The 144,179-nt window shown below is 38.6% G+C and overlaps 1 protein-coding gene across 1 annotated transcript; it reads left to right on the forward strand.

Moving 5' to 3' along the window:
• The first annotated feature begins 13,808 nt into the window (after positions 1-13,808).
• LOC149213450 (uncharacterized protein At5g49945-like) lies at positions 13,809-55,881 on the forward strand. The gene is made up of 3 exons (XM_089392005.1): positions 13,809-14,896; positions 55,052-55,258; positions 55,373-55,881. Exons 1-3 carry the CDS (start codon positions 13,850-13,852, stop codon positions 55,601-55,603), a joined length of 1,485 nt encoding a protein of 494 aa, XP_089248131.1. The 5' UTR covers positions 13,809-13,849; the 3' UTR covers positions 55,604-55,881.
• Positions 55,882-144,179: the final 88,298 nt, after the last annotated feature.

Raw genomic sequence — 144,179 nt, forward strand, 5'->3', positions numbered from 1 at the left:
TAAGTTGTACTAAAAGCTAACTTTGTACCCAAACCTACAAAGAAATCCTTCTAAAACCTGGAAGGAACTTCACGTCTCTGTCGGATACAATCTTCCTAGGAATACCATGTAATCTCACTATCTCAATGATGAAGACCTGTGCTACCTCACTAGATGAATAAGTAGACTTAACTGGAATGAAGTGAGCTATCTTCGTCAACTTGTCAACCACAACCATGATGGAATCATGTTTTCTAGATGTCCTCAACAAACTTGTAATGAAGTCCATGGAAACGACCTCCCATTTCCACTTTGGAATATGAATTAGCTGCAATAGACCATCTAGATGCTTAAACTGCTTTTACGTGTTGACAATCCAAAAACCTGGTAATGAACTCAACTACCTCTTTCTTCAAATTCAACCAATAGTAGAACTTATTCACAACTATTAGAGTCTTCTGATATCTCAGATGACCTAAATATGGCTTAACATGAAATTCCCTCAAGATAAGCTTCTTGAGTTCACTACTATCTGACACATAGATCCTCTCCCTAAATCTCGCTAAACCATCTGTTGTGAGATGATAGTTCACATCCTGTTCACATGTACCCTGCTGCTATAACCTATGCCTAAGCTCCCTGTACCTGTCATCCTGTTGTCCTGCCTGTAAGATCCGATGTTGTAAATCTATCTCATATGAGCTCATAGTTTCTATGTGATTCACCTACACTCTTATGCTAAGAGCATCTGCAACCATGTTCTCCTTTAACTTAATGTACTTGATCTCGAAGTCAAACACACTCAACATGGCCAACCATCTGGCTTGCCTGACATTCAAATTAAGTTGGCCAAACAAGTATCTCAACCCACTGTGATCACTCATCAACACAAACCTCCTACCAAGAAGATAGTGCCTCCACATCTTCAATGCATTAATGATCGCTGCCAACTCAAGATCATGCGTCACATAGTTCTTCTCATGTTCATTCAATTTCCTTGACTCATAACATACCACCTGTCCCGCCTACATTAGGAATCGACCAAGTCCTCTCTTGCAAGCATCTGTACATACCATAAACTCTTTATCTGAATCTACAATCTTCAAGACCAGAGCATTTGTAAGCAACTGCTTCAACTGCCCAAAACTGGCTACACATTCCTCTATCCATTCAAATTTATTTCCCTTTCCCTACAATGATGTAATAGGATAGGCAATCTATGAGAAGTTCCTAATGAACTTCTTGTAGTAACATTCTAACCCCATGAATGATCTAACCTCATCCACATTCCTAGGAGCTGCCCATTTCATGATGGCTCTGATCTTTTCTGGGTCCGCTACTATGCCTTCCTTGGAAACAACATGTCCCAAGTAATGTACCTTTGTCTGAAAGAAACTGCATTTACAAAGCTTGGCATACAATTGATGCTCTCTCAATAGTTTTAGCATTGCTGCTAAGTGTTTGACATGCTCTTCCTCATTCTTAGAATATATCAATATATCATCAATGAATACAATCACAAACTTGTTCATATAAGGACAACGCACTAATCATCAAACACATGAAAGTAGTTGGAGCATTAGTGAAACCAAAAAGAACCACAATAAACTCACAATGCCCATACCTGATTCGGAAAGAAGTTTTGTAGATTTTCTCTTCTTTGATGCATACATGATGATATCCTGATCTCAAATCAATCTTTGAGAACATTGTTGCTCCCTTCAACTAATCAAACAAGTCATCAATCCTCAACAAAGGATATTTATTCTTGATGGTCACCTTGTTCAACTGCCTGTAATCAGTACACAACCTGAGAGTACCATCCTTCTTCTTCACAAACAACATCGGTGCACTCGAAGGTGATACACTTGGCCTGATTTATCCCTTGTCAAGCATTTCCTTCAACTGCAACTTCAATTCTACTAGCTCTGGAGTGCTCATCCTATAAGGTGCCTTTGATGTTGTTGTTGTTCCTGGTACCAACTCAATAGAAAATTTCACTTCCCTGTGAGGTGGAAACTATAAAATCTCTGTTGGAAATACATCTTGAAACTACTGCAAAACTAGGTACCTCTTCAAGACTTATGCATCCTCAGCATCCTTACCTTTATCATTGGAAACATGCACTGCAAATAATACACACCCTTTCCTCCATCTGCACTTTGCCTGCATAGCCATAACCATTCTTACTGATGTAAGCTTCTTCTTAGCTTGCAAGATTCTCTTATCTCCATCATCATCCAAGCACTCAATAGCCTTCTCATAACAATCCACCTTAGTTTTGTGAAGATACAACCAATCCATACCCAGAATCATATTGTATGATCCCAATGGAAGCACATTCAGATGTCCTGATGTAGGCATACCATTTATCTAAAATGCACAAGCTCTTACCCAATGATGAACTCGTTTCCTAGTACCCATAACCAACTTCCATCTCAATAATAGATGCTTGGTGATTCGCTTGCCTTTTATCAAATGCTGCATAGATATGAGGAATGTGTTGTCCAATATCCCCAACTGTTTTCGCCTCCTGAGCACTATATATCTGAGGCCTACCACCTTGATACGACGAATAATCCTTCTTGAGATGCTCCTTGCCACATATCCAACATTGCAAATGTCTCCTACCATCACCTCTATTATGTTTCTCTCCATGTTGCAACCCATGTGCATTCTCTACTGCATTAAACTTCATGTAAGGAGCAACATTCTCTTTCTCACTTGCATCTTGAGGTCTTGTTCGCTTCGATGACCATTTACCTTTAGTGTTGTCATTCCCTTTCCAACCTTGCTTAGACATGGTCTTACTCTTCGATTGCTCATAACAGTGCTTCAAATTCCCAATGACTTCCTCCATCGACCAAGGCTCATCATACTCAATCCGATCCTTAAATGTTAATGGCAGTCCGCTGATAAATCTCTAAACTTTTATCTTCTCATCCTTAAGATATGACACATACCTCAACAACTCTGGGAACTTAGCCATGTACTCCTCATATGTCATGTATCTTATCTTCAACTCATAGAACTCCTTGGCCTTACTATCATAGTACCTCTCTAAAAAGTACTTCTTCCTGAAGAGTCTCTTGAATTCATGCCAACTCAAATCCTTTATCCTGACATCTTTGACACGCTTCACCTCTTCCTACCAGATGTTTGCTTTCCCTTTGAGACTGAAAATAACTATTTTAGCCTTCATGTTCTCCGTATAATCATGCAACTCAAAGAACTTCTTCATTCCAAGTAACCATGCCTCTGCATCTTTCGATTTCTTCAACTCTCCATTGAATGTAGGTGGCTTGGCTTTCTTGAACTCATTCGGTAAATACTCCCTGTCACTCCTCCTGTAAGGATGATAATGACGATGACCATGATACCTGTCTAAACCATAACTAGAGTATAACTCATATCCACTGCCTCTCCTATCAGGTATATCCAAGAATCTGCCATCTCTGACTGTGTCATCCCTGTCTGACCTATGCCCACTATGAGACCTGCTACCTTATGCCCCCATTAGTCTTGTCCTCCTATCCATAACTTATCTATGGCTTTCCTTTTTGCTGCAAGTCTGACAAAATCTGAAGGATAATTGCGTTGGCCTCTGCTTGTTTCTCCTATGCCCTAGAAATCCTTTCCTGTCACTGAATCATCCTATCATTATCTGCTTTGCAACTTCTAATTTCTGCATTTAAACTTCTCAATGTGTCTACTATTTTCGGAGAGTACCCCTCTCATGTTTGCTCGTCTGATCTGTAAGGGGAGTCTCGTGAACTGTAATCCACCATTTTGCTAGTCATCTTTGATCCTATTCTTCTTGCAAACATGCCATGTCAGATAAACCAAATACAAACATAATCAACATACCTTAGTGAAGTTCTGGGGAGGTTATCTCATTTGCAAAATCAGTCTAGATTAGCATGATACATGTTATACATAATCATATCAATATACCGACATCATGCATGACAACACCAACTGCATGGCATGACCTCATACATGACAACCATAACCATGACAATGCATGTATAACAACCATATAGACACTGACATGCATACATGACAAACACATTTTGCCCATTCAATCCAAGTATTTGAACCATGCTCTGATACTAATATGTAACCACCCCTCCCACATTTTAATCATTTTCACCAGCCTGTCGGGGTAAACATGAGCTGAGAGCTACTATGACATGACCCGACCTCCTAGTCCCATTAAGGAAGTGGGTCCGACTAGTGATGACAAACTGACATTTCACAACATTATACAAGGGCTACATGACACTTAGAGGTTGAGAAACCATCCTAGGTGTACAAACCTTGAGTTAGATCTCTCCTTCTCTACCCTCGGCCTCAATCGCTCCCACAACAAGGCCTCCATGTAGTTGGGAGCCTCCAACTGCATGCACAAGTGTACATCCATGCAGTTGCAACCCAAACTTTCCAGTTAGGAGCATGCGCTCCAGGATTCTGAGCCTAAATTCTAGGTCGGGCCTCAGGCCACTGCCCAGAACTTCTTGTAACTTCTCATATTCAATAATGACATGACAACAATGCTAGAGATACAAATTTGAAGGCAGAACATAACCTAAACTGCCTAGAACATGACAAGCATCTCGTCAAACATGTAATCTACAGGTCATGAATGCATATCTGAGCATAAGGGTTTGATACTTATCTAAGAATCATTGAGAAGGTCTAATGCCCTTTCACAATAGCTGCAATAACATTTGTTAGCTCATGAATTCATCAACTAATTAAAACATGTCTAGAGCCATAACGAGAACTTGTTATGAAACCATGGTTATAACCAACATATAACCATAATAAAAACCATAATAGAACAACCATGAAAGCCACATAATAGAAAGTACAAGTACTCATAAAATACAAGAGGAATATAACTTTTATTTACATATGCAAAAGCCAACCAAGTCAAGGACTTCCACGTACCACCCGACCATAGATTGAGCTGAACCAAATCTTTCTTTTGACCAATCACCATAGTACCATATTCCAAGCATGAATGTCAAACTCAAGACAAAAACAACCAAGGGTTCCCAAAGATGAAATCACCTCCACCCTCAGGCTTTACCATAATCCCACCAAAACCAGTCAAGGATCACTAGGCCCAAAACAAGAACATAAACAACCAAGGCTTCCCGGAGATTAAACCACCTCCATCCTCAGTGTTTACAACGATCTCGCCAAAACCGGTCAATGGATCACTAGGTTTACAACAAGCTTGGATGCCTCCTAATTACTTCACCAATACCTTGAGGAATTTGCTCTTCTCCACCCTTAGGCTTTACCAGAATCCCACCAAAATTGGTCAAGGGATTCCTAGGCCCTTGGGAATTTTCCTGAGACCACCTCACCCAGTTTCAAAACCATATGGAAATCCAAAGATCAACGGATTGAAAGAACCCAATCACACCATGGCTATTCGAAAATGGCAAGGCAAGGCTAAAACCACTATCACACTTGCCAAAACCCATGTTAATGACAACAATATAACCAAATATACACATGCGCTGAAGCTACTTGATCCAACTTTTCCTTACTTGATCCTTGCGTTCCTTTGCTTGCTTGCTTGTTTTCTCCTCTTGGTGCTCTTCTCTCCCTAAAACCAATTCCAAAGTTCTCGAGGCAAATTAATTACCTATCATTTAATTGTCAACCTGGGGGTTTCGTAAAACTTGTGAAGCATGCATGCACTATATATGCTAGAAATTAACTTCCAATTTAGATCAACCTAACTATGAAACCAAATAACGACAAACCAAATTCACCTATTCTAATTCAACAATCAATTCAAAAGAAATTATAGTACACTGTGCAAAATTGACATCTTAATCTACCACACTTGCATGAATTGAAATCTTAATCTACCCCACTGATCTGAATTGGATCCTAAAAACTCTCTAAGTTTTCATGACTCTTTCAAATTTTGCTAAAAGATTCAAGTCCTATAAAAGATTGAAGCTATCGGAAGGAATCCTCATAACAATTACAGTTGTGGCCAGAGCGGAGCAACGAGGACCCTCGGTTGAGCGCACAGACCGTTGGCCCATGGTAAAGCACAAAGGCACAAAACTGGCAAAATCGGAGGCTAATTTGGGAAACAGAGGTAGATTTTGATATGGAATTAGCGCTAATTGCGTATCGCAGGGCATCCCCCTCAGTGAAGGAAAGCCCTGAAGCGCCCAGACCCGAAAACGCTATAAAATTCGGAAAAGTAATTGTTTCGGTTCCATAGCACGAGATTCCCCAAAACCGACAGGATATCGGAAGGCTTCGAGGCGGTAAGCAATTTTGACTAAGTCCCGCCCGATGCCACACATCGAGTGACACGCGTCCAAAACCACCCGCATCAGATGGGTAAACACCGTGCGACTTATCCGCTCGATATAAAGGATGACCGTAGGATCTGGGGGTTCCAGATCGACGGCAGAGATGCGTCCCGATGATTGACCAGATTTGACAGGTTGAAAAGCAAGATGACAAGGATTTGATGTCTGATGTGGATAATGAGTTGGCAAACAATTCGTGTTCGCGGGCGATCTTGAAGCAAACAGATTTAACGACCCTTCGAGTATGATTCAGGGAATCTGACACCTAGTTCGTTAGCAAAATAGGTGGCCACCTCCCTGCAAGGCATTACCCAGTGATGATGACGCAGAGCAGAGGAATTCGAACGGACAGAGGAAAGGAAACTAGAAGGTCGGGAAGCGGAAACGAGTAGTCAAAGAATAGATTGGCTTTAAAGCCATGAACTAAGAGAGGCGACATAACAGAGAATAGAGGGGCAGACAACGAAGAGACATAGAAAGCTAATAATAGAGAACAGAGAGTAGAAGCCGAGCTGACCTGAAGGCAGCATCAAACCAGACAGAGCCAGAGAGAGTCAGAGAGTCTGTGTACTCCATTGAAGGCTTGAGAGGTTCAAGCAAGCTCCTCGGTATAGGCATGTCATACTACTATGACCCTTAGAGGTCGAGTTCAACAAGGAGAGTCTGTGCACTCCATTCCTACTGACTTCATTCTATTAGTGAGACTCGAATTGAGCTCACTATTGTAAAATTCCGCTTGAAAACATAATAGAGAGGCCACCACTGAAAGGCTGGACTAGGAGACGTAGCCTAGGAGCATTGGGTGAACTCCTTATTAAACTTGTTTTGTTTACATGTTTGACTGTTATGTTCTCTATGGTTGCCTCGATGTCTATGTATTCTAGCAATCTTATCGATCCGTTGCATAAGTAACATAGGCACATCCATGCACATGAGTCTGTAATACCTTTAATTCTTTATCTTGGATAAATTCTAGATCATCCACTTGCAGGAATTGAAAAGCACACCACTCTTTTAGAAATGAAATTGCATGAAATGAAATCTACTCTAAGGGATCATGTGTGCATTATCAAATCAGGATCCTATGACATGAATAATCAAAACCACGTGATATGAAATGAAAGCAAACACAATCATTCTTAACCTCTAGATATGAAAGCAAATAAAAACAATCACTCTTAACCTCTTCACACGGGAAAATATATGAAAGAAATAAATCTTAATCTATGAAAGCAATAAATCTTAATCTATGAAAAACAATAAATCTCACACATTATAGGTGGCCAATCCAAAAGCACGAAGGATGGAAAGTTGAGAGACTCCAAATACAAGCATAAACAAATCAAAGTGAACATCACTCATGAGCATGGTGCCAACTCCAAATTCTATATTCAAAACATGAGCATTTCCCAAACATTACACATGCCTTTGAAAGGAGGAGGCTCTCCTATTTATACAAAAACATAAGAAGCTACCTCATTAATGGAGGTCCATTATTCTCTCCATAGATCCCTAGAAAATCTCATAGAGTTACAACTTAAATAGGTAATGATGAGACACATATCCTCTTTGACCTTTATCCAAGTCTTCTTCCATATCTCGAAGAGAATTCGAATTTGAGCATTGGAGGTCAAATAAGGGTGCCTTGAAAACTTCCAAATGACCTACACATGTCATGAAACTCAAGCCACTTTTAAGTATTAGCAAGTATATGCCATTTTTCTAAGTTTTAACCATTTATTCACTTATAATACTAGAAATCATTAACTTTTGGAAAACACAAATGGAACCCATATAATTATGAAATGGAGGCTAATGAAAGGTTATATGGTCATGGAGTTGCGACATGTGAGTGAAATGGTGGCGATATAAGTGAAAGTGGATGATATTTTGAATACATTTTGGAGGCTCTACAAAAGCCACACTGACAAAAAATTGTGAACTGATCCTCCAAAGACTTTTTATTATTGGGGCCTCTATTTTCTTCAATTTCCTCTATCTTTCCTTCAATTTCATTCTCATGCAATCTGCAACCTTTCATCTCCCTTTTCTCCTGTTTTCCTTTATTTTCATAAATAAAATGCCAAATAATGCCTCTTTGCCTTTTCATTGTCTTTTCTAATTTCCTTAGCCATGATAAACCAAATGAACACCCACTAGGATGCTTTGCCCAACATTAAGCTTGGAATACGTGTCCCATGACCTTGGTTCTATTTTGCCTCTATTAACTTTTATTACATGAAATTTTAGCATGGGGTTGTTACAAAGCCTAAGGGGAGCTAGCCAATGTATGGCCCTCTATATTTCAAAAAGAGGAGAAGCAATAGACTAAAGCAAGGAAATCCTCAACAACCCCCATCACCATTGAGGGCTCTGCTAGCCACTAAGAGGGAGAATTTGAGAAGGATAAGAAACAAATTGAAGAAATAACCTCCCTCAAGGTCCAGGGAAGACAATCCCAAGCCTCACAAAGGAGGACAAACACTAGGGGAGCCAATACTAGAAAACTATAGGAGGAATCTTCCATGCTACAAGAAGGCGAAAATGTGTTAAACGAAGGCAAAGAAGTGCTACAGGAAAGCAGGGTAGTGCTATAGGAAAGTGTTGCACCAACTAAGGAGGAAGGTGAAGGGCCACAAGAGCTTCAAGAACATGATCCCCAACTATATATTGGGTCCTATTACAAATTCTTTGAAGCATGACAAATAATGGCCACCAAATTTGTAGTCCCACTCCTCCTTGAGCTAGACAAAGAAAGAAGTAGAAGCCACTAATGGATGCAAATTGCAAGGTCTTAAGGACTTGATGATGTGGATCTGATAAAAGAGAAGATGGGTGAGGAAATGGCTGATTTGAGACTCAAAGAGGCAAACATTAGGGAACAATTGCAGATAGAAAACAAGAGATTGAAAGAACAACTACAGGAGAAAGAGGGGCAACTTGCCACTATGGCAAGCTTGGATATGGAAGTCGTCCAATGCAGACACCCCTCAGAAACCTATGCAATGTTCCTCAAGGAACAATGGCTTTAGTTTCAAATCAAGACCTTTGCACTATATGGTTCACTCCCTTTTTAGGACTACAAAAAATTTATTGAATTCTATCATAGATCCAGTGTGGAGGACAAGGCTAGATTGGCTATATTATATATGCACAATTTCATATTGACTGATATGAAATTATGGGATCCCAATTCTAGAATGGGAGATGTATAATTAATGCCATTGGCCTCTTGGCTTATTCGTGAGGAAACAAAGGCTGAAGAGACAAAAGAGGTTATGACAAGACAAACCAAATAACACCTCTGGATCATAGCAGAACTGAGAGCCCCTTGTCTTATCACCAACAACCATAGAATCATTTATGAGGACCCTAAACTGGCACCAATCTACATAGAAAGGCAAGAATAAGCCATCCTACACTTTGAGGACATTTTTAGGTTACTAGGAACCGAGAGTTTCTCAGCTTGTCAGAGGAGAAGGCACTCCTTACCACATAGCCTAAAAATTAGAGAGTATCACTCTCTAGAAAGACTGAGGAATGCCTTGGAAATGACACCCTCGTATAAAATAATAGTTCAAAGGTTGAAGTTCAACTAGGTTCAACCTTTGAACTATTATTTTATACGAGGGTGGAACCTTGCATAACGTCTCCTAGGCCTTGAAACCAAGATTGAGGAAGATCAAAGACCACTTAGGACCTTTCTTTTCATCATTGCAATTTATTTATGCAATCAGGGTTAGTGATTGAATCCATGGATTTAACAACACATGGATAGGTTGCATTGTCATTTCTTAAAGCATTTATTGGGGTGTGTCATTAACATAAAATCTCCTTTGAATGCAGTTGTTTAGAATTGGTTTCATGCTATTTTCTTTATGCAACTAGACTAGGGCTATTTCTTTGTCATTCAATTTCTGGAATAAGTTAGGGTTTCCATTTCAAACATTTATATTTCATGCAAGTAGATTAGAATTTCCTTTTATACAACATTTACATTTCTTGCAAGTAGATTAGCATTTCCTTTTATGCAACATTTACATTTTTTGCAAGTAGATTAACATTTCCTTTTATGCAACATTTACATTTCTCGCAAGTAGATTAGAATTTCCTTTCTTGAAAAACATAGATTCAATTTGCAAAATGGTCTTTGTATACCTTGGTTTGATCCACTGCCTCAAAGCAGCTTAAGTATAACTTATCTTATTGTGCATACAACACTATCACCTCTTAAGTTTGTACGAATCTCAAATTGATAGATTAAAGTTGGTAGCCTTGGGAGTTGCAACATGCTTGTTGCAATACTAGAGCTCATCACATTGCTCAACCTATCTGATTAAATTATATCACATAAGTTAATCACCATACCAAGCTATGACACTTGAACAATATTGATTCAATTCAAATATGAAGCCAACGAGTTATCCAAAACAATGATATCTATTTATTTTCTTAAACCACAAACATATACTTGCCAACCATATCATGTCCAAGTTTATAGCAGGAAATCTATTGTGAGGAAAACCCCATTTTCAACACTAGGAGTCATGTTACAATGCAAAGATCGTAGTTAAACTTCATCGATAATGTCAATGACTTAACCATAAATTAGTGCAAGGAAAAAACCAAGAGTAATGTAACACAATAAGGTCTAATTTAGTTGTGAGAATGTCATTAGCTAAATTATCTTCCCTCTAATTTCATTTTCTTTAATAACCCTAAGCTCTCATGCCCTTCTCCACCTACCAATTTATGATTTAAGTCTCTGACTAAGACTTGGTTTAATGAACCTTGATTTGATGAATATTTTGAATTGTTAAGTCCCTTAACCCTTTTATACTCATCCAAGTTGACCAATAGACCACTTGCTCAAGTTGGATTAACACTCCAAGCGATCCCAAAACAACCTAGTTCATCTTGCTAAGTCAACTCACCATGTACTTCTAAATTAGCTCAATCATCCCGCCAATTATGTTTGGATTGTCCCAAATAATTGTGCTAAACCTATCCATGGTCATCTTGCATTCGTAACAATGCCTAAACCACAAAGTATCTATGGTGTTCTCAACTAAGTCACTTATTTTCCATGTTTGCATCGACATTCAAAAATTATTCAATGGACAAATGGTCCTATTTTTTTACATTATGTACATTATTAGGGTTCCCCTATTATAGGCATGGGTTGTCTAACTTGGATGAAGGTGTCTATGTTGGTGCTAATTTGAATGACATGTCTTGGCCCTTTGCACAACTCAAGTGATACATTCATGTTGATTACTTCAACCAATCATTACTCCAACTCACATATTCGCTAGCTGACATTATTGTTCCACGCCTTGCTGTTACTCCCCTACATCTACTTCATGTGGTTACCTTTTCACCTACTATAAAAGAAGTTTGAGGCAATCCATCATGGTGTAGGGACGCACCACTCAAACACATCCATCCTTTTAAAAATCATTTTTCCAATCAAGTTGTTTTTTTCAAGACATCTCACACCTAACCTAGCAAACACCCCAAGTTTTTGTTATGCCAATTATCTAACACTTCAATTGTATTGAAATCACCTCAAACAATACCTGTTTAGGTGGTTTGTTTTGTCATGCGACTAATGTGTCTCACATCCTCCACACCCAAAACGTCATAATCTCCATCAATGTAGAAAAAAGTTAAAGTTTTGTTATAGTGCATAAAGAGCCAATTACTTTATCTCCTAAAATTTATCTCGAAATTTCCACGATGCTCTCATTTATCTACAATTATGTTTGCTAAATGACGAATTGATAAAATAAACCAAATATCCACATCTAGTTGTCATATTGAATCCCATTATGTTGTGAGAACAATTTTGGTCCACCCCTTGGTATGGTTTGTTAATTATCATAATTGATACTTGAGATGCCTTATTTGACTCAAATCTTTTGGGTATGCCAAACAAGGTTATACTTGGCTAATGTGGAACATGGGATAATGTTCTTGTAAGTGTTTTAATAAGGTCAATATATAAGCAACTTTCCCAACTTTGGACAATACTTTAAATGGTCCTCCGTACATCTAGATAGATGATATTTTGCATATTAGTTGAGGCTTTAAACCATTCTCAATTAAGTGGAAGGAGTATTTTTCCAATAATATCAAACTTCAAACCTCATTATGCTGAGAGGTGCTCTCCAACCCAATATGTAGAGACAATGTAACGTAATGTCCTATAAACATTTTCACTTAGTAAAACAAAAAAAACCCTCGTTAAACATTTTTACTCTGTCAAAATAAAATGAAAATAAAAACAAGGCTACGTTAAAATAAAAATAACCTTAAAACTAAAATAACAAGGTAAACTTGACCTAGTCAAGTTGCCGGTGGGTTTTGACCTCCAAGTTTATGAGAACCCATGGTACTCATGTGGAATATAACCTATTTAAAGGAAGAAATTAAACCAACCTAGATCCATCCTAACTTTGGATCTACCAAGCACCGAGAGGGATCAAATCTCTTGAGTTGCAAACCTCTTTTAGAGTGAAAAGAGATTTGATCCCTCTTGGCACTTGGTAGATCTAGAGTTAAAATAGGGAACTAGGCTGGTCTATATTCATTTGTGCAACATGTATTCTATTCGATCATAGACACCAAGTTAGCCCATGCTCCATCTACCCGATTGCCATAACTTATGGAACACTTGGCCCATCAAAAAATAAAGAGTTTGTTGTCTCATCACCAACTCAAATGGATTAAACTTAGATGCTAATCCCTTATAATGTTATAGCAAAGCTAAATCACTTCAACATAAACCCAATAGATGAGACCTCGGTAAATAATCCTCCAACTATCATAAAAGCCCATAAATAATTCTCCAACTGTCCTAAAAGCCCGTAAATAATCCTCCAACCATCCAATGCTATGTTATTCATCATTCATAGGAGTTTAATAGCCTATGCTTAAAAGCAACTTCAACCCCATTTATTTGAACACTTTCATCCCTATTTATTTATTTGAACACGTCAGCTAAACAAACCATTGCTAATATCACCACACCTCGTCGACATTTAACTATTACCTACCGCTTCATCTTCTCATCTCCACCTCTAATATAATCACTACTTTTTGAAGATACTAAGAAAATATGTCATGATTCATTGTCACTCCACTTTGACAAAAACCATTGATATCCACATTGTTGCACTTAATAATGTCAGCAAAACACTCAATTTTCACATTGCCAACTAATGCATGGTTCATCCAATCCATCTAACTAAGTGAGTCGTACCTAACAAAATAAATGCATGAAGCTTAATTAACCAGCTTTGGATGGTAGCTATTACCCATGTAATATCGATAATAACGGTAGCTCCTTACCATGACACGGGACGAATGGTTGGGATTTCGTTTTGCGTAAGTACTCGCCTAACTTTTATCACCCAACTGCTTCGACATGACCAAGGGACACGTGGACAGGGGCTCATATATATGCACTTTCTTGTTCGTGATCATGTCTGTCCGGTTATTTCTCCATTTCAACGATGGCGAAGAGAGGGCTCGTAGGACTCGTACCAACGACCATGGCTGTGCTCTTTCCGCGACTGGATCGCCTGTGGTGGTACCTGGCACTGGTCTCCGCTATAGCTCTGCTCGGTCAAGAGCTTGCTCGCTCGTCCGCTATGGCCGGCCCTGCTGAATTCGAAGGTTTCGGAGAAGATTCCGACGAACTCGAAGACGAGGCCTCTTCCGTCTACCCGGTTATAGTCCCCCCTCCTGTCGTCACGCAATCAGGGTTCGAGACCGACCGAGGTCCCCCAGAAGAAATCAAACATTCGAAACCCTCAGAAATCCCAAACCCTACCGAAACCCCCAAACCCGCCATTAAATCCCACAGCGACTATTGGGACGAAGACGAATTTGAAGGTTTGCCTCCCTTCGAACCAAGCCCGCCCATAAACACTAACCCATCGGAAACCCCTGAAGCTAATAAGGGTTCCAAGAAACCCAAAAATCTGGCCCCCGCAGGCCCTCAGTCTTACTACATAGAGTTCTTCTGCGTCACTTTCCTGATCGCCTTTGCCGTCAATTACTTCGTGGGCCGACGGCAAAACGAGCAGATCGCCCTAGCCTGGGCGGCGCAATTTGCAACGAAGGACGGGATCTTTGAGAAAAATTTTAGTCTATTAGGTACCGGGGACGGAAACGATACTCCCCTGCTGCTGAAAGAAGGACAGAATGTCTTCAAGTTTTATGCCAGCGGGCGCCGATATTGCCAGGGCTTGTTGGCGACCATGGAGCTTCAGAGCAGGCATGATCTGATCTCGAGGATGTATAATTCTATAGTGCCTTGTAAGGATGAGGTCAATATCGAGGTTTATATGAATGAGGATGGTATGGATGCTGTCGTATTTGCGCTGGCCAGGAAGAAGGCTGCCAAGAGTATGCACAAGGATACCAGGGATCTCCAACAGTATGCCAGCTTGCTTACGCCGCCTTCGAATCGGAAGTGGCTCAGCGAGGAGCTCGTTGCAATTGCCGAGTCGCGGGAGGTGGCGTTGGATTTGGTCACGGATACCGTGCTTGATCAGGTATTGGAAAAAGCGTCCCTTGTTGGTTTTTTGCTTGTTTGTTTGTTTTGTGCTGGGTTATGAGAGTTTTTAATTTGATTTTGAGCTGGTGAAGATCAGGTATCAGATGGAACTCCATACGTACTAGGCATCTACATTCTCATCAGAGAGGATATTAATATCTTACAGATGATATATATAATCATATTAATTTGAATCAAACGCTTCAACAAGGGATATGCCACTTTGATATACTAAGCTTCCAATTACAAAGGCAACGCAAAAACAACAAATCACAAGGGGGAACCCACGGAGCACACAGGTGCTTCTAAGCAATAAAAGTAGGTATTACATGGTCTTGAAAATGCAACATGTACCAACTTGTTCTACATCCCAAGGGAGTGCCTATTACATCTCCCTACTAAGAAAAAAAACCAGCGGCAAAGGGAAAACAAGTTGTAGTATTTTTAACTGATTTTATGTGATAACACTGATGCTTGCAAATTGTTATATTTTCAATTATTGCTATTACATGGACTTGAAAATGCAAGATGTACCAACTTGTTCTACATCCCAAGGGAGTGTCTATTACATCTCCCTACGAAGAAAAAAACAGCGGTAAAGGGAAAACAAGTTGTAGTATTTTTAACTGATTTTATGTGATAACACGACTGATGCTTTCAAATTGTTATATTTTCAAGGTTTGTTTGTACAAGCTTGGCTGATCATACCACTTAGGTCTTGTAATGAAGGGAGGAATTAGAAAATAATAGAATAATATAAAAACATTATAGATCAAGAACACAATATCTGGACTGTGGGATCCACATAAAGAAGTTAAGATAATACACCTTCATAAACCCCGTTTTCATCATGAATCCCTTGACCCATTACACCCCATCAAACGACATGCCTCTCAAGTTTCAATGGTTTAGACGCCATACATATAATTATGCATTCATACATTAAACCCTGCTGGTTTGAAATTTCTCCAAATACCTAGTTCAATCTTTAACATGGAGGACATATTTCTTTGATGTAATTCTGATAGCAATTCAGGTGCAAATCTCTCCTGTTTAGCCACAACTACTTATGTAGGATCACAATTGGTAGGCTTTTTCATTTGAACAGATACCATTCATTTTATTCTCACCATGATGGTAATATAATCTTTATTTGAGGAATTATATCAACTATTTTGGATGGCTTTTTGGGCAAACCTTAAACCTAACTTGTTAGCTGCCTTGTTTGCTACCTTGTTCCCTTTTTTTGCCTGTCTAAATTTGCATATATATATATATATATATATATATAATACACACACATACACATCCATTCCCATCTTCAACGTGCAAGTCTTTTTCATTTCTAGACTTGGAGATGGTCTGTCTTGGTAGCCAATGGAAGCCAAGTTGAATTATGGTATTTTCTTATTCACTGTAAATTCAATGGATTTCATTCTTTATCATCAAGTCAATTGGAAGTCAAGTGAAGCTTTCCTCCTGTGCTGATGTAACTCCTCAGAGGGTTTTGTGCTCCTTGGGTTGGAATAACTGGAGATTTTCATTCCTTTTACTCTTGTCTCTCCACAATCTTCTCTTTTTTGTGCGGTTATTGGGATGAATTTCTCAGTGAAGCCTCCGACACTTGGCTTCTCAATGCTCATTTATTTTGGTGCTACATTGATTGCTTGGAATCCTCTTTTTCTCCCTGTGCCTCTGAATTCGCTACTGTATTGGGGAAGTCTTCTTGCCATTCTTCCCCTGAAAACATTTGGGCTTATGGAATGTGCCTTGTTTCTTCCAACAAGATGCCTCAAGATGGCCTTTCTTCTCACAAAAGGAACATACTTCAGAATAGTAGCAGTGGGTAGATTTGTGGCCTTTCTTTCTGCAACAATAACAAATGAGGGATGTTTTGGTTGACGCAAACCATTATTCTTGTTCTTTTACTTGTTACTACCACTTATTGGCTTGCTACTTCTTATGTTTTGTTGCAGACTGAGTATTTGAACTTTCTTCATTGTTGTTCTTCTGCAAACCACCAGGAGAAGGACTGAGTGGTAGTATGCTGTCATCTTCATTTGTTGTTTCTCTTTCTTTTGAAGAGAAGGCCAAATCCCCTGCATGTTTTTCCATCATAAAACTGATTTTGGTTGACATTGCCTTTTCCTTTGTGAGATTGAAATCTAGGACTTCATGCTTTTCAAAATCACCCAAGTGCTTTTGAGAAAGTTCTAAGGAAGGCGAGCTTATCATCCTTGTCTCAGACATGGTGCTGGCTACTATATTAGCAATGGAAGGTTGCTTTGCTTCGTTGGTGGCCAATGCCTCCTCATTCATTGGCGATTCTTGATATGGCTGAATCATCATTTGAGTGAGCTGTCCTCTTGCCAATCATCTAGCTGAATTACCTTTGTGCCTTATTGCATACGCTGAACTCCACTCTTGTCCCAATTTTCCACAACAACAACCAGGGAATCTTGATTTTCAACAAAGTGGTCCTTTAGCAACGACTCAATGTGTTCACAACGAAGCATATGTCAGGATGGGAGTTGACCAAAAACATCAGGGCTCCCACAAGTTGACGATACTTGGTAGGTTTGCCAATTCGGGTCCAACAACACTTCCACATAGCTTCTTAAAGTTGAGTTCCATCGAAGTAGTCACAGACTTGCAATCCACCATCCCACATCTCTCAAGTAGCTTCACACTGTATTTTCTTTGAGAAAGGAAAATCTCCCATGGCTTTGCTAGTCTGCTAGACCTCCAACCCTAGGAAATAATGCATCAGTCCTAGGGCCTTCATCTTGAACTCGGAAGCCAACTTCCTTTTGCATTGATGAATGAGAGGGTCATCATCTGTTAGAAAGAGATCATCCACATAAAGGACCAAAATGAGATGTTTGTCCTTTTCAACCTTGAAGTATAGGTTCGGGTTAGCATTACTTCTTGTAAATCCCAGCTTCATAAGATAGCTATCGATCCTCTCATACCAAGCCCTAGGGGCTTGCTTCCCATAAAGGGCTTTCTTCAACTTGCATACATGTGTCTCATGATCTTGAACCTCGAATCCCTTGGGTTGTTTCACATGTACTTCCTCCTTAAGCGAACCATGCAAGAAAGCAGTTTTGACATCCATTTGATGTAGGTTCCATCCTTGCGAGGTAGCAAGGGCGATGATCGAATGGATGGTGGTATATCGGGCAACTAGTGCAAATATCTCATCATAGTCTACTCCTTCCTTTTGAGAGAAGCTAAGTCACCTGACACATGGATTTGGGACACGTAGGATTCGAGATTCGTGGTGTCGGATTCGGACACGTTGACCCCCTGGAACAGGACACGTTATATATTATTTTATTAATATATATATATATATATATATTAAAAATTAGATATTTCTTACACAAATTTTAATTAATGATACAAATTTATTGATTTCAAACATAGATCTTTATCTATAGCTATTAGCATGCATAGTACATACAAAATTCAAATAAATGTCAGTGGTACTGGTCACATAAATGATAAATCATCTAAAATCTATTAAAAATTTAAGTCATGATTCATAATTCATAACTAAAAGACAACTTACAACTACAAGATAGTAAGATAAACACATTGACAACTGTAGTTTTCTCATTAAGTCATCAAATCAAAATGTGTTACATAGGTAGTGTTGGTGCAATGCCAATGGCAAATAGAAATAGAAAATATAAAACAACTACAGGTATACAAGCCTCAAGGCATCAATCAACATCATAATCAGCATTAGTGTCCTCATCATCATGGTCCACACTGCTCTCCTTTGCATCCTCCTCCTCCCCTGTATCCATAGTCGCCTCTGCATCTGCTAGTGTGGAGGTTGACCCCTCTAAGTCATCAAATCTAACAGGCTCTAGCATTGGATCATTGAGATCCATGTTGGCCAATGCCAACTCAACAGTGGTGTCCAGACCCATATCATTAGGAAAGACATCCCACATCTTTGTCTTTCTCCTCAACCACTCTTCCCTTTGCCTGTAAATAAGACGAAGGTTGGTGTGCACATACACCATTGTCTCTGCCCTGGATTGCTCAAGCCTGCTCTTCTTCACATTATACAAATTCCCATATGTGCTCCAATTCCTCTCGCAACAAGAGGATAAGTCACCCGAGAGAGGAGCCTCATGGCTAACTGCTGAAGAGGAGGGCTTGTTGCCCCATGATTTGCCCACCAAGAATAGGGCTTCTTAACTCCCCTGTCTCTAATCACATCATAACCTCCAAATCGACCAGTGCCAGTGGAAAACTCTGCAAAGGCATCCTCCACCTCAGCAACCAATGCACTATCCTGATAAATCCCCCTGAATGCCTCTTTCCTCCCCTGTGAGATTTCACCATCCATGTGAGGAGGGAATCTGCGGGAAGGTCCACCATTCAGCCACTCATGGCTGTAGTATTTGGGGTTCAATGAGTGAGACAAACAATGTAAAGGTGTACAATTCTTGTCCCATCTGCTGACAAGAATATCATGTATGGTATCGCAGAAGGCCTCTGGTGATGTCTCATACTCGGGGCACTCACTATGTAGAATAATGCTCCTCACAGACTCAATCATGGAATCCCATCCCTCATAAACCTCTCCTAGGATGGGTTTGTCTGTATCTGCAACTCGAAGCAAAGAAATGATAGGATCCATGATCCGAATAATTAGATCTACCCTCTCCCACCAAGCATCATCTAGTACCGTGTCCTTCACTCTTTTAGAGGTTGCCTGATCTGTCTTTCTCCAAAAAGACCAAAACTCAGAAATAACCATGGACCCAAGAGCGGTCTTGACCTCCCTCAACCTCTTCAACATCATGAATGAAGATGCAAACTGTGTATCAGCAATCTTCAACAATGATAGATTGCTGTACTCCTTGTAGATAGTGAGGGCATTTGTATGATTTTGCACAAAGTTACGGATATGTCTTGCATCCTCAATAATGCTTCCAATCCAAAGCACATCAGAAGCAATGGATTTCAGTGCTAAGTTCAATGAATGGACAATGCAAGGTGTCCAAAACACTTGTGGATATTTAGCTTCCACAATCATGCCAGTAGCCTTGCAAACAGGTGCATTATCTGTAATGATTTGCACACAAGATTCAACACCTACATCTTCAACAACTTTAATAAATAACTCACCCATAAATTGTGCATCCTTGTATTCGCCAAGTGTATCCACTGCTTTCATGAAAACTGGACCATTCAAGGAAGACACCATGAAGTTGATGATTGGGTGTCGTGCTGGATCTGTCCATCCATCAGAAACAATGCTAACCCTAGATGTTGGCCATGATGCCATAATAGGCTCAAGCATTTTTTGCACCTCTTTTTTTGCCTTCGTCAACAATGTGGTTCTCAGCTTCTCTGACCCAGGAGGCACATACCCTGCTGGAGCCCCTTGAGTTAGAGCTCGGCACATCTCAACAAATAAAGGTGAACGTGCAACATTAAATGATATGAAGTTTTGATAGAAGAAGAAGGCAATGGTGAGATCAAGCTCTTCCTGTCTCTCTTTTTGGAAAATCTTGTCCATTGGAGCAAGTGCTCTTCTTTTTGATGCTTGTCCCCCAGTAGAAGTAGAACCCTCAAATGGAAATTTGGTGGTGGCTTTCCTCAAAAATGGAAGGGGGTCTTCATTCTTGGGTTTTTTTGATATTGAAGCCAGTGCCATATGTTCCATGCCAACATTGGCCTCTGTTAAATTTGGACAACTAGGTCCAAACTCCATGTTCTGATGCTCAGATTAAGAGGCTAATATTTTTGTTGGATTCCTCTTTCTGAGAGGTGTAAAATCCATATAAAAATAGTCTTAATCCGATGAGCAGAACTTATATTTTGAATTTATTATTCTTAATAAATTATATGTGCAAGGTCAGCCAGTTTTGTAATGTAGGCTCACATGCCCAACAGATGTGTCACACACCCTCATTGATGGATATATATATACAGGAAAAGTTGGAGAGAATTTGAACAAAAAAACACAACTCACATCTTCCTCTCTCATCCTCAAAAGTACGAGCTACCTGGAGGACGAATTTCAGCCACAAGTGGGAAGGACGAAGAGGATTTTTCTGCTGCTAGGGTTTCTGCTGCTAGGGTTTCGCAGAAGTTTGACCAGCGTTGACTTTGGTCAATGCTTGGTCCAAACAAGCTGAAATCTTGTGGGAGTTTCGATTTTTGAAGACCGTACTACCTGGCACAAAAATCGAGGTCAAAGGGTTGACCGTTTTGCTGCTGCGTTGACTTTTAGCTTGCTGCCCCTGTGTTGACTTTTCAGGACAGCGTTTGACTTTTGTAGAACTGACTTGGGTTGACTCATCTACTGGTTGGAGGGTTGTTGTGACACATGCTGGGCTGGCTGACCAAAGGAGACTTTGCTGGTTGAAGCATCCTGTTGACCGCCGAAACGAACACATACATTTTTCTTGTTTCTGATTTGTCTTCTGTAAGATCTGCTTATATGTTCTATCTGCATTTTGCTTATCTACTTGTATGATTGCTGTGAGAAAAGTGAAATTGCTCTTAGCATAGAACATCTCCAAAACTTTACAGCCTCCTTTTCCAATTCTTTTCTCTTTTGTGAAGTAATAGCTCTACAAGAACCACAACCAGGTAAAGCCAACAAATGTGATTTCACACGGTAATATGTGCTTTTGAAAGAAATGTTACAAAAGTTGCATTTCCATTGCACATTGCCTCCTCCCTTTCCCTTGTTGTTTGGCCCATCCTCTCTTGTGACATATTTCCACAATGGATATTTATCATGGTCTTTAAGTCCTCTTTCCTCAACGTTACTTGCAGCAGACTCTGATGATATTGGGGGAGGAGGGGCATCTCTACCCATGACATTCTTGCCCTTCCTTTACCCCCTAACTGCTACCTTTGATTGAGCCATGAACACTGTTACCTCAACCTGTAAAAGAAATGAACAAACTGCTGTAAAAAATTTAAAAATGCAAAAAATTGAACAAACTGCTGTAAAAAATGAACAAACTGCTAAAATGCCAGTCTTAGAACAGAGACAATACACATAAATTCAAGGTTACAATACACATAAATTATAATTAAATTATTAAATAGATTCCACTGTTCAGAACAGTCTGGCATCATATTAGGAATCAGATCTAGTGCAGCAGTTTTGGGCAATGACACCTCACCTCTGTTGGCCTCACACATCTCATTGCTACGTTTCCATTAAAAATAATCTGAAGGGTTAATAAATCCTCTATGTTGCATTTAAAGTTTCAACTTTCAAGCCAACTAAGGTCTGTGACAACTACAAGTAACCTTAAGAGTGCTCCTAAAACTGCTTTAAGTCTTCTTCAAAGGCTGCTCAAAGAATATCAAGTTTGTGCATTACAAAGGGACTCCAAAACTATTCCAAGTCTGCTCTTAACTTGGTTTGAGCAACTTAGTGAAGGTCACAACCAACTCAGACTTGACAACAGTCTTCACTTCTTAATTTTAAACATCTTTTTTGACGGCTTTAAGCAACAAGCAGCATTGTCAATATTGAGTCTCGCTCACTTTGACGTGTGCTCACTGCTATGTTGTAACTTGTCATTGAAAATAATCTGAAGGGTCATAGACTCATATATGTTATTTGTTAATAATAAATATTTTAAAATAATAAGTTATGATTCATAAGTAGTATCTCGTGTATCGATCTTAGTATGCAAAGATGTTAAAGTTCCAAACCATTTTATTATATCCTTGTCTGAGTTCAATGCTGTCTGGAGTGGATATAATAGTAGCTTCCAAGAGCAGCCATGAGAACACGGCTAGTTTATCAACATTCACCTTCCAATTACTTATTCAGATAACCTAGTTTTCGAGTGGGTTATGATAATTATTAATAAGTTAATAACCTATTTTTTGAGTGGGCTATGAGTAGGTAGCAGTTAGCACTTTTACTGACTTGCCTGTGGTTGCATGAGTTCCTTCTAAACCTGATGAATGTGTCAAATATTTTGACTTTCATGAGTAAGTTATAACTTATCAAGTAAACCATAACAATTATTAATTTATTGGCTGTTGCTAATCAGTGATCTCCAAGTAGGCGATTGATGTGATATCTAGGCAGTGGGCACTGATCTCATTGATCAATCGTTTGTGTCCAAGGCATATAATCGTTTGAGTCTCAAACTGTTCTGTGTATACAGGCCGAGACCTATAAAAGCCAATAAAAAAGAATCTCTGCTATCATGCTATGCAAGGTTACAATAACTTAATACTAAATAGTTACGTGGTGGACCGATGGTCGATTCTCCTTGCTGAGAGTCTACTCCTTGCTGCAACAGCACAATCACTTGCCAACAACACAAATCACTTGCAAAATGAAACTATTAACGAGCAAACACGCCCTTTTTATACCCGCGCTGGGCTTAGCGAGTCCTGGAAACATGACACGTTTTCCAAAATTGTGACACGCTCTTCAAAATCGTGACACTACCTCGGACACGACGTGTCATAAAATTTGGACACGAATCCATACCGAATCGTGTCGGATTTGCTGGATTCGCGATTCGAGGGGCCTCTAGGGTGAATCCGATGATCTAGGAGAGAAGCCTTAAGCTACAAATCTGGCCTTGAATTTCTCAACACTCCCATCAGCTCCATGTTTGATCTTGTAGAGCCATTTTGAAATGACCATTGACTTGTACTTGGGTCTAGGAACCACATCCCAGACATCATTCTTCATGATCGACTCATATTCCTCGTTTATGCATCCTTCCAAACATGTTGCGTCACGACTTCTATGAATGTACAAGTCTTAGATTGTACAATGGTACTCATGGCAACTAAATACCCTTGAAACCTATTCGGCTTCTTGCTTTTACGAAATGACCCCCTTGGTGCAATATGTTTCTTAGCATCTTTGAGCCACAGAGGTCTTTTTTTGAAGTAGAGGGCTCACTAGGAGGTGGATCAATGGGATCCATCGGACCTTCAACATTGGGCATCGGTTCATCGGATGGAGGTTCATCTTGCTTTTCTGCATCAACATCATCATTGTCCTTCCTTGGAATAGGAAGATCTTAGATATTTCTAAGAGCAGAGTCTTCATCGAAAGTGACATCATGATTTAATTCTACTTCCCTTTGACTAGGCACATAGCTTCTATATGCCTTCGAAGTTTCACTATAGCCCACAGATGTTTCTTTCTTCCTAGATGCATCTAGTTTGTTTCTTTTCTCTTTCGGCACATGAAAATATACAAGACAACGAAAAATTCTAAAATGAGAAACATCAGGTTTCTTATCGGTAAAAACTTCTTCAGGTGTCTTGAAGTTTGAAGATTGATGTGGGCATCGATTTTGGACTTACCCAATGGTGTTGGTAGCTTCTCCCCATAAGAACTTCGGAAGACCTTGATCATGAAGCATAACATGGGTGGATTTTATGATAGTATGGTTCTTCCTTTCAACAACACCATTTTGTTCAGGAGTATATGTGGTAGTGGTCTCCCTCTTAATGCTAGCTTCTTTATAATAGTCTTTGAATTCATTTGACTCATATTTGATCCTCAATATTTTGATCTTCTTTCCTGTTTGATTCTTGTTAATTTTAGGTATGTTCTATGCTTAGAGCAATTTATTTCAATTTTCAGAGTTAGCTCAATATCTTTTACAGATTAGCAATAACATCAGCATTAAAGTAAACTGCAGATAGAACATGAACATAAATCGCAGAAGATAAGCCAAGACAAGAGGACACAAGATGTGGTGCTAAGCAGGGACAAACCCCAATGTGGGGAAACCTTTGATCAATTCTTCTTATATGTTCTTCAATAGTTCAGTAGGCAGAGAGAGAGAGAGAGAGAGAGGGAGAGAGAGAGAGATAGTACATTTACAACAAAAGTCAACATTTTGACTTATCTAGATAAGAGCATAGATCATCTCTAAGAAGATGATATGTGAGATCAGTTGAAGACATGTTGCTTCAACTGAATCCAAGGTGACTCCTTCACCTATCATTGTGTTGAATCTCGTCATCATGCTGCACCTATCATCACTATGTTGCATTTCATCATGCTTCACCAATCATGACTGTACCATGTACTTGCTACACCAAGCATCATTGTTGTCCCAAGTACTATTGCTGCACCTCGCTGCACCATGCACCTTGTTGTTGCTACCATCCCATTGTGCCATTGTTGCACAATGTCATTGCAGTCCCATCATAGTTCTGTCCCAACATGCTGTTGTCCCATCATTGTTCTGAAGCTGATTGTGTTGCCACACAGTTGTCCCAAGTGGTATGCTGAACCATGTTGACACACATCATGTCTCATGTGCTTGCAGCACCATGCCTGCCATGCTTGCCTTCGCATTCCTTTGTTGTCCCATTTACTATACAACTGTCCCTTGCCACTGCTGCTTAGATATAAGGTTTAGCTGTTGTCCCTAATAGTCACGCTATACCTTGTTGTTGTCCCCTTAGCCTTGCCATACCTGCTGCTATCCCATGTGTCTTAGCAACACCATGTAGCCCAGCTGTCCCATTTTTAGCATTGCTGTCCTGGGCATGTTTGAGTCCTCAAACTCTCATGCTATCCCTGTTTTGAGGGTCACCTACAACCTACCTTTTCAACTGTATTAGGCTTGCATCTAGTGCACCGTAGGTTAGCGTTAGGGCTGCCTTTAGACTGTGTTAGGGTTGCCTTTTGACAGTGCTTAGGGCTGCCTTTTGGACAGTGTTAGGGCCTCTCTTTGCTGTGATAAGATTCCTCCCAAACTGCGGCTAGGGCATGCTTCCTTGACAACGTTTTTGACTTCTTTTTTGACAGCGTCTAGGGCTAGGGCATCTCCTCTAGAGCAACTCCCTTAGTGGTCTTTCCTCCAATGTTTAGGGCTTCCACTCCTAGATTTCTTTTCCACTAAAACCCAAGACAAGTGGAGAGAAATCAAGATAGAATTGTGTGTGAGAAACGACTCTCAAGTCATCTCCTTTTATACATACTAAAACGTTGAGCACATGTGGGGTTTATTTGGTTGCTGACTGACCTTGACGAATTGTCTTATAACACAAATAAATTCATAACTCCGTGAATACTTATTGGAATCGGATGATTTTTAGATCAATCCTACACCTCTTGATGAGAGGGATCTAAGAAAAATATCAGCAACCATAAATAATATGACCCCCACATGGAGTTTGACCCTAGTTGTCAATTTTAACACATCGCCCTTGAAGTTGTTATTATTGTCATCATCTCTTAGAGTATCCTTCTTGTGAGGACACTCTTTAGCGAAGTGGCCAAACCTGTTACAATTGAAGCAACTTCCTTTTTTTCCTTTTTTGATCCCGGTTTGAACTCTTGACCTTGATTCCTTGGATCAACATTGTTCCTTCTCTTAGAATGAGCAGAGAAGGCGATAGGATTGTTTCCATTTGAGGGCTTGTCTCTTTCCATCATCCTTATTTCTTCTTGAGTGCATTTGGCCAATAGTTCATCAATTCTCAGAATTCTGTCATTGTTGAGAATGATAGTGTTGAACACATCCCAATCTCTTGTAAGCCCCCCCAAGTGCAATAAGAGAGAGCTTCCGGTCACTAGTGACTTCACCAATATATAGGAGATCATTCTTGATCTCGGTAATCCTCATGAAGTAGGATTGGATGGATTCTCTTCTATCCAACTTGATATATTTCAACTTGTTCTCGAGAAAGAGAATTTGATTTGCATTGTTTACTTTGAATATCCCAATCAACTTTTCATACTTTTCCTTAGATGTTTCCAAATCAGAATTATAGGCAACCAAAGGCTTATGAGTGGAATCAATAATAATCTTCTTAGCTTTTACCTCCCCTTTCTTGTACTTGGTTTGTGCAACAATGGATGCATTTGAAGGAGGCTATGCTATTCTTCCTTTGACATATTCCATGGCATTATTCTCTTCCAAAGTCAAGACCAAAGTCATCTTCCATGCATGATAGGCAGATTTGTTCATAAGCTTGTTCTCAGATTTGAAGAAAGATGTTGCCATCATTGGGACTAGATCCAAGTCCTTGTCTAACAACTTCCCTTAGTGAATGCTTTGCTTCACTTTTCCTTGGGCTTTTCCTTCACCCTAGCTCTGATATTGTGTTAATTTTAGATAACAATGGTATGTTCTTTTCTTTAGCACAAGTTACTTCAATGATCCTTGTCAGCACAATGGAAATTTACAATTATCTTCAGTAGCACTTATAGACATTGAAAGTAAATGCAGATAGAAATAAAATCATATGCAAAAGACAAGCCAAGACAAGAGGACACAAGATGTGGCGGATATTAGGGACAAACCGCAATGTGGGGGAACCCTTTGATTAAATCTTTTTATTATTCTTCAATAGTTCAGGAGAGAGAGAGAGTACAAATATCAGAAACACATGCCCAAAATAGATCTGCCAAATCAGCAGTCAATGCAGCCCTAACCAGAAAGTCAACGGTGGTCAAAGCTGCCCCAAAACATCCTCCAATTAGTTCGGTCAACAGCGGAAGAATGTGACTTCCAAAGAGGGTCAACGTCAACCTAAAACAATCTCAGTCAACTCAGTCAAAGTCTTCTGTAATTTGCTGTCAAATCAAAAGTCAACGCTGTAGTCAACATAGTCAAACAGTCCCCAATCACCTCGAATTTCATGCCAAAGAATGCGGCCTGCAAAGTTCGAAATTTTGCCCTCAAAATAGAAGTCAACGCATGATCAAACTGCCCAAGTCAATGCTCCCCAATCTCTGAAATTTTCGGCCTCCAAAACCAGTCCAGAAATTTGCCTTCCTTCCACACGTGCAAAGAAGAGAGCCTCCAAGTTGTATAAACCAATCAAGAGAGGAGAGAGAAGATGATGTGATGAGATGAGTGATGTCCAAATGAGAGAAGGGTCACTCCTATTTATACAATTCGTTGAGGGTGAGGAGACACATCCATTGGGCTTCATGAGTCTACATTTGACTGAGGTTGACCTTGACAATTTGTCCATGAGAGAATAAATTCAAAATTCCATTTCTGTTTGTCATAATGAGATGATCTTTATATCAAAATTGTACCTTTTGGAAAGAGAAATCCAATCCAATAATCATCTCCATCATATGAGCTGTCATAAAGCGGAAGTTGTCCCTAGTTGCCAATTTTAGGAACAGATCTCTAACTTGGCTAATGCAGCTAAAATACCTTCATGTACTCAGGTTTGGTAGAAACAATGCTCTAGCTTAACATAGGCATATGTAATTGGTGTCTCTGTGCTTGTTTTGCTTCCAATGACCTATGTGTTTTTTTTTTTTTTTATGAATATTCCAAAGAAAAACTGTAATTTTATTAAAATAAATAAAATTAGAACTGCATGTGCTCTTGGCATGCTGTAAAAACAAGAACTGTCACTAATACCTACTGAATCTCTCTGACAGATTGAGAGATTTACAATTACAAAATAAAAAAACCAAACTAGTATCCTGTGTCAGCATGACAAAAAAATCCAGCCCACATGGCATTACATTAGTAAAAATACACAAGTCTCATAGAGAAACAGAACATACATATCAGAGCTGAAATAACTGCATATAACAGAAAACAATAAATAGATCACGTATGTGTTTCCTTTGGATCATCCATCTGAAGCCCTACCACTGACTTATGTTTTGTATTGCATTACGTGAACCAATGTCCCATCGACATGGTTCCTTTGGCTCTCATATTAATTTCAGAATAGACCAAATCTAATTTATATCCCATCAGAGCTGAAATAACTGCATATAACAGAAAACAATAAATAAATCATGTATGTGTTTCCTTTGGATCATCCATCTGAAGTCCTACCAATGACTTATGTTTTGTATCACATTACTTGAGCCAATGTCCCATGGACATGGTTCCTTTGACTCTCATGTTAATTTCTGAATACCAAATCTGATTTATATCCCAAGCAATTTTTTATTCCAAGGAAAAAAACCGTAATTTTATTGCTGAGAAAAAATTACATTTTGTATATGTTGAAGTGCATTCAAAAGATAGCCGCATGGCCAACAAAAACCCAGCTCAAAGTACCAATATACAGTCCCTTAACAGAGAAACCTCAGAGGTCCACACAAAAAATCCATACAACATTGCTGAAACCCTCAATACAAACATAATGAGGCACGGGCCTGGCGCAAAGGCCCACGAACAAAATCCCAAAAAGGAACCAAACATTTAATCGACTGAACCCAGAAGGGCCGAACCCAAATGTACAGAAAAGGGCCCATGACCCTAGCCAAACACTAGCAAAAAGCCCAATACACAGAGCAAACCATGGAAGAGGAAGCTGAATAACAGAAGCAACAACCACAACTGGCAGAAGTGGACAGACGCAACAGCTGATGAACCAATCCATGCCAAAACAAAGCGGCAACGTGCAAGAGTCACACCGGAAACATTGGTCTGAGGCAGCACTACAAACCTGGAAGAAGAGGAACCAACAACATTAAAAGGAGGGTCGCGAAGGCTAGGGATCCAGCCTCTGAGCCCTCGCCCCCCAATGCCAAAACATCCCATGAAAACGCAATGACAACATGATGGAGGCGCGTAAGAGAGGACACTGTTTGTTGGCAGCACAACAAACCAGAAAGATAGAGGAACTGACAACACAAAATGACAGTTGCAGAGGCTAGGGTTCCAATCTCCGAGTTTCTGTTCCCCTCAAGGCTTGCCCCTCACCAAGCAATTTTTCTTAATAACCCAGAAATTTAGTTAATTTGGTATTTTTCTTCTTTTGAAATTGTTGAATATAAACACACTGCCATTTTAACAATAAAATTAACAACATGAGCACTAGAAGAAAAATCAACCACGTAGCAGAATTTAGAAATTATAAACACTCCAATTTATTATTCACTTTAATTTCTTGGAATAAATAAGGGTTCCCTTATAGGGGTAATGGGCCCCACAGAGTCAATTTTTTACAGCAACAAAACCGAGAAATTTGGCTGCCTGAGAAATCCAAACTGCATCCACACGTGACACAACTTGAGTCTCCCATAGCCGTCACATGTGCGGCTCGTGAGCAGTACTATCCATAAATGCAGCCTGAATTTAGCTTAGCTTAGTACTATCCTTGCGCAAATCGTTGTTGAAAATACTACCAAGGAGAGATGTTACTAGGCATTATTCCTTTTAGCCTAGTAAACACATTAATTACTTTTGTTTTGGTAACATTTATGAGTTATATTAATGTCATAGGTGGAAAAGGTACTTAAAAGTGTTGTACCATGTACTTTTTCTAATATTAAATTCACTTGTACTTTTTAAAGTGGCTTTGTGTAAAGTACAAACTGTATTTTTTTAATATTAAATTGAGTTGAAAAATCACTTTTTGAGAAAAATAGAAAAAGATACACAACTTGAAAATGATACTAGGAGGCTTTTAGGTAACGGGTTCAATGTGTGAGGGGGATCAATTGAGAGTTAATCTCAATCACACATCTTGAGATTTGGAGATTAAATTTCATCCATTGGATCCTAGGTTTAGGGATTCAATCTTTTCCAAGAAGACAAAAGAGGGAAAGGGAGGCCCATTCTTCACTTCACACTTGAGAGAGCATGAGGAAAAGAGGAGAAGAAAGCTTCAAGGAGAGTTTGCAGCAGAGAAAGGAGAACACGAATTCCAAGGAGGAGCGCTGGGCTAGGGCATGATTTTCGAGGAGGGAAAACAATAGCACAATTTTTGAGGCAAACAACAACACAAAAATCAAGGGCAACAACATGATTTTCGAGGCACCTAGGCATGAATTTTGAGGGTTGTTCCAACACTGACCTGGCCTGAAATTCGAGGCAGAAGTTTGAGTTTGCTGCTACAGACAACACAAATTTTGAGGAATCTCCTGGCACAAAAATTGAGGTATAGCAGTCACTTCAGTGCAGAAATTGAGGCAACTTTTGGTACAAATGTAGAGGTAGAATTGTAGTCGCAAATTTTGAGTTGAGCTATGGGAAAGTGCAAAAAATTATTGTCAAGAGATTTTGTGAAAATCTGAAGAAAAAATTTAGTGGGCACAAATTTCCAGATTTGCATTTAATGCTTCAGTTGCTAAGGGAGATAAGTATTGTGATTATTTTATGTATTTAGACTAAGCAACACAAATTTGGAGGAGTCTCCTAGCACGAAAGTTGAGGTATAACAGTCACCTTCAGCGCAGAAATGGAAGCAAATTTTGGTGCAAATTTCGAGGTAGAATTCTAGCCACAAATTTCAAGTTGAGCTGTGAGAGTGCAAAAAATTTTGGGCAAGAGATTTTGTGAAAATCTGAAAAAAAATTGAGCGGGCACAAATTTCCAGATTTGCATTTAATGCTTTAGTTGCTGGGGAGATAAGTACTTGTGATTATTTTATGTTCTTATACAAATTTCCTCGCGCAATAAAATCCTCCTTTGAAGATCGATTTCCCCCAAGAGGCTGTGGAGTTTTTCCGGGGTCACCTTGACCAAAAATATGTGTCTCACATGCGTGCATGCTTGCAAAAATTGTGTTAATTTTCAGCTGATAGGAAAGTTAAGAATAGTAGAAGTACTCTTTCAATGTTTACAATTAATGCACACGGAAATTTATTCAACATGACAAAACATGTGGGTTGGGCCTAAACACACATATGCAAACTTGTAAACTGGCTTAAGGGTGCATATCATAATTTTTCTACGTGGTATTGGAGTCGAGTTGAGCCAAGTTGAGGCCTAAATATTTAATTTCAGTAAGTTGATAAAGAGGGCAACAAGTTACTAAAGTCTTCAAACAATGAACCATACCTTTGAAACTTTGCCAGAAACCTAAAGACTTCAGCAGTTCAGAGGGAGGAAGGTTCTAGCTTCCAGATTTGATTCATTTTGTTGGTTGTGGGGTCATGGCTATTGGGTTGAGAGTAGAGGACAAATTGATGGGGGATGGAAACTTTGGGCCATGGAAGTAGAGGATTATGCTTTCACTGGAGGAGGTGGAAGTGTGGGATGTTGTTGAAGCAGTTGTGCAAGCACCCATTGATCCAACTCGGTTGGTAGAGTTCAACAAGAAGAATGTGAAGGCAAAGAGGATCCTTCTAGATGCCATCAAGGACCATTTATTCCCTCATGTTTCAGATATGAGATATGCATATTAAATGTGGGAGTCCTTTGTCTCTTTGCACCAGAGTTCTAATGAGAACAAGAAGATGGTGTTGAGACAAAAACTACGCAACACCAATATGACCAAGATCGACAGTGTGACATCTTTCCTCGCTAGAGTATCATAGGTGAAGGATGAGTTAGCTGTTGTTGGCGAGGCTGTTTTATAGGAGCAATTGGTTAGGATTACCTTAGATGGGTTCACTGAGAAGTGGGATGGTTTTATCCACGAATTGGTGGCTAGAGAGCACTTTCCTTGTTGGAGGAGGATGTGGGATGATTTCATCCTAGAGGAGATCAAGAGGAGTGTGAGAGGTGGCAACAAGAGTGGTGGGGGAGGTGAAGAGGAGAATGTTGCTCTTGCAGCAAAGGGCAAGAAGGGAAAGAAGATCAAGAAGGGGTCTTCTAGTGGAGCAAAGCAAGAGAAGGGGAAGCAAAAGGCTAAGGAGAAGGACATGAGCAAAGTGAAATGCTTTGCTTGTGGGAAGATGGGTCACTATGCTGTTCAGTGTCCCAACAAGAAGGGTAAGAAGAAACAAGGAGTTGCAACTTCAGCAGATGTGGATGATTTTGCGGCTATGTTTGATTCAGAGTGTGCTTTGGTGGTGAGTTTAGCCACTCATGTCACATCTTCTCGTGCATGGTTCATAGACAGTGGAGCATCCTGCCATATGACCAGAGTTAGAGAGCACTTCACGAGCCTTTTGGAGGATGACATTGACTTGGAGGTTGTGCTTGGCGACAACTCCAAAGTCAAGGTGGCAGGTATGGGGACAATTTCATTTCAGAGGGAGTCATCACCTCCTCTGAAGGTGACAGATGTTCTTTATGTTCCAGGGTTGAAGAAGAGTTTGATATCAGTCTCTAGCTTGGAGGACAGGGGGTATGAGGTACTGTTTCGGAAGGGACAAGTGTTGATATATCCTAGGGGATTTAGTATTGAGTCTGCTCGTGTGATTTCAGCTTGCAGTGGGAGACTATACAAACTCATGTTTCAATCTCTTAGAGCTATGGTAGCGCAGACCAATAGCAGTGAGTTATGTGAGCTGTGGCACAGGAGGATGAACCACTTTGCATCATGGAGCTTTCAGGATTTTGAGGAAGATGGTTACAGGGTTGCCTAACTTTAGCATAGAGCATCATGATGTGTGCAGGGGGTGTGCTTTGGGAAAGTACACCAACACACCTTTCTAGAGCAGTGACAACAGAGTTACAAGTGTCCTTGACTTGATTCCTTTTGACGTATGTGGTCTTATGTCACATGTTTCATTGAGTGGATATGAGTATTATGTGATATTCATTGATGACCACTCCAAGAGGACTCGAATTTACTTCCTGAAGACCAAGGATGAGGTTTTACGAAGATTCCAAGAGTTTAAGGCTCTTTTGGAGAACCAAACAAGGAGGCAAAGCAGGGGTGTTGAGATGAGACAATGGGGTTGAGTACACTTCAGCAGAGATGATAGATTTTTGTAGGAGTGTTGGCATCAAGAGGGAGCTAATTGTGCCTTACAACCCTCAGTAGAATGGGGTGGTAGAGAGGAAGAACATGATGATTGTGGGTGCAGCTAGAGCCATGTTGCATGATCAAAGTTTACCTTTATTCTTTTGGGCCGAGGCGTGTAACACTATTGTTTAAGTGGTAGAATAGGAGCCCGCACAGAGTCTTGGGGAGCAAGACTTCTGAGGAGGTGTATACCGACAAGAAACTAGAAGTTGGGCACATCATGATATTTGGGTGCCTTACATATTCACACGTCCCTGAGGAGAAGAAGGCGGAGTTGGAACCCACTGCAGAGAGGGGTATTCTAATGGGTTACAACTAGAGTAGCAGAGCCTACTACATATATCTTCCTACACAGAGGAAGATTGTCTTGAGGAGGTCTCGGAAGGTTGATTAGGTAGAGCAATAGGCTCCTCAGTAGGGGGGCACACCACAGGTTTCAGGGGTATCAGGTGGTACATCAGAATCAGGAGGTTCACCTTCTTCAGGGGTGACAAGTTCATTAGGCATAATATCTCAGAGCTCAGGGTCTCCCTTGGTTATTTCAGAGCCTTCCTTGCCAGGTGGAGAGGCGCCCGTTGAGGATTTTCCCATACCACCATAGGAGACTACTACAGGGAAGAGGAAGCCAAGATGGCTTCGGGAGACCTCGAAGGAGTCTCAGGAGGCAGTGGGGAGACCCAAGTGGTCAACGAGGGAGAGTAAATTGCCAGAGAGGTTGGGTGGCTTTCTGGTAGATGTTGTGGAGACAGAGCCAACTAGTTTTGAGGAGGCCACTAGACAATAGATATGGAGGGATGCCATGGTGGAGGAGTATGCCTCTATCATGAAGAATGATGTTTGGGAGGTAGTGCCACGTCGTGATGGGAAGTCAATTTTGACTTCCAGGTGGCTCTACAAGGCCATACATGCTGTAGGCTGGAGCGTTGAGAAGTTCAAAGCTTGGTTTGTGGCGCGATGGTCTCACAGGTAGAGGGAGTTGACTATGAGGAGACCTTTGCACCGATTGCTTGTTATACTTCCATTAGAGCAGTGATATCTATAACAAATGAGATGGGTTGGATGATCCACCAGATGGATGTGAAGACTGCCTTTCTCAATGGTGTCATACAGGAGGAGGTGTATATTAAGCAGCTTGAGGGCTTTGAGTTGCATGGGAGGGAGTCTCATGTATGTACGCTGAAGAAAGCCTTGTATGGACTGAAGTAGGTACCAGGGGCATGGTACGAGAGGATAGATGCCTGCCTGCAACAAATGGGTTTCTAGAAGAGTGATGCAGATCTGAACCTATACTTTATCTTGGTAGGTGACGATCCACTCATTCTGGTACTTTATGTGGGTGACTTGTTTATTACAGGGGAGGATAATCTCATCCAATGCTACAAGAGAGATCTTGCTTCAGAGTTTTATATGACTGATATGGGGTTGGTGCATTACTTTTGGGGTTGGAGGTTTGGCAGGAGGATGAGCACATCTTTGTGGGCTAGGGAAGGTATGCAAGAGATATCTTGAGGAGATTCTGTATGGATGGTTGCAGGCCTATGGCTACTCCTATGATCACCAACTAGAAGAAGCTGCATGATAATGATTCTGAGTTGGTGGATCCCACTTTGTATTGTCAGTTGATCGGTTCATTGATGCGTCTGGTCAATATTAGACCGAATATTTGTTTTGCAGTCAACACATTGTGTCAATTTATGATGGAGCCTAGGAGAGTACATTGGGTGGCTGCGAAACATGTGTTTAGGTACTTACAGGGCACAATGGATTATGGTTTGGACTATGTCAGATGTGATGGAGTCAGATTGATTGGTTGCACAGACTCGGATTGGGCTGGTAATGTCGGTGACTGGAAGAGTAATTTCGGTTGTTGTTTCTCATTGGGCTTGGCAATTGTGTAATGGTTCAACATGAAACAAAAGTCAATGGCATTGAGTAGCGCAAAGGCAGAGAATATGGCAACTAGTTAGGTAGGGTGCGAGGCAATACGGCTTCGCCAGATGCTTCATGTATTATTTGGTCAGATGTTGAGACCTACTATGATTTACTGTGACAATTAGAGTTGTATTAAACTCTAGAATCCAGTATTTGACGATTGGTCAAAGCATATAGAGATCAAATACGACTTCATTAGAGATTGGGTTTAGCGAGTGGCAATGAAGCTTGAGTATATATCCATTGATGAACAAGTAACATACATTCTCACCAAGTCTTTGCGAAGAGGAAAGCATGTTTTCTTTAGAGACAAGATGGGAGTGGTGAACAACACCTTCCTCGATAAGAGGGAGTGTTGGAAATAGTACTAAGGAGAGGTGTTACTAGGCATTTATCCCTTTTAGCGTAATAGACACATTAATTACTTTTGTCTTGGTGACATTTATGAGTTATATTAATGTCATGGATGGAAAAAATAATTACAAGTGTTGTACCATGTACCTTTTTCTAATATTAAAGTCACTTGTACTTTATAAAGTGACTTTATTTGTAATTTACTAAGCGTACTTTTGTAATATTAAAGTGAGTTGAAAAATTACTTTATGTGAAAAATAGAAAAAGGTACACAACTTGAAACAGGTACTAGGAGGCTTTTAAGTAATGGGGCCAATGTGTGAGGAGGGTCAATTGAGAGAGTTATTCTCAACCACACCTTGAAGTTTGGAGATTAAATCTCATCCATTGGATCCTAGGTTTAGGGATTCAATCTTTTTTGAGGAGACAAAAGAGGAAAAGGGAGGTTCATTCTTCACTTCACACTTAAGAGAGCATGAGGAGAAGAGAGGAAAACTTCAAGGAGAATTTGCAGCAAAGAAAGGAGGGCACGAATTCCAAGGAGGAGAGATGTGCTAGGGGACAATTTTCAAGGAGGGAAAACAACAACATGATTTTCGAGGCAAGCAACAACACAAAAATCAAGGGCAACAACATGATTTTTGATGCACCTGGACATGAATTTTGAGGGTTGGTCTAGTGTTGCCTTGGCCCAAAATTCGAGGCAAAAATTTCATGTTTGCTGCTACAAGCAACGCATATTTTGAAGCGTCTCTTGGCACAAAAATCGGGGTATAATAGTCACCTTCAGCGCAAAATTGAGGCAACTTTTGGCAAAGATTTCGAGGAGCCGAGTGTGTGAAAGTGCAGAAAATTTTGGGCAAGAGATTTTGTGAAAATCTGAAAAAAATCAGTGGGCACAAATTTTCAGTTTTGCATTTAATGCTTCAGTTGCTAAAGGTGATAAGTACTGTGATTATTTTATGTACTTGGACTAATTTTTCTCAATCAATAAAATTCTCCTTTGAAGACTGGTTTTCCCCAAGAGGCTGTGGGGTTTTCCAGGGTTACCTGTACCCACAATAAGTGTTTCACATGTGTGCATGCTTGCAAAAATTATGTGTTAATTTTCAGTTGATAGGAAAGAGTGAAAAATAATAGAAGTACTCTTTGAATGTTTACTATTAATGCATACTGAAATTTATATCAGCATGACAAAACATGCAGGTTGGGCCTAAACAAACACATGCAAACTTGTAAACTGGGTTAAGGGTGTAGATCATAATTTTTCTACAATCCTTAGCTTGTGCGACTCTCCTGGAGCTAGATATTTTTGCCCCTTTGTGGATTTGGTGCTCAACAACTCGTATGGTCTCAACCTTGTTTGAGTTTCCTTCTCCGAAGTTTTCTAGCTACAAACTTAACCTTTTCTTCTACCTAGGAGTCTCTCACTCTTCTTGGTAAAATCTCTTTCTCAAATCTAGAAATCACTTGCAATTATAATGTGTCTTTTTCCTTCCCTTAGGCTGTTTTTATAATTCTCCATTGAGCTAGATCCCTAACCCTAATTGCCAAAGTGATAGATGGCTAAAATTAAATTCTAACCCACTGGAGAATGGTTGAGAATAGATCTAGATCACTAAAGTAAATAATCTACTTTTCCTTAGAAAACCTTATCGCAATAGCCAACATTAATCAATGTGCTCTTCTTAAGTCAAACTTAGGAAAATTATCATAATAAATAGTCACTCAACATTAGCAAGCTCTTAGGAAGGTCTTGAACTACTCCTTCATGCTTGACGCTTAACTTGTGTAGAAGTTCTTGTTTGTTGCTAGTAGCTACAATCATTAACACTCCTTCCTATCAAGGAAGGTATTTTGCACCACCTTCAGCTTATTTCTGTAGAAGAAAAACTTCCCCTTTCCCAAGGGCTTAGTGAGAATTTCTAAACCTTCTCTTCTATGGGTATATACTGAAACTTTACAGCTCCACTGTAGACCTTGTCTTTGATGAAATGATATCTGATCTCTATGTGCTTGGACCTATCATGGAACAGTCGATTCTTCGAACAATCGATTCTTTGAGAGTGTTATGCAACTCTGATTATCACTGTGTATCACAGTAGGATCCAATGCAAGACCTAATAAACATGTCAACATCTTGTGAATCCAAATAGCTACACAACTCGCCAAACGTGTTCACATATACTCTGCCCCTGTTGAATTGTGTACCATGGAAGCTTGCTTATTATTGAACCGTGAAATCATTGTTGGTCCAAAGCTAAAGCAACACCTTGAGGTGCTTTTCCTGTCCATTGCTCTCCTAGTCCCATCCACTACACTTCTAGCCCAAACTGAGTATGTATAGCCTTGCAACTACACTCCACCACTATTGACATATCTCAACCCATACTCCATTGTACCACATAAGTACCTAAGCACATGCTTTGTTGCAACCCAATGCGCCCTCCTTCACTAGAAACTGGCTCAGGGAATTCACAACAAAGCATATATCTGGCCTAGTGTTGGCCATATACATCAAAGAACCAATCAATTGCCTATACAAAGTGGGGTCCACTAAAATTGATACAACAAAGCATATATCTGGCCTAGTGTTGGCCATATACATCAAAGAACCAATCAATTGCCTATACAAAGTGCGGTCCACTAAAATTGATTTTGAAGCATTCATCTTCTTCAAATTGGTGATCATGGGTGTAGACATAGCTTGCAATCCATCATCTTGAACCTCCTTAGGTTATCAACTGTAGAATTTTCTTGTTCAAGGAAAATCTTGCCTGATTTTTGCGCACCCCCAATCCTAAAATGTAGTGCATCATGTAGATGTCCCTCATCCCAAACTCCGAAGCCAAATCTTGTCTGTGCATCTCAATGAGCTTTTCTAACCCCTTGAGAAATAGATCATCCACATAAAGTACCAAGATGAGTGGATCATCACCAACATGTATGTAGTAGAGGTTGGGATCTGACTCGCTCTTGGTGAAGTCCATGCTCACAAGATACCCATCAATTCTTGATCACCATGCCCTCGGTGCCTACTTGAGTTCGCATAATTCCTTCTTCAATCTGCATGCATGAGAATCTCTCCCCTCGCTCTCAAAGCTCTGAGGCTGCTCAATGTACACCTCCTCCTCAATAACTCCATTGACGAAGGCTATTTTTACATCCATTTGATGTATCCTCCAACCCATCTTTGAAGCAATTGATATCATAGCCCTAATAGAATTATGCTTGGCGACTAGAGCAAACGCCCCCTCATAGTCCACTCCCTTCTCTAGGGGGAACCCCCTTGCCATGAACCTCACCTTGTATTTTTCAATACTGCCATTTTTAGCATGCTTGTTCTTAAAGATCCACTTGGAGCTAACCACTGATTTCCACTTTGGCCTTGGCATAATATTCTAGACATCGTTCTTCATGATGGAGGCATACTCCACCATGACATCCTTCCAAACCTGCTAGTTTGCTGCCTCCTCTAAATTGGTAGGCTCGAAATCTATGACACTACTCATGAGCATCATGTGATTGGGAAACTTACTTGGTGGTCTGCTCTCCCTGAAAATACTCCTAGGAGCCTCCATATGCTCTTGAGCATCTCTAAGTGTCTTCACTAACCATCTCGACCTCCTCCTAATAGAACTGGAAGGAGCAAACTCTTCTTGTTGATCTGAAGACTAAGTCCCTGCTTTTGGTGGAGCTGGTCTCTCCTCAATCTTTTGAGCCTCTTGCTTCTTATCCTTTGTTGTTGTTAGAAGGGGTTCACGTGACTTCCAAAAGGCTTAACTCTCCTCAAACTTGACATCCCAACTCACCAGAGTCTTTCTCTGTGGTGTAATGTATATCTTGTAAGCCTTTGAAGTCTCACTGTACCCCATAAAAATGCCCTTTTGTGCTGAGGGTTCAAATTTCAATGCATTGCCCTCTTTTCTGAAGGTACATGGCAATATACTGGACAATTGAAGATGCAGAATTGTCCAACCTTGTGAATGACTCCTTAAGAGTCTTGTCCTCCAAGACCTTATGGGGACTCTTTTTTGTACATACACTGCAGTGTTGCATGACTCTGCCTAAGGGAACATGGGAAGATTTTGATCATGTTTCATTGCCTTAGCAACTCCGACAATGGCCATATTCTTCCTCTTTGCAACTCCATTTTGTGGTGGGTTGTAAGGTACAGGCAGCTCCCTCTTGATTCTTGCCTCCTTGAAGAAATTTTTGAAGTCTTTGGAGGTATACTCACCCACATTATTAGATCTCAAAACTCTGATCTTCCTCCCAGTGTGGTTTTGCATGAGAACCGTGAAGAATTTTGAACTCCCGAAACTGACTAAAGATCTCATCCTTGGTGTTCATGAAGTAGATCCACGTCCTCCTTGAGAAATCATCGACGAAGGTCCCATAGTAACTATAACTTCTCTAAGATGCCACTAACATAGGACCCCACAAGTCTGAATATATCAAATCCAAAACTCCCTTGGACCTACTATCACTGCTAGGAAACATTGATCCTCGACTTTCACACTGGTTACTGACATGGCTGTTTTGTGCTTTATCTTTCAAGCTTGCTGAATTAACCTGAAAATTATAGACCTGCTTTTCTCTCAGAGCTGTTCAGAGCTTTATCTTTCAAGCTCGCTGAATCAACTTGAAAATTATAGATCTGCTTTTCTCTCAGAGCTGCAGTTTTGATACCATGTTAAAATATTATCCTAAAACCAGCCGTTTAAGCAAACAGATGAGATCTAGTTACTTGCTGGTAATATTAATTTTTCCATGCAGTGGAAAACAAGAAAAGCAATCAAACACAGTGTACTCGTATTTCTGCCCTTCTAGATCAGTTCATCATTCAAAATTATCTTCAGAATTTACATGAGATCCCTTACAGGGAAAAATGGCCCCGAGAATTAATCAAATGATCAACAAACCTGAGATTTACAGTTTGTACAGAAATTGAGGCAGCTTGCCCTTAAATCTGTACGGTGGTATGGCCTGACTCTTTTCCTTGCTGCTAACTGGCTGCTTATCTTTACTGAACACTGACTGCCTTCTCCTTGCTGAAATTCTGCTGAAATCCTCGCCAGTGGCTTAAAATCAGATATCTGATTTTCTCCTTCACTCACGTGACTTGTGAAATGAATGTTTGTGTGTCTTTGTCCTTTGCCTTCTCTTTCTTTTATAACTTTGACATAAGCCAAAAACCTAATCTTCAATGGTTGAGATCTAACCATGAGATCAATGGCTCTCTTTTAATTAAATTATTAAGTGACCCACTTTAGTCACTTTATTAATTAAAAATCACTTTAATAAAAGAATGTTCACTTTATTAATTAATTAATAAAGTGAACTTCTGAAAAAGCATAGGATACTTTTAATGACGATTTCCATAAGTAGACACCCTCATGGAAATACTTGTCTGAGATACAAACACTAACAAGCTTCTCGGATGTTGTATGCCAAAGTTCCTTGTCATGTGCCATTTCCTTTTCCCCGTAAGATCCTTGTCATATGCCCAAACAAGTTCTCTTTCCTTCACCATGTTACAAGCTTTAGGGAATATGACATTTGTTTACTATATTGGTAGGTTTATAGAATTTGAAAAATATCAAATTCGCCTTCACCATAGATTGCATGTTAGAAAATATTAAAAGATACAATGAAAAATAATAGTTTAAGATCTTTCAACTACGTCCAAGATTACGTGTCTGAGCTTCTTAGATGTTTTACGTGTCTCCCATGCAGAAAAACTCAGCTCCAATGAAGTTGCGCTTTGCAAATTTGGATTGTCTTCTTTGTAGCATTTTTTTTGAACTCAAGCCATTGAAAATCCAAACATTTGTTTTAGCCTCGAAAGTTTGAAACATGATCTAAACATGCTCATGGCAGAAAACCCTCCCTTTCAACAAGAACAACAAAATGTATGGATGAAACTAAAAAAAGGGGTCAGATTTATTCTATAGTCACCAGGGTAGTTATTTCTATGGGTTCAGTGAATTATTGGAGATTTGTTGGATTCAATAAATGGTCAAAGTTTCAATTTACTATTGTTCTTGACCATTTGTGTACTTGGACCACATCCACAATTTTGATTTTGAAACAATCTCTTCTTTATCTGAAATTGTTCCGATGACCATATTGATCTTCTTGTTTAGCAATTTTGGAAGATGAATTCTACATCCCTTGACCTCCTTGTTTGTGTTGCTCACCGCTTCTTGAGTTGTCTTTCTGCAATTTCATTTCTACTTTTAATGCCAGTTGCAATTTATTCTCCAAATTCACTAGTTTCATAATTCTCATTTTCTTTTGGATGGGAATTCTCCAACCATTTATGAATCTGGTTGCCATTCTTTGAGGTCCCACAAACACGTTCCTTTGGTACTCAAACAATCAATTCTATCCATATATACAATCAACACATCTGACTTTTATTTAATACTTCAAAATTTTTTGAACATAACTCGCCCGTAGTCTTGTGCCTATAAAATCTTTCCATGTCATAGGATGCTTGATTCTCTGTTATAGCGTTCAATTGATGTAACTTTTCCACTGACATCTGTTTCGGTTCAAACTTTGCACTTTTCTACATTTATTAAATTAAAGGTATCAAAAAGCTTTTTACAGCTAAAGTCCCAAATGTTTAAAACCACCATTAATGAAGTTAAGAAAAATATATTTTAAATGAGGTATGCAGTCTTTAAGGTGTAAGGTCACCATCATGTATGTCTAGCACTTCGTCCAGATGTCAATGGGCCTGAGCTATATTGTTTTGCAGGCTAGTTCAAATTATCATTGGCAAAACAACCAATTCTATTCCTCAAAATATTGTATTTAGACTAGAATCGTTTGCCTCCTTTGGTGGCATTTTTCTCTTTTTCAGAGGAATTTGCTGTAAACTCAATTCTTTGTCCTCTTTATTGCTGCCACTAAAGTCAGAACCTGTTTTGATACCATATGATGTATGGAAAAACAGAAAAAAAACTGCAAATAAATTAACCTAAGAGCATTAAAAAATACAAATCAAATAATTTCACCTAGAATACAATATTCAGATTCTTGGAACCCCTTCCTTACACTGAAGAGACTGGAGACAGTATTATTCATATTCTTTGAACCACATACGCTCAAGAATCTGGAGACATTATTATTCCATGAATCAAATTTCATTCAATGCATGCTGGCATCTATTATGTTCCCTCAATATAAAACATCTCAGTTATTTTCTACAATCATCACAAAAATATCTCCTGAAAATAAGAACTATATATAAACTTCTGTTTTTATTTCCTTAACAAAAGGAGATCCCCAAACAATTCCATTTTTCAATATCTATGCAATAAAAGCATGCTCCTGCATCCTGTTCGCATGCACACAAGTATAATTCCATGCAATCTTGTCATCTTTGTAAGTAATGTCAGATGAATACGCGTCTCTTTTTAGCTACAGCATATATATAAAAACTGCAGCATACAGCTGGTTTGGTTGAACTTTAGCTCTTAAATTCTTCTATGCACAACTTGCCTGAGGTTAATTTCAAAACGGAAAAGTAGATTTTATCTTACACCATTTTAAGTTCAGTGGGAAAGTAAAACCAGCCTAGATCCATCTTAACTTCAGATCTCAGTCACCTGACACAGGGATTTGGGATTCGAGTGTTGGATACAGACACGTTGATCCCCAAAACAGGACACATTCAGATATGATATATATATATATATATATATATATATATATATATTAAAAATTAGATATTTCTTATAGAAATTCTCATTCATGATACAAATTCATTGATTCAAACATAGTTCTTTATCTAGATGTAAGTTTTACAGAGTAACATTATATAAACAAAATTACAAATACAATTGTGGCATAAATGATAAATGATAAATTTATGATTGACACAGCACGAGAGCGAATTCACAAAAACCCCAAATCACCTCGCGGATCACCCTTTTTAACTATATCTGATTGTTTTCCCTTTTAACTGAAATACATTGAAAACCCACTAAAAACATGATATTTACCTTTGTTTGTTGGCGCGCTTATCTTATGCGAAAGTCAATGCACTGAGCACTGATGGCCGTCGATCTAAAACCGCGAGATCTGACGGTTGTCAAAGATTTCGGGTGGGTCAATATATCGGGGTTTAACCACCCGATATATGGTTTTGTTCTATTCCACCTTGCTATGTGGCATCTCCTCAATGGAATCGGGGCTGGACTACTTAAAACCAGTGTTTTAAAAAATGGCTAGCTCGGAACCGACTCGGCCGAGTTGGTCCGAGCCAGCGTTGGATTTTGTGACTCGGCCAGTGAATTGGTTCAGCTGGCCGAGTTGTTACACAACTTGGCCGGCTCGGTATTAACTCGGTCGGCTTGGCCGAGTCCATATCAACCCGGTCGGGTTACGTACAGCGGCTAGTGAACCCAAAAAAACAACGTTTTTTTTTTGAATTTTTTTTTTTAAATTTTTGGGGACTCCTTGGGCTTCCCTGTTTGACTCATGGGTTTCCCTGTCTGACTCTGATCCCTAGTATTGATATGCTATTCATGGTAATGTTAAATTCTTAAAGTAAAAGTGACATTCTCATTAATCTTTATTTTTATCATTCTACTTAAATTTTTATCATTACCATAAAATGACTCAGGATGTTTGAGAGTGGTTCCGGCCTCATTGGATTTCATATGGAAATAGTAGAATTTTAGATTTCATTCAAAATCCAGCAGACTTATCAGGATTTCAGGATTGGGGGATTGCAATGTTTCCATTGAATTTTTCATGTATTAGAGTATGGAACTCGTATTTAATCAAGAGCACCAATCCCTCTATGTACCTTGATGTTAGTGACATTGGTTGTCGAACTCCTCCGGGATTCACTCCCAAACTGGAAGCTTCTGAAAATGTCGCTCTCGCTCCCGTTTTCGCTCCCGCTCCCAAGTAACATTGAGCTAGATAATGTTGGCAACTCGAGCAGTAGCCAGTAGTACTGGTCACATACTTTTGTTGTAGAGGCCATTTCTAGCCTCCTTGGTTATGTGTTTTTGTTTTGATCTCTATATCATCATCGTGTATGTATTGGACAGTGCACTGGGTGCCATTTTGATATAATGGATATAGTCATGAGCCTACTTTGATCATATGTTGTCTTCTATCTATATTCTAATGTTGTGTGTTTGGAAACATGAATGAAAATCTTTAAAATTATATGTTTTTATAAAAAATAAATATTTAATATATTTTTTACAACGACCGAGTCATTGAAATCAAGCCGGCTGAGTCGGTACAGAGTCGGAGTCGGAGTTTTAAAACATTGCTTAAAACCGCTTACGGCTTTCAACACGCCCGATAACCATCCATTGTAGCGAGTTTGTCCAGTGATCCAACAATCGCGATTGATCGCGATCCAACGACTGAGGTTTGATCGCCTGATTGCAAGTCGCAAAGTCCAACTACCAGACACCTTGCGCTTTAAAGTGGCGATGCGATATCGCTTGCGGACCCGATAGACTATCAACCCGTCTCTATAACATTTTGGATTTGGTTATGTCGCGATTTCAGAATTCGGCGATGCAACAAGTCAATTCTTTTACACTGGAGTGATGCGATGTGGGTTCCATGGACCCGATAGCGTTAAAAACTTCTACCCATAATAATTTGAAGTTTGGATTCTAAATCTGAATGTGTTTTGCACCCGATACTTAGTGTATTTTGGGTTTTCTGCTTGCGGAACCAAAACGATGGAATGAACTCGCCGACTGATCTTTTAACACAATATTTCTATTATAAAGTATGAAAAACACAGAGCCAACACCAATATCATCCGAATACAGAGAAAAACAAGCATTTGAGGATTTCCATGGGCTGCGTGTATATAACTATGCGCATAACATCAATTCATTCATAATAAAAGAGGAGTCTCGGCCTTGGGCATGATTACACAAATAAAGACCTTTGTCTCAAAAATACAATCCACACACTGTGTTGCTCTCGCTCTAGTAAATCCACTCCTCAATCCTCTTTCTGTTTCATTACATTTTTCCTCCTTTTTATAAGTCGGATACCACTCTAACTATATCTAACAAATCAATCCCTATTTTTGATAAATCTAACAACCATTCTTCTAATTCCTAGCTCTATCTCACACCTATGCTAACAACTCATTTCTTTGAGCCTAAATAAGACAATTCCTAACTTATTACAATAATGAAATACAACTCATTTCTTGAGAGATCAAACCCTCTCACTAAAACTGATTTTTGACACATCAGGTCAATGCAATTCACTTGTTTAACTGCAACATTTGAACAAACCTTCACATTGCTGGCTAAGTCCGGATGTTCCTGCATCAGACTTTTGGGGAAGAAAAGAATCGTCTTTCAAACTTTCGAGACTTACTTCATACTTTTGCAACTCTCTGTTGTCAACCAGCGAGCATCCTCTATTGGCTGTCCCTTCCATTCGACTAGATATTGGAAATAAGTCTATCCTTTGATTCTTTTGGATACTCTCTTCTTCTCCAAAACAACGTTTACTTCCTTCTTCGCTGTCTTTGGCATTTGTTCTTCCTAGTTCACAGTTTGAACTTCATCTCCTGTAGTTTCCTCCTGTAGCTCTGTCTCTACCTCTTTGTATGGATACAAATCTGCAACATTAAAGATGGGTGATATTCCAATCCCTTCTAGTAACTCAATTTCATATGCATTAGCTGAAAACTTTCTTACAATTTTACATGGTCTTATCTTTTTCATTTTCAGTTTATTGTAAGTTTTAACAGGAAATCTTTCTTTTCTTAAATACACCATCACTAAATCTCCCACTTGGAATTCTTTCTCTTTTCTCTTCAGATCTACCCTCTGTTTGTATTTGTTGCTGCTTTCCTATAATTTGCCTTTGACTTCTTCTTGTAATCTCTGCATCTGTTCTGCAAACTCTTCAGCTTTTGCACTTTTAGTCTCCTGTTTACTCAAATCCCTGAGCTCATACACACCTCTTGAATTCATTCAAAAAACAATCTGAAATGGACTCATTCCAGTACTTGGGTTTGGAGTATCATTATAAGCGAACTCAGCTTGAGCTAGTGCTAAATCCCACTGATTAGGATTTTGATTCACTAAACTTCTCAATATATTCCCCAAGCTCCTGTTTACTATTTCGGTCTGTCCATTTGTTTGAGGATGGTATGCTGAACTAAAACCGAGGTTAGCTCCCAGTTTCTTCCAAAGAGTTCTCCAGAAATGCCCTACAAACTTTGTATCTCTATCAGACGCAATACTTATAGGCAATCCATGTAATCTTACAATTTCTGAAAAGAATAAATTAGCTATATGTGTTGCATCACTAGTCTTTTTACAAGCAATGAAATGTGCCATTTTGGAAAATCTATCTACTACAACATAAATAGAATGATTCCCTCTTTGGGTTTTTGGTAATCCCAGAGCAAAATCCATGCTAACTGCATCCCACGATCTGTCTGGTATTGGCAATGGCTGATACAATCCTGTATTCTGACTCCTTCCTTTAGCATGCTGACATATCCTGCATTTCTCAACAAACTTCTTAACATCAGTCTGCATTTTTGGCCAATAATAAAAAGCATTCACCTGAGCAAAGGTTCTATCTTGTCCAAAGTGACCAGATAATCCTTTACTATGTTTCTCTTTTATTATATTCTCCCTTATGGAACATTTGGGAATACACAACTTGTTGCTTTTAAACAATAGGCCTCCTTGAATGAGATAGTCCAACCACTGACTTATGTTATGACTCATTGGATTCTGAACTGTTGTATAGATATCTTTGAAATCTGCATCATCCTTGTACATTTCAATCATTTCATCAAATCATACAACACCCACTTTGAATTCTTGCACAATAAAACTTACCCTGCTCAATGCATCTGCTACTTTATTTGACTTACCACTCTTGTGCTTTATTACAAAAGTAAAGCTTTGCAAAAATTCTACCCACTTGGCATGTTTTTGATTCAGCTTCGGCTGGTTATTGATGAACTGTAAGGCATGATTGTCTGAATACAATATGAATTCCTTTGGCAGCAAATAATGTCTCCATTTCTTTAAGGCCTACACAATAGCATAAAACTTTTTATCATAAGAAGAATATTTCTTCTTTGCATCATTCAATTTCTCACTGAAGTATGCTATCGGTCTTTGCTCCTGACTTAGAACTGCTCCAACTGCAACTCCACTAGCATCTGTTTCTACTTGAAAGACTTTCTCAAAATCAGGTAAAGCCAAAATTGGTTCCTCTATGATCTTCTTCTTCAACCAATTGAAATTCCTGTCTGCTGCTTCTGTCCACTTAAATGGCCGATTGATCTCTTTGATTGTTTCAAGAATTGGTGCACAAATCTGACTAAAGCCTTTGATAAACTTTCTGTAAAAACTTGCAAGACCATGGAAGCTTCTTACCTCAAATATATTTCTAGGAGTAGGCTAGTTCCAAATTGCTTGGACTTTCTCTGGATCCATCTTCAAGCCTTCTTTAGAAACTACAAATCCCAAGTAAACCAGTTCTTCCTTCATGAAACTACATTTATTCAGATTTATTAGTAGTTTCTCTTTCTGTAGAGTTCTTAGAACCAACTTAAGATGCTCTAAATGTTCTTGTTTACTTCTGTTAAAAACTAGAATATCATCAAGATAAACAATAACAAACTTGCCTGCATGTTCCTTCAAGACTTCATTCATTAATCTCATGAATGTGCTAGGTGCATTAGTGAGTCCAAAAGGCATCACTAACCACTCATACAACCCACTATTTGTTTTAAATGCAGTCTTCCATTTATCACCTTCTCGAATTCTTCTTTGATGATATCCACTCTTCAAATCTATTTTAGTAAAGTATTTTGATCCACTCAAACAGCCCATTAAATCATCCATGTGTGGCAAAGGAAATCTGTACCTCATTGTAATCTTGTTGATGGCTATGGAATTTGTGCACATATGCCATTCTCCTCTTTTCTTTGGATTGAGTACTGTTGGTACAGCACATGGACTAAGACTTTCTCTGATTAGCCCCTTATCCATCAGCGCTTGCACTTGTCTTCCAACTTCAGCATTCTCTTGTGGACTTAATCTATATGCTGCTTTATTTGGCAAACTTACTCTTGGTGTTAGGTCAATATGATAACTAATACTCCTGATTGGTGGCAATGCATTCAGCAACTCATCCACAATAATATCAACAAAATCATCTAACAACATTGTAACTTCTTTAGGCAAATCATCCAAGTTTGTGGAAGTCAAAATTACCTTTGGTCTTCCCACAATAGCAAAATGCAACTCCTCATTCTTCACTACTTCCTATAGCAGCGCCTTTCCACTTATCAGCGTAACATTGCTTCTAGGTGTTCCTTTGTCAGCATCGTCTTTCAATGGCAACAATGTGTGTTTAGTTCCGTCCTTCTCCAGAGTATAAGTGTTTCTCCTTCCATCATGAATAGCTTTTCGATCAAATTGCCATGGTCTTCCTAGCAATACATGGCATACATCCATGGGCATTACATCACATAATATCACATCTTTATACGTACCAATTTGTATCTCCACCTTGCATTGTTCTATCACAATAATCTGATGCCCCTTTTGTAACCATGATACCTTGTAAGGAGTAGGGTGCATGGTCTTTGCTAGTCCGAGCTTGTCCACCATCTCTGTAGAAACAAGATTGTCAGTGCTTCCACTGTCAATTATTACTTTGCAACACTTACCTTTGGATTTACAAGTAGTTCTAAACAAATTCTTCCTCTGTGTTGGTTCTCCAATCTCCGGCTCTGCCCTAAGAAAAGTCCTTCTCAATAACAATGATTTACTTTCTTCAAGGGGTTCTTCATTTTCCACAAGTTGAGGTGGTTTTGGCTTTGCCTCAGCCACATTCACATTCCTCTGACTTGCTGGTTTATTATGAGGACAATCCCATGACATATGTCCCCATTCTCCACATGTATAACATCGAACATCTCTTCCTCGCCCTCTTCCTGTGGGCACAAATCTTCCTTTGTTAGAGTCTCCCTTCTATGGTGGTCTGCTACTTGAGCTTTTTGCTTCATGTTGATACTGTTGTCCCCTTGGTTTGGTAGTTCCCCTACCTCTTGCTGAGCTTTTTCCTCTATTCCTTCGACTCTGTTCCTTCAATATCTTCTCTTCTGCCTTCAAACTTGCTTGATAGGCATTTTCAACAGTCTTCAGACTTAACAAGCTAATCTCATCTTGTATGTCATACCTTAAGCCATTGATATATCTAGCTACCTTTTCCACATCATCCTCTACATACTCTGCTATAATATTCAATCTATAATATTCTTTTGTATATTCTTTAACAGACATTCCTTTTTGCCTTAAATTTTGCAATTGCTTAAAAAGATTCAAATGATAGTCTTTAGGCAAAAACATAGCTTTCATTTTACTTACCATTTTGTCCCATAGCTTGATCTTGGACTTCTCTTTCCTCGTTCTTGATGTTTGTAACTCGTCCCACCAGATAGCTGCATGACCCTTCAATCTAGTAACTGCAAACTTCACCCTCTTCCCCTCATCAACCTCTTCATAGTCAAAGTACTGGTCTAAGGATCTGATCCAATCCGTTAGCTCTTTTGCGTTCAGACTCCCTTCATACATAGGGATTTCCGCCTTAGGTTTTCCTCCCACTTTCGCCAACATCTTAAGGACTTTGGCAGTTTCATTGTCTTCGTCTGCTACCTCCTCTGCAGGAGATTCTTCTGAAGAACTTTCATCTCCTTCATCAGGTGCTCTTCTTTGGGTAGTCTCAATTGTTTCCATTCTCGTACGCAGACTCCGTACCTCTTCCAGTAGAATTGCATTTGGTTCAGGTCTTCCGCGACCATTGCTTCTTTTTGGCGACATTTTCACTGCAAACAACCATTCCCTCTGCTTCGATACCACAAATTGACGCAACGCGGAAGCGAATTCACAAAAACCCCAAATCACCCCGCGGATCACCCTTTTTAACTATATCTGATTGTTTTCCCTTTTAACCGAAATACATTGAAAACCCACTAAAAACATTGATATTTACCTTTTGTTTATTGGTGTGCTTATCGTACATGAAAGTCAATGCACCGAGCGCTGATGGTTGTCGATATGGAACGACGAGATCTGATGCTTGTCAAAGATTTCAGGTGGGTTAATATATCGGGGTTTAACCGCCCGATATATGGTTTCGTTCTATTCCGCCTTGCTACGTGGCACCTCCTCAATGGAATTGGGGCCGGACTACTTAAAACTGCTTACGGCTTTCAATGCGCTCGATAACCATCCACTATAGCGGGTTTGTCGAGCGATCCAACGATTGCGATTGATCGCGATCCAATGACTGAGGTTTGATCGCCTGATCGCAAGTCGCAAAGTCCAACTACAGACATCTTGCGCTTTAAAGTGGCAATGCGATATCGCTTGCAGACCCGATAGACTATCAACCCGTCTCTATAACATTTCGGATCCGGTTATGTCATGATTTCGGAATTCGATGATGCAACAAGTCAATTCTTTTACACTGGAGCGATGCAATGTGGGTTCCACGGACCCGATAGCGTTAAAAACTTCTGCTGTAATAATTTGAAGTCTGGATTCTAAATCCGAATGTGTTTGACGCCTGATACTTAGTGTATTTTGGGTTTTCCACTTGCGGAACCAAAACGATGGAATGAACTCGCCGGTCGATCTTTTAACACAATATTTCTATTATAAAGTATGAAAAACACAGATCCAGCACCGATATCATCAGAATACAGAGAAAAACAAGCATTCGAGTATTTCCACGGGCTGCATGTATATAACTATGCGCATAACATCAATTCATTCATAATAAAAGAGTTATAGAGTCTCGGCCTTGGCCTGATTACACAAAGACTTTTGTCTCAAAAATACAATCCACACACTGTCTTGCTCTCGCTCTACTAAATCCACTCCTCAATCCTCTCTCTTTTTCATTACATTTTTCTTCATTTTATAAGTCTGATACCACTCTAACTGTATCTAACAAATCAATCCCTATTTTTTATAAATCTAACAACAAATCTTCTAATTCCTAGCTCTATCTCACACCTATGATAACAACTCATTTCTTTGAGCCTAAATAAGACAATTCCTAACTTATTACAATAATGAAATACAACTCATTTATTGAGAGATTAAACCCTTTCACTAAAACTGATTTTTGACCCATCAGGTCAATGAAATTCAGTGGTTTAGCCACAATATGTGAACAAACCTTCACATTGCTGGCTAAGTCCGGATGCTCTTGCATCAATATTACATATTCAATTCATCAACGATCCAATAGGAGAAAGACAAGATAGTAAGATAAAGATATTGTAATTTTCTCATTAAGTCATCAAAATCAAAATGTGTTACTGTTTATATAGATAGTGCAATGCCAATGGCAAATAGAAATAGCAAATACAAAACAATTACAACTACAAGTATACAAGCTTCAAGGCAATAGGTAGCTCATGACTCATGAGTAATCAATTCTCATAGTCATAATCAAAATCAACATCATTGTCCTCATCATCATGGTCACCATTGCGCTCCTCTGTTGCATCCTCCTCTATATCCAAAGTCATCTTTGCATTTGCTGGTGTGGAAGATCACCCTTCTATAGTATCACCATCATCAAATCTGATAGGCTATAACACTTACATGTTGCTTGAATTTCCCTGAAATTGCTCCTACACCCTTTTCTCCTTGCTCCCAAACACCCATAACAAACTCACAACAAACTAAACAAGTGAATGTGCAAATAGAAGTGTCCTGATCAGGACACATTCCGGATTCAAAGTGTCATGATCGGGACACGTTCCAGATTCGAAGTGTCCCGATCAGACACAATGTGTCCTGATTTCTGAACATGAATCCACCCGAATTATGTCCGATTCGCCAGATTCGGGACACATAGGGCTTGGGGGACGATCCGGTTTCATAGCTTTAGATCTATCAAGCGCTAAGAGAGATCAAGTCTCTCCAGGTGCAAACCTCTTTTTTGAGTTCAAAACTTGAGAAAAACTTTACACTTAGATAGATTTTATCCCTCTTGGTGCTTGATAGATCCAGAGTTAAAATGGATTTAGGTTGGTTTTATAGAGACACACACACACACCATTGGCAAAACTATGGGTTGTCAAAACCTGAAGCCCAAAAACTGCCAACAGTAAAATGACTCTATGATCTCAATTTTATCTATCCTAAATTTAACTTAATTTAATTTTTATTTTTCTTTTTATGTAATTGACAAAGTCAAAATGTTTATGTTTACACTACAACATCTATTCCATACTGAGTTGGAGAGTGCCTCGGTGCAATTTTTTTGTGTCTTTTGATATGACGAGTTGGAGGGTTGAGAAAAACCTTAGACGCCATTCTAAAGTATAAACTCTGGGACAGATTATATGGAAAGATTGAATCCCTGAATAATTGAGATTGGCAGTATAAAGATAAAGCTAATATGGAAGGGTTTGAAAGGTTGTCAGTTTATGAACAGATGTATGAAAGAAGTCCTTGTATACTTTTCAGGCTCTGTATTGATAAAATTTGAATCATAGTGGGACTCTGGGCTTGCTGTCAACATATCATTCTATGTAGACGATATTGCTCTATTTCCCAAAATAAAAATCACATGTAGACACAGCTCGAGTCCTTGAAACGTTTTACCTGCACTCAAAACTATCACTTAACATAGAGAACATTAAAACAAGGACCAACTTCAGGCACAGTGTTCCTCGAGGATCTGTACAATGAGGTAACATGTATGTCAAATTAACAAATACGTTGAAATAGATGTCTATTGTTACCAGAGGTAAAATCAATGCAGAAAGAAGCAAATATATATATCTTCAAAAACCCATATACACCTTCAACACCTTCAAAGAAGCAAATATATACACCCATATTAACTTTTTGATTAGTATGTTAAGTTTTGTTGTTGCTGCAGAAATTAGTGAGGCTGGAGCATCTTCAAACAGAAATTTAGAGAAAGCTGCATAAAATTACTACCTTGACCTTGCTGACTAGGAAAATACTGGAAATTTAATAAGAAATAATCTCCACGTTACTTCTCCGTTGTCAAATTTGGAGTTTCGACAATATCCTTTTATCAATAGAAAAAGTCAATCGACCCATGTTAACTTTTTGATTTAGACGGGACCCTAAGTTAATACGGGACCCATATTAACTTTTTGATTAGTGTGTTAAGTTTTGTTTCTGGAGAAATTAGTGAGGCTGGAACATTTTCAAACAGAAATTTAGAGAGAACTGCATAAAATTACTACCTTGACCTTGCTGACTAGGAAAATACTGGAAAATTAATAAGAAATAATCTCCACGTTAAGTTCTCCGTTGTAAAATTTGGAGTTTCGTCAATATCCTTTTATCAATAGAAAAAATCAATCAAGCTGAAAATATTAAATAAGGGTCTAAATCTATTTGCCCCCAATGGTGTGTTAAAAAAAACAAATAAAGGGTCTGAATGCTTAGATACCACTCTTGTTTTTATTAGTAATATCTAATAGAGATCAGTCATCTAGTACGATAACTCGAAAATCAGAAACCATTTTATCTCATGATTTATAGTGTATTTAAATGCATATTAGAGGTTGGCTTCTCGTTTTGAGCTTTTCAGCTCTATTCAAAGAGGTTAGAATATCATACTGGCTGCTTATGGCATTCCTTTTCCTTTTTGGGTGATTCTTCCTGATATCGTTTTGTAGAATTTATTCTCCAGGGGAAACATGATTTATACAGAGTTAAATGAGTATGGAAGGAAATTGAATTTAGATGGAAAATCAAGTTTAGGTTTTTAGTCTTTTAGACCTCATCAAATTTCTTAGTTCACCAGTTTCTAAGTAAATTTAAGTGCAGTCGAATTTTCCAATAATATGAAAAATCATTGTATCGCACATCTGGTCTTTTGCTTTATGCCCTTTCTGGGTAATCGTCTGTATCTCAGTTATATATAGTGAGAAAGTAGCATCATTCCTCGGACTTAAGTCATCAGTTTAGGTACTCGGAACCTAAACAACAAAGGATACCATGTCTCAAGTACATTTAAAACATGTAGAATTGCGAAATATTGCCATTTGTAGGCAACACCAATTACACGAATCTGAATATATGACACGTTTGTGTTGCTTGCAATGTTTAAGCTGTATTTTACTTTCTTTGTTTGAGATGCATAAGAGAAAATAATGCCTTTTTTTTTTGACATGGTACAGGTTTTTGGTGAAAAAGCATTTGCCAAGTATGGAAGAGGTCTCATTTCGTTACATTTCACGGATCAAAACCTATCAGGTTCACATAGAAAGATGCTCAGGTTTAAGTTCGCTCTTCCATCAGCCAGCAATATGGCTGATATGACACGTTTGATTGCGATTGTACCATATTATATTGATCTTGTTGGGCGCTACAAGCTAAGCACTCAGGTTATTTGCATAATTATGTACCATGTTCAGTTGTATTTTTGTTAATGTAAATGCAGTTTGTGTTGAAATTTTGGTTTGAAAGTCACAGACTTTTTCTATTTAACCATGTGACAGGCTCGTGCCAAGGCAGATTCTGCAAGAGTAAAGGTCACTCAGGAGTTATATAAAGAACAGCAGATTGCTCGACAGGAAGCAATTCAGAGAAGAAAGGAAGAGAGAAAGAAAAATGTAGAGGAGACTGACACTAAGCTAAGTGCCGAGGCAATCCGGAGGAAGGAAGAGAAGGATCGTCAGCGTCAGCTGAAGAAGTCAATGCCAAAAATAAAGATGACTCGTGTGCATTAGATTTTTTTTGTTTTTTTAACTAGCATGTGCTCCCACTACATTTATCATTAGGATAACTTTGCTTTTGTTTTCCATAATCAAAGTTGGTGGCCATCAGTGCCCACCTTAGTCATTTGGCTCACTTATAATGTACAATTGTGTCACCACTCTGAAAAGGCAGGCAGGTAAGAATATGATTACCTAGCAGGTCCCATGTAACTTGGTAGAAGCTGGAATTTCTGTTTTGTTCTTTTTGGAGATCAGGATATCAATGAACTAATTTCAAAGAAGTTTCCAAAGGACTTGCTTATGTCAAAATTTACCAGTTCAGTAGGTGCACCTTTTGGCATTTTTTTGGCATTCTGCTAAGCTAACTTGGCAATTTTTTGGTGGGATTTTTGTTTGTTTGTTTTGTAATGATCTTAACATGATCTTTATACCTCCTTGTTATCTTAATTTCATTGATTTTTTGTATTCATCTCACTGGTGTGGTCTAATCTCTTATTTTAGGGTTTCCACAATGTGGATTCGGTATAGGTAGGATTTGTCTTCTCTTCAATGAACAAAAACGCAAATCAATCGTCTTTACCGCTCGTTATCTGAATTTCATTGTCTTTTTAATATACATCTGACGGGTGTGGTCTTGTTTCTTATTTTTTAGGAGTTTATTTGATAGTATTCAATAAGGTTACTCGTGTGGGTAGGATTTGTCTTCTGTTCAAATAGCAAAAATGCAAATTAATAGACTTTTACTACTGACCCCCTTCTTTATGAACGGGTTCATTTAGAGAGTGCTCTGGGTCACTGGGAGCGAAATTGTAAGGGAACTGAAATGTTTTATAAACGGCGAAGTACAGATTTTACAAGCCATAGCCCAGGATGTTGGTACCTAGAAAGCAGGAGAGTATAAGGCATAAGGTTGGCAAAGGCAAATAAAGAAAATAAAATTGTTTAGTGCTAGTAATAGTTTTCAGTGACTCAAAATTCGTGAAAGTATCATATGACGCAACGTTGAATAGTAGTACCCTACCTTTCGCATTCCTTGGATGGGATTGTGATGGGATTACGATCTTTAATGTAGGAGGTTCAGTGTTATACACTACAAAAAATTATGACCAAATGCGTTTTACTGTAAGCGAAATAGTGTGAACACATATCCCTTCGATTATTCGCAAATTATCACGGTGAACGCGGGTGGGCTTTTTGATAGATTGTTGGCCGTGCAGTTTTTATTGTTATATTGCAAAACAAAGGAAAGACACAGACCAAAATGCTACAAAAAATTATGCCCAAATGCGTTTTACTGTAAGCGAAATAGGGTGGACATATATCCTTTCGATTATTCGCCAATTATCACGGTGAACAGGCCGGTGGGCTTTTAAATAGATTGTTGGCAATGCAATTTTTATTGTTATATTGGCGAGTCCAATTGTTTGAAATTTCAAGGGGGAGTTTAGACTAACGATTTGAACATATACCCCATAGATTAGTTGCCAATTATCACGGTGAACAGGCGGGTGGGCTCTTTTTTAGATGATTCGCACGTTTTTTTTTTGTTATATTAACGAGTCCAATTCTTCGAAATTTCAGGGGAGAGTTTGGAAGTTGTATATAATTATTTATAGCGAAAGTTACATGTTGCGTTTGATTCTTTACAGAAAATGTTAAAAGTTGTGACAGCGGATGGCACCAAATTTGATATAAAAAGTTGGAAGTCAGATTTATTATTTTTATATTAATGATTTAATAAACCTTCATAGGTATTGAAATACAATTTATATTTAAAGATATATTTTAGTGGAATTTGTTAGCGATTTTTTCAAGGTGGATTTTGTATCTGTTTTGATATTAGAATGAAGATTTAAATCTAAGGGGAGATGATAACAAATTTCTCCACAATCACATGCATTATAAATATAAAATTTTGATTGGCAAATTGTGAATTATAATTGAAATCCATAAATTGTTAAATTTTTTTATAAAAATAATTAACATCCAAAAATTGTTAATTTAGCTTTGTTGAAGTTTCTTAAAAATCTTTATAAATATAATTAGCATCCAAAAATTGTTAATTTAGCTTTGTTGAAGTTTCATTCACTTTTAATTTATAGTATTCATTTTTTTTTCAAAAATATATAACTTTGATTTTATAGTATCTGTCTTGAGTTAGGGAGCCAAGTCATAGAGAACTAATAAAAACACACAAATAGAACTCCCAAACATTGTTATTTAGTTTAATAACAATATAGAGAGATGCAAGAGATGTAAAAGGGCCTTGAAACATGCTAAATTAATGCTGATACACAAATAGAACTCCCAAACATTGGTATTTAGTTTAATAACAATATAGAGAGATGCAAGAGATGTAAAAGGGCCTTGAAACATGCTAAATGGCCTTGAAACATGCTAAATTAATGCTGACACGGCATTCTGGAGCACATGGTTAATGGTATGGACAACAATATGACTAAAGAGATGCAAGAGATGTAAAACATGGTTAATGGTTAATGGTATGGACAACAATATGACTAAAGAGATGCAAGAGATGTAAAACATGGTTAATGGTATGGACAACAATATGACTAAATACATGGTTAATGGTATGGACAACAATATGAGTAAAGAGATGCAAGAGATGTAAAAGGGCTTTGAAACATGCCAAAATAATGCTCATACGACATTCTGGAGCACATGGTTAATGGAATGGATGATAATATGACTAAAGAGATACAAGAGATAGTAAAAGGGCCTTGAAACATTCAAAATTAACATTGATATGACATTTTGCAGCACATGGTTAATGGTATGGGCAGCAACATGACTAAACAAAGTGCAGTCAACATACATTTTCTGTGATCTTTGCACGCATTTAATTGAACAAGTTACTACATGTATATGCATTGTGGGCAAAGTGGACTAAACAAAGTGCAGTCAACATACATTTTCTGTGATCTTTGCACGCATTTAATTGAACAAGTTACTACATGTATATGCATTGTGGGCAAAGTGGCTGGTCCTTGAATGCTTGAAGTTTGTCAACATGTAATATCTTTGAAGACCAATAATCTAGACTTCCTTTCATTCGGTAAGGCAAATCAACCATAACCCACCCATCGCAACCCGCACAATGATCTTGGGGTAGCGTATGAGGTGCTCTTTCTATAAATGCAACCACACCTTATAACCAAGCTCAAACTTTTGTGGAACCGAGGTTGTGTCACTACTTGTACTTGGCATTTGAGAGAACCCTCAAATTTTTCGAAGAACTAGCGATAAAAATGAAAATATAAGAGAGTTTATAGGTGTGATCATCTGGTATCAGGTCAATCTCGATCGATCCAAAATACTAATTTGCCTGCTTTGGTCCAACGTTCCCATCCATCTATCTCGATAAGGACATGAGATTGATATGATTTGGAAGACCCTTCTTTTGTATTTGTTTTGTTTCTTTCATCAGCCTTCCCTTGTGATGTTCTTTGGTTCTTCCCTTACTATGTGACTGCTTCTGTTGTTGTTGTTGTTACTGCTGCCTTCTCCCCATTTGCTTTCTGTTCAGGCCCCCTGGGTATGGAGGCCTGCCCCTACACCAACACCAATATAACAAATAAGCTAATAGCCCATTGTGCAGGCCTCCTGGGGATGGAGGCCTCAATATATCCAAAATAGCAGAAGATAAACCCTAACTCTTTTTTTTTGCCACCCCATGTCCCTGCGTAGGTGGCAACATGGGGAGGCACATGGGAGATGGGAATCTATCAACTTGTTCCGACTACTTTGACTAAAGTGAACCCTCTTCACTTAATCATATAATTTTTTCATAGAGAATTCTTTTGGCTTCTTTATATATATATTCCCGCTATTTTTCTATAGCATAGATGTCTTGGTTGAAGTTTCTATCTGTAAAATCTTTCTTAGGAATGCTTAACTCATAGCTAGATTGAAAACATTCTTCATAATTTGAAAACATGGTTTCCTTCCATTTTTAGCTTCATATTATCCACCTAGTGTTTCAAAGTGAGGAGTTTATCTAGACGTAGAGTTAATAACTCATGCTTGTTGAGAGCAATTAGCATTTGAAAAGTAATTAGTTCATCTAGATTTATGGTTAATAACACATGCCTCTTGAGATCATAAGACTGAATGATTGAATAATACCACCAACAAACTCTAAATCAATGTGAAGCATAAGCACATCGTAAAGAGAAGGGTAGATTGATTTATAAACAAGAGAACAATATGATATGAACTCTATAAGATACAGAACTGGTCATTGCAAATCAATATGATGAGATTATATAAATGAGAGCTGGAGTTTTATGGACTTTATCTAGACATAGAGTTAATTACTCATGCTTGGTGAGATCACTTAGCATTTGCAAAGTAATTAGTTCATCTAGATTTGGGGTTACTAATAACACATGCCTCTTGAGATCATAAGACTGAATGATTGAATAATACCACCAACAAACTCTAAATCAGTGTGAAGCATAAGCACATCGTAAAGAGAAGGTTAGATCAATTTATAAACAAGAGAACCATATGATATGAACTCTATAAGATAAAGAATTGATCATTGTGAATCAATATGATGAGATTATATAAATGAGAGCTTGAATTTTGTGTTTATATTTATCTCAATATTTATACACGGTTCAAATGAGATGCACTTTGAAAAAAGCATGTGCACCTCGAAGAGGTGGTTGTGGACTCACAAAAAAGGGCACACGAAGGTTGACCTCTCAAACATATAAAAATCAATAATGGTGGTGTTTAACCAGAAATGACTACATGTGAAAACTACTATAACTGAAACATCTTTGTTAATCTTAGCATGAGGATATATAGAAGGATGATAAAGTATGTAATAAGTGGGCATCCCAATTCAATAAAAAACAATGCTGCTGAAAACATAAAGAAGTATAAGATGACTCATTTTAAATATAAATGTGGATGGGCATATGAAGAACAATTTTGTCATAGAATTGCTTAATTCTTGAGGAAACACTGCCAATGAACTGTGAATCAATTTTGAGTCACAAGACATTGATATGGCTATTGGTAAGGAAATGTTCAAAAGAGAAAAGAGAAAAGAGAAAAGTGAGTGGGCATTTCCAAATTAGTAAGAAGAAAATAGGTTTGTGATAACTCAATTCAATAAAAAAGTGGATCCAATATGTTGAAAGAATGTTGTTTCCAAGTCGTTCATCTTTTGGAGAAAACTATCAGTGACTAGTATATGCAATGGAAGGTCGAAATACATTTTTTTACAATGTGAAGATTACCATAATTTGAACATACCCTCTTAACATTAACACAGGGAGATCAAGAAGGATGATAAAATGTATAAGTAGGAGTACATATACTCAATTCAATAGAGATAGAGTGGGTGTGTTAGACTTAGTCCTTAGATAGTCACAAAGTCCAACATCAACTTTTTGTAAGTTGTCATCCTTATTTATTGATGAGTTGTTAGTGAGATTTAAATTTATATATGTTCAAATACATGTACTATGAATTGATATCATTTGAGATAGCTAAAGCCTTTTTTTGTCAATTATGATCTTGTGTTGTGCTTGCTCTATTTTCATATATTTTTCAACTTGCACTTGACAAGGCGGATTTTCAATGATGATAATCAAGCATTTCCATGTTATATCAATCAAAATTCAATTATAAGTAGGGAATTCTAGTGAGACAGCTAGTCTTCCCAACATTATGTCCACTTTAATAAATTTCATCAAATATGTGAAAATTTCATATATCACAACAATTGGATTGTTTTTTTTAATTGTTAGTTTATTTGATGTCTGCTACAACAAATACCAAATAACTTATACTGTGATTTTCACAAATAAAATGCAGAAGAAAATAGTGCAAGAAACTGAGAAAATAGTAGCACACACATAAAAATTTGACATAATTATTTTTGGACAAAAGTCCCCAAAATAACCCGACTTGGAAACAATGGTACAACAACTGAGGGTTTTTATTACTAAGCAACAACGAAATTCTTAGTACAATCTGGATCCCTGAAATTGGCGATCCACAACAAGAAAATTTGGATGAAACTATCTAAGAGAATTTCCCTTCCTCCACAAGCAACCCTGACAACTTGCACTGTCTGCACTCGCGCCACTGCCTGTACTCATGCTTATGCCTGTACTTGGGCTTTTGTTTGTACTTGCGTGGTTGCTTGTACTCAAGATTCTACCTGTATTCACTCGGCTTCTTGTACTCGGGCTTTTGCCTATACACACGCTACTGCCTGTACTTAGGCTTTTGCCTGCACTCACGCTACTTGCACTTGAGCTACTCGCACTGGGAATAACTTGGCCTCTTATTGATGCCTCTCCGGATCTAGAATATTCTTCCGGATCACTATCCCTGCCCCTCACTGTCTCTGTTTCGATCTGTGGCTCTTCGACAATTGCTGCTGTTCTCTGGAAATCGATCTACTAAGGAAATCAAACTTCTCAAGTGTCTCTAACGTGTTCTCCAAGTGCCCACCAACTTCTTCTTATAATCCTCTGTTGGTACTCCAACGAACAAGATTAAATAGTAATCAAGGGCTGGGATCATCTTGAAGTCGATCCGTGTGAGTTTCTAGACTATTCTCACATTGAATTAATTAATTATGATTAATTAATCAGTTTTCTTACATTTAGACTTAGAGAACATTAAAAAATAGGTTAATAATTTAATTAAGTCATCTCTAGGTGGAATTTCCAGAAATGTTTTTTGGGTTTTAGAGATCTCATGCACTCTAGCCTCCACCAAATTTTGTGGCTTGAACCCATTCGATGCTACCAAAAATAATACTCCCTCTTAGCGAGGACTATGTTCTAGTGTTTTACACCCCGTCACAACATTATCTCTGTGTCATCTCCTATCACGCTGTTGATTTCTGGCTACTACTACCTACCAACCACTGCGCAACTTTGATGCTGCATCCGTGCTGCCACTGACACTGCCATACTGTTGCGAACACCGCATCTACACTGCAACTCCCTTTCATCTATTGTTGCTCTGACTGCAAAGCATAACAAATGCTGAACCAATTGTGTTCAATGTGATGCATTTGTCTCCTAAGCCTTGAATGCTACTAGCATTTGCATTGTCTCTGAAGAATCTGTGCGGCTTCCAACTCTGCACTGAGCCACCTGCTCTGCTGTCAACACTGCTCTGCACTCCTCAACCTCTAACTGCTACTAGTCTGTAACTATCACTCTAGTACTAACTACATCAACTGCCACTGATCCATCCTGCTCTTGAATACTGTGGGCCCTCGTAGCCAGGTAATGATCCATGAGGTGGACTCCTCAAGGACCCAACCCAATCTCTGTAGCTCTTTGAGGCTACACCACCAAATCACCCCAACTCACTCTTGGAGGTACAACTGCAAACATAACGAAATCTGATCTACTCATACTGTTGCTACTACTCTGCTAATGCTTTCGCACTGCTGCTACAACTCTTGCAATAATGAGTCTGATCTCCCCAGATCTTGAAGCGCTAGATTCCACTTTGAAGCTACACTCCCTCAGAGTCTTGATTTCCCTATGGGAAATCTCTCTACTCCCTCTTAGAAACTTACACTATCATGTTGCATTGGAAATTGGATTGCGAAGCTCTATGGTGGGAATCTTCTGGCTGGAACTGTACCCGCATATTGCAATTGAGAAATTCACACTGCATTTGTCACTGCAACTAGCTATGTAGCTGTCATTTGAATGACTCGCTGCATTTGCTAACAATGAATATGCTACTATGGTAATGTGGGCCCTTGTAGAAAAGGTGATAGTCCCGTTGCAACAATCTAGAAATAATCTGACTGATCTCCTTGTTGCAAATGCGTTGGACCCTGCCCATTTTGGCACACTTGAGTCTCATACTCCTCCTGGATCTGGTGCCCTATTACCTCCTTTTGAGACTAGTCCCTGGCTAGGACCCTTCTTTGCTTTGCAACTCGCACTGGATAACTCATACTTCCTTTGACACCTGTCTCCGACAACTGGATGTTGATCTACTACCCAGATCTGCGTTATGGCTAACTCGTACGTACTGCTCTGGCAATCTCCTCTGTCCACCTTTGGAAAGCTGCAAAAATACGAGAAACTTAAAAAATGGGATGGAAATCTCCCTCTTTCCCTCTGCTCGATTGCTGGATATTCTATACGCACTCCCTTATGGAGTGAAGAACTCTGCTCACACCACCTGCCAATATGCTACTGGAAAAATTGATTTTTTAAAACTCGAAATCCTCTGAGACAATTTTCCTTTTGTGCGTGCAATTTCTCTTCCACCCGACGCTGATTTTGTTGCTACAAAACCATCTGCATCCAACCAAGGAATCTTCTTAGCAAAAATTTGAGCTGCTGCTCCCCCCTCTGACTGTTGGAATCACTATCCCAGGAAACTCTACTTTTCTGCCAACCTGCAACTGAAAATCAAATTTTTGCCCCAGCAATTTGGCCTCCCTACCAATGAACTACACAACCTCTAGGAATTTCTCCCTGCTGCTCCCTATGAGTAGCGAAATTCTCTCCTTCACTTCTGAGCTTCTCAGCTGATCACTCATGCTCTAATACCATGTGAAAATTTCGTCTATTTCTCTAATTGTTAATTTGTTTAACAATTTATTTGTTGTCTGCTATGACAAATACCAAATAATTCACACTATGATTTTTAAAAATAAATTCCGGAAGAAAATAGCGTGGGAAACTGAGAATACATTAGCACACACACAAAAAATTGACGCAATTATTTTGGACAAAATTCATCGGAAAAACCAAACTTAGGTACACTGATGCAACAACAAAGGGCTTTTATTAGGCAAAAATGAAATTATGAGTACAATATGATTGTGTGAAACTGGAATTCCACATCAAGAAAATATGGCCGAAATTATCTAAGGTAATTTCCCTTCCTCCACCTGCAACCTCGATAACTTATGCTTCCTGCACTTGCGTAACTGCCTATACTCATGCTTATACCCATACTCGGGCTTCTTCATGTACTCACACGGTTGCCTGTACTCAGGATTATTCTTGTACTCGTGTGGTTTCCCGTACTCGGGCTTAGGCCTATACTCTCGCGGTTGCCCGTGCTCAGGCTTCTGCTTGCACTTGCGCTGCCTGCACTCGAGCTGCTTGCACTAGGAATAACTCAACCTCTAGCTGTTGCCTCTCTAGATCTGGAAATATTCCTCTGGATCACTATCCCTGCTCCTCACTATCTCTGCTTCAATATTTGGCTCTCCGACAACTATTGCTGCTCTCTGGAAATCGATCTGCCAAGGAAATCAAACTTCTCAAGTGTCTCTGGTTTGCTCTCCAAGTGCCCATTGACTTCTTCCTATAATCCTACGTTGGGACTCCAACGACCAAGATTAAATCTTAATCAAGGGCTAGGAGCATCTTGAAGTCGATCCATGTGAGTTTCTAGACTATTCTGACATTGACTTAATTAATTATGATTAATTAACCAATTTTCCTACCAATTTTCCTAAGTTTAAACTTAGGAAACATTAAAAACAAATTAATAATCTAATTAATTCATCTCTAGGTGGAATTTCCAGAAACGATTTCTGGGTTTTGGAGATCTCATTCATTCTAGCCTCTTCACCAAATTTCATGGCTAGAACACATCGGATGCTACAAAAACTAACGAAATCAACATACTCGAGAAGTTTTAACATGGAATCTAGGTTCCTCTCAATGATATTCAACTATTCATTGGGATGTTGTTCAACACCTAATTGTGTCTAATTTGGAAAGTGATTTGGTGATCCTATTCATTCATTGCTGATCCTATTTGTTCACAAGAAGTTTAGACATGGTAGTTATTCATTTTCAGAATTTTTGGTCTCTTTCAAAAGTTCATTTCAATGGAACCATTTAACATCCATTGTAGTAGGTTTTGAGGTACATATTCTTCGAAGCTTAGTTGTAGGAGTTTTAGATTAAAGATAGAAATGATGCCATTTTATTGACTAGTTCATGTTGCCTCTTTGGTATAGTTATACTTTTGATTTAGGGGGGAATGTTATATCATGAGTACTTGGACAATCACAAAGTTCAAGATCACTTTCTTATAAGTGTCATATATATCTATTTATGAGGTGTCATCCTTATCCATTGATAAACTGACATTGAGATCTAGATTTAGAGGTGGTCAAATATATGTACTATCAACATCGACTTCTAAGAGAATCAAAAGGATTCAAGATGATGATGTCAACCATAAGTATAATAGTTTTGGAGGGAAAGAGTATTATTATTATTATTATTATTATTTTAAACAATGATTTATCTCCTTAAAAATTTACTCAAATTTCAAGTGTAAGTGCTGATTGGATGCATAATTAACTTTTGCATCCAATGAGTACCCACTCCACATAGTTTTGATACACCCATAATGGGATAAACTAGAAATACATGAAATACTCATTGGATGCAAAAACTAATCCCGCATCCAATGAACGCTTACACTTGAAATTTGAGTAAATTTATAAGGATATAACTCAGGAATATGATTAAAATGGTTCTTTTTAACCTTTAAAATTCACTATTCTTATTTTATTATTTTTCCTTAGTAGGCCCATTTTAAACCTTAAAATTTCTCTAATGTGAAGCACTTGTGTTCATAAGTTTGGTGAAAAATCAATGGTGGACTTGTTGGTGTTGATGCTCACTTATTGTGGAGCCTTTGGTGTAGATAAATAGTTTGGTGTGATACACTGCCAAGGCTTTATATTTTACTTAGTGTTTTCTAATGATGTTCGATATGGTAACTAGAGTTTGAAGAGCATTGAAGAGTCCAAGCTAATAACTTCACTCTTCATATATATATATATATATATATATATATATAGACACACACACACACACATAGACATGACATGTACCTGATTGGAAAAAAAATGTGTACTTGGAGATGTGATTTTCAACTTATAATCTCATGGTCGTTGGTGAATGAATAGTACATTGATTTATCATGATCAACTAGTTGATTTTGTTGAATGATTTGACAATCACATATTTTAAGTCAAGTGGGTAGAATTTATGGTTGTAATAAATTTGTTGGATCTAGAGGCGCTCTACAGCCCAATATGGGGTAAATGTCAAGCGTAAATGTTTAACATTTAATAAATTTAATCTAATGTCAATGTCGGCCCAGTGTAAGGTTAGATGTGTAGGTGTAAATGTTTAACATTTAACATAAACACTTAAAATTTATATGCCGACTCAATTAAAAAAATAAACATTAAAAGTAATAAACAAAAAGTTAAAAACAATAAATAAAAAGTTAAAAGTAATATAAAGCCATGTAAACATTTAAATGTTGGCTCAATTAATCATAAAAAGTTAAAGTCAATTTGTTATATTTTGTTATTAACTTGAATAGGTTTTGATACAATACCATGGCTTATTAATACCACATGCCCGAAAACAATAATTTATTTCACAATCAAAATATTTTATAACAATATGACATGATTCTTAGCCATGGATATTCAACCCCACTTTATTGTGGATATTATTAACATGTAAATAGGCGTTGTTACAATACCATGGCCTATCAATACCACATGCCAAAACAAAATAACTTATTTGACAAACAAAATAATTTAATTTAATTTAATTTTTAACATTTTTTTAATTTAATCTAAAATAAAAATATTATCATTACTTTTGAGGTATATCTAAACCCTCTATCTTCACATCTACTAAAAATATTATCATAGAAATTAATTCAAAGTTTTAATAAAATTAAAAATGAGAATACTTTCATATATAAAGATGTGAAATTTATTGATATAAATAATATTGTTAAGAACCAACATAGATCCATTTTAACAATAAGAAAATTGACTAACAATAATAGAGTAAATATATTGCATGATTGTTTTAAGATTTTCATTGTTGTATTTTCTTTGACTTGATTGTTCCAAAATATAGGTTTAATATTTTACAACCAATTGAGTTTTGTTTTTTGTTTTTTTTAAATAGAATTTGTGGAATCAAATTTAAGTGAGAGAGAGAGAGAGAGAGGGAAAGGAAGAGAGAGAGAGAGCAAGGGAGAGAGAGAACAAGAGAGGGAGAGAGAGAGATGGAGTTGGAGGGGGAGAGAGAGGGAGGAAAGAATAAAGACATAAAGAGATAGAGGTGGAGAGAAAAAGGGAGTGGAAAGGGAGAGATTGGGAGAGTGAGGGAGAGAGGAGAGGAGGAAAGAGAGAGAAAAGGAGACGAGAGAGATAAGCAGAGAAGGTGAAGAGAGAGAAAGGGAGATAGTGACAAAGTTATATGGAAGAGAGAGAGAGAGAGTGACAGGAGGAAAGATAGAGGGAGGTGGGAGGGAATGAAAAAGAGATGAAGGAAGAGAGAGAGAGGACTCAATAGAGAGGAGAGAGAGAGGGAGGGATAAAGAGATGGAGTTGGAGGGGGAAGTGAGGGAGGGAAGAAGAAAGACATAGAGGGAGAAAGGTGGAGAGAGAGAGGTAGTGATAAGTTAGAGATGGAGAGAGAGGGAGAGAAGAGAGCAGGAGGGAAGAGAGAGAGATATGGAGAGAGAGTGTGTATGTTTTGGGGGCGAGATAGAGAGAGGGAATAAGAAAGAGACACATAGATATAAAAATAGATATTATATATTATTATATAACCAACCTAGATCCATCTTAACCCCAGATCTATCAAGCATCAATAAGGATCAAACATCTCGAGGTTCAAACATTTTCTCATGTTTTGCACTCAAAAAATAGGTTTGCACCTCGATATATTTGATCCCTCTTGATGCTTTGATAGATCCGGGGTTAATATGGATCTAGGTTGGTTTTAATTAAGTGATTTGAGGTCTTTTATATGTAGGGACTTGTGCCCCAAGGGCTAGAGATATATCTATCTTGAAGTATTATTGCTCGATATCAATTTTCTTGCATTGATTTCTATATTTGGTTGGAGAGAAGTGAAATATATGCTACTATAATTTATATTTTATATTTAGCATGAGATTGTAAGTTCACAAGATATAGATTAATGGAATCTCAAGTTTGAGGTGAAATTTCTAAATTTGCATTAAACAATGGTTCCTCGAAATTTCCACACAGGATAGAACTTATGGACCTATGAGTGTTAATTTCACCAAAGGCGTTGAGAAGGGTCTCACTTCATAAACAAATGACCATATGCTTGTTAGAGTCATTCTAAATCATTTCCAAAAGTTAAGGAACATGGCTCATGTCACCTATTGCAATATTCGATATAAAAGTACCAATCCTCGGAATATGAAGAATATCTCCAAACAAGGTGGAATCAATAGTAATAATATCATCCGTTGAATTCGATAGAACCTAATTGAAAAGGATACCACCATGTGTGTAACAAAGTAGTCTAGTTGGTCCAAAAAAGAGGTGTCTCCATGAAGACCTCAAGAGAACTCACTAAAGGGAGCCAAGAAGAGGTTTGAAACCTTATAATAACAATGATAAAAAAAATGTCATTGCTAAGTAATCCTTTGGATGCATAGAACCAACATTTCCTTTTAAAAAAGTCGTACATTTTTCATTGAAAATGAGCAAAAGATGAGTGCATTGAGCTATAAGAGGGCACACATATATAAGAAGTCTCCTTGAATCTGTTGAAAGGATTAAAGAATTGTGGAAGAAGGGCATTGGAGAAATAGAGGGTGAAAACCTTAGAAAACTATGCACTATCCCCAAAAACGCTAAAAACTTTAATTTTTAGATATGGAATTACCCTAAAAACATGCTAAAAAATCGATATTTAGACCTAAAATTAATTGTGGCCATTACATTTTTTAGGGGCCACAACTCCAAATTGACTTCAATTGAGTACCTAAAATAAAATTTTAGTGAAAAAAACCAACATGCACAACCAAAAAGAGCCCTCGGATAAGTGCATCGTGCAAAGGAAAAATCAATGCCACTATTAATGTGCATAAGAGAGAGAATGACGACCACGAGGAGAAAACTACTAAGCATTAAAAAAGTTGAATAAAGAAGAGGAAGTGCACTTCTACTTTGATACCATCTTGAGATTACAAGAGAGGGAAGGATCAAATGGAACCATCATTGAACCCTAAATCAACATAGACTATAAGAGGACTATAAAGAGAGGGTGAAATAAACACATGAACAAGAGAAACACAATATATGGTGCCCATAAGCTAAATAATTGATATCTATGAATCAATATGATTAAATGATATGCATTAGACCTTGAGTTGTGTATTATACAATTCAAATGAGGTGTCCCTTAAAAATGGGCCCTTTGAGAAAAAATTATAGACCTAGAGAACAAAAACACACACCCGAGATGTATAATTATATTTTCCTATTCAAATATATAAAAATGACAATAAATAATACACTTAACCCTAAATTATCACATATCAAAATTATCATCATTCTAATAATCCTACTTAACCTTTTCAAAATACCTTCTTATTTTTTCCAATAATATAATTCTTACCATTATTTTAGCCATTCAAATTTCAATGAATATAATCATTTATTAAAACATAAATAATATCATTGAGAACCTCACTTTTCTCATTTTTATATAATAATATACTCTATTTTAAATTTATTAAACATATAACCTCCATTTATTAATATAATAATTTATTTAATATATTTTAAATTTATATATATATATAAACCTCTATGCATTACATTTTCATTAAAAGATAATGAACTCCTTTCCACTTTGGGATAAACATAATACAACACTTCTCTTAGTATAGCAACTAACTTTAGTCCTTGACATATTATTTAGAACACTCTAGATAAAATAATTTAAATAAACGCTATTTAAAATTGATTTGGCTCCAAACTCTAAAAAGGTAATACACTTGGCTAGCAATACTTCTGATTGTAGGATCACATATTATGAATTGGTTGGACAAAGAGAAGTTTTATAATGGAATTTAAAAATATACATTTTATAACCCGTTTAAGTTTTATAAATGAAATTAAAATAATTTATAATTATTTTAAAAATAAATAATAAAAATCAGCTGAATTTGATTTATAATTGAAAAATGTTTTTTTTATTTATTTATTAAATTTTTATTAAAAATTAAATAATTATTAATATTAGATATCATTTTTGGGATTCAACTGCGTTAAGTAAGTCATTCAAACGTATGACCATTTCCATGAGAGGTAGTCGTAACTGACTAATTTCTCATGATTTTTGAATAGTTCACTTAGCACTCATTGCATCGGGTGATGCTCACAGGGGTGAAGAAGTGGGATTGAAACTAGTGAAATGTGGAGAACGAATCACATAGATGCTATGTGATTCGTTCTCCACATTTCACTAGTTTCAATCCCACTTCTTCACCCCTGTGAGCATCACCCGATGCAATGAGTGCTAAGTGAACTATTCAAAAATCATGAGAAATTAGTCAGTTACGACTACCTCTCATGGAAATGGTCATACGTTTGAATGACTTACTTAACGCAGTTGAATCCCAAAAATGATATCTAATATAATGCACTGCGTAAATCCCCCATACTTAATTATTAATATTATTGAGATTCTTAAATTTGTGAAAATCAATAATAATGAAAAAGAAAGAAAGAAATATATATATATATATATATTTATTTATTTATTTATTTATAAATAAATATAAATATATATTTCATTATATATATATATATTTTCATTTTTTAAATATTTTTTATATGCTTTTTTATTTGTTAGTATATCTATTAATAATTTTTTAATCATTTTATTATCATCTTGAAAATATAATCCATGTGTAATGAAATATGAAATGAAAAAATTTATTAGATATAAGTTTAAATTTTATATTTGTTTATGATAAAATAAATATATCTAATGATAAGTAAATATTTACAAAATGTTGCTCGTCCATGCTCTATAGATTATAGGTAGAATATATAAATTGATGATATGTAAATATGCACAAAGTTATTTCTTGTCCGTGATCTAGAGATTGTAGGATTGTAGGTAAAATATATAAATTGAGAAAGTAAATATGTTACAGGTCTTTTTTTCATTAATTTTTTTTTAATCACTAAACAAAAGTTAACAGTGGTATCAAGATTGTCCCATTACACTTTTAGAAAAATTTATAATTATTATTTTTTAACTTTTTTTTTTTTTTCAAGATTTTTTTAATATTAATATTTTATATATGCATTTTTGATCGATCATGTTTTTTTTTTCTTTTCAAAAATTCAATTTAATAAATTGTTTTTTAATTTTTTTAGAAAATTGATGAAAGTTTATTGCATATTATATTAATTAAAGATAAAATGTTTTTAATTTGCAAATGAAAATATACTCCATACTATGGTAACTTGACTAAGCTGATTGTCATTTGGATCTTCTATTTAAATGGAAAGAGTAATTCTCCATCTTTGTTACCATAAAGATTCTTTTACCTAAGATTCTTTTGGCCATTATAATTGCATCTTACAAATCATTGGACTCTTTATTTGCAGGTTTAATTTATAAAAGAGGATCTTCTATCTAAATGGAAAGATTAATTCTCCATCTTTGTTACCATAAAGATATTTTTACCTAAGATTCTTTTGGCCATTATAATTGCATCTTACAAATCATTGGAATCTTTATTTGCACGATTAGTTTATAAAAGAGGTTTCTTTCCTCCTGCCAAAGTCTTCTTATCTTCCCCTCCCACATTTCCCACTAAAGTGAGCATTTGTTTTTCCACTTTCTTGGCTTCCTCAATTTTTTTTGTTACAATTGTCTTATTTGTTTGACAAACATGGCGATAGATGCATGTAAGAAAAAAGTGTAATATTCTATCATTATCCCCTTAGTAAGGTAGGCATTAGCAATGAATTTATTAAGAATGATGGTGAAACATTGATTGAAATATTTATTCTATTTTTTTTTCTCTATTTTAATGGTTATTAGTTCTTTCAAAAGAGTAGTCATAGTTTTCTCTTCACTGAGTTTATTTAATAAATTATTTCTTAAATTCATCCCAACTTGTAATAGAACATATGGGCAACCTATAGTACCAAGTGGATGCCTTGTTCTCGAAAGTATATAGGAACATCCTATAGTTCACATCTCCATGTTCTATGTTCATTAGTCTTACGTCTAGGTAAAAGTACTTTATGTGGTCCTCTAGAGCACATGCTTTATTTGGGTGAAATTTGGGCAAAATATTATTTAGCATGTTTGGGAAAATAATTTATTTTCCCTCCTAGGTTGAGGGTGCCTTAGGACATCCAATCAAGTATGCGAGGTTTACTTTTGTCCACTTAGTGAGCTAATAGTTGCTATAATATCCCATAACTTTGCTTATTTATCTTAGGTTCAAGGGATATAGAATGTGAGGTGAATATGGGGGTGATGGCTTAATTTGGTCTAGGGGTTTATGAATCTCTTGTAGATCGAGCTCCACTAAATCTTCCACAAAATAAACCAAACTTTCCTCTGCTATTTGGATATGATTCTTTCAAATTGGTTTTCTTCTAGGTAGATGATGTTCTATAGGTAATTTTCCAATTCCTGATCATATGCTCAAGTAAGATGACCTCAACCATTTACTTCTAGACAAGGGACAATATATAAATGTTCTAGGGGTGATTCAAAATTTTCAAAAGGAGGTGAACTATATTCAAACATAGTTTCTAAATTATATACTATCACCTCTACTATGGAAATTACTGGGTAGAGGTCCACGACTGGAAGGTCTAGAGTGACAATTACTTGAGGAATGATTATTTCTACCCCCAATACAACTTAGGCCTTCCTTCAAGCACTAATTTTAGTTGTCAATGAAAAATTTCCCCATTCAACAAAAAGGGGTTGAACCCAATAATATGTCCTAATTAAACTTTACACCTTTTGGAATAGGGAACCCATCAATATTTTGGCCCGAAAACCATTACTTTTGAATGTGGAATTGGTTGTGAAATGCAAAATGTTGAATATTTCTAATTTGCAATCTTATATAGCCTATCCTAGCTAGGAGAAAATTCTATTTAATAAGCATGTCACCAATTATAAGTTCTTGTTAATATTTCTAGAATATAAAGCTATTCAAGAAACACAAAATACATAGGCATGAAAATAAATAAGAATATAGAAGCTTGTTATTAGAATACCATCCCAAAGAAAATATCATTTTAGAACAATCATCAAATAAAATAATGCATCTGTTGGGTCCCTATAATACTAGTGATTACCCCATTACTATTGTAGTTGTATCCCCTATTAATATTGTTGTGCCCCTATTGTCCCCATATTGTTATTACTGTGCCCCATAGAATCCATCTATTGTTATTTTTGTGGCCTTATATTATTATTGTTAGGTTGGCTGGGTTATATTGTGACTCCTTAGACTCCTATATATAGAAAGGAGGTTTTGTCATTTGAAACATCCAAGAATTTCTCATTTATGTAATGTAAAGGAGGTTTCCCCCTCAAAGAGGCTGAATTCTAAGGCGTGGATCTCTCTTTTCTATCTTTTTGTGAGCTGGTTTCATAACATTTGGTATCAGAGATTTGGATTCTAGGGTTTCGCTGCTCCAAACAGGTCATCGTGGCATTTTCGCTATAACTTTTTTTCTGCAACGTTTCAGAAGCTAAAAAAACCATTTGAGAAGAAATCACGCTGAATCTCGGGTCCAAATTTCAGAGATTTTCGCGCTATATTTGTGGAGATATGATCTAAGGAAGTTGGTCTTTTTGTAGACTCCTGAATTACATTCCAAATAGGTGACCTAGGGAAAATCGTCATAAATTTCTCTTTGGGCATCGGATTGAAATTTCGTAAGAAGGTACAAAAAGAGGACGGACTTTAGTTTCTTGTATATATTTTTCAGATCCAAAGGTCGAAACAATGACTCGTGGCATGTCGTACAAGTTCGCTCTACTGAACTAGTCTATAATCAGGTCATCTTGGGAGATTGTGCATAACTCTTCCTTGGAGAATCCAACTTGGATCAGACTGGTGGCATTGGAAAGAGGACACAGAGGGCTACTACAGGTCGCAATTTCAGAACTGGATGATCCGAAATTGCAGAGATACATCAGATTCAATATCAAGCTTCTACAAGGTGAAAAAAGGTGTGTAGTTTTTTAAATTTTTGCATAAGCTTGGTTTGAAAAATTCGTTTGAATTGGTAATTGATGCCCCGAGGAAAGAAAATGCAAACACCTAGTAAGCAACTTGAAAGCTATAGCATGACTTATGAAGCAGAGGAAGAAATGCAACATGATATATCAAAATTACGAAACCAAGTGCAACAAGTGTCACTTGCACAAAAAGCATCAGAATCTAAGATGGATGTTTTAAGGAAAGAGGTAGAAGCTAAGATGGATGGCATGGAAGCTAATATGAATGGCATGGACACTAAAATTGATGGCATGGATGATAAGATGGAAGAATTGAAGATAAATATGAATAAGTTGCTACAAGAAATGGTCACTAATGGTGAAAGGGTAGTAAAGGAAACTCATGATGAGAACAAAAGAAATGTTAATCATGATTTCATAGACTCTATTGTTGGATCGAAGACCCACCATATTCCAAAAATCGATATGAGGAAGTTTGATGGCAAGGATCCCGCAACATGGATATTACAGATGGAGCAATTTTTCGATCTCAATAATGTGCAAAACACACAAAAGGTACGTATTGCAACTTTATATTTGGAACCAAATCAGTTTGTATGGTATCAATGGCTTTGCTCTCGTAAACAAATTATCACTTGGGCAATTTTTACGGAAGAATTGACAACACATTATGCGGATACAAAAAGCAACACTTTTTTTAGCCAATTGATAAGTCTCAAACAAAAGGGTTCAATAATGGAGCACATTGAGGAGTTCCAAAAATTGAACATAAGGGTAAAAAATATTCCAGAGGAGCATAGGATTGATGTGTTCATAGGGACTTTAAAGGATAATATCCAACATGATGTTCGCCTTTGGGAACCTGATTCATTAGAGAAGGCATTCAGGTTAGCAAGAAAAATGGAAAGCAAAATTATGGCAACCAAGAAGCATACCACTCACAACTATAAAGATGGAAGTGTTGTTGCCCCTAGTCTTCCACAACCTATAAGGTTGACACCACAACAATTGGAAGAAAAAAGAGCAAAAGGGCTTTGTTACAGTTGTGATAGCAAATACACTAAAGGTCATAAGTGTGCTGAGAAGAAATTATTCTACATAGATTGTGAAGAGGAAGAAGAAAAGGAGCAAGAAAGGTCAAAAGAAGAGGATATACTCCAGGAACAAAGCCTAGATAAAGAAGAAATGAATATGACCATATCTTGTAATGCATTGGTAGGAATTACCACTCCTCAAACCATCAAGATAGAAGGACAAATCAAGAAGAAAAAGGTAATAGTGTTGATTGATTCAGGAAGTACCCACAATTTTATTCATTGTAAGGTAGCAAAAGAATTGAATTGCTTCTTATATCCAGCACCAGAGTGTCAAGTGATGGAATGGAGGAACAATAAATTGCTCTGGAAAGTGCCATAATATCAAGCTATCCATGGGAGAATATGTATTGACTAGCCCAATGCTTTCCATTCCAATGGGAGGTGCTGATGTTGTACTAGGAGTCCAATGGCTACAATCCTTGGGTACAATAGCTTTTAATTTTCAAGAACTTTTCATGAAATTTTCTGTGGACGGAAAGGAAGTTGAATTAAGGGGTATTGCAGGGAAACCGGGAAAGATAACCAGCTCTAACGGTATGACAAAGCTTCTAAAAAAGGAACAAAGAGGTGTAATTGCACAATTATGTTCGCTAGATGTTTCCACATTGGAATCATCTATTAAAGTCTTGGACATTCATTCCAAGGTATTTGAGACTCCCAAAGGTCTCCCACCTATTTGTGATCATGATCATGCTATTCATCTGATTCCAGGAAGTGTTCCTCCAAACATCAGGCCGTACAGATATCCCTATGCCCAAAAGAGTGAAATTGAATGTATGGTTGCAGAAATGCTAGAGGCTGGTATAATTCAACCGAGTCAAAGTTCTTTCTCTGCTCCAGTAGTATTGGTGCAAAAGAAGGATGGATCATGGCGCATGTGTCCGGATTATAGGGAGCTCAACAAGCTCACTATTAAAGATAAGTTTCCCATTCCAGTCATTGATGAATTACTGGATGAATTGCATGGATCAATTTACTTCACCAAGTTGGATCTTCGTTCAGGATATCATCAAATCAGAATGAAGACTGAAGACATTCTGAAAACAACATTTAGAACTCATGAGGGTCATTATGAATTTTTGGTCATGCCATTTGGCCTTACCAATGCACCTTCAACATTTCAAGGTTTGATGAATTCCATTTTCAAACCATTCCTTAGAAAATTTGTGTTAGTATTTTTTGATGATATACTAATCTATAGCAAGTCTTGGAAGGATCATGTTGAACATGTTGACAGGGTGCTACAATTATTGGAGGAGAAACAATTATATGCAAAAAGATCCAAATGTTTCTTTGGAGTACAAGAGGTGGAATATCTGGGTCATATTGTATCTCATGAAGGAGTTAAGGTAGACCCTAGCAAAATTAAAGCCATTAAGGAATGGAAAATCCCCACATCCATAAAGCATCTGCGAGGATTTCTCGGGTTGACAGGGTATTATCGCAAGTTTGTTAAGAATTATGGGAGAATAGCAGCACCTCTAACAAAATTATTGAAGAAAGATGCATTTTCATGGACTCTAGAAGCAACAAAGGCCTTCGAGCATCTTAAAGAGGCAATGTGCCAAGCACCGGTCTTAGCTACACCAGACTTCACAAAAACATTATTGTGGAATGTGATGCTTCAGGAAATGGAATTGGTGCTGCTTTAATGCAAGATGAAAGACCCATTGCTTTTGAAAGTCGTCCAATCAAGGGAAAGTTTTTACACAAAGCTATTTATGAGAAGGAAATGTTGGCAATACTCCATGCACTTAAGAAATGGCGACCCTACCTAAGGAAGACACTTCAAGGTAAAAACGGATCATGATAGCCTTAAATACTTTTTAGAACAAAGATTGTCCTCTGAAGAGCAACAAAAGTGGGTCACAAAGATGTTGGGTTATGACTTTAAAATCATCTACAAAAAAGGGAAGCAAAATGTGGTGGCAGATGCACTCTCAAGAAAGGATGAGGATGTGGAAGCATTGTTGTGCACCATTTCTATTATCCAACCAGATTGGATAAACGAAGCAAGGGAGGAATGGAAGAATGATGAAGAAGTGTGGGCACTTATTCGAAAGTTACAACAAGACTCTAGTACGTCTGATACATTTAGCTGGAAAAATGATTCATTATGGTACAAAGATCACTTATTCCTCTGTAAGAATTCCCAGCTAAAACAAAAGATTCTTATGGAATTGCACACTTCTCCCTTAGGAGGGCATTCAAGATTTTTAAAAACTTACCACAGGGTTAAGAAGGAATTTTTTTGGGAGGGCCTTAAATCAGATATTCAAAAGTTTGTGGCGGAATGTTTGGTTTGCCAACAAAATAAAGTTGAAACAATTAAGACACCGAGTCTATTACAACCTTTATCCATTCCAAGCCAATGTTGGGAGGAGGTTTCAATGGATTTTATCATAGGTCTACCCAAGTTTGAGGGAAAGAGTGTCATCATGGTGGTAGTTGACAAACTTACCAAGTATGCACACTTTTGTGCATTATCACATCCATTTAAAGCCAATACAGTTTCTACTGCATTTATGGAAACAATTCAAAAGCTACATGGAAACCCAAAGATTATTGTAAGTGACAGAGATCCCATTTTCACTGGAAATTTTTGGACAAAATTATTTTCTTGTCTTGGTACTTAGTTAGCTCATAGCTCATCTTATCATCCTCAATCTGATGGGCAAATTGAGATAGTAAACAAATGTTTGGAAGGATATCTTCGTTGCTTTGTATCTGATAAACAGACACAATGGGTCAAATGGTTGCCTTTGGCTGAATGGTGGTATAACACTTCCTTCCATACAGTAACAAAAATGACCCCATTTATGGCACTTTATGGATATCATCCACCATCCATCACATCATATTTAAGAGAAAATTCTAAGGTTCAAGCAGTGGAACATCACATCGAACATCAACAACATGTCCTCCAACTCTTAAAGGATAACCTCGTGTTGGCACAAAATAGAATGAAACAACAGGCAGATCAACATTGCAGCGAAAGAAGTTTTGATGTAGGTGATTGGGTATTCCTACGGCTACAACCATATAAGAAAACGTCCCTCAAGCAAGCTAAGAAGGATAATAAATTATCACCAAAGTATTATGGTCCGTACAAGGTGTTGCAAAATATTGGTACTATGGCATACAAATTGGAGCTTCCTGCAGCTTCTCGATTGCACCCAGTTTTCCATGTTTCATGTTTAAAGAAGGTTATAGGTGACAAGCTCCCAGTTCAAACAATATTGCCAGAACTTGACGAGGAAGGAAAAATTATATTGGAACCAGAAGCAGTCACAGAAACAAGAACTCGACAGTTACGAAATCGATCAATTTCGGAGTATCTTATCAAGTGGAAGAACTTATCCGTTGAAGATTCCACATGGGAGGATGAGAATTTTATACAGAAGCATCCAGAACTGAGGACAACACTTTTTTGAAGGAGAGGGGCATGTTGGATCCCTATAATACTAGTGATTACCCCATTACTATTGTAGTTGTATCCCTTATTAATTTTGTTGTGCCCCTATTGTCCCCATATTGTTATTACTGTGCCCCATAGAATCCCTCTATTGTTATTTTTGTGGCTTTATATTATTATTGTTAGGTCGGCTGGGTTATATTGTGACTCCTTAGACTCCTATATATAGAAAGGAGGTTTTGTCATTTGAAACAAGCAAGAATTGCTCATTTATGTAATGTAAAGGAGGTTGCCCCCTTGAAGAGGCTGAATTCTAAGGCGTGGATCTCTCTTTTCTATCTTTTTGTGAGCTGGTTTCATAACAACATCCTTCTAGCAATATCAATAGTAGAATAATAACATAAAGAGTTATAGACATATACAATATTGAACACCAGTGCTCAAACTAGCCTTGAGGGTTTCTTCTCATTAAAAATCTTCAAAAATTTTACAAATTTTACAATAAGCCAAAATCCTCTTCTACAACTCACCAATAAGATTATGTACTTCAATCTATAATTGCTTCTTATGTCTTCTGTAATGTCCCTCCCTTAATAATAAATAATAAATAATAAAATAATAAAATAACAATAAAAATGATAATAAATAATAAATAATATAAATAATAAACAATGAATAAAACAAAATAATAAAAAAAATAAAAAATAGTAATAAATAATAAATAACCATACTAAAGCTCTAAATAAAAAAAATAGAAATAAAACAAGAAGATAGTAAAAAATCAGTAGAGCTATCAAAAAGAAATAAAACAATAAAGCAATAAAGTTGCATGTAGACACATGGAGTGTGTGCATGTGGTTCCCTTCCAATGTTTACTCTATTTATTAAATGGTGAGGAAGATGGGAGGCATTCCATCATTCTAAGATTCTATCATTCATTCTCTTGGGAGAATAGTGTTCTAAGGCATAGGAGTCACTGGTAGTAGTACGTTGATTGAGGCTCGGGGGTGGCCAGTTGTAGCAAGTCCTTGTGCAATTGAGCCTATGGTTGGGTGGAGAGTCATCCCCAAAACCTTGTTGCCATCAGCGGACATCAACCAAGGTAACACAGGTGAATGCTACTCTGATTTGAATTTGATATTTTTTTTTTTACAGAAACGGTTATGGAGCTTTTATATTAATCTTGGGCTGAATGCCGAAAATCTGATTACATTATGAGCTTCTTTGTCCTGATGCATTTCTCTGCTAAGGATGCAGCTGAAGCTTGCAGATTTCTTCCTTGGATAGACACCCAATGAGTTGATTTCAGAGATTTTCCCCCACTTGAAGATACAAACAAATTTGTTTAATAACAGACAGTAGAACATGGCAGCAATCTATTTATGGAATGGGTTCCCATGATTCTTCTTCCTCTTTCAGCTTGACCTCGGCAGAGAGTAGGGCAGCTTTATTGGCTTCGATGTCCGCCTTTTTGTTGTGAGTTCTCAACACATGATAGTACTTCAAGTTCTGAAAATTGTTTTCCAAACCTTTGATCCTAGTAATCAGCCTTGCTAGATTGAGGTCCGATACTGGAGTATTGGAAACCATTGCGTTTATAATGACCTGAGAATCGCCTATAACAATTGCTTCATTTATGTCCAGATCTTTAAGGGTCTTGAGTCCTTGGAAGAGGGCCAAGGCCTCAGCTTGAATGCTGGTAGTATATCCAAGTCCCCAAGCGTAGGAGAGAATTTTTTCCCCAGTTTGATTTAGAACAACACCTCCTGCACCAGCTTTGCCCGGATTTCCCTTTGCTGCTCCATCAAAAAAGAGGAAGTGCCTTGCTTGCGATTTAAGCCAATCTTGAAAGTCATTCTCAGGTTTCCTTATTTGCCATTCTTTGATAGTGGGGGCTTTTCTGACTGCTGGATGAAATTGAAGTTCTAGAGTTGATCCCCATGCAATGTCCTGTTGACTGAGATTGGAGTCGTCTTTTATATCAATCAAGCACTCCTTTATGTGACATTTAATCTTGGCTTCTAAGACTTTGTGGCTCTGTTTTGTATTTCTAAAAATTCTTCTGTTACGCTCTATCCATAACTGCCAACAGATAATCTTTGGGAGAACAACCCATGCTGCTTTAATAATCAGGTTTTTAGGAGGTGTACCTGGATATTTGTTTGTCCATTCAGAGAAAAGTTTAGAAGTGGAGCAAGGGATAGTGAAGTTAGGATCCAGATCATGAGTAAAGAAGGACCAGATCTGCCTGGAGAAGCTGCATTCTAGAATTAGGTGAACTGCTGTCTCAGCGTTTTCATTGCACAGTGAACAGATGGATGGGCCGTGGAATCCTTTCTTCTGCAAGTTGTCATAAGTTAAGATTTTGTCGTGACAGTAAACCCAGGCAAAGAAATCAACCTTGGGCCATGAAGACAGTCGCCAGACACCTTGCCAAGGAGCTGGATCAGGGGGAACGTATGGTCTCTCGTTCAATTTATCATACCCCAAGGAGACTATGTATCCTTTGGCTTTCGGCCCCCAGCCCATCGCATCTCTTTTCCTCGAGTGCGTGGGTGCCAATCCGTGAAGGGAGTCGAGCAGCGTGGTCCACTCGGAGTTCAGGTTATCCGACACCTTTAAACATTTCCAACCTGCCCATATCTAATCGTTCTAGCACGAGATATCCCACAGCGTTCGCAGTCCTTCTCTGTCCATCCAGTAGGGCAGCGAATTAATGGAGGCTCTAACTTCTATTGGCTCCTTGTTCATGATTCTGTCTGACCAGATATTGATTTTTTTCCCGTTTCCTGGTATCCGTTAAGAATGGGCGGTGATGAGAGATGCAGCTCTGTCATAAATTTTGAGGAATGACGAGTTTGGCAAATGGATCACATTTTCTAAGCATCTGGATCTTGGACCTCTGAAATATTTTTTCTAGAGCGCCTTTTGGGCCTAGCCAGGATTGGGCGCAATGATCCTCCAAATGATTTTTGCAGCCATTGCCACTTTCTATTGATGAAGATTTTTGAAATTTAGGCCACCTTCCCACAGTGGATTGGAGATGATATCCAAGTTGATAAGAGGGATCTTTTTTTCATTCTGTTTCCCTCCCTTCCAGAAGAAACTCCTTATGTATTCCTCCATTTTTTTTAGAATGGATGCCGGAGCGAGAAGCCCAGCGAATTGAAATAGAGGAAAGCTGGTGAGAACTGATTTAATTAAGACTATTTTGCCAGCAGTATTTAGCCAGGAATATCCCCAGGCTTGAATCTTTGCCTTGAATTTTTCCAGTTGTGGGATCCATTCTTTGCTTGTAGGTCTCTTGTGAGATATTGGGAGGCCTAGATACTTAAAAGAAGACCAGGAGGTGGAAGCTTCAATGCCCAAACATCTAGAGATGTCAGATAGCAGTCTAGGCGTAGTATTCCAACTGAAAATATGGCATTTTCTCTTGTTAACAACGCTGCCTGAAGCTTCACTGAAAGCATCCAGAACCGCTTTGAATTTAGTGGCAGAGGAAATATAGGCAGGACCCAAAAACAAAGTGTCATCCGCAAACAAGGCATGGTTAATATTTTTGGTCCCTCTTGCAATACACAGTCCATTGATTTCTTGGTCATGCAAGTTTTTGTCTAGCAGGAAGCTAAGGGCTGAGGCTTGGATGACAAAGAGTAGGGGGGATAGAGGACACCCCTGCCTAAGTCCTCTCGAGGCTTTAAAAAAGTCTATGGCTCTTCCATTAACAAGAGGAGCAATCCATGGCTTCGAGATGCATGCCCGGATCCATTTAATGAAATTTGCTCCAAAACCAAACTTACACATAACATTTAAAAGAAAGCTATGATTTACTCGATCAAAATCATTTGCTAAATCAAGTTTAATCACCATACCTTGCTCTTTTCGAAGGAGACTTGAGTGAATTGCCTCTTGTACCAGTAAAAAGTTGTCCACGATCTGCCTACCTTGGATGAAGCCTCCTTGATTCTCTGGAATTATTTTGGGGAGAATAAACTTCAATCTATTTGCAATTACTTTGGTGATTAATTTGTACCCTGTATTACATAGGGAAATCGACCGGAATCTACTGAAGTTATTGGCACCTTTTTCCTTAGGTATGAGTGCTAAAAACGCAAAATTAGTACTGCCTCCTATTTTCTGAGTATTTTGGGATTTTTGTACTATTTTGTGAAGGTCTTTTTCAACAATCGACCAGCAAGCTTGAAGGAATCTAGCAGAGAAACCGTCCGGCCCAGGGGCCTTATCCGGGTCCATATCGAAGAGAGCCTTTTTCACTTCATCTTTAGTGACTTTGGCCTCAAGAGATTCATTAATTCGCTGAGAAATTATAGAGGGTATATTATCTAACAGATCTGGATAGTGGCTTGGATCCTTGTCTTTACTATATAAGTTTTGGAAATGAGCAAAAGCTGCTTTCTTTATGTGATCAAAATCCTTATGGATATCTCCCTCTTCTTTAATCTCTGAGATGGTGTTGAAACATTTCCTTGCCTGGGCTTGTTTGTGAAAATAAGCAGTGTTCCTATCCCCTGCTTTAAGCCAAAGGTTCCGGGATTTCAATCTCCAATACTCTTCTTCAGCTAAGCAAGCTTTGAGGTATCGCTGTTGCAACTGGGTTTCTTGATCTAATAAATCCTTTGTCGGCATTGCATTTTCCATACCATTTTGATGAGAAACAAGAGCAGCTTTAATGGTTTTCCTTACTGTGGCCGGATTGGACAGCGTTTTGGCCCATCTTTTTAGAGCTCCTTTCACTCTTCTGAGCTTTTCCTCCCAAATATAGAATGGCGATCCTTTAACTGGTTGGTTCCAACATTCCTTGACAGTTTGCATGAAATTGGGCTCCTTTACCCAAAGAGGGCTGAATCTAAATGGAATAGGGCCCATATCACGATGAGCTAAGAGTTCTAGCTTTATGGGCTTATGATCAGAGATGTTGTTGGCAAGAATATGCATTCTGGGCTCTAATCCTAGTAGCAAATAAGAACTTTGAATGATAATCTATCTAGCCTGGTAGCAATGTGTCCAGGTCCCACTCTTTTATTAGACCAAGAGTACTTACCTGAAGAGGGTTTGATGTCCAGCAAATCCCAGTCTTGCACTATGTCCTCCACCCATTCTCTAGCCGGATCTCTAACTATGGTGCCTCCCCTTTTTTCTGATGGATGCAGGGTGAGGTTGAGGTCGCCAGAAATTATTATATTTTCCAGGTTTGTCAAATCTGCTTGGTGTCTTATAGAGTCCGAACAGTCTTTTTTCCCCAACGTTGACTGGAGAGTAAACATTGAATAGACAAAATGTTTCCTTACTGTCCAGGTTCTGCATTTTCAGCAACAACTAATGGATATTCCTAGCCTCGAATAGGACTGCAAATTTATTGGCGTTCCAAAGAGTGCCTATCCCTCCTGAGGCACCCCGGGTAGAGATTGCTCTTGCTTCACTTTTATTCCAAAGTTTCTTGCTTGCTTGAAGGAAGACTATGTCTTCCAGATTTGTCTCCTAGACGAGAAGTAAATCTGGGGTTTCTGTCCTGATTAGACTTCTGATGGCTTCTTCTTTAGCTTTGCTCTCCATACCTCTGTAATTCCAGGAGATGACCTTCATTATTTATGCTTCTGGTGGGCTCCCTTGGAGCCTTGGGGTAGATTTTTCAATATCTTAGGCTTTGAGGCTAACATTTTCTCCAAGGTTGGTTGACTGTCCTGAAGTTTCTCTTTGTAAGTCTCTTGCTCCCTTTGTTCCCTATCGGTTGTCCGACCTCTTGTTGATCTTCTTACCGAGGTATGGGACTCTCCTATTTCTCCTTCCTCTTCTGATTCTTCCGTTTCCTGCTCTTCTTCTTCATCTTCTATGATCATGCCTTTTGGATCTTCAACACTTGTTCCTTTGTGGGAGGCTGAGGGAGTACCTTTGCTTGTGGGAGCTGTTTTTTGAGCCTCGGTCTCCTATGTAGCTTCTGCCTCCTTTTGAACCTTGCCCTCTTATGTGCTCTCTGGTTGCGAACTCAGGGGATCATACTTGTTTTCAGGAATGGATTTGATGGGGATCTGCTGAGCAGTGGCCTGCTGGGTTCCTTTTCCATTAGGGCCTCCCTGCTTCTGATTCTTGGGATAGTGTTTGGATCACTTGACTTGATTCCATCCATCCTCTTTCCCCTGCACAACCTCATTGTTGGTTGGGAAGCCTCTGGAGAAATGTCCATAAACATGACATTTCCGACATTTGAAGGGCAGCTGCTCATAGTCCAGTTTCTGCATGTGCGTCCAACTTCCGACCTTTATTGTGATGGCCTCTGGTAGTCCCACCTCCAGATCTACTTCTACACAGATCCTGGCACAGTCGTACTGATCCTTGTTGTTCGCATGATCTATGAATTTTCCCAGGGCGTTTCCAATGTGTCTCAGTGAATCCCAGTTCCAGCAGTGCACTGGGAGATTTGGGAGCCTGACCCACACCGGGACTGCTTTGGGCACATCTACTGCCGGATCAAAGTTCAGGGTCCATTTGTTCAAATATAGACCATGAGGGCCCATGAAGTAGGGGCCATTTTGGAAGATCAGGTCTTTATCTTCTTTTGATGTGAATTCGAAGAGGAAATAACCTCTCCCTAGAAAGTAAGAGGTGACACTTTCTTTGATCAGTGGTGCACAATTTCTGTTAACCCAGCTTTCTGTGGTTTTTGGTGATGGCCATAGCCTGGTGAACTGACCGATGAGAGCCCTTTCAGCCAGTAACAGGGCAACTTGGATCGGGGTTTCTGGAGGGAGGGAGATCACCGGAATATTGTCCAATCTCTTGACAAACTTCGCAGCTTCAGTATTTTTCTTCTTTGGCAGTCCTGCCAAAAGCCTGTTAAAAGCCTTAGAAGGTGAGATCGGCGGAGGAGGCGGAAGAGGCGCCTGAGGAGTGCCCAGCCCCTCCATGGTCACAATCTCTGAGAGCGGATCTGTTAGTCTGTTGCACGATCCATGAAAGGTAGACCGCAGCAAGCAGTGAGCTCACAAGCGGACGGGTTCGCAGGAGCCGGGCCAGCAAAGGGTGGGGGCTCGCTGTCTGTAACTCGTGGAGGATGCGGATCTCATTTTGTAAGGCTGAGGGTTGCAGAGCTCGCCAGCGTTTTTTTGCCGATGACTGTTCCCTGATTTGAATTTGATATTAATTAGAAAATTAATTACATATTTATTTTGGGCTGTTACATCTTCTTGGCTTCCTTTATACACTTATAATTTTTCAACTTCCATTTTGATTCTTTACTCAAGAATATATTAAATTACACTTTATCTTACAATATGTTCATAATCAACCACGTGTCTTCTTATCTTAGATATAAGCGGTGCACATGTCATATTGTGATGAAATGCCTATGCATATAAAATGTAGTTGCTCAAAGGCAACTTCATAAGATATTAGTACCCTAGGCATTGGTCCCACTTCTCCTTTCAATGTACCAAGGAAAGAATGAACATAATTTATTTCCTTGGAAAGACCAATGATATATTCTTTTAGGATTTTTTTGGTGATATTTGGTATCATTTTGATTATGCTTCCTTTATTCTTTATCATGTCTCCCAATTCTCTCAAGATGTCTACCATGGGTCTTGGTGCACCCATGCTCCCTAGAGGTGGTATGTGGTACCTTTCAAAAATATTTTTTTGCAGCAATATACAAGAACTTGCAATTATTTACTAAGATAATAATGCCCTTTTCTAACATTGCACTTATTGTTTGGTGTTTGACAGAGCAACATAATATAGTTGGTTATCTTTCTCTCTCATCCTTGGCAAAATTTTTAGATCATATTTTTATTCAACTTCTGATATCTTAATTTCATTCATATTGCGCTACATGCCATATAATATCACCTTCTTGCATTTGACATTTTTGAGGAATGTACGAACTAGGTGGCATGATATTGGAACTCTTTTAGATTGGTTTACATATGGTTTTGCAAAGGCACAATCCTTGAACTCCACTAAGTTGGTCGTATCACCTTTGTAGTGTGCTACCTCATGCTCCAACCTTTCTATCTTTAGCTTATATTCTTCGATATTCCTAGCCATGTTCTTGATACTAAACCGTTAAGCTTGAGAGAAGACAACACCTGCAAATGATTTGGTGATCGAATTAGTTCTTTTGTTATCCATCAAAGGTGTCCTAGTAGTAATTATAAGTTCGGGAACTCCCAATAACTTAAATTTCTTACATGATTGCTTGACCATTGTCCCTTTAGTTTTATAAAAAATTTCTAAGAATCAAGGATCACTACTCTATCTAACTTAGAAAGGGTGAATTTTCCTAGTCCAAGATATCCTAAAGGGAGACTCTCCCCTATGATGGATTCTTCTAGTGAGTTGTATGAATTTTCAAAAATGATTCAGGTTTGAAGCGGCTGAGCTTCTGGTCTCCTATTTTTTTTTTTTTTTTAATCCTCTTCTTCCTTTTTCTTTAATTCTTCTTTTTATTTTTGAAGCCTAAGTGCTTCAACTTCATTCTCGAATCTTTCTTTCTTTTCATTCGTTCTTATTATCGCTACTTCTCTTGCTTATATTTCACATCTATCCTTCTTAGTTTGTTCTCTCTCTACTTACTCCCTCTTTGATATTATTTTCTCTTATCTTTCCTTGCTCAATTGCTTCTTCTCATTCTAAAGGCTATTTCATCCAAATATATGCCTCTTATATATATTACTTCTTATTGGAGCACCTCTTTTTTGGTAGGGCCATATTTATTTGTAGGCATGACAATGGTGATCAACTATGTCCAAGGGTTCATGCCTCCTTAACCTTTCCCTTTTAAAGTGGAAGGTTATCAAGACTTTTCAAACTTCATAACCACTTCCTTGACCATAGGCTCTTACATGAAATGAAAATGGAGGCTAGAATGTTTATTATCATGGGTAAGGGATACCTCACCTTCATGTACACAGTTCTAACAAGCCATTTCTTCTAGGACTAGTTTTTCAAGGATAATTTGGGTAGCAAATGGGGAGATTTTATGGCTTCAAAAACACTAATGTACATTCCTTTGTCAATGCATACTAGTCACCTAGCTCACCAATTTAATACATGGTTTTATTTAACATACATTTTTTAAACTCATAAAATATTAACCTATAAATTGGAGCTGTGAAATAATCAATATTTATGTGTAATGGATTTTATAGCGATCCTCCCACAATTTTTGACAACATACATGAATGGCTACTTCCCCTAGCTACCATTTCCAACCCATCCCCCCCAAAAAATTAATTGTGCATGTGATGTCAAAAAACACGACATAAATAACGTAGGGTGCATGCTTGTGGTTATGAGTTTCACCCTATCGATATGCTAACCATGGATGCTAACACAATGGAAACTTAATTGAATATGGTGCTAGTTTGAGTGATAGCATACATCGTGGACATCCAAAAATTATTGAATTTAGTGGCATCTTCTTCTCCATATAACCTACTAATGAGAATCATTGAGATTGTGGATTCCTCAAATACTTGGTAGATTAAGTCCCCATTATCCTTGCTGTAAAGTATTTAGGTTTGAACTACCACTTTTTCATGAGATCTTGATAGTTCAAAGGGAATTGTAGCATTTATTCCTCATTGAGATATATGATGGGTTGTGGAAATTTGTGATAGATCGTGAGAGTGAAGGGTTGAAATGAAGTAATAGTTTTTTTATTAGTGTATTTTATTAATTGATTTCTAATGCCTGCCTTTCTAATAAGCCAAGATATGACCTCAACACAAGGAAACATTGCAGGTTTGGCCATGACCCCATGTAGTTGCAACAATTTGATTTTCTAGTAAACACTATAATCTACATTTGTGTCACTAGCAAGAATAGGTAATTCTTGAAAGATCTCTTCCTTGAACATTTATTACTTGCCTCCCCACTCACAGTCATTCCAAAATCCATACTACATTAAGTGTCTTCATGGATGGGTCTAGGGATGCTAACTTCCGTGTAAAATTATTATGTTTCTTCCCCATTAGGATTGAGTTCAATCACTTGTTCTTTTTAATTTCTTGGTCTTTTGGATGCCATATTAAATCCTATAACCCATCCAATTGAAAAGCATGTAATATTAGTGAATTTAGATAAAAAAATAATAGAAATAAATGATTGTTTTAGGAAAATATCTTTATAATGAAAAAAAGGGAGGCAAGATGGTTTCATATATTTGATGTTGGGAATTTTTTGGACTATTTCCATGATTAAATTTAGTCATTTCATTTTTTTTTCTTAATATATATGGTGGGTCGAATGCCTCTAGTATTGGTTTGAGGGAAATGGTAACAAGGAGAGAAATCATATGGACGTGGTCGTGAACATCAATGTTCCTCCAAAAGTCCATATATAACAAGTCAAAGACATATATTTTTTCTATACTATTTTTAAGGCTTGTAATTTGGGTCAAAGTCAAAGTGATTCAAATTCATAATCAGTCAAGGTTGAGGAATCTTCTTTGGAGGGGGCTCAATTTACTCAAAATTGATATTTCTTGGATAAATCTACATTAAGGGATTACATTAAATTTGGGATACCAATTTTAGAGGTCTACCTCCAAACTTGTTATATTCCCATATGAATTGGGGTTATGTTGATGCCTCTAAAATCGTAGCACCAACATTGGGGATAACCACTCGCTCTGGACCTTAGTGCAACTCCTTCTCCATTTGGTATGGTGGCTCCGACTGGATATTATGGGACCAGTTTCCCAATAAAGTATGATTTGATGAATGGGTGTTTTAAATGTATAAAAAGATGATAGGAGGTTTAATATATAAGCTCTAAAATATACAAATATATCTATATAACCCGGGTGATCTCATAATAATGCGATTTTTTTATGATTCCTAGCAGACAAATAATAATATAGATTCTTTACTTATCCACAGAAAGATGCATTTAAATAATGATTACTTTGTTTAAGAAATTAAACAAAGTAATTGTGAAAACATATCGCATAACATACTAATATTTATCGCTGATATATACATATAATATAACAATTCTAAATCATTCAGAAGCGAAATATTACAGAGTTGTTTGAAACATGTGAATACATCAACAATAACAAATCAATGAAATGCTAATTACCTAAAAACAAGACAAAAGAATAGTGATAGAAGTACCAAATGAATTTGAGTCTCGTTATGTAAGTAACACTCTGGTTCAACCTTCTTATTCTGGAAACTCCAAGGAGATACAAAAATGAAAGTCTTTATGAAGCTTTTTCACAAAAAAGTTTGAAACCTTGATCCCCGACTTATAAAAATTAAGTTAAGAAGTGCAGAAATGCAAACTTCTCAAGTCTAGTTTTATACAAATTGAGGACCCTTTTTAAAATAACATGAAAGGTTTTTTATAATAAAATTAAAAACAAACTGTCCACAAAAAAATGTTGAGAGTTGTTGGAACTGCCTTCATTAAAATCTGGGATTGGAATTTCAAAAATAGTATTGCGATAGCCTTTGAAGAGATTCATCGTATCTATTTCTTCTCTTGTACTCTTCTCTTGTACCCTCAACCAACAAATTGAGAGCATGCTTTGGATTTCTGGAGGATGACTCATCCTGGAGTGTAATTGTCCTGTGTATGTGGCATCTGGAAGCTCGGGCATCATGTGATCAATGACATCGACAAGGCACTTGATAGTCATCTATTGGTTGTGTGGCTTGACCAAAAAGGACCAATACACATCCAAATTAAGGCTTTGTACTCTGTTGAGCTGTTCGTCTTTGGTGTCCAAATCTTGCTTTCATTGATTCTTTAACACTCTTGCCTTTGGAAGATTTCCCCGGGAACAATCAGAAATTAAATTGGCACCATATAAATTATCATTCACCAGCTCAATAACATTATTCATTATAGCCCTGGCCCTGGAGGTAGCTCTTTCTGCCTTTATCAACTGTGTTTCCCATTCTAAAAATAATATCTCTTTATGCAACTCTTGAATTTTAGGTAGTTTAGCAGCTCTTCCTTCTTCTGTGCTTTGCTAGGAGAGGTAATTTATGACTTTATCATCCACATCTTCAAATTCTAACCTAGTATTAACTGCTTGGTCGATCAGTGATGTCATTGTGATGCATAATGGATCAATAAGATATATTTTACGGCAGAGTAGATTCAAGTGTTGAGATAAAGCCTTATTTTCTTCTATGATTTCCTTCTTAAACTCCTCAAACTTGGGATAATCTTTGAACTATTCTATAGAGAGTTGTAACTGTGTGATTTGCTCCTCTTTAGCTTTAATTTCTTGTTGATGTGTCAATCGAAGCTGTTCGAGCTCTCGAGACAATTGTTGTTGTTTTTGAATGGCCTGCTGGTCAATTTTCTATTTTTCTAGATTTAATTGTACTTCAAGCTGCTCATTCTTCTGTTTCTCTACTACCAGTTGTTCCTCAAGTCGATTAATCTTCTGCTGCTCTACTGTTGATTGTTCTTCAAGATGATTAATCTTTTGATCCTTTTCTTTGATCAATTGGTTAACTTTATTTGCCTTATCAATTATAGCAACTGTGTATGCCCCTGCAAATTGAGATAACTTAGTCAAATCTTTAGAAGGATTGGCCTTTGAATCCTTCCATATAACATTCATAAATTCAGATTGAGGAGTTGTGGATGATGTCTGGCCTATTTTCCTCTTTTTCCTCTGCCTCTTGACTACAACCCTGTGTTTTGGGCTGTAAAATACATCAAAGGGTTGAATTTCCTCAATATTCGATGTAATTTCTCCTGAAGGATTTTCAGGGATTATTTCTATCTCTTTTTGAGCTGTGTCTTTGCTGGGTGTCCCTTCAATCACAATATCAAGAATAATGGGCCGTTGTGTTCTAGGAGATGTTGATGTGATAATGTTTTGAGGATAATTCTGGCTTTTTATATGTTGATCAAATTTCTCTCATTCTTTAATCAATATGGGATCAATGTGAACATCAGTGCTTAGCGGCTCACTGGCCTTTTCACTCGTTTCACCTTCTCCAGAAATCTTTTCAATAACCTGCTCTCCGTTGTGCTTTGCTTGCTGAACGATTGGTGTAGAATTTAATAAATCTAGATGTACTATCAGTAACCTCTGTGTCTTGTATTCCATGAATTCTTCCATTCTCTCAGCTCCCAATTTGAATCTTGCCAGATGACTTACTGTTGAGAATAACTCTGCTAAAGCGAATAAGTCATCAAACTCATCATTCTCATGTATGAATCTACCAACTTTCACCTAAGTGGTGAAATTGAAAGCAACCTTATTTGGATCATACTGTCTTCTAGGGATAACCGCTAGACTCAAATCCTTTGTTTTCTCTGCTTCTTTCTCCGCATGTTTAAAATCATGAAATGTGTAGGTGCTAGAGTGGAGGGGAAAGGGAGGCCACAACTGTTTATTGGACTCTTTAAGGTTTCTAGACATCCCTTTTTCCACTATCTAGTAGGCTACTTCCCTGACTAATAGCTTATCTGGAATGTAAAGCAAAAGGACATGAGGATTTGTAATACTGCCAAAAAACCTAATATAGGTGAACCTCTCCTCCCCGAACCAACTGCCGATTGAGGTTAAATCAATGCTAGCATCCTCAGACAGCCAAAGAGCAGGTTTATTAAAGATAGCTTGATGGACAGGTAAAATGAAACCATGACAAATCCTGTATAAATGATTCTTGTATTCAGACTTCCATAAGTACTTATGATAAATATGAATGGGGGTTGGATCTTGAACAATCCATTTCCAACCTAGGATGGGAAAGTCAGAATTAAAACAAATTGTGTCCATTATGAAAGCACTCATATAGAATAGTTTCCCAATCCATAACAAAGGAGTTTATCGTTGTTTCTATCAATGGAACCATTTCAATAGAAAATCTAGCAGAATCGAGGCTTCCAAAGAGTCTACATACCATAGCAACAACATAATAATATGGAGATGCTAAGGAGTCCATAGAGTACATACCAAAAGATTCATGTTTATGCTTGTTAGGAAAGTGTCTCCATTGCTTGATAGGGTATAACTCTATCTGATTCTCCTTGGCGAAAACTTCCAGGAATGATTTGTTGTAGTGTCACTGGGGATTCGGAAAGTGATACATTCTCTTGACATATTCAGGTTTGAATGATCCGAACATCCTTCCATCAGCTGTGAAGAAAGCTCTGTCCGTTATATTAACGCTCTCGATTACTCATCTCACTAGATCATTATATGGTAAGACTTTTGCACGGGCTGTTATTCTATGGAGGAAAGAGCTGGCCAAATCACTGAGCGTGTTTTCTATTTCATCAATTCCATTAGCTGTTGCTTCTTCTTCTAACTCCTTTGGATTTTCACCTTCAAGCAAAGCATATATGTCTTCCTATGAGATCTTACCGAGGCCTTGACAGGTAGTATTTGAGATTAACACCAATTTTCCTTGTCCTTCTTCCACTCTAATGTGAGCCTTTGTCTTTCGAGATTTCATAGACATCTTGAATAACTGTGTGATTTCTGGATTAACACTGCAAAATGAGAAAGAGGAGCGTGATAGGTGAAAAGCTTTGAGAGCAGATAATACAACAAATTACAGACTAAAAGTAGTTATGCACATTAGATGCAAAAGATCTCACATTGTACATAGCCACCACGGATGAAATCCTTAAAGGACTGTAACCATAACTGCCCCTTAATGCTTTACCGTAACTTCATAACGTGAAACTTTAATGCTGAAGTAATATATGTCGCATCGCAAGTTTTCCAACGGTCCTTTTAGAACAGGTGCCGTGACTCTGCGATTTGCGATTAGCAATTGTATTATTTTAATATTTGTGGAACCATCGCATATCGCAAATCGGGAGTTACAAGCGCTATGCTCAAAATAATTCTTTGTATTGTTGTGATTGCGATGAGTGATGAGCTGGCACATAGATATGGTGGGTTATTTTTCAAACTTGGCAAATCATGTTTTTTCTTTATAATTGATTTATCCCTATATCGCGTGTGTTCATATATTACTTGCTTTTATTGAGAGCGTGATATGCGATAGTTATATTGCATCGCAAAGTTTCAATGGAGTGGTTTCAATGTTTTCCTATGGATCGACGATATGCGATTGCGATAGCCTTATCGCATCGCAAGGTTTCAACGAAATGCCATAAGTTATTCCTTGGGATTAATGATATGCGAGATGCGATAGTTATATCACATCGTATTTTTATAAATGGATCATTTCGATTAAAACTTTGCGATGACTCTGATCGCATCGCAACTTTTCAAATGGATTTTCATTGGTCATAAACAATTGCAATTTGCGATGAGTGGTTCCAAATACTCATAAAACAACTTTTATATGAAAAATATGGAAAATCTATTTTATTCAAAAAGTTTTATTAATTTTTTATATCCTAAAGGGGACCTATTTCTAATTTAGCATCTTTAGACTAAGATTAAAATTGAAATGGGGGGGGGGGGGGGGGGTTGTTGTATAGCACAACAATTGGCGATTCACTGGCAGAACCAGTTATCTCTAAATAAAATAATGAAATTTCTAAAACTTTCTTAAGTAGAATCAATTGAGGAAAAGGAAACGAAGTAAGGGATGAATGGAAGAAGGACAAAGAAGTATAGCCACTTATTCAAAAGTTGCAAAAGATCCCAATTCAAACAATATTGCCAGATATTGAAAAGGAAGGAAAAATCATATTGGAACCTGGAGCAGTCACAGAAGCAAGAACCCGACAGCTACAAAATCGATCAATTTCAGAGTATCTCATCAAGTGGAAGAACTTACCCGCTGAAGATTCCCCATGGGAGGACAAGAATTTTATACAGAAGCATCAATAACTACTCAAGCGTTGAGGACAACTCTTTTTGAAGGAGAGGAGCATGTTAGGCCCCTATACTACTAGTGTAACCCCTTATTGTTATTAGTACAACCCACTTATTATATTGATGTACCCATGTAGTGCCCATATTGTTAATAATGTGCCCCATAGAAGCCCACTATTGTTATTATTGTGCCCTTACATTATTATTGTTATGTCGGCTCTGATTATGTTATGACCCCTTAGACTCCTATATATAGAAAGGAGGGCTTTTCATTTGTATCATCCAAGAATTATTCATTTATGTAATGTAAAGGAGGTTTCCCCCTCGAAGAGGCTGAATTCTAAGGCGTAGATCTATCTTTCTATCTTTTTGTGAGCTGGTTTCATAACAGATTTTTGTTAGTTGACTCTGCTAAGCCATTTCCTTGAGGATAGTAATTTTCAGAGTATTTTAACTTAAAACCTCTCTTAAGAGAAAATTCAACTATACTATTCTCAGAAAAATAAGATGCATTATAAAAACTAAGCGCATTAGGTAAACCAAACCTTGTAATGATGAATTGATCAATAAATTCAATAATCGCATTAGAATTGACTACCTTTAGTGGAATTGCTTCTACCCACTTTGTGAAGTAGTCTGTGGCCGTGAGGATGTATTTGTGTTGCTTGGAAGAATGTGGAACGATTTCTCCTATAATATCAAGCCCCCACTGTTCAAATGGTTGCTCAATGTTAACTGGTTGTAAAGGAAAAGTTGGTTTCCTTTGTCTTCCGCTAGCAGTTTGGCATATTTTACATTTCCTTACGTAGTCATGGGCATCTTTGAACAAAGTCGGCCAATAATATCCAACATGTAGTATTTTGTGAGCTGTAGTGTCTCCTCCAAAATTTCCACCTGCTGGGCCATCATGCAATTCCTGCAAAACCGTTTGTGCTTCAGTTTTTCAAGGAATCTTAATAAAATTGAATCATAGTTTCTCCTCAATAACACATTATCAATGGTTTCAAAGTGTTTGGCTTTTAATCTTAAGGAACATTTTTTTTTGTAACTGAATTGAGGGGGAGCATATCCATTTTTTAAGTAAAAGATCAGATTAGCATATTGAGATTCAGAGTTAATGATACTTATCTCGTTTACTTGTGCAGTACTATGTGAATCTTCATGATCTGGTATATTGGAAACTCCTGCCAATAACCTACAAAAACCTTGCCCTCTAACAATTTTCATTGGTTTAATATCAATGTCATACTCTTGTAAAGCTATTACCCAGTTAGCTCTTTTCTCTCCTACTTCTCTTTGAACTAGCAATTGTCTCACTGCTGAAAATGGGACTATTACTTTGGTGTGTGTTTTTAGGAGGAAGGGTCTAAAGTGTTTGATAGACTTAAATACAACGAAAGCTTGTTTTTCAACTTCGGAATAGTTGAGCTCAACACCCTGCAAATTAGAACTAAAGAAAGATATGGGTGCTTCTACTTGCTGGTCATTGATCTGTGTTAAAACAACAACATAAGATGTTTCAGTGGCCAAAGTATACAAAATAAAATGACTAGAAAAATTCGGAGTATTCAATGTAGGAGCATTAATGATTGCTTGTTTGATCGAGTCAAAAGCCTCTTTTTCGTTATGTCCCCATTTGAAGACTGAATTTTTCTTAATCATGGATTGCAAGGGCAAAACTATATGAGAAAAATCAGGAACAAATCTCTTCACAAAATTTATCTGTCCCAAAAATGATTGCATAGATTTCTTATTATGTGGCAAAGGGATATCAGAAATTTCTTTTATCCTGTCAGGATCAATGTATATGCCATCTTTGGATACAATAAACCCTAAGAGTTTACCTTCATTAAGAGCAAAGAATGATTTCTTAGGATTTAAAGAAATCCCATATTTTTTGCAACGTTCAAAGATCTGTTTTAAATCATGCAGATGATTGCTCTTTTTCTTAGAATAGACAGTTATGTCATCTAAGTAAACATTGACTGTCCTATTGATCAAACCTTTGAAGGCTATATCCATGGCTCGTTGGAAAGTAGCTCCAACATTTATCAAACCAAAAGGAATTTTCTGATAAGCATATGTTCCCCATTTAGTTCTGAATGTAGTCTTTAATCTATCATCTAGATGTACCAGTATCTAATTGTATCCTGAAAAACCATCAAGAAAAGACATTAACTCTGAGCTAGCTACTGATTGAAGTATCTGCTCCATTGTTGGTAATGGGAAATTATCTTTCTGACATGCTTTGTTGAGATTCCTAAAATCTATGCAAATCCTAATATCACCATTCTTTTTCATCTCAGGTACTAAATTTGAAACCCATTTAGAATGTCTGACAGGAAAGATTATTTTGGCTTTAAGGAGTTTATTCAACTCTGCTTTGATTTGACTTTCAAGATTTGGGTGAATTTTCCTTAGCTTCTGTTGTACAGGTTTCTCATCAGAAATCATTGGAATTGTGTGTTGAATGATAGAGGTATCATAAGTTTTCAGATCTTTGTAATTCCAAGTGAAAACATTTTTTTATTTCTTTAATAATATGATGAAAGTAAATCTTTCATCTGCTGAAAGTCCAAGTCCTAGATTGACATTTTGTGGTTTGGCCTTAGTGTCGAGATTTACTAATTCAAACCTTAAAGTAGAACTTTGAAGTTTTGCATTAGTGACCTTTTTAAATCTATCCTTAATATCGTAAAGATCTTCTAGGTTGACCATAGATTTAGGAATAGGATTTTCATTGAGTCTCTGCTTTAACTGAAGATCATGATTGCTTTCATCGATAATCTGATCGTCATAAGATCCTTCAGAAGTCAAGAAATTTAAGATATCCTCATCATGATTGAACACATGCCAATTGGTGACATTATCTGGGACAGATGGAAAAAAAATTAATTCAATATAAAATCTATCTGGACTATAATCCTCGGATGGAAGGAGTTTAGAAGCAACATTAGCTAAAAGATCTGCTGCTGCATTTTGTGATCTAGGAATAGGAAAAATTTCAAATGCCAGAAAATGAGTTATGAGATCTTGAACAAGTGATTGCTAATGTTTCAGATGCCCCAAAAGACAATGAATAGTATTTCTCACTTAATTAATGACAGTTTCAGAATCACCAAATACTTTCAGATATTGGATATTCAGGCCTATTGCTTTATAGAGCCCTTGAATCAATGCCTCATATTCTACGATATTTTTGGTACACGCAAATTCTAATCTACATGATAACATCGTTTTTTTTCCTTTTAGACTAACTAAAATACATCCTGCTCCTGCACCGTCATTATATTTTGATCCATCAAAATATAAAGACCAAAATAAAGGCTTAGTTACAGGTTTATTTACAAGTTCATCTGCAACACTAACACACTTTGAGGTATTAGTATGGGAGAAATTTTCAATTTGTGACATGACACTATTAATAGGAAAAGGAGATTGTTGAGCATCAAAATTCCCAAAAAATGATTCAGCCGAATAGTTTCCAAGAATGTTATTATTGAAGGCTACAGGTTGAATTTCTTCTTCAAACTCAGTTACTGTGTGAGTCAAATGTTTTTCGCGATCTATTCTAATTTGATTTGGTTTCCCATTATAGGGAAGCCACATGTGAGACCAATCAGTTGAAATATAACCATGAAGTTTTTCGGACCAATCTATGCTAAGGATCAAACCATAAAACTCAGGGATGTTAGCAATTAATATATCAATTCTTTGGACAACCCTGGGATCAACAGATAATCTAATAGTAAATGAATTTATTTCTCCTAAAACTTCAACGTCAGTTCGATCTAATTGAACAATATGAACTGTAGACTTCTGGGGCTCAATATTTAACTTGGATCAAACTGAGGCTAGCATTATGTTTGATGAAGCCCTTGAATCTATCAAGCAATTATGCAAATTTCTATTGTAGATCTCATAAGTCAAGAGAAAAGGAGGAGTATGAGAATTTGACCTATCCCCAATTAAAACAACATCAGTAGCATCCACCTTATCAGATGGTAGCTTATTTGATACTCTAGCAACCTTGGATAATACAATAGTTGGAAGAGGAGAAGAAGGCACTGCATTTAATTCTTTAAGCAACAACTTTTGTTGATGTTTGAGCTTGCTAAGTTCATGCAGAGAAACATTTTCTTGAGTCTTCTTCATATCTTCCACAATGTTATAATCCATGGAATCTGAAACTACTAGCATTTTAGATGATGAGGGAGGGTTGGAAGATGATGGTTGATTGTGGGGAGACACAACTGGAGCTTTCTTTATGGGAGCTTTGTATTTAGTAACAGGGTTTGAGTTTTTCTCTTTGAATTTGCTTGATTAGGCTCTACTATACTTTTGCTTTTGGTATTTACTGGGAGAGCTTCCTATTCACTCTCATTATCAGAGTTGGGTAAGATAAAGTCCCACATTCCATGACATTCAACTATTTCATCTTCTTCCATTTCTTCAGCTAATAAAACTGTATCTTCATCTTCATCATCATCCATATTAGATTCTGCATTAGATATAGCATTAGGTGGTTTAGGATCAGTCGGCTGATTTCTTTTAAAGTTCCTAAATGCCCTTTTCATAGAAGTTTCAACTACCTGCTTTTTTATTTCAACCATTTCATTAGATATAGTTTTAAGAAATTTTTGTAAACCTTCCATGTCATATGGATCCTTGGTTGCTTTCTTCTTTGAATCATCTCTAAAAGTAACCTTTTTGGATTTCCTTTCCTCTAGAGCGTTTTTCTTTTCCAAAGCAAGGATATGTTTTTCAACAGCTATTGCTTCCTTCATATTTTCTGCTAATGTTGGTTTGGCACCCCTATCAATGAAGATGGCTATGTTTGAAGGCAAAGCAGAAATGTCCCATTCATTTCAGACCTCCTCACTAGGCTTGGAGATATCATTAATCAAAGTTGTTGTAGACCTATCGTCTCCAAACTTGGTTAGAAATTGCTCCTGGAAAGCATCCCAGCTATTGATAGACCTTGGTGGTAATGAAAAGTACCACGATCCTGTTGCTCCTTGTAGAGTGCATGGAAATAGTCTAACAACAACATCTTCTTCCATTACTCCATTCAATTTGATTGATAACATGAAATTTTTTATATGTTCTTCCGCTAATAGGCCATTGTCAGGATTAAATTTAGGTAGCCATTTTTTAGGATGTGCTAGAAATTGGGTCAAAGGTGCAAGCATTCTGACAACTCCTGGGTTGGTCCATGGCCTTGGTTGAGGTTGATTATGTGCCATTTTTGAGCTAATAGTAGAAGAGGGTGACGAAGGAGTTGAAAGTGATTGGGTAGAGGATGTTGAAGTTCATGTACCTGTTTGGACTATGATCTGAAGTTGGGAAACAGATGGATGAGCTTACAATGGTATGGATGGAATGGACGATGATGAGGACAAAATCTCATTGTTATATTTTGATGGTGTCTTCCTAGCCCTTTTTCGACTTGGTAGAGGGGATTCAATTGGTGGAATACCAAGCTTTTCACCCTTTGCCCTAGTAAGTGACTACGATGGGATATAATGCGAAGTCACACTGCCTTGGGATAACTCAAACTCTTCTTTGGATATTGAAAACCCTTAGAGTTTATGAGTCAAAGACTGTACTTCAGGGGGTTCAAGAGAAGAATTGTCTGGTGTGTTTAGGGTTTCAGCAGTGGGTGTTGTATTTTTCTTTTCAACTTCTCGCTTAGGAATAGGAGATTTAGAATGCGAAGGAGAAGTTGGAGGAGATGGTGAGGGAGTTTTACTCTTAGAATGGCCTATAGATTTAGATTTACTCACCACTCACAGCTAGGCCCTCCTTCTAGTGCCAAAAATGTTTATGCCTCTAAAATCGTAGCACCAACATTGGGGATAACCACTCGGTCCGGACCTTAGTGCAGCTCCTTCTCCGTTTGGTATGGTGGCTCTGACTGGATACTATGGGACCAGTTTCCCAATAAAGTATGATTTGATGAATGGGTGTTTTAAATGTATAAAAAGATGATAGGTGTTTTAATATATAAGCTCTAAAATATACAGATATATCTATATAACTCGGGTGATCTCACAATAATGCGATTTTTGATGATTCCTAGCAGACAAATAATAATATAGATTATTTACTTATCCACAGAAAGATGCATTTAAATAATGATTACTTTGTTTAAGAAATTAAACAAAGTAATTGTGAAAACATATCGCATAACATACTAATATTTATCGCTGATATATACATATAATATAACAATTCTAAATCATTTAGAAGTGAAATAATACAGAGTTGTTTGAAACATGTGAATAAATCAACAATAACAAATCAATGAAATGCTAATTACCTAAAAACAAGACAAAAGAATAGTGATAGAAGTACCAAATGAATTTGAGTCTCGTTATGTAAGTAACACTCTGGTTCAACCTTCTTATTTAGGAAACTCCAAGGAGATACAAAAATGAAAGTCTTTATGAAGCTCTTTCACAAAAAGTCTGAAACCTTGATCCACGACTTATAAAAAATAAGTTAACAAGTGCAGAAGTGCAAACTTCTCAAGTCTAGCTTTATACTAATTGAGGACCCTTTTTAAAATAACATGAAAGGGTTTTTATAATAAAATTAAAAACAAACTGTCCACAAAAAATTGCTGAGAGTTGTTGGAACTTCCTTCATTAAAATCTGGGATTTGAATTTCAAAAATAGTATTGCAATAGCCTTTGAAGAGATTCATCACATCTACTTCTTCTCTTGTACCCTCAACCAACAAATTGAGAGCATGCTTTGGATTTCTGGAGGATGACTCATCCTGGAGTGTAATTGTCTTGTGTATGTGGATCTAAAAGCTTAGGCATCATGCGATCAACGACATTGACAAGGCTCTTGATAGTCATCTGTTGGTTGTGTGGCTTGATGAAAAAGGACCAATACGCATCCCAATTAAGGCTTTGTACTCTGTTGAGCTGTTCGTCTTTGGTGTTGAAATCTTGCTTCCATTGATTCTCTAACGCTTTCGACTTTGGAAGATTTCCTGGGGAACAATCGAAAATTAAATTGGCACCATATAAATTATCATTCACCAGCTCAATAACATTATTCATTATAGCCATGGCCCTGGAGGTAGTACTTTCTGCCTTTATCAATTGTGTTTCCCATTCTAAAAACAATATCTCTTTATGCGACTCTTGAATTTTAGGTAGTTTAGCAGCTCTTCCTTCTTTTGTGCTTTGCCAGGAGAGGTAATTTATGACTTTCTCATCTGCATATTCAAATTCTAACCTGGTATTAACTTCTTGGTCGATCAACGATGTCATTGTGATGCATAATGGATCAATAAGAGATATTTTATGGCAGAGTAGATTCAACTGTTGAGATAAAGCCTTATTTGCTTCTAGGGCTTCCTTCTTAAACTCCTCAACCTTGGGATAATCTTTGAACTGTTCTATAGAGAGTTGTAGCTGTGTGATTTGCTCCTCTTTTTCTTTAATTTCTCATTGATGTGTCAATCGAAGATGTTTGAGCTCTTGAGACAACTGTTGTTGTTTTTGAATGGCCTGTTGGTCAATTTTCTGTTTTTCCAGGTTTAATTGTATTTCAAGCTGCTCATTCTTTTGTTTCCCTACTGCCAGCTGTTCATCAAGCCGATTAATCTTTTGTTGCTCTACTGTTGACTGTTCTTCAAGCTGATTAATCTTTTGATCCTTTTCTTTGATCAATTGGTTAACTTCAGTTGCCTTATCAATTGTAGCAGCTATGTATGCCCCTGCAAATTGAGATAACTTAGTCAAATCTTTAGAAGGATTGACCTCTGAATCCTTCCATATAACATTCCTAAATTCAAATTGAGGAGATGTGGATGATGTCTGGTCTATTTTCCTCTTTTTCCTTTGCCTCTTGACTACAACCCTGTGTTTTAGGCTGTAAAATACATCCAAGGGTGGAATTTCCTCAATATTCAATGTAATTTCTCCTGAAGGATTTTCAGGGATTATTTCTATCTCTTTTTGAGCTGTGTATTCGTTGGGTGTCCCTTCAATCACAATATCAAGAATAATGGGTCGTTGTGTTTCGGGAGATGCTGATGTGATAATGTTTTGAGGATCATTCTGGCTTTTTATCTGTTGATCAAATTGCTCCCATTCTTTAATTAATATGGGATCAATGTGAACATCCGTGATTAGCGGCTCACTGGCCTTTTCTCTTGTTTCACCTTCTCCAGAAATATTTTAAATAACCTGCTCTCCACTGTGCTCTGCTTGCTGAACGATTGGCGTAGTATTTAATAAATCCAGAGGCATTGTCAGTAACCTCTGTGTCCTTTACTCCATGAAATTGTCCATTTTCTCAACTCCCAATTTGAATCTTGCCAGATGACTTATTGTTGAGAATAAATTTGCTGAAGCGAATAAGTCATCAAACTCATCATTCTCATGTTGGATCTACTAACTTTCACTTGAGTGGTGAAATTGAAAGCAACCTTATTTGGATTATATTATCTTTTAGGGATAACTGCTAGACTCAGATCCTTTGTTTTCTTTGCTTCTTTCTCAGCATGTTTAAAATCATGCAATGTGTAGGTGCCACAGCGGAGGGGAAAGGGAGGCCACAACTATTTCTTGGACTCTTTAAGGTTTCTAGACATCCCTTTTTCCATTATCTGGTAGACTACTTCCCTAGCTAATAGCTTATCTAGAATGTAAAGCGAAAGGACATGAGGATCTGTAATACTATTAAAAACCCTAATATAGATGAACCTCTCCTCCCCGAACCAACTGTCGATTAAGGTTAAATCAATGGTAGCCGCGTCAAACAACCAAGGAGCAGGTTTATTAAAGATAGCTTGATGGACGGGTAAAATGAAACCATGGCAAATCCTGTATAAATGATTATTGTATTCAGACTTCCATAAGTACTTATAATAAATATGAATGGGGTTCGATCCTGAACAATCCATTTCCAACCTAGGATGGGAAAGTTGAAATTAAACAAATTGTGTCCATTATGTAAGCACTCATATAGAATGGGGGCACAACTCGGGTAGTGACAAATCTGTTCTTTCTATAATCCAGTATTTGACTAGCCATTTTATCCAATAGAATAGTTTCCCAATCCATAACAAAGGAGTTTATCGCTACTTCTATCAATGGAACCATTTCAATAGAAAATATAGCAAAATCAGGGCTACCTAAGAGTCTACATACCATAGCAGCAACATAACATGCTAAGGAGTCCACAGAGTACATACCAGAAGATTCATGTTTATGCTTGCTAAGAAAGTGTCTCCATTGCTTGATAGGGTCTGACTCTATTTGATTCTCCTTGGTGAAAGCTTCCAGGAAAGATTTGTTGTAGTGTTGCTGAGGATTCAGCAAGTGATACATTCTCTTGATATCTTTAGGTTTGAATGATCTGAACATCCTTCCATCAGCTGTGAAGAAAGCTTTGTCCGTTATATTAATGCTCTCGATTACCCATCTCACTAGATCATTATATGGTAAAAATTTTGCACGAGCTACTATTCTATGGAGGAAAGAGTTGGCCAAATCACTGAGAGTGTTTTCTGTTTCATCAGTTCCATCAGATGTTGCTTCTTCTATCTCCTTTGGATTTTCACCTTCAAGCAAAGCATATATGCCTTCCCACGAGATCTTACCAAGGCCTTGACAGGTAGTATTTGAGATTAACACCAATTTTCCTTGTCCTTCTTCCACTGTAATGGGAGCCTTTGTCTTTCGAGATTTCTTAGACATCTTGACTAACGGTGTGATTTCTAGATTAACACTGCAAAATGAGAAAGAGGAGCGTGATAGGCGAAATTTTTTGAGAGCGGATAATACAACAAATTATAGACTAAAAGCAGTTATGCACATTAGATGCAAAAGATCTCACATTGTACATAGCCACCATGGATGAAATCCTTAAAGGGCTGTAACCATAACTGCCCCTTAATGCTTTACTGTAACTTCATAATGTGAAACTTTAATGCCAAAATAATATATTTCGCATCACAAGTTTTCCAATGGTCCTTTTAGAACAGGTGTTGTAACTCTGCGATTTGCGATTAGATATTGTATTATTTTAATATTTGTGGAACCATCGCATATAAAAAATCGGGATTTACAAGCGCTATGCTCAAAAGAATTCTTTGTATTGTTGCGATTGCGATGAGTGATGAGCTGGCACATAGATATGGTGGGTTCTTTTTCAAACTTGGCAAATCATGTTTTTTATTTATAATTGATTTATCCCTATATCGCATGTGTTCATAGTATATATTACTTGCTTTTATTGAGAGCACGATATGCGATAGTTATTTCGCATCACAAAGTTTCAATGGAGCAGTTCCAATGTTTTCCCATGGATCAGCGATATGCGATTGCAATAGCCTTATCACATCCCAAGGTTTCAACAAAATGCCATATGTTATTCCTTGGGATTAATGATATGCGAGATGCGATAGTTATATCACATCGTATTTTTATAAATGGATCATTTCGATTAAAACTTCGCGATGAGGGATTTGCGATGACTCTGATCACATCGCAACTTTTCAAATGGATGTTCATTGGTCTTAAACAATTGCAATTTGCAATGAGTGGTTCCAAATACTCATAAAGCAAATTTTATATGAAAAATATGGAAAATCTATTTTATTCAAAAAGTTTTATTACTTTTTATATCCTAAAGGGGACTTATTTATAATTTAGCATCTTTAGACTAAGATTAAAAATTGAAATGGGGGGGGGGGGGGGGGGGTTGTTATATAGCACAACAGGTTCCAAAATGTATATTTGAAATGCCATTTTCATATCAAAGGAAGAGGATATGTGCAACTTTTTTTTCTTCAAAACATCATGTAATCTTGGGGAAGAGGAGGGAAATGAACCCTTGGTTCAACAAAGAAAAGCTCCTAAGAGACATTTTAAATTGTCTACTAAAACCTAGTGCATCCTCAAATCTCTACTCTACGTGGTAAATAACATACGAAAAAATTTCTATTATCTAGCTCCAATCAGTCAAGTTGCAAAATGCCAAAATCTCACAAAAAAATTTCAAAGTCTGAATTTACATTACAAAGTATATTGCACAAAAATGACTTTTGTTGTGTTGTGACGCATGTAAAGGAAGTTTCTAAAACTACAACATAATATGTTCTAACAAAGTTCTCAAGCTACAAAATATGAATTTACTTAATGACGATTTTATCAAAAGATTGAAAAGAAAATCTGAAAATTTGATGGAATCCAAAACAACATTTGAGATTTATTTGAAATGAGATTTTTCTTAAGTTGTGGTGTGAAGCTTGAAAAATTGGTCTTTTAAGACTAAGGGTCCTAATTCTTTTTTGCCTTTATAATGTGACAAGAACAAAAAAGTATGGGGAAGTTGTTGCTTGCTCAACATGACATGATCTTAATTTAGTTAAAAATAAAACCTTTGTGGTTGAAAAATGTTAAAATTATAAACCTAAAAAAAGGGCGACGTTGAATCACCACTTTTGCATTTAAGGGTGTTTTTCATGTCTTTCGTAGTCATGATTTTTGGTTTTTAATGTCATGGTTGAAAAATATTGGAATTTTAACTATGAAATAAGAAAAGGGTGATGCTGCACCACTACTTTTTATTTTTGAGTTGTTTCTCCACGTTTTTAAGGAAAAAATAGAGTTTTTAGTGCTAGAGTTCTGGTTTTTAGGTCATAATTAAGTTGATAACTTTTTTCTTTAATACCATGTAAGATTTTGTATAATCTGTAATGGACATCATAACCAATGAATGGTTGAAAAAATAAATCAAGAAAAAAAAGACAATTCAAAACTCATAGAAGATGAAAACATCACTTAACATGATGTCCAATGTATAACAAAGGAAACTTGAAAGCATAAACTCACTTTAAGGATTTCCTAGTGCATGCTTATTACAATGGTGTATTACCTCATTATATAGGGTCTAGGGATATTTTAGACTATACTTTAGTATGTTATATGTTTTGTAATGAGTTTAATAAGGAGATGGATTTTGTCAATACAAATGGGCCTTTTTTTTGTGGGGGGTGGGGGGGTGGTGTGTGGTATAATGGTATATATTTTTTCACATCACTATTTACTATTGTGATGGGATTTGAATATAACCTTATGTCCATTAGAAATGAAAGGGGGCACAATAACATCAAATGAAATAAGTAAAACATTCAGAGTCTCTTAAATTCAGAGAAATAATAGTGTTTGGCCTAACCTGTTGCAGGGGTAAGTATAACTTGTTGTATGTATGCTAACACTAGCATTAATTTTTTCATGCCTTTTATTCAGAACATACATGGATTCAAAAAAGGCACCTAATGTTGCTCTTGAATATATTGTAAGAGAAAGGCTTAAACAATTTTCTATGATGAATAAGTTCGAGAATTGATCAATGAAGGTTGGTACTAAACCTTTGGTTCTAATTTAAGGCTATTTTGTTTCGAAAGAAATTTTACATGATTGTTTGGTTTGCATTACCTTGTAAAGGCAACAAATGTAGTATCGCTAAATGTTTTTTTTACCAATAATGCAAATGTTTTTTATACTAATAGTGCAACTTAATTCAATTAAATTGAATATGGTGCAAGAATTGAACTAATATCTTATCTACATTTCTTAAAAATGAGCTTGGATAAAGTTTGCTAACTTGTGAATCGTGTTAACTGCAACCACTAAACTAAGGTGCAAAACGATCAAGTTTTACTTTAAATGCAATGTGCTATTAATGTTCATTCAAAATCCTATAATTTCCTTTTCATATTCCCAAATGCTAATGCAGCCTCTTCTTATGCAATAGAAGCAATAGGTTAAAATAATTTTTTTAGAAAAAAAAAAAAAATACTAAGAAGAAGTTCCAAGGATGATTCTGTAATAAATCTAAAAAAATTGAAAGCAGAATCATGTAAATAAGATAGAAATAATTATCACTTCCTTGATGCTCTTAATAAATATCTATATCCATGCCTAAAGGATTTTGTGGAGTTTTAGATCATGTTGAGCATAGGGATCCCTAATTCTAGAAATGGGACCTTATTCTTATTTTTTAATGAGTATTTTTTGGTTCAAATACACCATCATACATAGCCTACAAAATATTAGAAACATTACTAAATGAGTAAGATTTAAGAATTTTTTTTTTTAACAACGTCGTCTACTTGTGTATTATAAAACTTGCGATTCAAAAACTATTACAATAAGAGGAAGATTCCAAGAGCTGAGATTCAAAATTGGGTTCGCAGACCCATAGTTCTCGAAGCTCTTCTTAACTACACTTAATACTGAATTTAAACGGCTATAATGCCTTACAAAGGATCCTCCTATCCAATTATAACTACACTGCATGAGTTAGGGGGAGTGTTGGGTAACCGAGTCATCCGAGGTTCCCTCTTGCTCACTCTTGTTGAAGCTTCTCCTTGCTGGCTTTCAGTTAAGGTGCGGAGGTGATCTATGACTGCCTCCATGTGGATGCAGCGATCCTTAAGGTCTTCAATTTCTTTTTTCCTCTTCTCCAGCTTCTTTCTCTTCGAGTTTCTGTCCGCGTGAAAGTCCTCAGTGAGTTCTTTCACCTGCTTCTTCAGAGCATTGATCATAATGACATGTGCCTTGCACATATGGCAATCTCTGTTGTTGAATATGTTATCCATCGGGTTCCTTGGCTGCTGCTGGTTAGCTTGCTGATTGTTCTGGTCAGCCATCTTGCTGGGAGCGGTGAAGGCTTTGTCAAATGCTGAGGAGTTAGGAGGCTTGCCTCTTGTGTAGCCGGATTGCTTTGGTGAGGCAGAGTTGAGGTAAATGCCCTGCTGATGAGTGAGAGCAGTGCTGGGAGCACAATACCAACTGTTAGTATTGTAAAAAACACAGATAAAGGGAAGGTTGTTTACCCAGCGCAGATGGAGGACTGGTGAGTCCGCCCTCGTGGTGTTTGTCTGCGCTCGATGCCTGGTGCCACCGTGAACAGAGGAAAGCCAGCTATTGCCGTCCACTAAGAGAATCTCAAAGTGTATTTGGTCTCCGGTGCTAGCCTTGCTACTGCAGAAAAGACCACCTTGGCCCTGCCTCCGATCAAGAAGGGCTCTCCTGCGCGCGCTATGGTTGTGATGAGTAGTGAGGGCCTTAGTGTTCTTGCTGAGTTTATAAAGGATGTAACGGGCGTTCTCCCACTCATGAATGGAGGCGGAGTGACTGGTCTTATCTGTCCTCAAGTGATCTGAGGTGCTCTGTGACCGTCCTTGTATTCTGTAACAGGCATGGGCGTGATCGCGCCTTCCTTTGATTCCGGGAGAGTGTCGAAGAGAAATGCTGTTGATTTCTTGCATGTTCAGATCCTGAGACCGATTCCCTGTCCTGTACCCTCCGTTTTGGCAGTCGAGATGGATTTGTATAGCAGAAGATCTCTTTTTCGCTGGCCTGTTGTCTCGAGTTAGATGCCTGAGTTGACTAATGGTCAGATGCATTGGGATTAAGATATATCTATGGGATATCATGATCATATATTTCCTCATTCTCCCTCACCTGGCCCGTGGGTCTTTTAGTGGCCTTGTTGGCCAGCTCGTCAGCTGTCTTATTGTGTATTCTGAGGACGTGTTTATAAGTCACGTTGTTCATGCCCCTGGCTTGTTCAAAGATTCTATCTTTTGTTCTGTTCAGGGCACATTGGTTGAAGTTGTTCCCCTTGTTTAAGGCTGCTATTAGGATTGCTGAGTCTCCCATCACTAGAAGGTCATGAATGCCCCTCCTCCGCGCTATGGAGATCCCCAAAAGGAGGCTATATGCTTCTGCTTTGTTGTTTGACAAGGTCCCCAAGCTCCATTCATATGTAACCATCGTTTTTCCTTGAGGGTCCTTTAAAACTCCCCCTGCTCCAGCTATGCCTGGATTGTTCTTTGAGGCCCCGTCGAAGTGTAGTGTGTGCCTCTTTTGCCTTTGAATCCAGTTGTTAACTTCCTCTTTTGACCCTCTGATCTTCCATTCGCTCTGTCCAGATCCATTGATTGTCTTGAATTTTGGATTTGGCTTGCAGTTGAATCTTTGGACCCATGCTTTCACTTGCTCAGTTGAGTATTCCGGGTCTGCTTGTTGAATCCCGTTGGCTTCAATAGTCTCAGCTATAAGCGCAATAGTTTTGGCCAGAATATTTGAGATCCTAGGTTTTTTGTCTTTGAAGATGCTTGCGTTTCTGGCGAGCCATATCTGCCAGCAGAGGTTGGAGGGAATGCTGGACCAGAGTCTCTTGGCGAGGGTTGTGTCTTTGGTTGCAAAGGGAGAGAGTTTCCCCCAGCCTTTCTGAAGGAGAGAGACCTGGTTGGGAACCTCCCCTGTCTCTAGAGGGCGGGTTATGAGCTTCCAGCATGTCGATGCTATTGGGCAGTCTATGAAGAGGTGATTGAGGCTTTCTTCCTCTTTCCTGCACATAACACAGATGGAAGGCCCCTGGATCCCCTTTTTTCTCAAATTCTCAGCTGTTAGGAGCTTGCCATGGAGCAAGGTCCAATTAAAGAGTTTTATCTTCGGGAGACTTTCGATTTTCCAAGCATTCTTGTGATATTGCCAGTTATTCAATGCAGCTTGTTTTTGGAGCGCTTTGTAACCTTCCCTAACCGAGTAGGTGCCTCCATTTGGATCCCATATGAAACTGTCCTCTTTCCCCTTGCTTGTGGGAGCTGCTCCTGCTAATGAGAGTTTAAGATTGTTCCATTGGTCCTTTAGTCCATCGGGAAGATGCCTGATTTTCCAGCCTTTCCAGCTGTCATGGTCCCAATTTGAAATATCAAAGAGAGTTGTGAGATTTTTATCAGACATCCACTGCTGCAGCGGCCTCAGTTGGGGAAGCTTTTCCTTGGCTTCCTGACCCATTATTTTGTCTTTCCATATGCTGATTTGTTTCCCATTGCCTGGGGCTTTGGAGATATGAGACTTGAGGAGAGGTAAAGATTTTTTGATCAGCTTCCAGACCGGGGTGCATTGTCTTTCTATGATTGTGTCGGAGAGAATATTGTTGTTGCTTCCACTTAGGTATTTTTTTTTCAAGACCTCTGCCCACCAGGAGTCCTTCTCAGTTAGAATTCTCCATATTAACTTGAATCCCATTGCCAAGTTTGCCAATCTGGGCACTTTAATTCCTAACCCGCCTTTTTCTATGGGGAGGATGACCTTTTCCCACTTTACAAGACTGAATTTATTCGTTTCTTGCTTTCCACCCTTCCATAGAAAGCTTCTAAGGATGAGCTCCATGTGTTTATGGATGCTTGAGGGGGCGAGCGTTATGGCGAATTGATAGATAGGGAGGGCTGATAAGATGGACTTGATAAGGATTGTTCTTCCAGCTAGATTGAGCCAGTGCATCCCCCAACTTTGAAGTTTGCCTCTAAGCTTCTCGATCAAGTTGACCCATACTTCGTTTTTGATTAATTCTTTGGCCAGCGGGAGTCCTAGATACATGAAGTGAGACCAACTTGATTGGGCTGGGATTTCCAGAATCATAGCAATCCTTTGAGTTATATGTCTTGGAGCATTCCAGGTATATATTTTGCATTTGTTGTTGTTTAGTTTTCCCCCCGATGCTTGAAGGAAGAGATCAAGGATGGCCTTGAATCTCCTTGCCATAAGGCTTGAAGCTCCACCTATTAGCAGAGTGTCGTCTGCAAATAGGGAGTGATTGATCCCTTTAGCTCCTCTGATTATGTCCACTCCAGTGATTTCCTTCAGCCTTCTCTTGTTTTCCAAATGCAAGCTTAGGGTTTCCGCCATTATAATATAGAGGAAGGGGGATAGAGGGCAACCTTGCCTCAATCCACGGGTGCTTATGAAGGCTCTGCAAGGCCTCCCATTGATGAGCGGAGCTGTCCAATTCTGAGAGACACATTCCCTGACCTTATTGATGAAATTCCTTGAAACCCCAAACTTTGCAAGCACAATCTCCAGGAAGGCGTGATTTACCCTGTCAAAGGCACTCGCCATGTCCAGCTTGATTATCATGCCTTTCTCGTTTCTAGCTATACTGCTGTGAATTGCTTCTTGAATCATAATTACATTATCAGTTATGTGCCTCTTGGGAAGGAACCCACCTTGATTGTCAGAGATGATTGAAGGAAGAATTTGTTTCAGCCTATTAGCTAGGATTTTTGAGATAATTTTATAAGACACATTGCAAAGGGAGATGGGTCTGAACCTATCGAATGATTGGGGGCTTGGATCCTTTGGGATGAGGGCTAGAAACGAAGATTTAACACTACTTCCCAATTTGCTTTTTAGGTGGAAGTTTCTCACCATTCTGAGAAAATCTTTTTTGATAATATCCCAGTGAGTTTTGTAGAAACTTACCGTGAAGCCGTCCGGGCCTGGAGCTTTGTCCAGGGGCATGCTGTTGATGGACCACTCCACCTCTTCTATAGTGATTTCTTTATCCAGATTGCTGTTTTGAACTTCAGTAACCTTCCTTTCAATAATGTTGGTGAAGTCTGGGTTTTCTTTGTACTGAGGATCGGCTGAGAGCAGGGATTGAAAATGATTTGTTGCGGCCTCCTTGATTTCCTCGCTCTCTGTTAACTCTTTCTCATTGAACCTTATCTTACCTATATTATTACCAGCTCTCCTTAACTTGAGGCAGTTGTGAAAGAAAGAGGTGTTTTTGTCCCCCGAGTTGATCCAGAGGCATCTAGACTTTTGCCTGAGTTCTTCCTCTTCTTTTCGATGCTGGTTGTATAAAGCTTTGTGCATCTCCGCTTCTACCTTTTGATCTTCTTCTGTTTCTTGAACTGTCTCCCTTTCCTGATTCCATTCCTCCAAGCTTCTTTGCAACTCGGTTTTTGTCCTCCTTTCCTCGTTTGCGTGGTTTTTTGCCCAATTTTTTATGGCGATCCTTAGGTGTTTGATCTTTGATTCCCAGACATAATGTGGTGAGCCTGTTATCTCTATCCTCCATGTCTCCTTGATCAGAGTTTTGAAGTCCTCGATGGCATCCCAGACCTTGTTATATTTGAATGGGAGCGGGCCCAGATTCTCCTCTTTTTCCAAGTGCAACGCTACGGGTTTATGATCAGAAGTGAAGCCCAGTAGGATTGAACTGTGGACCCTTTGAAAGCTGATTGCTGCACTCTCCTGAACAAGAATTCGGTCAAGTCTTTCTTTGATATTGTTTCTGCCTATCCTTTTGTTTGACCATGTGTAGCGGCCATTTTGAGGGGGGATGTCTATAAATTTGTGAGCTTGTATGATGTCCTCCAATTTGTCTCTGAATGGATCTATGAAGTACTTCCCTCCAAGTTTTTCTTCTGCGTTCCTGATTAGATTCAAATCTCCTCCAAGAAAGATCTTCCTCCCTTGTAAGGCCTCGATGTCTGCTTTCAATGATTCCCAACAAGTGGCTTTGTCCCTAAAGTGGGGTGGTGCATACACATTGTAGATTGTGTATTCCTCCCTCAGATCTAGACTTTGCATGTCGATTCTAATCCACCATCTGTTTGGATTGTTGTTTATGAGATTCCATTTGCTTTTCTTCCATAATACACCTATGCCTCCTGATGCTCCTATTGCACTCACGGCTGTTCCTGCATACCTTCTAAACTTTGAAGTGCTGATTTGGAATTCTTGTTCACTGATTTTGGTCTCCTGGAGTAGGAGGAAGTCTGGTTGTTCTGAGTTCATGAGATCACGGACTGCGTTTAATTTGAGGGAGGAGCCCATCCCCCTACAGTTCCAAGAGACCAAAATCATCATTTACCTATTTTGTTGTGAGGCCCGGTTTTCTCCTTCGTTTTCTCGCCGGTTCCCTTGTTCTTGTCAAGATATGTGTCTATTGGTTGCTGTGTTCCTGTGGTCATCTCTTTTGCTGCATTCTCATCTCTTATTTCCTTATTCGATTTCCTTCCCACTTTCCTTGGTGGATCCGTGGCTGCAATATTTTCCTTTGTTTTGTTCCTTGTTAGGATCCTTTCCACTGTGCGAGGGGGGGAAGCCTGGAGGGGGGAGGAGGGGGGGTTCTGTTGCCCTTGGGGGATGGAGGGGGGGATGAGGGTTCTTCTGAGGCTAGGGTTTCGAAAGGGTTGGAAGATGAGGGAATGGAATGATCCATGCTTGATGGGACAGCGGAGATGGGAGGGATTTCAGAGTGGGGCACCTCTGGTTCGGGGGGAGGGTTTGACTTCTTTTTTTTTTTTACTACTTCCCATGTTTCCTCTGGGGGTTCAGAACTGGCATTGACTTCTGTTCTAGCTTTAGAGCACCTATTAGCAAAGTGACCATATTCGTGACATACCTTGCATTTGAAGGGAAGTTGCTCGTAATCCACCTGCTGAATGTGTGTCCACTGATCAACTCTGAGCTTGACGGCCTCTGGTAATCCTTTGCCCAAATCCACTTCCACGCAGATCCTCGCACATGCGTGCATATTCTCTTTTGGCTCCGCTCTGTCCACATATTTCCCTATTCCGTTTCCAATTGCTCTAACTGATTCATCGGCCCAGCAGTGAAGCGGCAGATGCGGAAGGCGAACCCAAACCGGTACTGCATTGGGGACATCCATTTCTGGGTCAAAGTCCGGGGTCCATCGGTTGAGGTAAAGGCCTCTGGTGTCCATGAAGTATGGTCCATTCCTAAAGATAAGATTACGGTCCTCCACAGTTTCGAAGAGGAAGGTGAAGAAGCCTCTTCCACAGAATCTTATCGCAATTTTCCCCTGAACCATAGCGTTCCAATTTCTTTCCACCCATCGTTGGACAGTTCGGGAGGACGGCCACAACCCCGTGAACTGCCCAACTAGCCCTCGTTCTGCCAAGGCAACAGCGGATCTCCTTGGGAGAGATGGGGGGAGAGGGATCTCCGGTATTTCATCAAGCTTCTTGATAAATTTTGAAGCCGTGGGTCGGATCCGTTCTGGATTGTTCTCTGGGATAAGAGATGCAAAAGATTTCTCCAAGTCGGCCTGTCCTGTATCAGGAGATCCCATCATGCCAGAGGCGGTTCACAGGGGAAGGGAAAAAAGAGGAGGCAAGAGGCCCAGCAGAGGGAGCAGCAGGCTGCCCTCGGCAGCAGCACGAGCAGCGGCGGGTGACGGGGCAGAAGGCCCAGGGAGGGGGGAGCAAGCGGAGCAGGAGGCTCGCAGCGGGAGCTGCGACCCAGCAGCGGAGCTGCCAAGTGCAGTCAAGGGCTCGGGGGTTTCACCATCGCCTGAGAGAAAACGCGCCCAATTCCCCGTATGATCAAAGGTAGTGGGCTTGGCCCGGTTCGGTTACTATTCGCACGACGAGCACCGACCTTGCTCGGGATCGAACACAAGACCGGTCCGTCATGACGAGGTCGACCTTACCACTACGCCGCCTCCATGACCTTAGTAAGATTTAAGAAAATTAATAAGGGAAAAAAAATTAAAAAAAATTGATACAAATTGACATAACTTGAATAATCTAGAAAACCATCCAGTTGGCAACCTCACATAAGGTGAACAAAACTATGGGAACAACAAATGTAATGTCTACATAAGTGCACAAAAATGTATATAATAAACTAACCAATATGTTGTTTATTCATCCATTTTTAACATTCTATCAATAATATTAAAAAAAGAGATGCCAAAATACATACTCATTTGAGCTTATATATATAAAACATGGGTGGCACCATCAATTGTTCATCTTCATTTGGCTGCTCCTTTGTTGCTTTCTACCTATTTGAACAAAATACTCATTTCGTGTTGCATATTGAATATGCGGGACTCACATCAAATATCAAAAGAGAGAAAGATATATATTTATTACAATGTATACATTATTTTTGTTTAATAGTTTAATGTAAATATTAAAGCAAGGTTTATTATTTGGTTCACTAGCAGAGTCTGTGGTTTGGGCATTCCCAATATCCTCGTTTACAACCTCTACCTCTAAAAAAAGTTATAGTTATACCAAATCTATAATATTAATATTGTCATGCGTTTGATAATTGTATAATCACCTTATCATCATGAGGGTTCTATCCTTTGTTAGCCTTAATTTTTTTTACCAGGGTTTGTTATCTTGTATTCATTCCAAAAAAAAGGAAAAGCCTTGATACATAGATACATATTTATTGGAGATAGGTTCTAATATTAGATCTCCCTCTCTACACTTTCTTCTAATTACATATAGAATACTAGATCTAGTGATTACTGTAGCACTGACTATATAAAAATTAAGAAATTATTGCTATAAAAAAACTAGACTTGCACTTCATCAAACATTTCTTCAAAAATGACAAGCTATTGGTGTACCTTATTGAAGACACTTAGCTTAGACTTAATGATCCTGAGGACGTTTGTCATTGCAGTTATTTGATATTGAGTTCTCAATTGTCTTTCTTTCTTGGACTAAGATGCATAACTCTGGCATTCTGATGCATCCATGGTGTGCATCCACAACTTCATGCAGGGAGGACATGGCCTAATCAATGTGATAGAAACACTAATTTGTCTTGTTGAGTGCCTCTCTAAGTGAAGCAGTTGTTGCATTCACATAACCGATCTTTGATTTTCATTTTTTATTCCATTGCTTCTGAATATTTTTAATTTATTCTAGCTTGACTTTGAGGGAGGCACAATGTATGCATGTGGAGCTTGAAGCCATGGTGATGTGAAAAGGAAGGAAAGGAGAAGCATAGGAGAGTGAAGGGGTTGGGGAATGGAATTAAATGGGAAGATGATAATGGTGTGTTCACTAGTAGGGGTATTTAAGGAATTTCATCCATAGAATGTCGAGTAGGCCCTAGGATAGGGATTTTTGTGACTGGTGACAAGAGGTGTTGCAAATGTGACTGTTGCATGAACGTATCATCCTATAAGGATGCTCAAATCTGCGTAAATAATTGTAATTTGTCCCTTGGTGATTTGTTTATTATCAGAATGTTTGTGAATGTCATCGTTTTTTAAGGAGTTTGTATCAAATTCTAAGGAGAGTGCGTTAGTCTTCCAACTTTGCATGTGATTTGAGTAAAAATTAGGTAATATGCAAGGTGCATACCTCATCATTGATTCTGAATTCACCTTGGGGTCAATGACATGCTCGATTTGCTTAATCATCAAATTTTACATTGTTTTCTCTAATGACATGATATAAAGGTACCTCCTCAAGATATGTTAGATGATGTCAGATTTAGATGAAAATTTGATAGAGATTTTCATTATTGGGCCTCGTGTGTTTAGTCATGTATTGAATGAGGATAAAGAATCATTGATCATGATGGTATTCTTGATGAAGAGGTCACGAAGAATTTGATTCCCAAGAGAAGCCAAGTTCGCATTCATAGTGGGGTTTTTCTTCTCCTTCAAAATCAATTATGATCCCCCCTACTCCAACTCTTCCAGGATTGTGTTTGGAGGTCCCATCAAAGAAAATACAGGGTCATTTTGTCTTTTAACTAGTCCTTAGATTCCCTGTCTTTCAATATGATTTTCCAATTAGAAAGCATGGGCCGACTTCTCAGTGGATTGAGTGTGATGTGTGGAGTCTTTTCCAAAACTTATTTGAATCACAACACTTCTTCCACTTGTAGGTTCTGTTGATCTAATTTATTATTTCCTTTTGAAAGAATAGTTTTTGTTGAGAAGCCCCAAACTTTAGAAATTATCTTCCTTTGCTATGGTTTATTGTTTTGAAAAATGCTTTTATTCTTGGCTAACCAGAGCTGCCAACATAGACATGTAGGGAGGCTGAGCCAAAAACACTTAAGTAAGCTATTGTTTTTGAAAGTTATGGGTAGCTTGAGTTCCATCATGCAAAGAACTAAATGATATTCAAATCGAATTCTGTTTGTACAAGAATAGGGTGGAACATAGCCTTCCAACATTTTTAATCAAATGTGCACGAGAGGAACTAGTGTTGGATTGTTTCCTCAACGTTCAAGCATAAAGGGATTATGTATGGACCCTGAATGTTTCACTTTATGATATTTTCAACTGTCAGTATCTTTCCCCCAAGGAGGGTCCAAATCAATAACTTGATATTCAACATACTTTCTATGTTTCAAACTACTTTCCAAGAAGGCCAAATGGGATGATGCTATTGTTCTCCTTGAATGGATCATAGCCATTTTTAACTGTGTATTCCTTCCATGTCAGATTCCATTTGAAACTGTCCTATTCCTTGATCTAAATAGGCACTACGCCCTTTAGATGTTTTAGAAGAATATGCCATTGTTGTTGAAACTCGGGTGGAACGATTAGGGTTTTCTAGCCTTTCCAAGAAGATTCACTATGTTCCCAATCTATACTTTGAGCCAATTTAAACATACCTTGCCAATTTTTGAGTTATTGGAGCTTTGGGATAGTGGATAGTTTTGGCTTGATCATAATACTTTCATCCAAGAGATTTATCTCTTGTCCTCCCCTAGGGATTTTGGAAGTGTGGGATTGTATGAGAGGGAGGATTTTTCACATAATATGAAAATTAGAGTACAATATTTGATAGATATTTGAATTTGAAGTAGCTGATGTTGATGGATATTCATATATTTTCCTTCTAATATTTTCTTCCACCAAGTTTGGTTTTGTTGTAACTTATTTTGACACCTTGAAAGTTAAAACATTTTAAAAATTTATTTGCCACCTTCCTTCAATTTTATCCTTACCTTGACAAATACCTTCCTTTAAACATCATTCCATCTAACCCTTTCCATTTTTTGAAGCATGAAATATATGAGGTTTTTGTAAATATCTCCAAAGTTATTTTTAATAGTTTTTATTTTAAATAAAATTTAATTTCATAATATATATATATATATATATATATATTTAAAATATTAAAACTTAGATTAAAAATAACAAATCCAATCTCTAAACTATAGGAACCTCATTTATTTATCATATTATATACGTCAGCCAAGTCAAAAGTCAAATTAAATAATGTGTCCCCACCCCACACTTAATCATTAAACCACCCTAATCTTCATGCCTCGAGATATGTGAAAAAATAAATCAATGGTTACTGATATATTTCGGACCCCCAACCCCTCCATCATTTAACCAAGGGGGGAGGTATGAAAAGCAGTTTCACATTTACTGCTTTTTACAGTTGTCAATTTCTTGTTCATTTCGGAGCCCCCCTTCCTAAACCATTTACTACCTAGCCCCCTCCGAAAACCATTAATTGTATTGATTTAAATTTTATGAAATGTGGCGGGAAAGGAGATAAAGGAAATTTAATACATTTATGAAATGAGTTTATAGATGGGAGGCTAAGTAAAAATGAGGTGGAAAAGTCACTTATGTTAATTTATTTTCTTGTATACAAATTATGCACATAGCTTTGAAATTGAAAATAATTTTAATTATTCTTAAAATCAAAACCATGGGAGAAAAACCAACAACACTTTTACAGAGATAAGGAGGAAAGGAAATAACAATGTAAACTTTGAAACGGGAACTGATACTGTTACCCGTTTCGTAGAGATAGCAAAAAAGTGACCTGATTTTGGAAAGGGGTGATGCAGAACGAACATGTTTTTTTTAGAGCATAGTTTTTGGCACTTTAATTTTTTTATGTACATTATGTTTTAGAATTGTTTTAAAATGGTAGTGATTTTCATGCTGATTTAAAAAAGTGAGTATTCTGCATCACCCCCTTTTTTTAAAAGACCTGTTTTTTGGCTTTAAATTTTCTAATGTATAAAATGTAAATAATTATTTTGTAAATTTGATCATTTTTGAAGTGGTCATTTTCTTCACATTTTCTTGTTTTTTATTTTAATTTTAACTTTTTTTAGTGAAGTTTTTATTGTTTTGCATTTTTAAATTAGGAGGTCAATATTTAGAATTTTCGATATTCTACATATTTATACATCCTTAATTAATTTTTCAATCCACATGAAATAATTGTTTCTAAAAAACAATATTTTTTAACAATGGACATAAAAATAACCATTTTCAACATAAATATAACTAAAAAAGTACACGTTTTGATAATTTTTTGTTAGAATTGACATGTCAAAATCACAATTTTTATACGATAATTTTAACTAAAAATGGTAAAATAATAGCTTTTTTTATGAATTTCATGTCAAAAAAATAATAATAATCACTTTTTTTTTTCAAAAAATAATGATTAACTTAAAAATTAATGCGAAAATCACATATTACAAATATTGAACGTATAACAACCATAATTGAGTGTTTATTCTTCTCATAAAATGTCAAAGTCAAAACATTGCAAAGCTTGATTTACAAGCATAACTTAAATTTAATCAACAATGTCACGTAATCCAAACTCTTCGTCCTCTAGAGTTTCATCATTGTCTTCTTCCACAATATTTTCTGTTTCATTTTGCTCATATTCCTCTTCTAATGGGTCTTTGATGTCTGCGAATCTCCCAATGTATGTATTTCCAAACATTCCATGTAATGGTGGTTAGGGTTCCTTTGCCTTTTTTGCCACACGTGATTCACTAAAGTCCCCTTTCTTCAACCCAATTTCTTGCATTGCATCTGGAAGAAATTGAAAAGCATTAATTCTTTGCTGAATGAAATTGCACTGTACTGGATCTTTTTCAATTGCAATGCAATTTCTTCATTTTTAAAGGCAACATGCTAGTGTTGTACCTAATTATCAAGGACAAAAGAAATAATGAACTAAATTAGTACAATGACATATTAATTAAAAAATAACATATTGAAATTCAATTCCATATAATAAAACTTACCTGAGCTAGAAAATAAATCCAGAACCCAATCTCCTTCATCCGAACAAATGTCTATAAGATAGTTAATCAATAATTGTGGTTTTTGATAAATGTTAACTATCTCTCATTTTGCTTCTTTGTCTTCATACGTTAGTTTTCTCACAACAACATCATAAGTCAGTATTTGGCTATGACTCTTTCCGTCTACCCGATTAAAAATCATAGACATATGGCTATCATCTTTTGTCCAACTATTAATATGAATGAACTCACAATCATTTATAAATTGTTGATCTTCATTGTTAAGAAGATTTGGCTTTTTCCTGTAACATGAAATAGTAAAAGTTCAATTAACTTGTACATAAATAAATTTTTCAACATTAATCAAATATACATTTTAAACGTCTTACCATGTAAGTTTCATCCTTGAATTTGTTTTCCCCTTGAAGCTTGACAATATCAATGCCAATTGTGTGTTTGAATGAAATGTCACAAATCTCCATAATGGTGATGACGTGACTTCTACAAATCCCACAACCACTTTACTAAAAGCTTGATAAGTATAAGGGTCACTATCATAGTCAAGGTTTGGAATATTGAAACCATGGGGAATATCTGCAATGACTAGGGCATAATCCCTTTTAGGTATGAGTTTAGCAATGTCTTCACAGTCGCCTTGTATTACTTGATATTGAATAGTGTCTAGCCCATTCCAAATGAAATGATTAAGACTTGGATCAAGTTGAACATTCTTAATACGTTGCTTTTTGATTCTTTCGATCTTTATTTTTTCAATAAAGGTTTTGAAACTATCTGGCGCTCCATTATCATCCTTCCTCATCTTTTATAAAATAAACAAATATATGTGTAAGTTATAAATTAAAAATAGTACACAAGTGAATAAAAATGAATGTATGAATCAAGATACCTTTTTAAATGCAAGATAAAAAGATTTTAATGTTGATGTAGAACTTGAATCTAGATAGTTGCGTACAACATCATCCCAACTATCTTCATTCAACAATCTAACAATTTGTTCTTGAATTTTCATATAAACTTTGTGAGTGCATAGATAAAGTAACAAAAAGTTAATATAATGATATGTATAACAAGTACTACCAAGAACAACAAGTTTTATTTAAAATATAATTATAATCTAGAAATAAATAAAAATAATTCAACAAACTTACTTTTGAAATTCTTCAGACATTTCCTCCAAAGATAATTCCCCTGACCTCACACGAGATAATATTGTTTTGACAATTTTATCATCTTTCACTCCTTGCATCGCCCTCCAAGGTGTGATAGTCATATCGTCTGGAAGTTGCTTCATTTCAGGAGCTAATTTACTATTGCCACATATCAATGGCTTAGACTTTTTGACCTTCTGGTTTTTAATGGCAATGTCTTCCCACATGCTAAAAATCTCATCAATCAACTTCCAAACATCTCCAGTTCTAAATGCCAATTGGAAAATGTTATCAACACCTCTGAATAAATCACTATTTTTGTTTCCTTTTCCACCTTTTGAATTTGTTTTCTCTTCAATTTGATATCCTATTTCCATACAACATTCCTTTCGGAAATCTGCAGTAACATTTATCCTATCCCCACCACATTTTTCTTCAAATTCACTATGAATAAATCTAACCCTTTGGATGAAAGTCATAGACATCCTATATTCATTATCTGAATTATGATCCCATGCCACTAACTTTGCTTCTGTATCTGATAAACCAGCGTAAATGATACATTTCATTGTTTCAAAACGTGGGTTATTAGGATATTCATCCATCAATTGTCTTTGAGCTTCTACAGAATGGTTCCCCCCAAGCACATAATAATTGTATTCAAAACATTTTGACTTATCAAATGATTCTATATTGGGAACTTGAAGTGGATCAACAAGAAGCACATAACTAACCACATGAGCATATGGATTGTACCTCATCAATGTCTTCAAGTTGTGAACATGCAGATGATGTGGCTTTCTAACTTGATATTGACATTGTCCTTCACTTGCTTTATAGGTTTGCCTGACATTAAGCTAAAATGTGCGACCACCATCAATTAAGTTTCTCTTTGTCAAATTATCTCAAATGACATTTTGTTTTGTTTTGATAATGCCATCCTCTAAATCAGCTCCTGGTGTAATGATTTCTTTGCTTTCTTTTGAAGTTTCACTAGGTTCTTGACTGCTGGTAATGACTGCTTCAAAATTTTCAGCGTTACTTTTCTTGGTCATAACATTGCCAACAAATTTATTCTTGGGCATTGTTACTTTTGGTTTTTTATGGCTCTTCTCAGTTCCAATGTCATCTTCAGTAATGACAACATATGCTTCACTGTCAATTTCAACTTCATCGTTCTCAAAAGTAACTTGTTTACCCTTGCTAGATTTATCCACCAGAGGCCTTTTTTTTTCTGATTTTTTGGATGTAGTTTTGAAGCATCATCAATTACTCATTTTGCATATTTTCCATATCTTCTTCTGACACTGAGTAAAAACTGCTGACAACTTTCATGATATCATGCTCTATGAAATGAATGCCTCCCAACCTAATTGAACAACTTTCAAAAAAATTCTGCCAAACAAAATATCATATGTCAATAAAAAACAAAGCTAAAAAATATAGCGAGACACTTTCAAGAACACAAAATACAAATATAAATAACAATACTTATGATGTTTTGTGTTATCTCATTTATGATTTGTTTACACAACTTTGTAGATACCTCTCTCGTGTCATACAATGAATATGATAATCGGTATTTAATCCTTTCATGTGACTTGGGAGCCTTTGTAAGTATGTAAACAACTTTAGTGTCTGGTACCGAACACATATCTATGACTCTTCCCATCACCTCAAAAATTCCATTATCATTCTGTATATCAATATATAGATATATATTCACATTTGTCCTTTCTTTTTCTTTCACATACCAGATTCTTGATGGAAATTTCACTTCTTTCGAATTCTTCCAGTCTGAAATCATCTTCTTATCACTTGAAAGATTTGTAGTCATGAGCTCAGGTGGAGTTCGTTCACCAATGTTTCTTGAAGATGCACCTTTAAGAGTCTTTGGTCCAGAAAGATTCACTGAAATTCTCTTTGATGCCATTTTCCTGAAAAATAGAAACATATAAATCAGTAAATAATAAAAACATATTAACTTAAATTAACAACGAAAATATATCATAAATTTTTTATTTGTATGATCAACAATCGCCCCACCGACCGCCCCTCACATTCCAAAAGGGCATGCATTAACATTCTAGTGTAAAAAAGGTAAATCACGAATAAAACATTTCAAAATTATATATATATATATATATATATATATATATTATATGAAATGTCAATTTTTTTTAATAAGTACAAAAAAAATATGTAATGGCGCCTCACCCCAACCCCTCAATGCCCCAGGTGCGCCCACCCAGGCCCCCCTGCGGGCACCCAAATAGCCCCCCCCCCCCCGCTGGTGCCGCTGTGGCCCAACCCTCCCACACACCCTCAGGCGCCCTCACCCACCCCCCCGCCTGGGCGCCCTCACAACCCCATGTGCCCCAACCCTCCCAAACCCCCCCTGCCCTGCCCGGGTGCCCTCGCAACCCCCCCGGCCAACGCGGGCGGCCTTACCCATCCGCTCACCCCAACCATCTCAACCCCACCCCCCCGGCGGCTTGGGCGCCCCCTACCCAACCCCCCGCGCCCCAACCCTCCCTACCCCCCCTACTGGCCCGAGCAGCGTGCTAACCCCCCCACCCGAGCGCCCACACAACCCCCTGCGCCCCAACCCTATCAACCACCCCCCCGCACCCGGCCCGAGCTGTCACGCCCCTACATCTGCGGTAGTCTTCCAACCGCTTATAGCGAGGTGCGGCACCACCGAACATTTTCTTTTCACCAATACTTATGTTCGTGGACTACGCCTTAACATTCCATACTTAGTTTTATTTTCCTTACCAAGTATTATTAATGTGCCTTTATACCAATGAACACCCATACACATTCATTATCAACAACATTATACAAGAGAAATGCACAACAGTATAAAGGGAGGGGCAACTCTCTGCAATATGAGTTTGCCCGAATATCAATATATATAATTTTTCCACTTTTACAAAGTACAGACTAAGTCCTTGGGAAACCCCAAATTTATACTTAGCCAAATTTCCAACTTCGGCAAACTCGGTTGTCCAGCTCGTCGGCACCTCCACACGGTTGCCGCACGACTCACCAACCCGTCGTTCACCTCGTCACACGTCTTTGCTATTTCGTTCTTCATTTGGTCGCAAACGCCCAAACCGTGTACACCTGCCCACATGCAGTCCCACTTGCCAACTCTTGACAAATGCCCAAATCGTGTGAACAACACGTAGTACCGCCTGCCCAACTCTACGACCTCCGATTCCAACCTTCGTTCACTTTTGTGCACACTTGCACGATGGGCGAGCGCTCACCTGAGCCACCAAGACACCCACGCCAAGACTTCGCACAAACGGGATCCACACGTTCACCGTGCGTGCCTCACCCGATCACTGGGCGCACCTTTGCCCGCACCTTCACCCAACACCAAGTGTGACTTCTTCTACCATGCAACTAGCCCAAGGATGGGTGCATGAGAACTGCGCCTTCTCCTTCCCCTATTGCGCACTAGAACCTACGCACTTCTATTCCTTATGCGAAGATGACAAGTGATGATCGAATGTTGAATGAACACTCCAACGCATCCATGATATATACCAAGGCTTGGGGCTAAGTCTGGCACCCAGCCGACTTGCGCAACGCCTTGTGCAAACCCTTCAAACGCCCATAACACTGTCGGCTTTCCTTCTCATCATAGGTCGGCCGCACGCACATGTTCAACGCTCCAATGGTGCATATATAAACCAACGCTCCCTCATTATAACGTCGCATATGTTTGTCGCAAGTCTGCCGCATGACCGTTGCCCAACCGCAGCTCGCCCTCAACCACACGCGCGCCCGGCTCGCCCGTCGCCCAAACGCGTCGCACGCCCGGGTGGAACCTCAAGACGTTACATCCTCCTCCACCTGAAATTTTTGTCATCCTCGACAACATGTCATCCTAGTAGCCATCCACCAAGATCATCAATATCCATGATGTCAACTCCTCCACATACTGCAAACATCCCTGCAACATATGTAGAACCACTGTCTCCACCATGTCTCGTCTCGGAAACCATCTGTCACCAAGATCACCATACCAAGGTATACACCTCATTGGTATGTCATACATCAGAGATCATCTCAATCCATGACCATCGACCCCTCTGTCACAATCTCCACATGCTGCTCTCCATCATGGAAGGCTGGTCCTTCCATCCCAAGCTACATGCCCACTGCCACATCTCGTGTTGACCTCATCATGTGTCATCATGTGAACTACTGCCATGATACTCCAACAAATGCTAACACATCTCTGTACACTAACGTCCCCCATGTCTAAACTAGTTGGGTAGCTAATCCAACTGCCACGCTCAAACCATGAGAATGCACATCCTCATGCCACCATCAGCCGTTTCTCAAAACATCCTGCCACACCCTCGACTCGATCAAGAATCCATCTCCATATAAGCGTAAGCCATGCTCAGGTCCATGAAGTAGTCCTCAGCTCATCTGCAACATGTTGTCCATGATGTTTGGTGTCGATGTGCTGCATGAAATCAGCCGCATCTATCCCAACATCATCATCCATATGTGTATCTCCTCCATATGAAGAGATCATCTCATCAATCTCCAACTCTCGGTGTGCCACATCCAGGTCCATGAAGCAACCTCCATCATATCTGCAATGTGTCATCCCTAAAGTCTGCCATAGAAACAAGTATACACTTGTCTCATCTATCCATGTGCTGCCCATGATCATAGATCAATCAACTCCCATGTCAAAAGATGGTTGAGTCTCGGCTCAACCCATGCCCAAGTGTTGCCACCAAGGCATCATCATCATCGTAACTCCATCACTCCAAAGTGTCTCATATCGATCCTCCACATCAAGTCACTCTTTCAAGCCATACCCATGCATGTACTTGAAAGTATGCACCTGCATCAAAGTCCCTGACCTCAGCTCCTCAATGCATCAGATCCTCCAAGTCCACCATATATGAAGTGTCCCTAGAAGTCACAACAATCTCATGTCATCATGAGCTCCATAAGTCATCCCCAACCAACATCCTAGCAAGCATACAAGTCTCGGCCCAAAGGTCTCTGCAAGATGCCTCAGCTCTCCATGTAGTAGGAATGCTCCATAGTCTGCTCACAACTCCATCCAAGTCCATGGCCTTGTTGTACATAAGTGCACAACCTCTCCATCGGCTCATAAGTAAAACATCTCCATGTCACCCCAACAAATATACCTGCACAACATCCCTGTTTTGGCACTCCTCATTGGATGCCCATAAGTGACACCTCTACAAGTGCTCTTGCACAACGTCCCTGCATAAGGCTGCCATGCTCCATGTCTCCAACTTGATGTCCATGACTAAGTTGCCCATGTAGTCCAACCATGTAGACCCATCACAACAATCGGTCATCTTCATCCAAGTCTGTAATCTTTGGTCTAGTGAACTCGGTCACCTAACCATATCATCATCACATGAGTCTCTCCACCATAGCTCCCCCACTAAAGGTTCCACCAAGACTATCTCTTGGTCTCGGCCATGAGAAGTCCACCCAAGCAACTCAAGTGTGTGCCTTTCAATCTATCTGTTAGGCCCCTATACTACTAGTGTAACCCCTTATTGTTATTAGTATAACCCACTTATTATATTGATGTACCGCCCCAACATTATTATTGTTATGTCGGCTCTGATTATGTTATAACCCCTTAGACTCCTATATATAGAAAGGAGGTCTTTTCATTTGTATCATCCAAGAATTGTTCATTTATGTAATGTAAAGGAGGTTTCCCCCTCGAAGAGGCTGAATTATAAGGCGTTGATCTATCTTTTCTATCTTTTCTTGAGCTGGTTTCATAACATTTGGTATCAGAGCTTTGGATTCTAGGGTTTCGCTACTCCAAACAGGTCATCATGGCATTTTCGCTATAACTTTTTTTCTGTTATGTTTCAGAAGTCACAAAAAAAACCCATTTGAGAAGAAATCGCGCTGAACCTTGGGTTCAAATTTTAGAGTTTTTCATGAGATATTTACGGAGATATGATCTGAGGAAGTTGGTCTTTTTGCAGACTCCTGAATTACATTCAAAACAGGTGACCTGGGGAAAATCGTCATAACTTTCTCTCTAGGGATCAGATTGAAATTTCGTAAGAAGGTACAGAAAGAGGACGGATTGTAGTTTCTTGTATGCATTTTTTAGATCCAAAGGTTGAAACAGTGACACGTGGCACTTCATACAATTTCACTCTTCTGGAAAGGTCTATAATCAGGTCATCTTGGGAGATTGTGCATAACTCTTTCTTAGAGAATCCAATTTGGATCAGACTGGTGGCATTAGAAAGAGGACACAGAGGGCTACTATAGTTCACAATTTCAGAACTTAAAGATCTGAAAGTACAGAGTTACAGTCGTTTCAAGGTCGAGCTCCTAAAATCAAGAAAAAGCAAGATGAGGAAGTTTGATGGCAAGGATCCGGTAAATTGGATACTTCAGATGGAGCAATATTTTGATCTACATGGTGTACAAATATTACAAAAGGTATGTATTGCATCTTCATATTTAGAACCAGATCAATTTTTTTGGTATGAAGGGCTTTGTTCTCGTAAAAAACTTGTTACGTGGTCAATTTTCACGGAGGAAATGATAGCACATTATGAGGATACAAAGAGCAACACCTTCTTTAGAGCAACACCACAACAATTGGAAAGAGTAAAAGGGCTTTGTGACATAATGGAAAGAAAAATTATGGAAACCATGAAGCATACCCCTCATAACTATAAAGATGAAAGTGTTGTTTCTCCCAGCCTTCCACAACCTACAAGGGTTACACCACAACAATTGGAAGAAAAAAGAGAAAAAGGGCTTTGTTACAATTGTGATAGCAAATGCACTAAAGGTCATAGGTGTGCTGAGAAGAAATTATTTTACATAGAATATGAAGAGGAGGAAGAAAAGGATCAAGAAAAATCAAAAGAAGAGGATATACACTAGGACACCACCCCAGAGAAAGAAGAAATGAATCAGACCATATCTTGTAAAGCATTGGCAAGAATTACCACTCCTCAAACTATCAAGATAGAAGGACACATCAAGAAGAAAAATGTTCAAGAAGTGAAAGGTCACATTGAGCATCAAGAAATGAATCTGATCATATCTTGTAAAGGACTGGAAGAAATTACCACTCCTCAAAAGATAGAAGGACATATCAAGAAGAAAAAGGTTCAAGCAGAGAAAGATCACATCGAGCATCAACAGCAAGTTCTCCAACTTTTAAAGGATAACGCCAGTTCGGTGCAAAATCAAACGAAACAACAGGTAGATCAACATCGTAGTGAAAATTGTTTTGATGTAGGTGATTGGGTATTTTTACTACTACATCTCAAGAAAGCTATTTATGAGAAGGAAATGTTGGCAATACTACATGCACTTAAAAAATGGCGACCTCACCGAATTGGAAGACTCTTCAAGGATGAGGATGTGGAAGCATTGTTTTGTGCTATTTATATTATCCAACCAGATTGGATAAATGAAGCAAGGGATGAATGGAAGAATGACGAAGAAGTATGGCCACTTATTCAAAAGTTGCAAAAGATCCCAATTCAAGCAATATTGCCAGAAATTGAAGAGGAAGGAAAAATCATATTGGAACCTGGAGCAGTCACAGAAACAAGAACCCGACAGCTATGAAATCGATCGATTTCAAAGTATCTCATCAAGTGGAAGAACTTACCCGCTGAATATTCCACATGGGAGGACAAGAATTTTATACAGAAGCATCAAGAACTACTCAAGCGTTGAGGACAACGCTTTTTGAAGAAGAGGGGCATGTTAGGCCCCTATACTACTAGTGTAACCCCTTATTGTTATTAGTATAACCCACTTATTATATTGATGTACCCATGTAGTGCCCATATTGTTACTATTGTGCCCCATAGAAGCCCACTATTGTTATTATTGTGCCCTTACATTATTATTGTTATGTCGGCTCTGATTATGTTATAACCCCTTAGACTCTTATATATAGAAAGGAGGTCTTTTCATTTGTATCATCCAAGAATTGTTCATTTATGTAATGTAAAGGAGGTTGCCCCCTCGAAGAGGCTGAATTCTAAGGCGTTGATCTATCTTTTCTATCTTTTCTTGAGCTGGTTTCATAACACTATCCATGAGTCATGCCGGGCACTTAGCCAAAGTGGCTAAAGCATGACCCAATCCTCCACAATGATCATCATGTTCCCCCCTTATCACGGGCCTTTGTACCTTCTATAATAAGGTCACAAACAACCCCAACAAGTCCTGCAACAATCCACAATCCTTGCTTCTCCATACAAGGTCTCATCATGGTCATCTCTGGTAAGATCCTCCCTAACATTGGCAAACTGACTTTGCCCTTCCCTGCATACGGTCCATCTACCAATGCTCAAGTGAAACACAAGTATCAATACTTACTTCATCATCATGAGGCTCCTCCATGTGAGTGTCCTCATCTATCCATGTCTGCAAACTGTACAATCCTGGTCCAACTTGATCAATCTCAAGTTCATCCTCCATCATTGTCACATCTGCAACATCCTCAATCATCATGGCTTCCTCTTCCTTGTCAGCACAATCTGCAACTTCATCTTGCTCCATTGCCCAACCAAGTTGAAGAAGTTCGTGTTCAACATTCTTTTCCAAGACTTCAAGTTCCTTTTGAATATGGGGATTCTCTTCTTTCATCCGCTTCAACCTGTATAAGGTAAGCAAGAGCTTCCCTTCGCATTCTTCCAAACCTGCCATGCCTCTTCCAAACCTGCCATGTCTTGTCGTTCAGCTTGGCCCAAGCACTAAGATTTACCCCTGCTATACCCGTTTCACCATTCACCAGCTTCACCAAGTTCCCTGCAACCATGAATCAGCCCTTGTTCCACTTGTATGTGAAACCAGCTTCCTTCACCTGCAAGTACCTGCTTCCACTATCACTTCGTCACGAGCAACCTTGCTCTAACACCAGCTCCAACCGAGCTCTGATACCAACTTCACTTCGGTGAAGTTGTGTAGCAGCTTCAACCAGGATATCAGCTCTGATACCAACTGTCACGCCCCTACACCTGCGGTAGTCTTTCAACCGCTTATAGCGAGGTGCGGCACCACCAAACACTTTCTTTTCACCAATACTTATGTTCGTGGACTACGCCTTAACATTCCATACTTAGTTTTATTTTCGTTACCAAGTATTATTAATGTGCCTTTATACCAATGAACACCCATACACATTCATTATCAACAGCATTATACAAGAGAAATGCACAACAGTATAAAGGGAGGGGCAACTCCCTGCAATATGAGTCTGCCCGAATATCAATATATATAATTTTTCCACTTTTACAAAGTATAGACTAAGTCCTTGGGAAACCCCAAATTTATACTTAGCCAAATTTCCAACTTCGGCAAACTCGGTTGCCCAGCTCGTCGGCACCTCCACACGGTTGCCGCACGACTTACCAACCCGTCGTTCACCTCGTCACACGTCTTTGCAGGTTCGTTCTTCGTTTGGTCGCAAACGCCCAAACCGTGTACACCTGCCCACACGCAGTCCCACTTGCCAACTCTTGAAAAATGCCCAAATCGTGTGAATAGCACGTAGTACCACCTGCCCAACTCTACGACCTCCGGTTCCAACCTTCATTCACCTTTGTGCACACTTGCACGATGGGCGGGCGCTCACCCGAGCCACCAAGACACCCACGCCAAGACTTCACACAAACGGGCGCCACACATTCACCGTGCGCGCCTCACCCGATCACCGGGCGCACCTTCACCCGCACCTTCACCCAACACCAAGTGCGACTTCTTCTACCGTGCGACTATCCCAAGGATGGGCGCATGAGAACTGCGCCTTCTCCTTCCCCTATTGCGCACTAGAACCTGCACACTTCTCTTCCTTATGCGAAGATGACAAGTGATGATCGAATGTTGAATGAACGCTCCAACGCATCCATGATATATACCAAGGCTTGGGGCTAAGTCTGGCGCCCAGCCGACTTGCCCAACGCCTTGTGCACACCCTTCAAATGCCCATAACACTGTCGGCTTTCCTTCTCATCATAGGTCGGTCGCACGCACATGTTCAACGCTCCAATGGTGAATATATAAACCAACGCTCCCTCATTATAACTTCGCATATGTTTGTCGCAAGTCTGCCGCATGACCGTCGCCCAACCGCAGCTCGCCCTCAACCGCACGCACGCCCGGCTCGCCTGTCGCCCAAACGCGTCGCACGCCCGGGTGGAACCTCAAGACGTTACACGGGCACCCTCACCCGTCCCCCGGCCCCGGCGCCCTCGTCCATCCCCCGGCCCGGGCACCCTCACCCATCCTCACCTGCCACCCCACCCGGCCTGGGCGCCCTCACCCGCCCCCCCGCCCGGGCGCCCTCACCCACCCTCAACCGCGCCCCCACCCGTCCCGGGTGCCCTCACCTGCCTCACCCGCCCGGGCGCCCTCACCCGCCCGCCCGCCTGCCTCAACCGCTCCCCCACCCAGCCCGGGTGCCCCACCCGCCCACCCGCCTGCCTCAACCGCGCCCCCACCCGGCCAGGGCGCCCTCACCTGCCTCACCCTCCGGGGCGCCCTCGCCCGCCCGCCCGACGCCCTCGCTCGCCCGCCTCACCCGCCTGCCCGCCCTCACCCACCCACCCGCCCGGCACCCTCACCCGCCCGCCCGGCGCCCTCGTCCACCTCACCCGCCCGCCCGCCCGCCTGCCTCACCCGCCCGCCCCCCCCCCCCCCCCCCCCGCCCCCCCGCCCCCCCGCCCGGCGCCCTCGCTCGCCCACCCAGCTCCCTCGCCCGCCCGCCCGCACGGCGCCCTCGCCCGCCCGGTGCCCTGACCCGCCTGCCTCCCCGACCGGGCGCCCTCAGGAATCGTCCTGCCGCCTGCCGGTTAGGGGCAAGGGCCATTCGGGTGGCGTGGTAGACGCCTGCGCGACCTGGGCTGCCCTCGCCCCCGCCCGGCAGGCGGCAGGGCGATTCCCGGAATTGCCCTGCCGCCTATCGGGCGGGGGCGAGGGCCGCCCGGGTCGCGTGGCTGAGGCTTGCAAGACCCTGCCTCCTGCCGAGCGGGGGCGAGGGTCGCCCGGGTGGGGCGGCCGAGGCCTGCTCAACCCTGCCGCCTGCCGGGTGGGGATGAGGGTCGCCTGGGTTGCGCAGGCCTCGGCCGCGCGACCCGGGCGGCCCTCGCCCCCGCCCAGCAGGCGGCAGGGTGATTCCGGGAATCGCCCTGCCGCCTGTCGGGCGGGGGCAAGGGCCGTCCGGGTGGCGCCTGCCGGGCGGCCCACACCCCCACCTGGCAGGCGGCAGGGCAATTCACCGCACGACCCAGGCGGCCCTCGCCCTCGGACTGCAGGCGGCAGGGCGATTCCGGGAATCGCCATGTCGCCTGCCGGGCGGGGGCAAGGGCCGCCCCGGTCATGCAGGCCTCAGCCGCGCCACTTGGGCGGCCCTCGCCCCTGCTGGAGGGCGGCCCTCGCCCTTGCCGGGGGGTGGCCTTCGCCCCCACCCGGCAGGCGGCAAGGCAATTCCGAGGCCTGCGCGACCCGAGCGGCCCTCGCCCCCGCCTGGCAAGCGACAAGGCGATTCCGGGAATCGCCCTATTGCCTGCCGGGCGGGGGCGAGGGTGGCCCCTGTGGCACGGCAGAGGGAGGGTGGGTCAAGCCGCCGGGGAGGGCGGGCGGGTGAGGGCGCCTGGGCGGGGAGGCAGGCGGGTCAGGGCGTCGGGCGGGTGAGGTGGGCGAGGGCGTCGGGCGGGCGGGTGAGGGCACCCAGGCGGGTGAGGTGGGCGAGGGCGCCGGGCGGGCAGGCGGGTGGGTGAGGCGGGTGAGGGCGCCGAGCGGGTGAGGACGCCGGGCGGGCGGGCGGGTGAGGGCACCCGGGCGAGTGAGGCGGGCGGGCGGGCGAGGACGCCCGAGCGAGTGAGGCGGGCGGGCAAGGGCGCTGCGCGGGCGGGAGGGTGGGCGAGGGCACCGGGCGGGTGGGCGAGGGCGCGCGGGCGGGTGAGGGCGCCCGGGCCGGGTGGGGGCGTGGTTGAGGCAGGCGGGCGGGTAATTGAGGGCGCCCGGGTGGGTGAGGCGGATGAGGGCGCCCAGGCCGAGTGGGGGCGCGGTTGAGGCAGGCGGGCGGGCGGGTGTGGCGGGTGAGGGCGCGGTTGAGGGTGGATGAGGATGCCCAGGCGGGGGGCCGGGTGAGGGCGCCCGGGCCGGGTGGGGTGGCAGGTGAGGATGGGTGAGGGCGTCGGGGCAGGGGGTCGGGTGAGGGTGCCCGGGCCGGGGGGGGTGGTTGAGAGGGTTGGGGCGTGGGGGGTTGTGTGGGCGCCCGGGTGGGGGGGTTAGCACGGCGCCCGGGCCGGCAGGGGGGGTAGGGAGGGTTGGGGCGCGGGGGGTTGTGAGGGCGCCCGGGCCGGGCAAGGGGAAGGGTGAGGGCACTCGGGCGGGCAGTGGGTTGGGTTGGTAGGGATTAAGGGGGCAGGGGCGCGGGGTGTGGGTGAAGGTAGTGAGGGTGTCGGGAAGGGGGTTGGAGGTAGGGGACGAGTCGGGTTGTGGCGCCCACCCTAGCAGCTCACCCGCCCGCCGCGGGGATTGGGCGATTCTGAGAATCGCCCAACCCCACGACAGGCGGGTGAGCTGCTGGGCCGCCCCCACACCCCCTATCCCCCCCCACGCCCTCACACCCTGCCCGCTCGCCCGACCTCCCCGCCCCCGTGACACCATGGCGGTCCACCCACGAGTATTGGGCGATTGAGTTTGATCGGGCCCACCATGCTTACGACGGATGTAATTGTTATTTTGGCTCAAAAAAAAAAAAAAAAAAATCTTTGAGGAAAAAAATTTAACTTACCTTTCAATTGCGAGAATTCTTCGTTGAATATGTTGTTGATAGCGATGTAGCTACTCCACAAATTCACGAGTCTTTCAACGTTTTTCAGAAAGCTTGGATGTGATGTGAGTAATAGTTATAATGAAATTTTAATATATTAGTGAAATTACGGAGATGTTTTACCGTATGGTTAATGTGGGATAATTTTTTTTAGAATATTATAAAGCGAATATTGTAAAATTGTTTTACAACGGGTTGAATGTGGGATAATTTGTTTTAGAATATATTATAAAAATATAAAAAATAAAAATTCAATTGTTTGGTAAATATTATATACTTTAACTATTAAAATAATTAATGTAGAAGTTGTAGTTTAAAATTTTAATTTTAATGATTTATTTCATAAAAAAATTTAGTTTACATTTTTCAACAAATCGTAAAACAAAATAATAAAGGTAAATAAATCTAACAAACTTTTTGGAGGGAAATATTTTCGTGAAAATTTTTGGAGGGAAATATTTTCGCGAAACTTTTTGGAGGGAAAATTTCATTCTTTAAGCTATATAATATCTTTAGGGGACTCTCCATTTGTATGATTCAACATCTTTTATTTGAAAGGGATGGATTGTTCTGATAGTGAAATTTCGATTTATACACCATCAACATCTTCATCGCGTAACAACTCTATTCATATCGATGAATATAGCGGGAATTCTTCCACTATGAATAGAAAGTCAATTCTTCCACTTAGTCCTGATTCTAAGGACTATGAGAGCAACACTGATGAAAGAGGGGATGAAGAATTTCAAATAAATAAAGAGTCACAGATTCCACTTAGTCCTAATTCTGAGGACTATGAAAGCTGCAGTGATGAAGAGCATGATGGTGAAGTTCAAAAGAACGGAGTGTCACGATGTCCACTTGGTCCTAATTTTGAGGACTATGAGAGCAGCAGTTTTGAAGAGCATGATGGTGAAGTTCAAAAGAACGGAGTGTCACGATGTCCACTTAGTCCTAATTCTGAGGACTATGAGAGTAGCAGTTTTGAAGAGCATGATGGTGAAGTTCAAAAGAACGGAGTGTCACGGTGTCCACTTAGTCCTAATTCTGAGGACTATGAGAGTAGCAGTTTTGAAGAGCATGATGGCAAATTTCAAAAGAATGGAGTGTCACAGTGTCCACTTAGTCCTAATTCTAAGGACTATGAGAGCAGTAGTGATGAAGAGCGTGATAACGATTTTCAAAAGAATGGAGTGTCAAAGTGTCCACTTAGTCCAGATTCTAAGGACTATGAGAGCAGTAGTGATGAAGAGCGTGATAACGATTTTCAAAAGAATGGAGTGTCAAAGTGTCCACTTAGTCCTAATTCTAAGGACTATGAGAGCAGTAGTGATGAAAAGCATGATGTTGAATTTCAAAAGTATGGAGTGTCACGGTGTCTAGTTAGTCCTAATTCTAAGGACTATGAGAGCAGCAGTGATGAAGAGTCTGATGATGAATTTCAAAAGATTGGAGTGTCACAGTGTCCACTTAGTCCTAATTCTCTGGACTATGAGAGAAATAGTTATGAAGAGCGTGATGATGAATTTCAAAAGAATGGAGTGTCACTGTGTCCTCTTAGTCCTAATTCTAAGGACTATGAGAGCAGTAGTGATGAAGGACAGGATGATGCACTTAGTCCTAACTGTAATGAGTATAAAGGTATCAGTGACAAAGGACAGGATGTAACATCTTCAATAAGTAAACAGTCACATTTTCGACGTAGTCCTAATTCTATGGACTATGAGAGTAGCACTGACAATGCACATGAGGAAGAATATCCATTAAACATCAAGTTAGATTTTCCGTTTAGTCCGAATTCTAAGGACTACGACAGTAGCACTGAAGAAGCAGAAGATGAAGAATATCCTCCAAGTCAATATTTGAAAAGCAGAGCTGATCATAGTGTGGATAAAATTCCTCTTAATGATGATGAAAAGCCTTATACAAATGATGATCCAATGATGGAGATGTTGCCAAGAAATATTGTATCGAGTAGTAGGAGCAGACCTTTTCGTCTCAATGCAAGTTGTTCTAGTTATACAAGGGGTAGAGCAGAATATCTGACGAGAAGAAGTTCTATCAGTGCTCTCATTTCAAGTGAATGTTGCCAAAAATATTGCTTGAAACATATGGATTTCAAATTTGCATTAGAAGGAAGGAAGAGATATTTGTCAATGAATAAAAGCATGCAAAATTCATATTTAGTTGGGTGCATGCAATCTACATTGTTAGGTTATGATTATCATATTGGGACTTTATTTATCTATAGAAAAGATTTCAAAATGTTTCATTCCATTGGGAATTTTCGTCTCTCGAGAATTCAAGAAAATTTGGAAAAGGATCCCACATTTTATTCAGAAGTACGTCATAAAAGACAGTTTGGGCCATTATCAAATATTGCAATGTCATGGATGAAAGATTTCTTTTCAAAGCATGGAGAGTGTATGCCAAATAGAGAGACAATACATATTCCAGATAATTTTTCAAGACGAGAAATCTACAACTTATACAAAGAATATGCAGAAGGTGTCGAGGGACATGGCCAGTTTATTACATATCAATATTTTGTGAAGGTATGGAAGAAAGAATTCAACAATGTCCATATTCCTAAGAAGACAAGGATGGGGATTTGCAGTACATGTGCTTCTCTTAAATAAAAAAGGGACAAATGTGAAGGCTCAGGGAGAGGTAAGCGTTCATAACTTTAACTTTTAAAATTGTATAGTCATCAACTATGAAAACATATTTCTTAATGAATCTCTTTTATGTTGTGTAGATTTAATTGTCAAAGAACTTCAGGAGCATCGCGAACAACAAACAAATGAAAGGAAGAAGTTGTACAAGCATCGAAAGAAGTGTTATGATAATTTGAATAAATATTTGGGTTTGATAATTGATGGTATGGACCAAAAGAAAACACTTTTACCACATTTTGTTCGCACACCCAAAAATTTACAGGAGGAAAATTTTATTCAGTTTCACTTGGTTGGTTGTATGGTCTTCAATGGGAAAATGTTGCCAAGGGTGTACTTCACAGCTCCAAATATTCATAATGATGCAAATCTGACCATAAACATAATTCATGATGTGATTTCTCATTGGTCTGATAATCTTCCTGAAGTTTTGTATCTACAATTGGACAACACTTGCCGTGAAAACAAAAATCAGGTTGTTTTTGGATATCTAAACATGCTTGTTGAATTGAGAATTTTTCAAAAGGTAAAGGTTGGTTTCCTTCTTTTTGGGCACACTCATGACCATATTGATCAGATGTTCAGTCGTTTTTCAGTCACATTGAGGAGGAAGGAAGTTGGGAGCTTGCCATCACTAATTGAATGTATTAAGAAATCATACATGCCAAAGCCTACTTTTGATGTGTTGGAAGAAACGGTTGACATGCGAAGGTTTATTCTGGGATCATATGGTGAGGGGAAATGCATTGAACAACTTAATGACATTAGCTTCCAACATCAATTTCGTATCAAAAAAATTGATGGGAAAACACTAATATGCGGCAAGAAGTATTCAACTATTGCAGAATGAGCACCGTCATCAAGTTTGCAATTTTTGAAGTTCATTCGAAATCATCCAATATTTGCATCAAAAATATTGTTATTACAATCAGTTGGTGAAGTTCAGAATGCACGCAGACAGAACAGAGATATAAATTATTGTGATTGCCTGGAAGAAATTAAAAAATGTATCAGATATACATATGAGTACTTTGACATTGCTGATTCAGTTTGGTGGGAGTCACTTTTCAATAATCAAAGTGATCTCATTTCAACAACAACAAATGAAGATATACCTTTGAAAAATCCATTTATTTGGCCACAAAATGTGTCGAATGAACACGAGGAAGTAAACATTGTTGAACATCAACAATCTCAAGGTATTATTAATTCTTCACAGGCAACGGAAATAGAGATGTATATTGGTTCCAGAAGATCTTGTGCACGACGTGAAGCCATGGAAGACCTTTATAGGGGTTCAGTACAGGATATTAAGGAGGGTTGCATGATTGCAGTGCTAACAGATGGAGATCCCAATGGCTATCCATTTTGGGTTGCTAAAGTTATAAAGGTCTTTACAGAAAATGAGGATGTTACAAGTGTTGAAGTACATTGGTATGCCACAAATACACACCCATTCAATGGTGTGTATAAGCCAGAGATGGTAGTTGACAAAAAAAAATGGTGGAAAAATAAAAAGAAAGGGTACAAATATAAATCGCCGCCGCACAGACATATTAAAATTGGAGGATGTTGACATACTTTTTTATGACTTCAATTTAACAAAGAGAGGAAGTCTTCGCTTCAAGACGATAGAGATTCAAAAAAGGTTGTTACCAGAAGGAACAGTGTTGACATGGGAGTCTGCTGAAACCAGTCATAGATCTAGAAGAATTTTGAAACCTGAAATGTTGGGCATGCATGTGGACTCAGATGGGGCACTAGTTGATGAAAGAGAAGAATATGGAACATCTTCGTCAGCATCCAGTCAGTCATCTGAAGATGTGAATTCTGATGGTGTGAAAGAAAATATGAGTGATTTTGAATAATTGTTTAAGACAGTTTATATCACTGATGTATGCATCGTATCTTTTTCCATATGGTGTTAAATGAGAAGTTTTGAGGCATTTTTATGTTGTTGGATTATATGTCTTAATTATGATAAATTTTATTTTTTAAAATATCTACAATGCAATATTAAATTAGAGATATAATGTATGTTTTATTCAATATATAAATAATGACTTTTGAATTCATTCGGTGATGTAATTTGTTCATAATTTCATGGTTTTTTTAATTTAATAGTTGAAAAAATTTCAATTTCTTTTGTATCTAGCATGTTATGGTTGAAAACATGTTAAATTTATACTTAGGAAAGAAAAATGATATTCTACCAAAAACATTAGTGTGTTTTTTTCCTCATAAACAACTTTGTTTGACATGTAAAAATTTGGTTTTATTAGCATTTTTTTAAAAATTTGAAAATTGACCCTAAAAAAAAAAATCATTATTCCAGTATCATCACTTTCATTTTGAAGCTATATTTTGCACGAAAATTTCATAGTAAATTTCGTAGTCACTGCCATTTTTAAAACATGTTCAAAATTAACGCCTAAAAAATAAAAACATCGTTCCAGTATATACACTTTTCGTTTTTAGCACTGTTTTTGATGTTTTTTTGGGGTTTTTTGGCCAGATTTCCCGTTTTGAGTTTATAGTTCCCGTTTCAAAGTTTACATTGTTAAATTATGAAGAAAAATCTACAGGAACATAAATTTGGATAAATACTTATCCAAAAATTTTACAGGAGTAAAAGGGGAAACTAAGAAATATTTTACCCATCATGGCAAAACAACACATGGTTTTCAAAACCATGGGGATGAAATCAGTCAATTGTTTTATGAATGGTTTTCAAAACCATGGGGATGAAATCAGTCAATGGTTTTATGAAATATGTTTATGAATTTTATTTATTCATAAATGTATAAATGAAGGGAAAACAAGACATGGATTTACGGGATGAAATTATTTAAGGAAATATTTTGATATTTCAAGAAAAATATTTTGAAAACATTTATTAAAATATTTTCTTCTAAATATTTTATGACAATGGTGGAGCACTTTAAGAAGTGACATAAAATCATTGTTTAATTCAAGCATTAGAGATTCAAAGGGAACCTATAAGAAATATCATTGAACCATATTACAAACATGATTTTATCATTTGAAGAAGGAAGAAGACCATCAGTCATTGATTATTCAGATTTAGAGGCAAAAATATTAGCAGAGGACACCTAGTGGGATAAGACTTGCAAACAGTTCAAAGTTTCCAGCAGATAAATTAGAGATATTATTTTATTTTTAGTTTATTGTTTAGGATTTTATTCCATAAATATTGTAACAGTTAAGAGAGATTTTTTCTATATATTATTTCAATTGTAATGTAAAGTGGTTGGATTTGGATGCCAAAACCTTTTAGATTTGTAAAACTTTGATTATAGAATTCTTAATTGAAGCTTCCCAGCGCCAGTTCATGATAGAACTTGTGTTTCCTGTATGTTTTTCTAGTGTTTTCATACCTTATTTCTGCACATGTTCAAAGTAACATAGGAGATTCCGGGTAAGAATAAATTGAGTATCAATCTCTCTAAAATCCCCCAAAAAGTTATAATCATTTAAAGAGATTAGTTTATTGGACAATCTGTCTGAGATAACTCCTCTACATCTTTAAATTGTTGCCTCCTGTCATCTCTTGAATGTGTCTTGTTTGGTTGTAGAAATCTTCTACACGCATCCAAATTTGCCTGGTTGATTAAGTATTCAGTATGACTGCTTAATTATCAAGAATTCCCTCATATTATTCTTTCAAATTCTTTAAAAATCATGTTATTATGTCAAATTGGATGCTAAAAATTTTACCAGGGATTCTACAAGAGAGGTATTTATTCATGAACAAAGATTGGTAATCACCAACAACCACCCAAATTAAATTATAAATCTAGCCATTGTGCTTCATAGGTTGTTGTCCAGTGACAGTGAACAACGTTAAACAAGGCCTCGTAACATTTGAGGGAGACCCTCTGGTTCAAGGGCTAGCTTGAACCTAAAGACCAGATAGTTTTTGCAGCCAAGGACTGCCTACGAGAAACATGTACAACCAATTCTTGGTGATTAACCTCCACATTATTTTTACACCAGGGCTAAGTTCACCAGTCCTAATTGTTTTATTACTATTCCTCAACTTTCATAAGGTGAATTTACCTTTTTCCAACCAAGAAAACTGATTTTTTTGGTGTTTTTTCTACCTCCTTGCCATAAAACTTTCTTATGATAAGCTACATTTTCTTTTGTATTCCTATAGGTGCTTGTAGAATTGCAAATTGGTATAAAGGGAGGGATGACAATATAGATTTAATTAGAATGACCTTGCTTAACAAATTTAACCAGTGCATTCCCCATTGTTGGAGTTTCCTCTTCATTTTTCTATGATCTTAGTCCATATCTCAGTCTTCAAGTTTTGCTTGGAGATTCATGTACTTAAATATTTAAAATGTGTCCAATCCATTTTGTAAGGAATCTTAAATATTTGTGATATACATAGAGGGATTCTTGGAGGGTTGTTCCAACCATAAATACTTCTCTTTAACCTATTTAGAATTCCTTCTGATGCTTCCAATAATTGGTCTAAAGTGGAATTAAATCTTCTTGCCATTGTGGGGGAGGCTCCTCCTATGAACAATATGTCATCAATAAATTGAGAGTGGTTCATGCTTTTGACTCCTCCATTGTATTGGATTCCAATGAATATCCCTCTTTGTCTTTCATTCTCAACTTTCTTGCAAGATTTTATGCCATAATGATGTAGAGAAATGGTGAGATAGGGAACCCTTGCCTTAGTGCTCGAGTGTTCTCGAAGAATTTTCTAGGTCTTAAATTTACCAACAGAGCTATCCATGGCATGTGGATGCATGCCTTTATGAGATCAATAAAGTCATTAGAAAATCCAAATTTGTCTAACACAACAAAAGAAAAGAGTGTATTAGCCTATCAAAGGCATTCACCATGTCAAGATTTGGAATGAAAATTTTCTCTTCTCGGGATATTATGGAATGGATGGCTTCCTTTACTAAGAGAATATTATCCGCAATCTGTTTTTTTGGATGAATCCACCTTGGTTTTCAGAGATCAGATTAAGGAGTAGGATTTTGAGATGCATTGCAAGGATTTTGGTTATGATTTTATAATAGGAATTACACAAGGAAATGGGTCGAAATCAATTAAAGGAAGTAGGCCTAGCTTCTTTAGGAATCAAAGTAAGGAAAATTGAATTGGTGTTACCTCGTATTTTACACTTGATTTGAACCTATTTGTTATGCTCTGAACCTGTAAGACGATACCAGAATACCCAATATGCAAAGAAATATACCCAGAACATAGAAAATGAGAAATAACAGCAAGTATTTTATTATTCAGAAAGCAATGTTCACTTACCTCTTCGAGGGGACAACCTCCAATAGAGCTGAGCTCAATTACAAAATAAGACACGATGCTCCTCGAGGGGAGTCTCTATCCTTTATATAGGATTCATACATGCAATGTCATGGAGCAATACCATGGTTCTTATTAATACCATCTATCTAATACCATGGCCCATTTGCAACTAACTGTGGTCCCTTCGTTAAATGTGGGTTAACCACTTACAATTATTAATATGGGCTTTATTGACTCTTTACTTAACTATAACTATGACTTGATCCTATTACATAAATAAGGGGGTTAGGGTTGGACCCTAACATGCCCTCCCCCATAAGAATAACCTTGTCCTCAAGGTTGAAGGTGCGGAAACTGCTGAAGGATAGTGGTTGGTTCCCATGTTGCATCTTTCGGAGAGGTGTCTTTCCACTTGATGAGGACTTCCTTGATCATGCGGCCACGCAGGTGCCATTCTCGTGTGTCAAGAACCTGTTCAGGTTGGAGCCAGATTGACCCTTCTTCATCCACTTCAGGTAGACTGGTTTGAATTCGGCAATGGTTCCCAATCACTTTCTTGAGGCATGAGACATGGAATACTAGATGGATTTTTGCAGTGGGTGGCAAAGCTAGCTTGTAGGTGACTTCTCTAATGTGCTGAAGTACTTGATACGGTCCGTAGAATTTTGGAGATAATTTCTGACAACCCTTGTCTTTGAGTGATGTTTTCTTATATGGTTGCAACCTCAAAAATACCTGATCCCCTTCTTGAAATTGGAATTCGGAGCGACGTTGATCTACCGTTGCTTTATGCGGTTTTGGGCTTGATGAAGATTCTCTCTAAGGTGGGCCAGCATAGTTGTGCAGTTCTGTAGGAGTTGATCCACTGCTTGTACCTTCAAGAATCCCTTGATATAAGAAGTAGGGGAAGGAAGGAGTTGACCATAAACTGCTTCATATGGAGTCATTTTGGTGGTGGCATGATAATTGGTGTTATACCACCATTCAGCTAGAGGTAACCACTGTACCCAGAGATGTTGCTTTTCTAAAGTGAAACACCCAAGGTAGGTCTCCAGAAATTTGTTGCCTACTTCAGTTTGACCATCAGTTTGTGGATGATAGGAAGTATTGAGTTGTAGTTGGGTACCTTGTAGCCGGAAGAGTTCTTGCCAAAAGTTACTGGTGAAGATCGGGTCACGATCAGACACAATGGAAGTGGGCATGCCATGCAATTTGAAGATCTGATCCATGAAAGATTGAGCGACCAAAGTCGGAGTAAAAGGGTGGGGTAGGGCACAAAAATGAGCATACTGAGAAAGTCTATCTACAACCACCATGATGATTGACTTGTTTCCTGACTTTGGAAGACCCATAATGAAATCCATAGAAACCTCCGTCCAGATTGAGGCCAGGATGGGCAATGGCTGTAATGTGCCTGGGGATTTGACTGTTTCTCCTTTGTGGCGCTGACAGACGTTGCATTTAGCTACAAAAGTAAGAATATCCTTTTTCATGCCTGTCCAAAAAAATTAT

This window comes from Pinus tabuliformis, chromosome 1_1 (assembly GCF_031772625.1).
Source record: "Pinus tabuliformis cultivar Carrire ecotype Pingquan chromosome 1_1, CPIR1, whole genome shotgun sequence".
NCBI lineage: Eukaryota > Viridiplantae > Streptophyta > Pinopsida > Pinales > Pinaceae > Pinus > Pinus tabuliformis.

What these genes read in the sequence shown, in the direction of transcription:
- LOC149213450 (XM_089392005.1), top strand. Translation starts at nt 13,850, where the DNA reads ATGGCGAAGAGAGGGCTCGTAGGACTCGTACCAACGACCATGGCTGTG. An exon ending in CGGATACCGTGCTTGATCAG is followed by an intron (nt 14,897 to 55,051) that starts GTATTGGAAAAA and finishes GACATGGTACAG; the next exon opens with GTTTTTGGTGAAAAAGCATT. An exon ending in GCTACAAGCTAAGCACTCAG is followed by an intron (nt 55,259 to 55,372) that starts GTTATTTGCATA and finishes ACCATGTGACAG; the next exon opens with GCTCGTGCCAAGGCAGATTC.